At 42.4% G+C, this 121,896-nt stretch overlaps 2 protein-coding genes across 2 annotated transcripts; one reads left to right on the top strand and one right to left on the bottom strand.

Annotated features, from left to right (window-relative positions):
* Nucleotides 1-412: 412 nt before the first annotated feature.
* Nucleotides 413-53,067, bottom strand: grb2b (growth factor receptor-bound protein 2b). Its single transcript, XM_080855840.1, has 6 exons — nucleotides 52,959-53,067; nucleotides 50,741-51,042; nucleotides 11,015-11,112; nucleotides 3,801-3,923; nucleotides 2,888-3,056; nucleotides 413-2,671 (listed from the first exon to the last, which is right to left on the bottom strand). The coding sequence occupies exons 2-6, from the start codon at nucleotides 50,816-50,818 to the stop codon at nucleotides 2,486-2,488; spliced, it is 654 nt and encodes a 217-aa protein (XP_080711966.1). The 5' UTR covers nucleotides 50,819-51,042; nucleotides 52,959-53,067; the 3' UTR covers nucleotides 413-2,485.
* A 2,684-nt stretch (nucleotides 53,068-55,751) lies between these two features.
* On the top strand, nucleotides 55,752-56,747 carry LOC308379831 (melanin-concentrating hormone receptor 1-like; the record flags this gene model as incomplete). Its single annotated transcript, XM_080857093.1, has 1 exon — nucleotides 55,752-56,747. The coding sequence occupies one exon, from the start codon at nucleotides 55,752-55,754 to the stop codon at nucleotides 56,745-56,747; it is 996 nt and encodes a 331-aa protein (XP_080713219.1).
* Between the last annotated feature and the right edge of the window lie 65,149 nt (nucleotides 56,748-121,896).

The raw sequence follows: 121,896 nt of genomic DNA, 5'->3' as shown, positions 1-121,896 counted from the left end.
AATTATAGTTGGGACTGTTCACAACAGCCATATTGGGCCTATAGTCAAAGACATACAGCTACTTAAAAATATCACTTTTATACACTTCAATAGTAGACTAGTGTTTGATGTAATGTCCCTTAAAACCTATCCATCTCTAATATTCAATAACAAACTGGGTTTTGTATCTAATGGCCATTTCTCAGAAATACAGGCTCATTTACAAGTGCAGAATTCGTTTGATTTGTCCCAGCTTTGTTAAATTATCCTTTAAAAAAATCTATCTTTTTTAGAAACACAATCAAAAAATGTGTTTTAAGCGATATTTTTTAGAACAAGTATGCAGCAAACACACAATTTCACTAACACAGGCACACACATTTACTTTTTATAATTTCCATTTTATTAATCGAAAACAAAAACAAGAAGGCAAATAAAAAAAGAGCAAAAAGACGAGACCAACAAAAGACAAAAGTCAAGGGAAACGGTAAAAGAAACACTGAGTATCATCATTATCAGTCATAGGGAAAAGACAAGGCCTGACACTGACGCTTGCACACTGTAGGCTTTGGGGTAGGGGCTGGAGGTACGAGTGGGAGCTCAAGCAGCAGGTCGGACAACTGACACGCCAGAGAAAAAAGGCACTATCCAGAGAGAACAGAATGACACAAAACAAAATATCATCATCATCATCATCGTCATCATGAATACAACAAAAACAAACAGAACAAAGAGAACACGCAACACTGGAAATCAAAATGGCTAACATCGAAAGTGCTCGACCACACACACCATAGAAGACTGAGAGAAAAACACTTGACACTCATAGCGCTGATGCCAACCCATCAGGAAAACAAAAAACAATAAACAAAAAAACATTAATTCTCAATGCTTTCTTTACATTATTATTATCATTGTTGTAATATATATTTTCTGCAGTGCCTGTCGACTGGCTATTACATTACACAACGATCGGATCTCATCTGTAGGGAAAGTATCCCCGCTGTGACGCAGGGAGTTACGTGCGAGCGTGTCCAGTAGGTTTCATACACTCTTATGAATTTCATTCTGTCTGTACTGTTTAATACAAAAACAGGTTACACCTCAACTGGGTTTTTAAAGCCCTCTGACGTTGCTTCCCTCATGATGATGTCTGCCGACAGGCGGCTACATTCTCGGCAACGAGAAGACGATGGCTGCAATAAATATGTTGGCATTAAAAAAAAAAAAGGAATCTGGCCACTGGTCCGGTTTCCCATTAAAATGACCAACTATAGAAAATGCTCCCAACATCATCCCAATTCTTTCCCACCTGTTTCTTGGAAATAAAAAAAAAAAAACACTCCCTTGCTCAGCTTAAAAAAAATTATATCTATATATATATATATAAGCAGGAAGAATGATAAAAAAAATGGAATCATTGATGATTAAAATATGCCATTTTTTTGTCTCTTTGTTTCTTTATCTGACTCTCTCAGATAATGCACAAAAATGATACTGACGATATAGCACGTCCCAGAGCTGCTAGATTCTCATCCACAAACATAATTTATACTTTAGACAGAAAAAAAAGAATCTTTAAAAAAAAAAAAAAAAATTGCAGGGTGAAACAGACAAAACACATACAAATATATATAATATATATTCTTTAAAAAAATGGATTCTCTCAATAAGTGATTTCTTCACATAGCCCACAGCTGATGTCCAATGCTCCGGCAGCCATGATCCTGTGTCTGGTAACCCTTACTGCATTCACAGGACAGGTGGAACTCTCGATTTTTGTTGGCTTTTCTTAATTATAATTTTTTTATTTTTACATTTAATATATATATTTTTGAAGTGATTTAACTTAAACCAGCGTTAGGATTTTATTGGTAATCCATTAAAGTGATTACAACATGCAGTAAGAAGAAGAAGAGAGCCCAGAAGAAAAGGAGAAAGCAAAAGAAATAAGGTAAAATAATACAAATTTAAAAAAAGAAAAGAATCAGAGCTGAGAAGATGGCAAACAGTGGAGGGAATCTAAGCCACAGGTTTGGCATTCCACTGTGCACCTTTGAAACTGAATTTTGTCCAACATTCTGGAACCTTCTCCAGCTGAAGACAGACTTTTAGGTGGCGCAGTGATGACTAAGCTTTCATGGAAGTTGTCAGAAAAAGAAAAAGAAAGAAAGAAAGAAAAACAATTATCAGGAATTATTTTAAGTTGCTGCTTTTGTGTGTGTTTTTTTTGCTTTTCTCTGGAGAGGATACGCCTTGGTCTTCTCCACTCCTCATTTTTGTCATTCTTCATTTTGTCATTCATTCTTTCCATCTAAGATTTATGTTCTTCTGCCCATTTCTTCTCTCAGGATGTGCAGGTGTGTGTATATGCAGTTAGTGTGTATGTGTGTCCATGTGAATGTTTGTGTGTGTGATAGTGTGTGGAGGCGGGGGGCCCAGGGACAAAAAAGGATTCAGGTTTGGTTCTGTGGGTGGGATCGTTTTTTGTTGTTTTGGGGGTTATTTACATGTTCCGGTTCACAGGCGTGACGTAGTTGCGGGGGAACATGCCCGTCTGACCGTGACAGGCACCTTTCCACCAGTTGGGGTCGGAGTTGTCAAGCACCTGGATGAAGTCGCCACGACGGAATCCGAGTTCGCCCTCCTCCTGAGGGTCGAAGTCGAAAAGTGCCTGCACATATGATGGATGCTATGGAGAGAAAGAAGAGGAGATAGACAGAGCAAAAGAGAACGAGACAGATGAGGATGCTATTAATCTCTGGACAATACACAAGCACAAGAAGGGCATGCTCTGCTCTGATGCTGGCCCATAGTGTCATGTATGTGTGCATGTCTGCGATCAATTCAGTGATTGAAATTGTGTGTGTGAGTGTGTGCACATAAAATATGCCCTTCTCTTCCTCACCTGGGGGACCTGCTCGATGTCCCGTAAGAAGATCTGCTGGTTCCGTGACACGGAGGTAGAGCGGTGGTAGTCTACCAGCTCATTCAGAGAGTTAAACTTCACCACCCACAGGAAGTACTTCCCTGCACCGTCACGCAACACTTTGAAGTGTTGCACATCATTTCCAAACCTAGAGCGAGAGAGAGGGGGGAGGGGGGGGGGGAAACCTTATTCAAAAACAGGTCATGTCAGGACAGCACAGTCAGATGAAAGTAAGGTAAGTGCGTGGAGATGGAACTGGCGTGGTTGCCTTTGATGAAGCTCTCCACGCTGCGGTCGGTCAGGTGAGTCCAGGTGACGCTGGGGCTGACCGATAAAAGCCCACACTGCTGCCCGTCTCTCGACCCCCCCTCCGCCCCCCTCCCGACGCCAGCCAGCTTATCCCAAGTGAAGGGCAGCGAGGGGGGCCCGCCCTGATGACTGATCGCTGTGTTTGTGGAGTGGGCGATCAAACGGCCAATTAGGCAGATGCCTATCAGACAGGCTTTTGCATACGGGGTCTGGCACAAAGGGCCGGGTGAGGGGACAGTGTGTGCGTGTGTGTGTGTGTGAGGGACAGTGACTCAGTTCCAGAGGCAGACAGTAGACGTGGTGCGGCGGAGGAGATGGAAATACTTCTGCCTGCGTCAATAATGTGTAAGAGGTCGAAATAGAAAGAGGAAGCCAAGAGTTTGAAGTATTGATGGTAAACGATGGGTGATAGTGTGGAGGTTGACCACTAGGAGGCAGGTGCCAGACATACATATCTGACTTTCAGCTACCGGAGCCAAACAGTCACTGAAATGTTAGAACATGGTCTCTCTCTGGGCCTAGTGTTCTTAAACAGAGTAATTCTCTGTGTTTGTACATGTGTGTTTGTCTGTAGTGGCCTTACTTGACGGAAAGGGAGAAGTCTCCTGGCGCGCTCTCACTCTCTCTGATGAGGAAGGCCCCGTCGTGTCTCTGTTTGTTGAGCATCTCCTCCGCCCGAGCCCGAGGGATCTTGCCAAAGAACCACCTGAGATGAGAAGCACACGAAACAGACACAGGGACTCAGATGCGTAATACAGTCACATCACAGATAAGCTCTTATCAGTCCCCCCAGGATTTCGGAGGCCTTATTTGAGATATTTGCAGCCTAAAATTCCTGATTTCGCGGGAGCTTTTCCAAAAAATGCAGTGTTTTTTGGGTGTTTGTTGCAACGAAATTGCGGGAGGAGGTGAAAGTTGCGATAAAAACTTGAGTTTCCCTCTTTGTAATTATAATTGAGTTATTTGTTGATAAGTAATTAATAATCAAACATTCATTAAAGAACGAAGAAATGGTCCTCTAAATAACCTTACCAACATGCCAAACAAAAGATTACCCAGGACAACAAAAATGTAGCCAAATAGGCTGTTCTGCCCTCTGCTTATTTAGGTCAGCAAATGTATATTGCTTGTATTGTTACTGAAACAATGTATAGTATTGGACTTGATTCTTTATGTAACGAATATAGTAACTTGCTGTGTTTAGTATAACTTAATGTAGTTTCTGTATTACAGTTTCACTCATAACTTTTACCTGACAATCAATAAAGGAGCAAGGCGCACGCTACCTGTCTTGTGTAATCGAGTTTGGCTGTCTGTTTACCTACGTTAAGGCACTGGAGGTGTAAAACACGTGATGGGAACCGTACATAGGCTTTACTTATCCACAACAAAGTGCACCTGTTGGTATTAGAAAAGGACCACCAGTAAGACTGAATAAAATGTTATGAATGTCTCAGCCTTCACATACAACGGAAAAAAACAGCCTGTGTCACTGTGATACGTCTTGTTGTCTGACGTCCTGCCTGCGTTTCTGCCGTTCTCGTTCTATGCTTTTCAATCAAATCTTGCTATCCTTGTTGATTTATTTTATCAGTACGTGTGTTTATGTTGCTCAATTTCATATATTAATTTACATTCGTCCAATATCAAGTAATCCATTATTCAACACTAGCTGCTCCCTTATCTTCAAACAGAAAGTAACGTTAAATCTCCATTGCAACAGCTCTTAGGGGTTTGGGAAATAATCAGATGAATTGCTTCCTTCATTTTTCACAGCAAAATATATCATTTTAATTACATTTCATAGATGTATTACCAGGCTCTATGTAAAAAGGGCCACCCACACCTCACATAAAATTGTAAAAATTGAAGCCAGATCTTTTTCTGAATTCTCGGTGCGGACATGGGCTTCATTCTGTTTCCAAGTCTGGTGTAGCCATTATCTTTGTTTACAACCAATTAGAACTCTGCTAGTGTCTGCACAGTGTCCACAGGGCAGAATTTCCGCCCTTGGTGTAGCCAAGGAGGGAGGGAGGGAGGGAGTTGTGGGAGACGACAATGATTTATGAAATTTGCAAGAAAGTTGCGGTGATGTGTCAAAATTGTAATGTCGCCCTGAATTCGCAGGGAATCGCTGAATTTGCGTTAATAGTTGCGATCGCAACATTGCGAAATCCTGAAGGGTCTGTCTAATGCACACAGACACAGGGATTCAGATGGCATAGTACCATCACAGATCAGCTCTAATGCACACAGTGAAGCCTCCAATAAGAGCAGGGTCCGTATAACAGAGAACTTCAACAGCACCAGTGCTTTAAAAAAACAAACAAAAAAAAACTTTTACAAAGAGGGAAACTGCAAAGGAAGCTTAGATTCTGAGTCTTCACGTGGAATGATTCTGATGATCTAGACATAGGCATGGACTCATTTGGCGGAGATTTTAACAGAGACACCATCAACACTGGAAAACGCCACAAATGCAACGTATGAGTTAGATATCAGAGCTATAAAGGGAAGTAGGAAATACAACTGGCAAGTAATGAATCTACTTTTCATAAGTAAACAAGCCAGCTCAGCACTTCAGTGTGGGGGGGGGGGGGGGGAGAGGTAGACGTTCAGTGGTGGTGGAGGGGGGCTTTCCGAAAAGGTACACTGCACTAACTATGAAACAGGGAAGCAGGGAAAAATGCGAGTGAGAAAAATGATGGGCAAGGTAGTGAGGAATGATGGACAGAGCAAGAAAGCAGCAGGAGAAAATGGGTCTCTTTCAATAATTGAACTCTCTTGGCTGGAGCTGTTCTCTGTTCTGGTAACTCGGTGTGCTGTTTGCATGGCCATTTCATGTGGGCAGAACAGGCTCGCTCAGTCATTGGGACAGTTCCTTCTGAAAAAAGTGCCGTTGGAGCAATTCGCCTGGACACGGAAGGACACACAGACTCCCACAATGACTAGAACTCGAGCATGCACTCGCGCACGCACACACGCACGCGCACACACGCGCACAAACGCACACACACAGCTCCTCTTATAGGGGGCTGTGTGTTACTCTCTACTACACTGTTAATGGTGTAAAAAGAAACAGAGTAATTTCAAGGTTATTTCCGCAGTGAAGTCCACAAATACAAACAGTTCCTGATTTATAGCCAGTGAGCCAGAGCAAAGGCTAAAGGCTAACACCCACTGGCGGTGATGTTTGGCGGTGCGTCGTGGAAGGCGTCTAAGATTCTGAATTAAGAGTGTTACCGTCAAACCAGTGAGAAGAACACATTATTTAGTTAAAGACAACAATACCAGAAACCCATTTTAATTGACATGAATATACCATTAAGTTATCCCATTTAGTGATTTAAAGTTCAAATACATTTGATTTTGTCTATTTTGGACCAAAGCAATACAATTGTCTTTAGGCATTTTCCAGAGCCCAGGGCCTAAAGTCAAGGACTTGGTACTACAGTAATATGGCCAATGGCAATGGCCAATGGGACTGTAGTGCTTTCACATGATTGTTAAAACTGAGATTGCAGTCACTCAACACACCCAGGTCCAATGTCCTTCACTTTAAGACCTTTAGGGCCTGATTTACTAACATTGCAACCGCAGCTTAATCTGCGCCTTTGCCAAAGCGCAAATTACCGCACGGTGTTTTGCATCCTATTTATCAAACAAGAACGTCGTCTTGTCTTTAGCGCCTAACCCCGCCCATTAGTGTCAATAGCGCACCGCTAAAATAGGCTAGATATAGCCTGCGTTTTTTAACGGTGTATTCCAACACTGAAAACTATGCTTGGAAGTGTTAGTCGTGTTAAAAAAAATATTTCTGTGTGTTGTCTTTGTCTGTGTCTTCGCCTTGCTCTAATAACTGCTGCCATATCGAAGTTTTCAGACTCAATCAAAACGCGCTTCCTAGTTAAGACGTGCTTTTATGAGGCGCATTATTATCCCGCAAATTTGAGACGCACTCTCGCCAGGCAGTTTTAGTAAATACCATGGAATACATAATTTAGGAGCACTTAACGCCTCTCCTCTCACCTCTTTGTGGCAAATACCCTCCCAATCTGCGCTTCTACTCAAATGCGCCTCCTTTGTAAATACCGTTTTATGTTTACACCCGCTATTTTACGCCTGAAATGGGCGCAATCCTGTTAGTAAATCAGGCCCTTAGTGTCTAGATGAGCAGCAAACTTAAGTCTTTCATAATTTCCTCACATAAAGTTGTTTCTGTTTTGTCCTTTTTCAGCTGAAGGAAATTGAAACATTCAGCAGTTCATTTGGTCAATACATTGAGAAAGGGATTCTAGGGAACCATAATCATTAGGTGAAAACAGGAAAGTAAATTTGGTGGATTTAAAATGTGGATTTCATTAAAATCTATGAACCTTGAACTCGGTGTTGAGGTGCGACCGATGCCCCCAGTTGCTGTTGCCCTGTTTAAAAGAACAAGATTTATCTGTTGATGTGTATCAGATGCAGCCAGTGGAGGTTGAACTCCACATGGCCTTTGTGTGACCACTCTGCAGTGGGGAAGACTGCTCCTCGGGCCCAGACACACACGAACGCGCGCACACACACACACACGCACACACACGCGCACACACACGCGCACACACACGCGCGCACACACGTCCTTACACTGCCTGATGGTTCAGTTTGTTTGACCCCCGACTGAGGTATCAACACACATGAGCCTGCATTTATAGTATGATGAATGCAGCAGAGTGGATCATTTACCAGCACAGTAATTGTCTGCTTAACTTCAACCTCTTTACAATATAAACACACACACCCGTCACTGAGCATTTCACACACAGCCATGAAAACCGTCTCACAGAAGCAGGGGGAAATCACCACTGCTTTCATTACAAACAGATTTTCATTGACCAATTACCCAACACACAAAGAGTGGAATCCTTTAAATCTGGTTCATGTAACTGAATAATCTACGATTCATTGACTTCCGCAGATATAGGGGAGTGAAGGGGTGCTCTCCAGCTCTGAGGAGGTAAACTATGGATCCATCTCCAGGCAGATGGGCTACTCAGATTAAACTAAATGGATTACAGTGGCTAAAGACGACGTTTAGCTTGTTAGTGACTGGCAAGTTTGCTAACAAACCTCATTATACCTCGCAAACTACAATCCCGATGTCAAGCTACTCTCTGTTCCTCTCTGGGCTCCTCTCCTTAGTCTGTTTCCAGTGATATGGCCACCCAGCGCAGCACAGCGGAGCGGAGGATGCAGACTGGAGGCTCGCCGTGTCTGGAGCCGCCTGGTGTCACTGGGGTGCACGCAGTGGGGAGGGGAGGGGGTGCCAGACACCAGCCACTACTCCCGACCAGTGTCACATGGCTGTCATTAAGTCCTGTGACATGACCATACTGCCCAAAGCTCTCAAAAGCACAGGGAAATAACAGGAAGGCACGTACAATTTGAATCCAGCGCCTGCATGGATGTGTGTGTGTGTGTGGGGGGGGGGGGGGGTAGAGATGAGGTGCCTTGTTGACAGACCACACATGGGTCATACAGGCTGCATCAGAACACTGCCATCAACACACAGGAGAAAGCACGGGTATTGTGTGTGTGTGTGTGTGTGTGTGTGTGTGTGTGTGTGTGTAGATGTGTGTGCTTACAAGTGTACTTCTGTCATCGGTCAAGCCTCAAACTAGCCTTCATAAAGTCTGCTGAGTAAGGTCGAGGGAGAGACACAATCCAACAAGGAAGTAGAACTTCACCTCAGGGCAAACTGCACTTTAACTCCGTCATCACACACACGCACATGCGCACACCTCTATCACACTGCCATTATCAGAGCACCATGTAACAGAACCACAGAACAGATCCTTTAGCTTCTGTAAAACTGGGTAAAATAACCCATTGACAAGCGCCTCTAACAATCTGGGCTGCAGTTCTTTAGCCAGGTGAAGGGCTATCATTCAATAATCATTCTCTTATAAACCACAAGTTTACAACACACACACACACACACAAAAAGAGGGGGGGTTGGTAGGGCTCTGAATCCAGTGCCAGTCTCCTCTCAATGCACATTGAAACAGCCTTGATGGAACTGGAGGGCAGGAGTGGATGGGTGGGTGAAGGCTGCCCCCGTGTCTCAGACACATGTTGGGGAGTGTTGCCCTGACCAACCCCCCAATCCTGACCCCGGCCAGCCCATCTGCCTGGCAAAAACCGTCTGCTGCCAGTGATGCAACACAGTCAATATTCAATTAAGTCTAAAAATGCCTCCCAGTGCTTTTATACAAGAGAGGGAGAGGGAGAGAATGATTCAAATGAATGGGTTGTGTGCTGTGAGGTGTAGACAGAGGGAGAGGGAGCGACAGAGACAGAGAATTACTAAAATGAATGGGTTGTGTGCTGTGTAGGCCGCCCTACATTTGCGCTCATGCTGTGGGTGACCTTAACTGCGTAATGCTGAAGCGTCCTGGGTGCCTTGTTCCCTTTGAGGGGTCAAACATCATACCCAATCTGACCTTAACTGTGTTGTAACGCTGAAGCATCCTGGGTGGTGGCTTTGTCCCGTATGAGGGGTCAAACATCATACCCAATCTGACCTTTCCCAAGGAGCTGAACGTGCCCCTTTCATTTGAATAAAAAAGGGCCGGTGAGTCACACGCTCCCTTGTGGATTCACAAGCCTGTGTGTCTGCCCTTTGGGCTCCGGCTCCAAAGGTAACCTTCCTGGATGGTTCGGAGAACAGTCCGTCCCATTATTCTCTTCTTTTGAATAACATGGCTAAGTAGCCTTTAACCACACACTACTCCACCGTCCAGCGTTTGAAAACAAGCCCATGTGTAAGCACTCTTAAAAAATATGCAAAATTAAGAAAGCCACAGATAAGAGAGCCTGGGCAGCTATGGGGCCACACCTGTGTGTTCAAAGAGCTGTCAAGCAGGGCACAACCCCCCAGTCACTGAGCTAGCTGTAGCCTGAGGAGGATGGAGAGGGGAGTCTGTCTGTCTGTCTGTGTCTGTCTGTCAATGAGGTCAGAAGAGGATCAGGGTTCCTAAACTTGCACCATAACCTACCAAGGGCTCTCACTCTGGGCACTGCCTACTACTCCAAACATTACCTACCAAGGGCTCTCCCTCTGGGCACTGCCTACTACTCCAAACATTACCTACCAAGGGCTCTCCCTCTGGGCACTGCCTACTGCTCCAAACATTACCTACCAAGGGCTCTCACTCTGGGCACTGCCTACTGCTCCAAACATTACCTACCAAGGGCTCTCCCTCTGGGCACTGCCCACTGCTCCAAACATTACCTACCAAGGGCTCTCACTCTGGGCACTGCCCACTGCTCCAAACATTACCTACCAAAGGCTCTCCCACTGGGCACTGCTGACTGCCTACTGCCCACTGCCTACTGCTCCAAACATTCTGTCTTAGTTATAATGCCTCTCCCTCACCTGTCTCACAATTATAAGCTCTTCCTTGTAGATGCTTCATTTCAGTCCCGAAGGCTTTGGCTGTACATAAAAATCAGCCAGCCATGTTGTATCAGAAAACAAATGCAAAAGCCATTATGCTCTTAAATGATGGAGAGGAGCACAGCAAGAGGGTGGGCCTGGGGCGCTGCTATTGGAGGACATATAGCCATCTACATAAAAGCTGAGACGCTGGAATTATAGTGTTTGTGACACTGTGTGTGTTTGAGAGTGTGTGTGTGTGTGTGTGAGTGTGAGTGTGAGTGTGAGTGTGAGTGTGAGTGTGAGTGTGAGTGTGCGTGCGATTGTGTGTGTGTGTGTGTGTGAGTGTAAGAGCTCTACAGTGCTGCTGTACTCACGGATGTGCCTTCATCTCAATGTAGTTCTTTGGGATAAAGCCATCTTTGCCGCTCAGCTCTGCCTTGTACCAATTCTGGTCGCATTCTTCATTTAATACCTGGGAAGAACAGGACAAAATGGAAAATGGTTGTCAATCGGCACAGCTGTGGAGGGTTACCAGGCAAAACAGCCAAACGGTTAAGACATCAGTCACCTCAGACATCAAACATTCAAATATAAACAAAACAAAAAGATAGGGGTGACGAGGCACCATCTTCACTTATGCACTCCTGAATGTTTTATACATCCCCATGACTAGTGAGAGAAATGGCCTCACTATGTTTCTGCTGCTAGTTAGCTGACAGACACGTGTGAGAGGGAACTCACTATGTTTCTTCTGGTAGTTAGCTGACAGACAGAGACACGTGAGAGAGGGAACTCACTATGTTTCTGCTGGTAGTTAGCTGACAGACACGTGTGAGAGGAAACTCACTGTTTCTGCTGGTAGTTAGCTGACAGACACGTGTGAGAGGGAACTCACTATGTTTCTGCTGGTAGTTAGCTGACAGACAGAGACACGTGAGAGAGGGAACTCACTATGTTTCTGCTGGTAGTTAGCTGACAGACACGTGTGAGAGGAAACTCACTGTTTCTGCTGGTAGTTAGCTGACAGACACGTGTGAGAGGGAACTCACTATGTTTCTGCTGGTAGTTAGCTGACAGAGACACGTGTGAGAGGGAACTCAAGCCTAGGAAAAAAAATGTTGTGTTTCCTGTTTCCTGACCGACCCCAAAAAAACCTGCCGACCCTAGCCTTTTTTTGGGGTTGGGCCGCTGGAAAGGGACATAAATGACACCACCTGACACTACCCCGACATTTAAACTGAACGCTACTTCTCTACCATCGTAAAACACGCACCCACGCATCCATACACAACCCGTCATTTTGTAATTTAGCGCGGTGCCGGCAACCGTGTCTCCGTTCCAACACCCAACGATCATAATTCAGAAATCCCTCTGTTACTCACCCAGTTACCATTCACCATCATAGCGATCAGCTAGGTACCAGTTGAATCCGCTCCATAACTCATTTCACGCCGTTTAGCCATACATTGTCACACCACACAAACAATCACTGACATCACACGCACTTCCTGGTCCCGCAAACTTTCCGTTCCCCAAGAAACCGGAGCACTGGACATTTGCATGATTAATTGTATATGTTGATTGCATGATTGGAACAGGGGAAAGGGAATGATTTGTGTGGGGGGCCATGTTATATTGTATCTTGCTTAGCTTTGTAAAAATGGACTGAGAAGTCACCTCTAAGAGTTTGTATGTTCCAATTGAGATAATTGGAGGGCTTTATTTAAGCTGGAGATTTTCTCACTTCTAGGTGGGAGTCTGGAGAGCAGGTAGACTGAAAAAGCAGGTGTAAGAGATTGTGATTTGGAAGGAGAAGTGTGCATTAATAATAGTTTTTTGTTTGTAAGTTTGTTTGTTTGTTTGTTGAAAGTGTGTTTGTTGATGTTTTGTCACAGCACTGTTATGTCATCATTGTTTTTGCACTGTAAATAAATTCTCACTAAAGTTCACTGGATTTCACCTTGTTTTGCCGTGTTTCTCACACCCGAGTCACCCAAGACCTCTGGAAGTCCTAGGGCCACCATCCTGGGTACTGTTCGGCGACTAAATTCCAGGCAAAAAAAAGACAACACCCTTTATCGAGTTCGGCGTAGCAACTTTTGATTAATAACCAATCGCTTAGCACTAACCTGCTCCAGGGCAGGCTAACCAAAGTTTAGCTGGCTAAACTTGCCACACCCACGCCAAAAGGAGGGATCCCATTGACAAGGAGTCATATTATAGTTTGATTAGCGTAGGGAAAGTTCTTTGCGATCGCCAAGAAGATCCATTTTTCCATCATGATGAGTTCTTGTATGAGCGCTACCGATCCACCCGACAAGGAATAATTAATTTAGAAGACCTTCTCGAGTCATTTATTGCATACACCACCGTAGAACATTGAATGTCTTCACTTTCTTCCTAAATAACTTTCATGCTCAGCCTGAGACGTGATTTTTAGTTTGCACATGAATACTAAAGTTTTTTTTTGATCCCAGGAAATTTGAGCACATAACCCATCTTCATTATGGAGGTATTGGCGAAAGTTGTTTAAGATCTTGATTTAATGTCCTTTCTACAATCACGATGTTATTAACCATACGTCATCAACAAATGCAACTTACATCATTGCAAACGTATAGTTTTGCAAACGTGTCTAGTTTTTGTGCAGTAGTTAATAAAGTCTACCTCAGTCTACTTCACAGCATATCATTTTTGTAGAAAAGGTGGATGCATGATAAGAAGAGAGAAATACACACAGTATATTTTCATTGCTTCAATTTATTGAATTTCTTATTAATACAGTTACATTTAGTCATTTCGCAGACGGTTTTATTCAAAGCTATTTACAAGGAGATGTAAAACTACAATTACTAGGGAAGCGAAGGGGTTCGAAACAGCGATCTATAGCATGCAATCCATGAGCTCTAACCGCTGCACCAGTCACATATTAGACTTCTAAAAAGAGATCACATCTTAGACAGTCTAAAGAGAGTTTCTGAGTTTCTTTGAGTTTAGACTTTTGTTCGGGGGGAAAAAATCATGGTTTTGGTGATCGACCTATCCTGCCTTTTGAAGCAGGACGTGCACGCGCAATTTTTAGCCTGGGACAATTTAACCTGAGGATTTTTTATCTTAGCGCACGTCGCCAGACAGGCTTGACCTGTTCTCATTTAGCGAGCTATATTATCTCGTGTCACGAGCTAAATTAATTATCTTAGCTTCAGTTGTACGCCGAACAGGGCCCTGGTGTGGGAGTTAGCGCGAGGCGCATTCTTTTCACAGTTCAGACCAAAGTCTAAAAAAATAAAAATAATAATAATAAAAAAGATAATCCCTACCTACCTTTTTCAGGGATAAAACAGGAAAAACACAAAAAAAAACCCTAGGCCTCACTAGGTTTCTGCTGCTAGTTAGCTGACAGACACTTGTGAGAGGGAACTCACTACGTTTCTGCTGGTAGTTAGCTGACAGACAGAGACACGTGTGAGAGGAATGGCCTCACTATGTTTCTGCTGGTAGTTAGCCGACAGACACGTGTGAGAGGGAGGGAACTCAAAATAATCCCGGTGAAAACTAATCTGAGGGATGAATATAAACAGAGCCATCTGGGAGAGCATGGAGGTGATGACAGCAGGATTGTGAGAGTGTTAGAGGGTTTTTGTGGGATAACACTCATAAATGATACTGATTGCCACTAGTGCTCTATGCATCATGATGCGTGCCTGCATGCATGTAAACATTTGTGTTGTTGCATGTAAACAAGTGAGTGAGTGTGAGAATTGTTAAATTATCTTACTTGAAGAGCACCCCAGGAAAGAGGCACCCCTTTTTAAAAAAAAATATTAAAAAAAACACGCCCCAGACTTTGCAACAGATCTCCAAAAGAGGCTACATATTTCAACCCTTAAAATACAAACAAATTATGCAGTGAGAGAAAAAAACGAAAGAGGCGGTGGGAAGTGTGGAGGAGGAAATGAAAGAGTGCAACGTCCTTCCTGTGCACAACCCAAAGGGTATGCAGCACACACACCCACATTCACACACACACACAGCTTAGCAAATGTGACATGGAGCTAACTAACAGCCTGGAGCTGATCTCAGGGCATGTATGGAACAACTAAGGCACATCAGATCCAGGCACATCTATCTAGAGCATGGGTCGGGAATCTATGGCTCGCGAGCCACCACTGGCTCTTTTGCTGACGGCCGGGGCTCTCGGACGAAATGGGTTGGAGAAAAATACGGAGAAAAAGAACGTGTAATCAAGGGATCAGCCTAGGCCTAGTAGAAGGCTTAAATAACAGTCAATACTAGTTATATTAAAATGACCAGGCTTCGTGGCAAATACGTAGGTCTATCCGAGTTATTTAATTGAACTTTCCACCTCACTAGACTCCGTAACCACAGCCTGCAAAATATTGTTACATTCGCGGCTGGTTGCCATACCAATATCTAACAAAATCACAGATTTCCCTACATTTCCGTCAACGAGAAAACTTCCATTGTTAAAGTTGATAGGCTAGAGAAAAATATCGAAAAGGAAAAAAACGTATTGTGCATCCCTGGTGTTTCTATCGGCGATTTCGAAATAGAGGTTGCCGACCTGACCTCGTCTGGCATCTGGGTGGGCAAGTTTAAATCACTGAACTATCAGCTGGAAGGAATCGCACGTCAGCGAGCACAGCTTGCGAGCAAACACAAGTGGACTGACATGGGAAAGCTTCCATCTCAAGACGAACTGCTTCTAAAAACTTGTAATTAACTGCCCATTACATATCGCACATTGCAATATGTTAGTATTGCTGTGTTACCCATGTACGGTTCCACTTAATGCATGCGAGAAATCTTTCTCATATGAAAAATATAAAGACAAACCTGCGCTTGCGTTTAAACGACGAAAGCCTCAATGCTTGCATGAAGCTTCACCTCACTGAATATGAGCCAGACTACAAGGCCATCAGCAAGTCTATGCAGCACCAGAAGTCGCATTCATCTCTGGTAGGCCTAATGTTCAATTTAGAGTGTTGTGTTGTCAACGTTGTTAACTTCATGTCGTTGTTACGCTGTAACATTGTTAACTTCTGTCTTTTCCCATTGCCATTTACATTTCAAGTTACTAGTACAATAACTTTTAGTAGAAAATGTATTTAAACCCGGTTGAATAAAAGAAACTGTTAGTTAAATATCCAAACTTTTTCTTGTAACTGTCTTTTTGTGGCTCTTCTGAGATACAAAAAATAAATAAATGGTAAAAGTGGCTCTCCAGGCAAAAAAGGTTCCCGACCCCTGATCTAGAGAGTAGTGTCTTCACAACAGAATCAGGAAAATACTTGAGGTCCCTTTCCCAGCCTGCCCAGCCCAGAGAGGGAACACTGTGTGGGGGATCACCGAGCTGAGCACCTGTCGGGTGATCGTTTGGCTACTGTAAAGAAAATGTTGAAAAGGGAATTCTCCTCTGCGTCACCTAAACGTTTGTCAGACAATCTGGCAGGAGGTCTGCCACAGGCAGGCAGGCAGGCAGCGCTCTCTCCTCTGAGGAGCAGCACAGTGGAGGCCATGCAGCAGATCTGAGTAGACTGTCCTACAGCACCCAGCACAGCACAGAAGAGCTGTGTAGACTGTCCTACAGCACCCAGCACAGCACAGAAGAGCAGATCTGAGTAGACTGTCTTACAGCACACAGCACAGCAGAGCAGATCTGAGTAGACCATCCTACAGCACCCAGCAGAGCAGATCAGATTTGAGTAGACCGTCCTACAGCACCCAGCACAGCAGAGCAGATCTGAGTAGTCCTATTGACAGCTTCAGTACTCGACAGAGAAAATGAGCAAATATCCAGGACTCGTATTATAGGGGATCTCACATCGAGAGGAAGTAAATCACCAACCAATCTTGGCCACGATTTTATCTATTAGCTGTGCAAGCTGTGCTCCACTTCCTCACTGGATAACGGTCAAATGTGACGTCATAAAATCCTTCAAATCTGATCGATTATGAGTACTCATGCCCATGCCCATCCCCAACACACAAACACAACTTTTCACAAAGTTATTACAGGAAACATTTGAGGTCATCCATCTTACCACTGCTAAAAGAATAATGCGTTTCTGAATCACGTATTGTGTGCCACATGCTCTGCAACCCTTCACACAACTGCACGTGCTCCCTCCAACTCTTGCCCCGAGGCACCCAACAGCACAACATACTGTCTGCCCACGTTGGAATAAGGGCCCCTGCAACTACCTCGGCTGTGTGAACAGCAACAAGGACAGACAGCCACAGACGCAGAAGGAGCCGCTGTTGCGATCACAAGACACATAGCAGGGAGGGAGGGAAGAATATAGCCGCCGCAGAGCAAAAGCATCTCTCAGGATGCTGATGGAGCTGATACAGTGGCTGTACCTCCACCAGCCGAGAGGGGGAAAGATGGTGGACAACTGGGGACAGCCCAGAGCAGAGGGGGCTCAAGCTAGTCAATGGGTGAGGGGAGCTCTGAACACAGACAGGGCAGAGGGAGGAGATTAGGGGGACACAGGAAGAAAAGAGAAGGGCACTACTAACTACAGCTGAAAAGCTAATGATGTTTTACCATTCATACACGGAGACTCGTCTGATATTAATTGGTAGAGCAAGGTGCCAACACCACCAGGTTCAGTACCCAGGGAGCATACGTCTTGATGAAAATGTCCCGTACTTTTAGTTGCTAAAGTTGTAAAAGTTTTAGTTGTTCGTGTTTCCACCTCTATCTGCAGTGGGAGATACCATCCTGGAACAGCATTCCAAAAAACAGATTTCAGAGGAAGATAACAGCATGGAGTAGAACCAGAATAGCTCCTCCATATCTAGGGTAGGGACACATACTGGGCATCAGACGGTGTTCTTTCAGACTCCCAATAGTAGGGGACTAAATGCATGAGGGGTGCTGCACTCCAGCTGGCTGGATCCACGCCAAGTCCTGCAGGCAACAATCCTGTTGGCAAGACAGGACGTACCATTTCTGTATCTGTACAAACCTCCATATTAAATGATTTAAGGCTACACTTTACATGTTCAATCTCTCTCCCATTCCACATTTCCATCCAAGCAGAAATGAGCTGCCACGGAGGACGCAGATAAAACACTTTTTGTCCAATGTTTTTTGCGTTGCCTACACTCTTTTTTGGAGGCATCAATTTGACGACTTTAATATCCAGGGTGAGGATCATGGCCTACCTACTGTCGGAGACATTATGCCATGTGAGCTAACGACAATTGCAGAAATGTAGACAGCAACCAACACATTGCCAGGCTAGGTCATGCCAAGTCCTGTGACCTCTCTTTTCCGTGGAAACACATTTGTGCCATTGACTCCCTGAAGTTTTCACTGTCAGTTCGACAGTGTGTCCAAAGGTCAAGGAAAAAAAAAAAACAGTTACTTACTTAAATGTAACTGTAACTTACTTAACTCAAAGCCATCTCACTAGTAACAGCCTCAAAGCCAAGCCCGTGGCAACTCAAATTTCCAGACGTTGCTGGACGGAATAAACACCCCTCCAGCTGATGTCTCGGCTCCAGGCATCGAGAGACTGACGCCTATTCACTACCAACGGCAATGGACAGCAGGCTTTCAGTAGGGGGAAGGGGATCACACAAGAAGAAAGGCGGTTCTGTTGCAGAAGCCCACTCTTTGGCTTGGATCCTTTATCACATTAGGTGGTTAGCGGCCAAGCAGCACAGACGTTAGCGCATTCTGCAGGACCAGATAACGGACCAGGCTGATGCTCCAGCGATGCAGTTTACAGACAATAACACACACAACAGCTCCTTTCGTAGAAATCTCCAAGTGTCACACATAAAGTGTTGGAAAGTGTTGCCTGGAGTAGCCCGATCTCAACCTGATGCCTGACACATAGAATACACTCTTTCATCTCATCCCTCGTTCATCACCCCAACCCCCAATCATTCTATGCTAGAACAGAAGAGATACAACACAACAGCTAACTGCCAATAACCTACAATTGGGAAAATCTGGATTTCTTTCCCCACTCCTTTCTGTGAGCACACACAAGTACAGCATTGTGCTTCACTGTGCTAATGGGCCTCTGTGGGTTAGCTGGATTGTATCGGCGCTGAGTCCTCGTCTTTAAATCAGGCCCTCCAGAAGCTGACCATAATCTCCCTCCCAGCTGCCTCATGGCACAGAAGTGCAGATCATGTCGGACAGCTCAGTGGTGCAAATCACACTTTTTCTATCTCCACTTGTACTATGGTGCTGACAGGTCTACTGTGGTGGCACTGCAAATGTCTGGAGTAACTCTTTCTTAATGAGGGAGACGGGGGGGGGGGGGGGGGGGGGGGGCAGAGGCACAGTTTGGAGACAGTGATTTTGATTGGCAGCTTTCTGGCTGCAGAGAGGATGCCTAGAGGAGGAGAGTGAACAGACAAGAAGAGAAAGATGGCTCATCCATGGGAAATAAAGGAGGCTGGTCATGTAGGCTATGCATGGGACAGACACACAAAGGGAGAGAGAGAGAGAGAGAGAGAGAGAGAGAGAGAGAGAGAGAGAGAGACTGATGGAGAGAAGCACTCTGACTCCAACCAGAGAGCCATGCTGTATGGTGGGGGTGGGGTAAAGGGTGGGTCCACGTGTCTGTAGGGCGGCTCAATCCTGCGAGGGATTCAGCAAGAGCCGACCTCACAGCTGCAGCTGGATTATGGGAGAGCATGAATTAATCTGTCAGGGTTGCATACAAAAGCCTTTTTCTCTTCTTTTCGGCCCGTTTTTATATTTACCCCCCTTTCAACAACTCCCTTAAATGTCTGAGTCTGCTATTCCTGATAATAGACATCCAGCCTGCCCTTATGCATCTGTACAGAAACACAGAGAGCAAGAGAGAGAGAGAGAGAGAGAGAGAGAGAGAGAGGGATAGAGAGACAGAGAGAGAAAGCGGTAGAGGGGAGAGAGAGGGGAGACAGAGAGAGAGGGAGAGACAGAGACAGAGAGAGGGAGAGAGAGACACAGATTCAGGGGTTACCAGAAGTCACAATACAACAGACATGCGGATGGAGGCCTAAGCTTTTATGTGGCAACAAAGAAAACGTGCATGCAGCCAACAAGACCTCTGTTCACACACACAGACAACCTCACAACCCTTGTGTGTGTGTGTGTGTGTGGTGAGTGATGGAGCATTTGTGCCAGTCCCTCTATGTCCACTGCGTAGGGAGTTGACAGCTGGGGAGAGACACAAACAGAGAGACAGATGGAAAGAGAGTAAGACATATAAATTAGAAAGAGATGTGTGGGGAAACGTGTGCGAGGGTTCCCTTTAATAGACACGTGCTGGTCCAGAGTGAGGTGGTGGGAGGAGGGGGATGTCAGGCCATCTCAGCAGGGGTGGATAGTGGGGAGTGTGTCTGGCAGTTTGTGTGAGTGTGTGTGTGTGTGAGTGTGTGTGTGTGTGTGAGTGTGTGAGTGTGTTAGTGTGTGAGTGTGAGTTTTGTGTCAGAGTGCATGAGTGTGTGTGAGTAGCAGAGCACTCTGGAGATAAGCCCTGGCGCAGTCAGCCTGCCTCCACTGACACTAATGAAGTACTCCAGCTCAGCGGTAATTAACACACGGTTTAAGAGTCTCTTACACACTAACACACACACACACACACACACACACCCTACACACACACACACACACACACACACCCTAACAGGAGGGGAGGATGGCAGGACCCTTCTTCTGAAATGGCCCCATCTGCCCACGCTGCATCCATTCACTCTCACCGTCGCCCTCCCCTCAATCTCTGCCAACCAGAAGAACAAGCAGCTGAGGCGGAGGAGGACGAGGGGATCCCCTCTGACCCCCACGCCATACCCAGAGCCAGGGGAGAGGGGTTACAGAGGGAGCACCAGGAAAACATGAAGAAAGAGATACAGATAGAGAGACCCAAAAAACAACACACACATGATGCAAGATAACAGCAGATGAGCATGACTCAAGTTCTGCTTTATGTGCTAGGTACGTTCCAGTAACTGCTTCACCAGAATATGAGGGGAAATCACCGTACTGCCATAAAAGGCCTTCATTGAATGCCTGGTGCTGAGGCCTCACTATTTGAACACTTCCCAGAAGTAGGGTTTGGCGATATGACATATATACCGTGCAATGCTAGAAATGTGTTTACCAGTCGAGATTTGACAATATCATTTTAAACTGCGGGAGACTCTTATTTTGAAATCCAATCGTTTTTTTTTTTTTTTTGAATGACCGCCGAACTATACATTATCCCGCTTTTATACGGTTACTTGCCAAAACGATAAACAGCCATTCTTCCAAAATAGGCTACCTCTTTAATGATTTTGTGGCCATTTCATGATTTCCACTTAGACATTTTTTTTATTAGTTCTACAAATAGAACTTTAAAGTTTCAGGTGTTGCGTAGCAACCCATTACTTGCTGTCTTCAAGTTACAATGACTTTCTGTTACATTAAATGATCAGACTACTTGATATGAAAGATGTGAATTCGAAGCACAAAACCCTTTGCCAATGACAGCGGTCATTACTTTTCTTTGTTGTCGTCATCTCAAGATGAAGTTACATGTGGCAATATTGTGATGATTCCATATCTAGTCATATTTAATTGATTAGCTGGGAGACCTATAGAGCAGAAATGACCTAATTTGAGCAAAACCACATTAGCCATCATGCACTAGGGCTGTCAACGAATATTTGAAGTTCGAATTCGAGTTCGAATAGTATCCAAAAACGCGAATTCGAACGTGAAAATTAATATTCGAATGTGAAAAAACACTCCCGCGGTACAAGCGCCTCTATCTGCTTTGTGAATGAGCCACTCCGCAGATGTCGGGGAAGCAGTGCTGCTTGCGATGATCGTTCTTATAGCCTAATGTTTTTTTTTTTCATTGAGAATAACCCAGCAGTTTAGCCACGGTTGCACTACATTACAAAATCATATAGCCTAAGTTCATAATTTTTGTTCCTGGCGATTTCAATTGGTTGTCTGTGCAAGACAACAGACATGGACATTTATTCTTTCTTATTCACAACTGTTCCGAGCTGGACTTACACAGGCTATGCCATTCAAAAAGCATCCGAAGTAGAGTTCAGGGGAGCTAGTAGTCTGGTTGGTGAAAGCTGCTGTAACACAATGTTCTCAGCAAAGTCCCAGACAGCTTTTTTTTCATGAATCCGAACGGTGCGTAGTTGTGCTGGCCCTTTCGCTGGCATGGTGGAAGACGTAGGCGACATGCATTTTTTTCTTTATCGATTTTAATAGGCCTACTCCATAAATGGTAAGCAAAGCAAGGAAGGTTACCAGTAGCATACCTTGTAACATTCAGAAGCGGGCGTCTTCTGCAGGTGTGGTGGTGAAATGCAAGCGATACACAGTTGTGGCTTTTCATGATTAGGCTTACACGTTACTGGGCTGTTTATAGGATATATATATATATATATATATATATATATATATATATATATATATATGGGCCATTCTACCGAATTGGTGCAAAGTCAGGTCGGAAATATTTAGATTTTTTTTATGTTTTATTCCCAAAACTTTGTCCGTATGTATATTGTACCATATCTAAAGTACACTTATCTAGTAAAAGAACAGTCAATTTTTATATTGTATTTTCAGAATGTGTTGGAATGTTTTTCCTCTTCCAAAAATTGTCACTACCGAAACATCACATTTACTATAGTAAAAAAGTATTATTATTGACCTGTTCAGATTGTGTTTCCTTCCCTTCTCTGAAGAGTATTTTTACAAATATTTCTTGAAGGTTTTCACAATGAAATCCATAAAAATGAATTTTTTATCAAATTTTCAAGTTCAATTTATACAATTCATCAAAATCTAAGTGCAATATTTCTTTGTAAAATGCAAAATACTGATCATATTGATTCCAGAGTTGTTAATTGATGAAATTGAACATACATTAATCCAATCAGTATCATAACATTTTAGTTGATTACTCAATATACTTAATTTTTTACAAAACATCCTGTGTTTCGGTAGTGCTGCACTGTTTCGGTAGTGACATCCAGTGTTTCGGTAGTGACTGCACTGTTGGATGGATGTTCATTTCTCTCCCAAAATCTTCCAAAAGGTGCTCTGGGCCGCCCTTTAGTCCACACAACACATTTATTTAAAAATTATGGGATTGAACTACTTACCATTTCATTTTGTCACTACTGAAATCATCAGGTCACTACCATATGTTTCGGTAGTGACTGTTTCGGTAGTGACAATTCTAGCTAACTTTAAGCATAAATAAAGAATTCTAACAAGCACACGGCATGCAAACACATCTTTGAAGAGGTGAACACACATACAAACATAAGATTTTCCATGAAACCCCAAAAGGTTTACTTAATTGAAGAAAACATGCGTTTCGGTAGTGACAATTCTTAAGGTTACACGTCGATTTTCAGACTTTGGAACACATTTATATAAAAACTATGGGATTTAGCTACTTACCATTCAACCATGAGGGTCAGAGATGCAGTGTCACTGCATGGTCAAAAATGCAGAGTCGTGGCTAAAACACAGGCTCAGCCAATGGACTAAAACTCTTGTGTTTCGGTAGTGACATGAAAACTAGGGACATGATTTTTTGAGTATAGAAAATTGATTTAAAAATTAAACCCACAATAAATCTAAATATTCCAAGTTCTGTTTCAACCCAATCATAAAGATCTTTGAAATTAAATCATTGAAAAAAATGGGGACAGCTACTTCTCAATAGAAAGTACCCTATAAATGATGATTTTGTATATATTTAGCTTATCACTATCTCATGAAATGCATTGGGTTTATATAGACCATAACATTTTCTAATTAAATATCTATGCCTAAATACCTAATTGTTTTGTAAATAGTTTTTATTGTTGAGGGACTGCATATTACACGAATTCGGTAGAATGGCCCATATATATCCCACTAATTTGAACCATGGTTTTGTCGCATTATTGACGTATTGACGGCAACTGCGTAAAATAGGCAACCAGATATTCGAAAAGTTCGAATTCGTGATTCGAATATTCAAATGTCATTTTTGAGCAATTTTGACAGCCCTATCATGCACTGTAAACTACAGAACCATTAGTGAGTAAATGGGGTTAGCGGTGTGGATGTCGAGTGCCAAGGAAATGCAGATATAACTCCTTGTTGAAGAGTTAATAAGATCATCCTAAGTTTAACTGACACCACACAACTTCCTTGTTGTGGCAGAACACAAAATGTTGTCATCACACCCTGGGGTGTACGGGAAATGTAGTTAACCAATCTACCAACTGTAGCTTGAATATAAACACATTATGGGCCAGATCACCGGAAATTATATTACATACTAGTCATGCATGCAAGTGGTCACAACAAGAAAGTATTTATTTTCTACCTCCGAATAATTCTTCTTCCCTAGACTCCTCTCTGTGATTGGAGCACAGGCTCTCTGGTGCACTGTACACTATCAATGTCCCTAGACTCCTCTCTCTGATTGGAGCACAGGCTCTCTGGTGCACTGTACACTATCAATGTCCCTGATTGGAGCACAGGCTCTCTGGTGTAGTGTACACTATCAATGTCCCTGATTGGAGCACAGGCTCTCTGGTGTAGTGTACACTATCAATGTCCCTACACTCCTCTCTGTGATGGAGCACAGGCTCTCTGGTCTAGTGTACACTATCAATGTCCCTAGACGCCTCTCTCTGATTGGAGCACAGGCTCTCTGATGTACTGTACACTTTCAAGTTTCAATGTCCCTAGACTCCTCTCAATGTTGGAGCACAGGACTGTACACTATCAAGGTCTCTAGACTCCTCTCAATGTTGGAGAACAGGACTGTACACTATCAAGGTCCCTAGACTCCTCTCAATGTTGGAGCACAGGACTGTACACTATCAAGGTCCCTAGACTTCTCTCTATGATTGGAGCACAGGCTCTCTGCCCTAGACTCCTCTCTGTAATTGGAGCACAGGCTCTCTGCCCTAGCAGGGACAATAGAAGGATTTGTGTACTTGCTGAGGAGGGACTTGCAGATGTATGGAAAGCGCTTCCCTCAACCTACACCAAGAATCTTTGTTTATCATTCTTCTTTGAGACAGACATCTAGCTGTTTCTTGGACAAAGTGATGATGTGGTTCGGCTGTGAGTCTCAGAGCAGCAACTCCGCTGCAAAAAAGTGGGTGATGCTGCAGTTGTGTGTTGTGACTGAGTCAACGAGGGCTGAACTACCTGGAATCTGGGCTTTCGTGGAATGTGGAGTGTTATGAGTCCAATGTTTCCCCTACCATTATATTAGGGGGGCGCACCGCCCCCCCTGGAAGGTCAAGTTCATTTTGCTAAAAAAAAAAATTCTATAAAGCGCCAGATCACAACGGAAGTTATTTAAAGCCCCATTATGCAACAATTATACTTCAGGATTAGGGTTAGAATTAGCAGTTTCACTCTAAAATAACAGCTTAAAAAAAAAAAATTGGGGCGCTACAATGACTTTTAATATGGAGAATCGCCTCCGTGCCATTGCCATACCAGGGTCCATAGGCATAAAACTGCGTTCTGTAGTTTTGCCTGCCGCAGCCCGCCGGCCTGACTTGTTGACTTTCTGCCGATCTAGTAAGTAGCTTATTTGCCGTCTTGCTTTGTCTTGAGTTGCACTTGCTTGATGTTTGACTGTGTAAGAACAGTCGTTGAGTAACTAGTTTGTCATAATGTCAAAGTCAGCACATTTCAAGAGATTTCGTTAGTTTTAGCTGCTAGCATGCCGTTAGGGAATAGCTATTGATCCGTTGTGCTGCTTTAATGTTTCCCTTCCTATAGAACAGGTATATAGCTTTTTCTTTAAACTAAATAAATAACCTTGAGTAATTTATCTTATTTACACGAAGGCATGTCATTTTTGTCTCGAGATGATTGCGCGTTTACAATTGTCCTCAGCTCTCTGTATCGCGCAAGGCGGAGTTCTGCCCCGATGCGCATACGTTACTTTCTGTTTGAAGATAAGGTAGCAGCTAGTGTTGAAGAGTGGATGACTTGAAATTTGACAAGTTACAATTAATATATGAAATTAAAACAACATCAACACCTTAACGGTTAAAATAGATAAACAAGGATAGCAAAACAGATTGATAAGAATGATATGCTGATAGAATGAGAACAGCAGAAACGCAGGCAGGACGTCAGATGACGACAGATCACAGTTTTCTCGTCATATGTGAAGGATGAGACGTTCATAACATTGTATTCAGTCGTCACAATTCACACAACCGATTTTACATGTTATTTTGTTTTATTTTTAAAGTTAAAAATAAAATAGTCTTGAGTAGAACAGGAATCTCGCCTGTTTGAGTCTGTTGTGGCAAGCGCACGGCTCTATTTGGGCGTGAGTGAGTGAGCCTTGCGAGCCTGCAGACAGACAGACAGACAGACAGACAGACAGACAGACAGACAGACAGACAGACAGACAGACAGACGGTGATAACGTCTAGTAAACAGACTTGGAGCGACTGTCCGGCCCAAGCTAGTGAAATCTGCTATAATCAGGTGCTGGATATAAGGTATAGCACATGCAGTTTAAAATAGCAAAAGAACCGAAATGGTTAAATCATCACTAGGGATGGGTATCGTTTTTTTTTTCCAATACCGGTACCTAACCAATACTTTTAAAACGATACCGGTGCCTAAACGGTGCCTGAGCCGATACTTAAAATGTTTTCTTCAAATTGAACAATATATTAACTGTTTAAAGTATACTATGAATATAAATACATACAAAACACTTGGCTTCAAACTACAGCTTAAAACTATGAATATTATATTAACTGTTAACAACAGTTTATAGTATTCTTAAATACATAAATCAGGCATGAAAACGGGTCAGGGGTGAAAAAGGTGAGGAGGATATTACCCCTCTAGGGGGGTCCGGGGGCGTGCTCCCCCGTAGGTACAATTTTAATATTCCATATTTTAAAGCGTCAATCTGATGCAGTTTGAGATGCTTTTTTTCCAACCTGGGGAGAGCTGGAGAAACTTAGCTTCAGCCATGAGTCAAAAATGATTTTGGCCTCCTTACTTAGTATTATGCAAGCCATTTCATGCCAGCCTGTCACTGGGTCTATCATTTACAGGATATGAGGCACAATGTGGTAAGGGCACCACAAATGGCTTAATGCATAGCCCCCACGAGAGATGCCGTAACTTAACTTGTCTACTCTTCCATCCATGATTGACAGCCAATACAATGTTATGTAATTCAGATTTCAATACATTGTATTGGCAAGGCCCTTCGCGTTAATCAGCGGCGAAAAAAAACAATTCAATCATAAATTCTTTAGAAGTACTAAATGATGCAAAATGTAAGGATCTCTTTTCATTTATGGAATTCTTGTCAAGAAAATATGATTCTATTGTTTGTTTCACCGCTGATTTATTATGTTGAATAACTATATATATATATATATATATATATATATATTTAAATATATGTTAAGCTCCTATTAAAGTATCCATCTATCTACTTCCAGTGGGACTTGCTCTTGACTGCTTTGCCTCATAGCTTGGCGACTTGGCCTTTTTGCGCAGAGCTCACCAAAGTGCTTGTCATGTCAGTGCTCAGGGTTGCTCTGTATTGGGTCTTGTTTATGGTAACGAGACTGAAAATCGTCATCTGACGTCATGAATCATGATTTGTTTTATACCTGCAAGGCTTGTAGGTTGACTGGCTGCAATAGTAGGAATTATTTGCTACGTTAACAGTCTGTAGTCAAACACCTTTGCAATGGTCACTTTGCCCCAACAGAGCGATTCAAAGTTAGAACAGGGAGTCTCCGTGGCGTTTGAGTTAATGTAGCTAAATTAGCTTACTCAGTTATTCAGTAGGCCTACATCAGTTATTCACACCGTAGCCGTCTCGTAACCAGGCTAATCACATCATATGCTTGCTAACTTTTTTATACAAATGTATCTGGAGGTTATACCCCTTGAAATTAATCATCTGGTTAAGTTACCGAACACATGTTTTAACGTTTGATATGCTTACATTACGGTCACACAAAAAAAATGCGTCCAGCAGGGATTCCAAAATTGTACGGGATTTTGCCTCGTCGGGTATAAGTGTTTCTCTGGGTCTTTCACAAATTAGTTATTACGTCTTTACACGTTTTGGAAACTGTATCTAAGACTTACGTTCCACCTTCTAGCACTAGCTCTGACTGAAAAAACCTCATCGAATCTACACGATTCACGTTGGTCACCTATTTTGTTTTCAAAACGGCGAATTTCGCTGAAAGGTGAGTGATTCTCATGCCTGATAAATAAATACAAAACACACAGACACTCTTTACAGACTACAGCTTCAAACTTATGAGCATATTTGCTCTGTTTGTGCTTACGCTGTTAAATGCTACCTGCTTCACTGTCATAAGACTGTTGCTATGAAAACACCAATGAGCGTGAGCGCCACTGGACAAAGTTAACATTGGGAGACGGGGCAGTTTTAAATGTGACCCACAAAATATGACAAAATAAAAAATAATTCATACAGATCCTACTCATACAAACATACACCACTCACGTTACTGCTAGTTAGCTATCGCTAGTTTTCTACTGTTTTGGAACCAGCCTCCGTGTTTCATGTTGCAGCCTGAAATAATTCCTGTTCATAAGACATGTCACATTTTACGTAAGTTTTGTTCATTTAGCTGCATGATTTGTTGCTGTTATTCATTTCAATCAGCTCAGGCACCAAAAGGAAGCACCGAAATCTGCGTGACATTTCGGTCCAGGTAGGAACCGATTGTATAGTCCCGGTGCCATATTGGTACCGGTTCTCTGTACCCAACCCTAATCATCACGAGATAATAATGGATGTCCTGGCTCTATTTTATCATGCCGGTTCATTGGGCCTCATTCTCGACAGCAGTTGAGAAGACTTTAAGAAGGACTTTCCACTTCGGTGGATTTAGGAAAACATTTGCCATTCTCAATAGTTTTCTCATCTGGGATTTCTTCTGAACTTCAGAAGACATTCAGAACGTGAAATAGCAGTCGTAACTCTGCCAGAATCTTCTAAAATGCGATTCCTCAAATAAGGAATCACATAAAAAAAAACTGGGTTAATGGCTGAATTTGGGAGAAACCGTTGGTGATTGCGTTCACGTCAACTCTACAGACATCCTCGGGATTAAATTAATTATAATAATAATAATAATAAATACCAGAATATTTGTATCATTAACAATAACGTTTCACATTTATAGTCATGATTCTACGAGGCATCGTGATGTCAATAAATAAATAAAAGGACTACACCAGGATGCTAATCCAGACTATTCTCATTTGTAGATCCACGTTGGTGGAATGAACTGCCTAGCTAGCACTACCAGAGCAAGTGCGTCCCTCTCTACCTTTAAGAAGCTTTTGAAGACCCATCTCTTCAGAGAGCACCTCCCTTCCTAACTGACACTTCGATTAGTGCTTCACTTGCACTTACAGCAGTTGCATTCCTGCACTTCTTTTTTCTTTTCTACCTCGTTTTTCTATTTCTTATGAAAAGTAGTATTTATTGTTACACTAGGTCTCTATTGCTTGTAGCTTGACTGTTCTCTCCCTTGTACGTCGCTTTGGACAAAGTCGTCTGCTAAATGACTGAATGTGAACGTTAATGTACACGAACACTGCAAATGTAAGTGAATAAATAAACACTAACAATCGTGTTAAAATAGCCATAGTGGAATAGAATGGACACACAACGTCCTGCAGTACCTCCATGTCTGCACCGGTTAAGTTAAATCTACTTTTTTTGCTTGCTTTCCACTAAGACATGACTCGCCTTACGAGGTGCTTTCGTGTGGATTCGGGAGATTCCGACAGCGCACATTTCACCGGTTGCGTGCCCTAATAAGGAGCTGGCGTGGCGTATGCAAATCCACTTTCACGAGAACGCGCATCAATTTAAGAAACTAATCCGGGGGAACACAGCTGAGAAGACTTTGGCTGCTTATGAACGCATTTTCAAGCGTGCAGGAATGTGGCGGAGGTGTTTCCCTTACGTTGTTTTTACCAAGTCGTGTAATACTTTCAGAAAATGATCGAGAATGAGGCCCATTGATCCTGTGGGTATACTACCCTACTCAGTAGCTCCGCCAGCTATAACTAGCTAGTGAACTCTAGCCTACAAAGTTAACCTACTCACTTGAGCTGCAAATCCCTACTATGCTTCAGTATAATTAGCACCTATCTCAGCAGATGTCTTCAATATGTTTATTGTGCCATATTTTAAATCTAAATGTGTTAATTTCTCTTCCAAAAACCCACAAGAAGACACTATTTAAAAGCATATTTTTTGAAAAAAATCTTATGGGGGAGCTAACCCCCAAACCCCCCTACTTTGGCTGGGTCACAGGAAAAAGAATAGGTTCCATCCATGGGCTTAGCCACCCAAAAATTGGGAACCTAGTTTCGCCCCTGGTTATGGATAAGTAAAGCCTATTTTGTTAAATTTTTGTAGTCATATTGGCAAGGTTATTTAGAGGGCCATTTGTCAATGGTTTTGTTCTTGTTGAGTGAATGTTTGTTTATTTATCAGTTATTATTATAAATTGCATTTTCCCAAATAATTTAGCCCTACACACATCCCCCCCCCCCCCCCACCCAGCTGGGACTGTAGTGTCTTGAGGAGGAGGCTGTAAGCGAGAGATGCATGAGCATGAGGGTAGTTTCTCAAAAGTGGCTTCTGCAGTCACAGAGTCTTGGGCCGTGCTTCCGTAAGCGCCGCTGGTGAACACGCACCGGTTTAGCACATCTGCTATTCTTCTCTCGCTCTCTCCGTCCCTTTCTCTACTCTAAGCCTCTCTAGCGTGTCAGTCTGGGTGCAGCAGTGCATGCATGCATCATGCATGCCTTCCAGCAGCAGACACACGAGCAGACACTCCTGCCAGCTCTGTGATAACTCCATGATGAAGAAGAGCATGAGGATGATGAGATCCCGTCAGCTCACCCGCAGCTTAGCTGGAGGGAGGTGAATGATCTCATCAGTCCAACCAGTCACTCAATTACAGAGGCCAGAGAACACGTCACACCAGAGATTAGAGAGCGAGTCCTATTCAAAGAGCAAAAGAGAACGGGAGTGGAAGAAAAAAAAAAGACAAAAAAAAGATAAAAATGGAGGATATAATACTGGAAAGAGAGAAAAGTCCTGTCCTGTCACTAGGCACAAGAAAAGAAACATGAGGAAAAGGCTGAAATTCCCCTAAGGAGAGAGCGTGTGTGTGTGTGTGTGTGTGTGTGTGTGTGTCACACACAATGTGCACACACACGCACGCCTACCACAGTAGAGAAGAAACCGTGGTGACCTGCTTGTGTCCATCACACACGCCAACATGGGGGCCGTGGGGCAGATTGTGCCGCCCGCTTCACTGAGCAGAGAGAGAAAGCCAGCAGAGAAGCAAAGCGCTCTCCTCATCCAGAACAGCAGAGACTGAACATGGCCATGCTCCTTTGTGCTCCACCCCGGTCACTGAGTGTGAATGTGCATCAAGTCAGAAGCTCTCACACACAGACTGAATATGGTCAGGCTCCTTTATGCTCCACCCCGGTCACTAAGTGTGAGTGTGAATGTGCATCAAGTCAGAAGCTCTGTCAGGGTGCTCCGGCGGTCACAGTTAGATGCTACTGTTTATGCGTTCAACTGACAGACAGACATAGACACAGACACTGGGACACACAAACAGCAGTACTTATTAGACCATCGTGCCATTGTACTCCATTATTGTGATATAGGCCAATATTTACTGCATGGCTGTTTTTCCCCTTGGATTAGTGCAGGGACAGGAAGCTGCTGTTTGCACTGCGGTTTGGAAGGCAGTCTGGCTGGCAACTGATGTGGTTGATCAGTGACCAGCACTATGCACTTATTTTGGGCAGAAGCAGTACACTGTACCACACAGGGGAGTACGAGAGGGCCACATGGAGGGAGGGCGGCAGGCAGGGGGGTGGAGTTGCTCGTTGTTCTGCTATCCAAGTTTTGATATGGGCCCTGTTCGGCGTAGACCTGAAGCTAAGTTAATACATTTAGCTCGCGACATGAGATAATCTAGCTCGCTAAATGAGAACAGGCTATACCGGTCTAGCGACAGGTGGTAAATTACTTATACGTCAAGTTAATTTGCCCCAGGCTAAACTCGTCAGATAAATTGCGCGTGCACGTCCTGCTTCAAAAGGCAGGAGAGGACGATCACCAAAACCATGATTATTTTAAAGGTACAATAGTCTAAACTCAAAGAAAAAGACTAATTTTTTCTCCAATAAGGCAGGAGATGACCATGAACGCGTTATGAAGAATTCAAGACCATAATCATAACAAAATCCAACCCTGCCGCCGCTGCAAGAGCAATACAAGAAAGTGCCTATGGACTTGTTAGTCGGTGATATTTGTAGACAGAAGGAATGAGTGACTTTGGTGCAGTGGATAGAGCTCACGGTTTGAACTCTATAGATTGCGAGTTCGACTCCCATCTCTTCTGTATCAATTATAGTTTTATAGGCTATAGCTTTGAATAAAATGACTATGACTAAATGTAAATGTATTAATAAGACATTCAATAAATTGAAGCAATGAAAAGAAATTGTCTGTATTTCTCTCTTCTTATCATGCATCCACCTTAATCATTTTCTACAAATATGATATGCTATGTATGGTGTAGTAGACTGAGACTATATTCACTACTGCACAAAAACTAGACACGTTTACAAAACTAAACGTTTGCAATGATGTAAGTGAAAGTAGGTAAAACAACTTAGCCAATATCTCCGTAATGGAGATGGTTTATGTGCTCAAATTTCCTGAGATCAAAGAAAACGTTAGTATTCATGTGCAAACTAAAAATCACGTCACAGGATTGCTGCGCATGCAAGTTATTTCGGGTTTATCAACTGTACCAATGTCTCAACTGTACTAATATCACTGTCATATAATTATGAGTGCTTTGTTCTCCGCATCGCCGACATTACAAACATGAAGGCTACCACTCGCAAGAAAGTGAAGACATTCAATGTTCGACGGTGGTGTTTGCAATGAATGACTCGAGAAGGTCTTTTAAATTAATTATTCCTTGTCGGGTGAATTCGGTAGTGCTCATACAATTACTCATCATGATGGAAAAATTGATCTTGGCGATCGCAAAGAATTCTCCCTCCACTAATAAACTATCTAATATGACTCCTTGTCAATGGGATCCCTCCTTTTGCTGTGGGTATGGCAAGCTTAGCCAGCTAAACATTGGTTAGCCTGCCCTGGAGCAGGTTAGTGCTAAGTGATATGTTACTATGGTAATTTATCAGAAGTTGCTTCGCCGAACCCCGATAAATGGGCGTTCTCTTTTTTTAGCCTGGAATCTAGCTCGCTAAACCGCTAAGCGAGCTACGCCGAACAGTACCCTGATCTGATTTCACCTTTGACGTCTCCAAGAACAGCCTATACTTACAGCAGCACGGAGCAGAGCACAAGCACCTTCAAGAGTCAGATGCCCAATTCAAAGTCATGTCATTAGTTATGTGGCATAAGTCTAAAGACAGCAAATAACACCTTCTCTTCACATGAGCCAGTCAAGATTGAATGAAGTAATACAATTACATCCAAATTAAACTTAATCATACGTCATGTTGAAATGGGGAAAATATCTTTGCGTTTCTCAGGTGTTAGCTCCCCTGAACCACCACCTACCTCTGACCGTTGCATTTACTGCTAGATCAACTACGGCCTTAACAAGCCTCTCAGTCACACACATACACACTAGAGTATGGATACCCGACCCGAGCCCGTCGGAACCCGTCGGGTTGGGCCGGGTTCGGACAAATATTAGAAATGTATAAGTGGGCTCGGGTCGGGCTCGACACATCAGCGCGATAATGCATTGAACATTCCAAATTTAAAATATCTTAAATACATAGTGAAGCCAACTGTCTGCTTCACATGATGCAAAAGTTCGTTTTTGAGAATAAAATAAAATCACCATGGTACCATGACGCGGCGAAGCCCCCTTTCTTACACACACACACACACACACACACACACACATTATTTAAAAACATTTAACCACTTAGTCTTCAGGCCATTTTTTGCCATTATTGAGGTTTTTGTCCTGCACCTACTCTACAGAGCAGGGGCCAAATGAATCATCCGTCAGAAGCTGTTCACGTGAGTGGATTGTTGCAGAGCTGGCAACATTGTGATTCATAAAGTACTAAGCTGAGCAACGAGGCGATTTTTTTTTTTTGGTGGGGGGTCTGGGGCTGCCGAGGCCCCCAAAAGCCAGAGACTTCACGTGCTCTGAGATGCAATCTAGGTCATATTAGGATATGTTTTTCTGCAAAATAACTGCAGTATTTTGAGTTTATAATTTCCTCTTTTCCCTGTACTGTTGCACACAATTATACACAGACACTCAAAAAAGTGTTGGACACTAAGCGCTGAACATTAGTCAACATAAAATAAATATTAATATTTATCTACTGATCTGTGCTATATATGTAATTTCTGTAGGATTATAATCAAAATCGCTGAATTTGCGCATTCCCTGGTGAAACAGAGAGGAGACGCGCAAGGTGAGGCAGCGACGAGCTGCGTCTCATTTCAGATTGCGCAATCCCTCACAAACTGGATTAAGTGCATGCCTTTTGCTTAATCATTGTTTGTTACCACTGTAATATTTGTAGACAGTTTTATTATATCCCCTTTTTATCCGTGGAAGCTATTTAGACTTGCTGATCTGACATAAAACCGCAGTGAAAAAGCAGAATCTCTGCCTCAATGAAGGGGGCGTGTGGGAGCTTGAAAACGGGACTCTCAATCGAAATGTGAAGTGATAAATAATGGTAAGAGACCAATGCTGAAGCTAAAATGTTTGTTTCAAAATACGGGATAGAAGAGAGCTCGATCAACTACTCACATTTAAAGCCAATTGCTATTTGGAATCACGAGGATATATTTGGCTTTGGACGAACAGCGGAGACAAATATTAGCAAGGGGGAGCTTCTCACCCCTCATTCGCTAACATTACATTGTTATCAGAATAGCCCTTGCTCCATTGATTTCACATTATTTAGCTGAGGATTGTTTCATATCTATGTGAAGCCATTTAACATCATACAAGTGGTTGTGATCACTTTGAACCCAAGACTGCTTTTTATTGGTGAGCTGATTTTGAGGAATTAAACTCCAGCTTAAGTTGTTTCCTGGTTGTTACGGTTAAATAGTTGCTATGCTAGCTTACTAGCTAGCTAAGGACACTTTAAATTACCTTCAACGATTTAAATTATGCTTAACAATACCCGGCCGCACCGGTAAACCCCCCCCCCCCCCCCCAAAAAAAAACTCTGCGGATCTGCATGATTCACAGGAGTCTCATTTTCAGGTCGGAAAAACCGGAATTCCGGAAAAAAACGGAAAAATCACACACCTGTCTGATAGTTGGAGATTGCAGGGGAGTAAAATGCTCCACGGCCGAAGTAGATTACATGTTTTTAACTTCGGGGTTAATTCCCTTTCCTTTACGTCTGCTGCTGGTTAGTAAATACAGACAGCAGGAAAGGTTAACAAACGGGATGAAATAGCTACACATTACACACTCTATTAATATGCTTTAATAAAACTCACGTTACTCACATTGGTTAACACATTGGTTAGCACATAAATGTTTGTCGCTACATCCAAACTATGCGTCACCTTTGTCCTTGTACGTGTTCCTCTTAAAGGAGCCGCATCATTTTACTAAACGTTCTTGCAATGTGAATCATTTAATTTAAATATGCTTATTGGCCTTATTGTGTACGGTTGTGCGTTTAACAGCGCTTGTTTGTGTGAGAGAGAGCATTTAACGGTTGATGCCCCAGTTTAATAAAGCCAGGATATTCATAAAAGACGTACGTCAAAGTGGCATTAGTAGGCTACTATGAACAGTTGAGAAATGAATTCCGTCGGGCTCGGTTCAGATTCGAAAAAAAATTGTTAATGGCTGTCGGTCTCGGTCCGGGCTCGGTTACTATTCTGTCGGACCGGGCCGGGCTCGGACAGAAAAATTTGTCCAGATCCATGCTCTAATACACACAATTCTGTCCGAGCCCAGCCCGGTCCAACAGAATAGTAACCGAGCCCGGACAGAGTCCGACAGCCATTCAAATATATTTTTTTTTCGAATCCGAACCGAGATTGACGGAATCAATTTCTCAACTGTACTTCATAGTACTAATGCCACATTTACGTACGTTTTTTATTAATAGCCTGGCTTTAATTAACTGGGGCATCAACAGTTAAATGCTCTCTCACACAAACAAGCGCTGTTAAACGCACAAGCATGCACAATAAGGCCAATATGCATATTTAAATTAAATGATTCACATTGCAAGAACGTTTAGTAAAATGGTGCGGCTCCTTTAAGACAGGGAGGGACAACGGTGACGCATAGTTTGGATGTAGCGACAAACATTTATGTGCTGTAACAGAGTTAACCGGTATGTGAATAACGTGAGTTTTATTAAAGCATAGCGTGTGAAATGTGTAGCTATTTCATTCCGTTTGTTAACTTTTCCTGCTGTCTGTATTTAGTAACAAGCAGCAGACGTAAAGGAAAGGGAATTAACCCCGAAGTTAAAAACATGTAATTTACTTCGGCCGTGGAGCATTTAGGGCCAATAGTTTTCCGCGAAAACGGAAAACGGACGGAATACGCGGAATGGACCATCTGAAACGGAATGGACCACTGAAAACGGAATTGCAACTTTTCAAACGGAAACATAATTTTGTGCATCAAAATCGCCCAAAACCCCCTGTATTTTACCCTGTAAGACTGAATTTCTTTCAAATAAACACAACAACGATCGCAACAATGAACAAACATTAATTAAAGAACAAAAGCGGTCAGAAAATGTCACGTCTGCGCTGAACTCTGCTCCGGCCACGCCCCCCTTTTCAACGGTAGTCACGTTAATTTGCTCATCTTCCCAATCGCATTAAAACTAAAAATGTTAAGTCTTCTGTTGTGTTGATGGCTGGCAAACAACAATCTAAGAAGGGCACGTATTATTCACTGAGTTACCAAGCAGTCTAATTTATGGGGACTAATTAGCACTAGGGATGGGTATCGTTTGGGTTTTTTCCGATACCGGTACACAACCGATACTTTTAAAACGATACCGGTGCCTAAACGGTGCCAGAACCGATACTTTTTTTTTTTTTTTTATTAAAGACATTAGGCTTATTTATTGCCAAGGCAAATAGTTTTCTTTAAATTTAACAATATATTAACTGTTTGAGGTATACTATAAATAAAAATAAATGCAAAACACTTGGCTTCAAACCTTTTAACTTCAAACTATGAACAATATATTAACTTATAACAACTGTTTACAGTATACTTAAATAAATATAAATAAATACATAACAAACTCTGTACACACACTTCACACTTCAGTAATACTTTTGCAGAAATATGAGCATGTTTGCCTTCAGAGTAAAACAAATATTAATTAGTTTGCATTTATTTAAACCCACTGGTTTCGTGAATGTGTACTGCCCCTTTAAAAGTTTAGCTTCAGGGCCTCTTGAGTTGCATATGCTGCACGTCGCGTTGTTTGAATCTTTTTGTGCGAAATACAGCCACACTTTTGATCGTTTACCTTTCGACATTGTCTCCGTTACATTGATGGCTAGCTTTGTTTGTGCTTGCTCTGTGCAAGGCTGCCTGCTCTTCGCTGTCAGACTGTTGCAATGTTATTGTAGCGTCCAAGTTAGTGCTCTCTTAAGAACTCACATTGAGAAGGAATATCTTTGGATGAGACGGTAGCTCTCCGTTTAATAAAGCGTATCCAACTTCTGCTTAGAACAACCACACTTATCTTGAAACCGAAACCACACGCAAGTCAACCCATTACCATGGCAACTCCTCAACACAAATCCCGTTTCCACTAGTCCCATACGGAATGCAGCGTGAGCGACACAGGCGAGAGTCTATATTGGGAGATGGAGCAGTTTTATATGTGCCCCACGAAATCTGTTATCAACACAAAAAAGTATACAGATCGTACTCAGAAAGATCTACGCCACTAACGTTACTTCTCGTTAGCTATCGCTAGTTTTGTTAAATTATAAAAATTTTAATTAAAAAAAAAAATAAAAAAAATAAATAAATTATCTGCTCAGGCACCGAAAGGAAGCACCGAAATCTGCGTTGCATTTCGGTCCGGGTAGGTATCGGTTGTATGGAACCGGTGCCGTATTGGTACCGGTTCTCGGTACCCAACCCTAATTAGCACTGCACTGAATTACATTACCATGAGTTATTGCTACACAATAACAATTACACAACTAATATTACTAGATACATATAATAGTGGACATTACACTAGGCAACATGGATCTCATTCATATCTCATCCAGTCGAAATCTTAACAGGATTGAACCCATCTTTATTACAGCGTATCAACATAAGAACAGAACATAGCTAAATCTCCGCTTAGCATCATGCTAATCACTACTAATAGCACGAGCAGGTAGCCCAAAATGTGGTATTTAATACACAATCTATTACAGAAGCAACTTCATGAAAACACTTACTTTCATTAAGTATGCACATAATGCCTCACATACAGGTCGAACAATGATGATTTAAGCATTGGAAATGTATAAGGCACAGTATGGTCAACTACTTTGCGACAAACTGAACTCGACAGTATCTTAACTGTGGGTGCTGCACGCACGCAAACAGCGTTGCTAGGCAACATCACTGTATCAACAGAGTTTTTCATACAGTTAACGTGCAGAAAGGCATTATACGGCTGTTTTTATTTTTTTGACGCGGAATCACGGAATTACCAAAAACGTGACACGGAATTTGCTTTTTTTTGACGCGGAAAACTATTGGCCCTAAGCATTTTACTCCCCCGCAATCTCCAACTACGTTCAGAGACAGACAGCAGGAAAGGTTAACAAACTAAATGAAATAGCTACACATTCCACACGCTATGCTTTAATAAAACTCACGTTTTATGATACAACAACGGAGGCACAACAGACAAGTCTTACCATTGAGGATCTTTTTGCACGCCGACGTTCGTTATGAAACTATCTACATCCAACCATCGATGTTTAATCCATGTTGTTGTGGAGAACGAGAGTTGCATCAATCATATTTCATTAAAACTTCACACTTACATTGGACATATCCAACAGCCTAATTAGAATCTGCATCTCCCTATTGAACTGTACTCCCTCCTGCCCATCCAACTACATCTTCAAATTTGCAGATGATACAACAGTGCTTGGCCTCATCTCCAACAACGATGAGGCTCCCTACAGGCAAGAAGTGGGAAACCTGGCAGTCTGGTGTTCTGAGCACAACCTCCACAAGTCTCAACATTAAGAAAATGATGATCATTGACTTCCGGAAGTCTGCCCAGCACAATCACCATCTCCCACTCTTCATCAACGGTGAAGAGGTTGAGCGAGTCACCGTTGTTAAGTTTCTGGATCTGACACTGACGGGGAGTTGTCCTGGGTCAAAAACACAGCTTCCGTTTTGGGGAAGGCCCAGCAACGCCTCTTTTACCTCCGGAAGTTGAGGAAAGAACACCTTCCTCAGAGGCTGCTGTATAACTTCTACCGCTGCGCTGTAGAGAGTGTGCTAACATACTGCCTGAATGTATGGTTCTACAGCTGCACAAAGGCGGAGCAGGCAGCCATCCAGAGGCTGATCAGAACAGCGGGAAGGATCATTGAAGCAGAGCTGCCCGACATCTTTTCCATCTCCTCCTCTCGTTGCCTGCAGCGCTCTAAACGCATCCTCACAGACCCTTCCCATCCTGCCCATCATCTGTTCCTGTTACTCCCGTCAGGGAAAAGGTTCAGATCAAAAAAGGCACGCACCTCCAGGATGGCAAAGAGCTTTTATCCCTGTGCAATAAGGCTCCTCAACAGCTCACCCACAGTTGACAGTAGACAGTTGACTTCACTATTTATTATGAATATGGAATGTTCAATGCATTAATGTGCTGATGTGTCCGAGCTCGACCTAAGCCCGATTATAATTTCTAAATATTTGTCCGAACCCGTCCCACAGCGGGCTCGGGTCGGGTATTCATCCTCTAACACACACACACACACACACACACACACACACACACAACCTTGTTCATTAGGTTTCATGCATCCCTCCTCCTACGAATCCAACCCTAATGGATTTCTAGGACAGTTTCTCCAGACTGCCCTCCAAAGCCAGGGTTTAAGTGAGAAGCTTAACACAGAAGAGGGGCGAGATGGAGACCTCAGACGGATCGAACTCTACGAAGAACTAATCAATGGCTCCGAAGAGGGGAGAGATACTAATTAGTGGCAGGGAGTGCAATCAAGCCATTGGAGGGCAAGACAGACTAAAGCCAGCTTTCTGTAGAACAATTGGGAATAATCCTTCCTTCAGAAACCTTTAGCGGAAGCGTCCCCATGATCATGCATCCAATCATTTCGAGATTGGCAAGGCCAAAGTTGACCATGTTTGTGTAAACCAATACAATAAGTATGTAAAGGGTACAATAATCTTTTTAAAATCAAATCGGATGACATTGCTGTAAGTGTGGAATAATTTCAGTTTTGACCAGAAGAGTACAAACTGCTGAGAAATTGTTTATTTTCCATAATAATTGTTCATTCCTTTTAGGGTAGAATGGCATAACGATTCTGAATTGTCTAAACTCCTAAACGTCACAGAGGTCAACATGCTCCAGCCAGCTTGTGTGACTTTGCCCTGTGTTTTGTTGAGGTCTGTTCTGGTATGAGCTGATTTAGGGTTAGTACCTGCGCTGCATTGAAGTGCTCAGACATGTGATGCTATGCTGTAATATCACTGAGGGGAGGAGAGCATGATCTGCTGTGTTATTCTGAACTTCACTGTGGCCTACATTCCTGTCTGCACTTTGCTGTGCTTTGCTATGCTATGCTTCTGCATAATGTTGTACACTGTTCTATGCAATGCTATGCTGAGCTCTGAAGTTCTCTGTTCTTCTAATGCTATGCTATGCTTTCTCTGTCTGCTAGACTGTTTCGCCAGGGAAGGCATTCTGGAACGTGGGGACAGGAAGCTGCTGGGGGTGGAAGAGGCAAAGAACAGGAAGTGAGAACAGTGAGAACATGGTCGGGGGAGGCCAAAAAAAAAGATAAAATGCTCTCTACTCCATTCCCTGCCCAGTTTCAGTTTCCCCCCACGGCCAGGCCAACTTCTGCTCCTCTCTCACAAGCCTGCTCGAGAGGGAACGCTGGGCTGATTACATAACGCTCGAAAATAATGTTCAACCCCCAGGGGATTGGGCCAAGAGCAAGCCCCAGCAGACTGGCCTGGGTTCGTGTGCGTTTTAGACGGTTCATACACGCCTGCCTTCCAGCTGAGAGCAGCGCAGCGACACAGACATGTGGGCTGGAGCAAGAGCACAGCGGGCTGATGCAGCGAGACTACTGCCAGAGTAGTCAAGGTTGAGCTGAACACCTGACACAAGCCGCCAATCAGACATTCCATCAGAAAGAGCCATGAAAGGGAAGAGAACTGTGCGCACAGGCACAGTTCAAAGATCTGTTGACAGGAGTTTGACGCGTCAGAAAATAAAAATCAGTGTACTGTGATTTTAAAAAGCGAGCACCAAAATAATAATAACAATTATAATTCAGAGCCACATTCACAAGATTCTCAGCGTAATTCTAGTCAAAACCTGCCTTTTTAATCCCACTGACTGGGCCCTGTGAGCTGTGCTTGTCTGTCTGTTCATCTAGTGCACAGCGCAGCAACCCAGGCCCCCGTTTGGGGAAAACTCTGGGAAGTCATGAAAGCTGCTGGGATGTCCTCTTCACAAGCGTTGAAGAGTGTGGCGGCTGTCTTGGGCGTTTTGCGTGTGGGAGGCTTGTGCTGAGGTGCCCCCTCTGCCTGCGGCTTGTGAATTATAGAGGAGAGCCGGAAAGCCGACTCAGTGTGAGGCCTGAGGGCTCCTGAGGGCAGAGATGCTGCTGAGGGGAGAGGACTCAGTCAGGCAGGCAGTCAGTCAGTCAGTCAGACAGACAGTCAGTCAGGCAGTCAGTCAGTCAGGCAGGCAGACAGTCAATCAGGCAGTCAGTCAGTCCTCAGTCAGGCTCACACTAGTGTGGGGTTGTGGGTGCTAGTTGGAGAGAGAGAAAAGCTATTCTGCTTTTCTTCTAGGCTTTGACGTGACTCAGAAAAACAGGCACGAGATGATGTCACGAGATGCGTGTGCTCCCCACCGGGATGTTTCACCCTTAATGGCAGAGTTTCCATTCTGCAGTTTCTGGAAGTGATAACTTGGCTTGACAGCAGATCGCTACATTAGACCACTGAGCCATCAAATGTTGTAAACAAAAAGTGCTCTAGAAAAAGAAATTCTAAATTTGGGGTATAGCTTAGCAGATTGTATGATAATATAATTTCAATGTATAACTGTATGGAAAACACAACCATCACAGCGCCACACAGAAAGACTACAGCAGGTTCCAGCACTAGCACCAGAAACATCAATAGGATGTTTGAATTCACATTAACAGGGGTTGTACACAGCCAGCAGCGACCAAATGCTGGCTGTGTACAACCCCTGTTGCTTCCTTTCCCTTCTGCCACACAACCCTCCCCCTTCCCACCTTCCTATCTCCACCCGGCCGACCTCAAGCAGATGGGTCCCCCCTTATGTGCCGTGGTTCTGCTTAAGGTTTCTTCCTGCCTAACAGTGAGTTTTTTTCTTGCCCCTGCTGCCATTGTGCATGTACTAAGGGGGTTTAGGCTCTGGGCTCTGTTAAGCGCCTAGAGGCAATTGTATTGTTATGGCGCTATACTAATACAATTTAATTGAATTGAATTGAATTAACTCTGGAGCACATTATCCCTGGAGTGAACGGCTGCATAGGAAAAGTCGGTTACACCAGTGTGACTTCAGACTAAGCCATTAAGGTCTGATGCGTGAGAGATGTCCGCACTAGGGATGAACGATTAATTGCATTTGCGATTAAATCGCCATATGGTGAAACGCGATTTTCTTTTTTTTACGATGGAACATTTTGCACACAGTGATTAAAGCAGGATAACGGATCAATTGCTAATCGCTAACGAGATGCTAGTGGCTCAAACTAGCGAAATCTCTTGAAATGTGCCTACTTTGACACTATGACACACTAGTTAGTCAACAACTGTCCTTACACAGTCAATCATCAAGCAAGTGCATGCCTTGTGTTTATACTTGACTTTGTTTAAATTACTTAAATGCACAGTGGCAAAGCCACCGATTTGTTTCTGTAATGAGCAGTTAAATAAAAATGTAAAATGTGGGAAAGAATATTTTACACTAAATGTATCTTATATTGGTCATATTTAAATCATTCAGTACATTTTGTTGGGAAAAAAAGAGGATAAAATGAAAAAAAAAAAAATCGCATATCGAATCGCAATCGCAATATTTTGGGGGGAAGAAAAACGCAATTAGATTAGGCTATTTTCCCAAATCGTTCAGCCCTAGCACACACCAGTGCTTTAAAAGAAAACAAATACATTCTAAAACCAGTAAAAGCCACACGAACTCTCATTACCAGTTTCAACAGCCCGAAAACAGAATGCATCTGAACTGAGACACACAAAAGTGTAGCAAGAGAGAGTGCAGTGTTTATGACCGCAGATGAGGCTTTGTTCCGACTGGAGGCCCACCCCATCACAAAGATGATGTTTTAAGAGGCTCTTCATAAAGATCTTTAATGCACCAAGTCCATTTGGCTGACAGGATTATAAAAGCCCTTTCTATTCTTGGATATAAAATCCACTGGCACGAGTACAAGAGTCAACAAAAGGCTTAGGACTACAAGCCAGTGTTATGAAACAAAAGCGGGCGGCCTTCAGTGACACCCCTCATTACCACAACGCTTTACACAGAGCCCTCTCCGATACCCCATAACCACTTACACTGAAAGGCATTTATTTAGTATTTATTTAGTATTATGATGTTGTGCGGGAATGAACGCTAAATATTTATCTCTATATATATATATAATATAGATAATATCTATCCCCTGGCGACCTAGTATCCTTAAAAGTAATGATGGAATTGGAACCATTGGATTAACATGTTTGTGAAGGGCAAGGGGAGGGGGTGACTCATACACTAACGTTACATTGAGATCAGAATAGGGTAAGTAATTGGAGTCAGAGTTTCTGTGGATGTTCTGTTTTCAGCGTGCAAGTCAGTAACGTAGATTGGTTCCATAAAGGGAGTTGCTATAACTTCAAGTAACAGCGTCACTATGTGTTCTTATGTTCTATTGCTACTTAAGCATGTAACTAATGTAACAAACATTGTTTGAATATGTAGCTGTTTTTACTTGACAGGAATACTTTTTTAAATTATAATTGTATTTATTTATGTAAGAGCAACATACATACTGATACAAATGATTTTTCTGGGTGCATTATAGCCTATATAAGTTCAGGCTTATACCTGAAGAGAGGCCTTATTTATATTTTGAAAGAACGACTGTACACTGTGTGCACAATTATTAGGCAAGTTGTATTTTTGAGGATTCATCTTATTATTGAACTACTACAGTGCTCTCGGTCAATCCAAAATGTCAGGAAACCTCAAACCTGAATATTTAAGGAAGTAGGCTAAAAGTGAGGTTTTGGCTTTCTTAGGAGAATATCTATGTGTGCAGAATTATTGGGCAACTATTAGTGTGCAGAATTATTATGCAAATCCCATCTCACTTGTTTATTTCCATCTGTTGAAGTGAAAATAATAAACAACAACTCAAAATTTACAAATAAACATTTCTGACATTTCAAAAAAAAAAAAATCAGTGACCAATATAGCAACCCTTCTTTCCAATAACAGTAATAAGCCTTCCATTCATGTAGTCTGTCAGTTTCTTGATCTGTTGACGATCAACATTTTGTGCAGCAGCAACCACAGCCCCCCAGACACTGTTCAGAGAGGTGTATTATTTTCCTTCACTGTAAATCTCCTGTTTAAGAAGGATCCGCAAGTTCTCAATATGGTTTAGGTCAGGTGAGAAAGGGGGCCATGGAATTTTTCTTTAATCTTTAAGGCCTTTAGTGGCTAGCCATGCAGTGGAGTACTTCGATGCATGGGCTGGAGCATTGTCCTGCATAAAAATCATGGTTTTCTTGAAAGATGCAGACTTTTTCCTGTACCACTGCTTGAAGAAAGTGTCTTCTAAAAACTAGCAGTAGGTTCGTGAGTTGATTTTGAGCCATGTTAAACTCGAAAAGGTCCAACTAGCTCATCTTTAATTATACTAGCCCATACCAGTACTCCACCTCCACCTTGCTGCCGTCTGAGTCGAAGTGGAACTATGTGCCTGTTACTGATCCAACCACGGGCCCATCCATCTGGTCCGTCAAGAGTCACTCTCATCTCATCAGTCCATAAAACCTTTGAAAAATCTTTCTTCAGATAGTTCTTGGCCCAGTCTTGACGTTTCAACTTATGCAACTTATGTGTCTTGTTCAGTGGTGGTCGGGTTTCAGCCTTTCTTACCCTGCCCCTGTCTCTGAGCACTGAACACCTTGTATTTTTGGGCACTCCAGGTAGGTTGCAGTTCTGGAATATGACAGCAATGGAGCAATGGATTTTTACAATTTTTTGACTTTTCAGTCAGTTATCTCTTTTTTGGCCCTTGAGCCACACCCTCCCTCATTACACAGATACACATCACCAGATATGCTTAAATCCAATAAGCATTCAAGTTTATACAGCTTGGAGTTGGAAAATATGTATAAAAATTATGATATGGTCAAAATACTCACTTGCCTAATAATTGTGCACACAGTGTAGATGTGCTTAGTGGGTGAACTGACTAAATAAACCGCTACAAGCCCTTGCCACATTAATGTCCCATTATTACTATCAGGATTGTATAATTATATGGGAAGCCATTTAACATCATCCGCAATTGGTTGTAATCACTTTGAACCTAAGATTGCCTTTAATTGGTGAGATGATTTTGAGAAATTAAACTTTGCTTTAGGCTATGCAGCCAACAATGTGTCCTGGTTGCTATGGTTGCTTAGCTAAAAACTTTAAAACAGTTTATATGTCAGATTCCATTTGCATGAAATCATAGCTAGTTATCTAGTTGACATTACATCCACTTCAATTAAACTGCAGCTTCTCTGCTTGGCTGCCAAATACATACATTTAATTTGGCAGCTAATTAGTTCATTTCTGAGAGTTTAAGCTTGGAGGTTGTGGTCCTCAAATGAAAAAGTGCCAAAAATCAAATAGTGATACCATAAATGATAACTATCAGATTTTGCTGCAGGCTCATGAAAGCTAATGAATATGGGCTTCTTTCTTGACATAATTGAATAAAGGCAAAACAACAATAACTACACAACAGTCCAGTCATGTACCTGCAATGCATATTATGAATATTGAGTAGGTTTCTAGTAGACAGCTTCGGGGAGGGAAAATTCCAATATAGTTCTGATGTGGGTGTAAACTCGGAAATGCTCCGAAAATTGTGCCCCATTTATTAAAGAAAACATAAAGTGTTGAGGCATCAAATTGACTGAAGACTTAAAAAAAGCATTTAAAAGTGCAGACAAACATATCCACACAATCTTGGCCTAAAGACAAATGTGTTAATGAAATGTCAAACAGCATGCCGGCTCCTGAGTGACTAGTCAGAGAGCAGTGGTGCCACAGGACTACCGATCTGACACCCGGAACCGAGGGGCAACATGAGCTCCATCAACTCAGCTGCTTCCTTTGACCTTTTCCTCACCACAGATTTCAAGTTGAATCAGATGAGAAGAAACCACTAACTGTCAGAACTAGAGTGTATTTTGTGTGTCTGTGTGTGTGTACATGAGAGAAGTTTGCTTGGGTAATGATGGAGATCCAGAGAAGTAATGCAAAAAAAAAAAAAAAAAAAAAAACATCTTTTCCCTTGCCTGCAGGGCTCAGTACCGGCATCCTACACTGACGTCACCTGAACACTGATTCACCCTTACACCTCTCCATATTCCCTCATTGAGTGAAATATTTCAGATGATTTCATTAGGGCAGATTCCCTTACACCTCTCCATATTCCCTCTCATTCGGTGGAATATTTCAGATGATTTCATTAGGTCCGATTTGGCCCTCAGGCAGTAGGCAGCAGGCCATTAATAGTTTCAAGGAAAAACCCTCTGTGCCGAGTCTGACTGAGCTGTGGGACACATTTTTCGAACTCCCTCGGCTTCTCTGGGCTTTCCATCCCCCCTCTGATGCGGCACCATGATTGTATTAGAGCCCTGAAGATCTTCTCTGAGGCCCCATTGGCGGTTCCTCATTTGGACACCTATTGGATTGTCAAGGCCAAATCAGATTGGGTGTTCCATTCTGAGTAAAACTGGCCTCCTTATCCTCTGGCTGTGCTCCTCAAATGCTGCAATCAAACACACATAAGCTGCTGGTAAACTTCCCTTGGGAAGAAATCGGTTAGGGGGGCAAATTGCACTAATTCTGTGAAATCGCCTTCTAGGTAGAGTGCAGAGAAAACGCATGTGAAGATAACAGGAGTCCTAGAAGTCCACTCACACCCAACCAGTCCTTACGCAAAAATATGAATCATTAAGAGGTTAACTGAGGGGCAAGTTTAGAAGAAAGATCTGCCACATCTCTCTGCTTTGTGTATGACGTGTGTATTGATTTAAGCCTCTTCTTTCTATTTTCATTTCTCTCGAATGAACTTGTAAAATAAGCTCTCCATGTGACGTGGGTAATGGAAGTCAGGAAGACATCACAGCTGATCCATCAAATCCAAACAGATGCGTGTTAGTGAGGTGCAAGTATGCTGTGGCTAGAGTCTCTAGAGTCTATGGCTCTAGCTGCAACAAACTCCCGACCCAGTGACCACTCCTGACTCAGTGACCCCGAAAGATCTTGTGAGATTGAGCTCCATACACACATTTGTGAGCCTTAAAACATGAAGAACTGACAGCCAGGGAAAAAGACATCTCACTGATCTCAGGGAGACACTAACAAAAGACTAAAAAGACAGCACAGTGACTGTGTCCATGATTGTAACTAATTCACAGTAACTTAGGGAAGGAGCTTGTTTGGAACAGCCAACATTCCTAGTGTAGGGTTTGTCCAAAGTTCCACTAAATCTGGAGGAAATTCCTGATGGTGAGGCCATGAGCATTGGCAAATGGAAAGCTACAGTATTCCAGTCCTGTCCTGCCACGAGCGTGGCCTCAGTGCTTACGCAAGCCTGCAATGGCTTCACCTAAAGTGGGCCGCTGGTCTCCAGTCAGGCGCGATTCTCTGCAAAAGACGGACTCCCCAAGGGCCCTTCCATGAATCTGGACCCTGCTTGAGTGCCACACACAAAGGGCCTGATTGTAGGGGCGGAGTGCCAAGAGAGCTGATGCTGAAGACGTAAAAGGCCAAAGACCTTGGCTACAACCAAATGCTCCCTCTCCCCCTGTCTCTTGGTCACATAAAAGAGCAGAGAGGGCAGAGAGATGGATGTGACTCTACAAACAACCAAGCTGTCGTAGGTTAACCTTAGGTGTTAGGATTGAGAGGGAAGGGTGTCCCTGTAGAAAGAGACATTAGCAAGACATTCTGAGTTCATACAGGATACAAAATATGGATTTCTGTTTCCAATGGACAAGAGTCAAGTTCTTGTTACTGTGCATGATTTTCTCGCTAGGTCAAAACCCTAACCTCTACTGCAACCACTTAAATTGTTTTCTTGTGTTTCAAGAGTTGAGTTGAGAGTTTGTGATCGCGATTTAGCCACTACAGAATTTCGTGACCACAAACACAGGGTGCTTGATTCTTAAGTACAACAGATAAAAGTTAATCTCACTCCATACTTACAGGCCACTCATTAACAGTGGCCTTTCCTGCTGTGCACATCCCTGTGACTGGAGATCACACTTAGTTCACCGTTCTTTTCTGATGCAGGTTCTTTCCCAACTCTTTTCTTTTCAGCATTGCAAATGTGCAGTCTACCAAACAGGGCAAGCACTATCTACCAGCCCCTGGGTTTTGCTTAAGGTTTGCCAACTCATCAAGATGGCACGTCGCTGCTGCTCTTAATATTACAGCTGGGGATCAGATCTCTCTTCTCAACTCCCCTCCTTTTTGCTCAGCGCAGGCAAGGCAATTTAATTAATAAGCAAAACAAACAAGGAGGAACCAAAGGTCTTCAAGCAGTGTGTTTATCTTGAAATAAAAACATCCTCACACATGGCCACACAGCAGACTGAGGTCATGTGTGGAGCGCAAGTAGCATATTTGAAACACGGCCTCGCAATGACTCCTCACACCCGGCTCTCCTCTTGTCATAGTAGTGTCAGTGAGCAGCTTCCCTGCAGTGACAGCATATGCTACAGTTTACACATGCCGCTGCCATCAGCAGGACTCAGCAACAGCATGCGCTGTGCTTCGCTCTCAGTCCGCAGTCACTCGTCCCGCAGCACACGACCAAAACAAACAAAAGCGCCATCCAAACACCCCTGCTTAAATATGCATGGAGCGTTTGTGCAGGAGTCAGGTGGCAGCAGGAAAGCTGACAGGTGAAAGACAGCTGAGTGACTGGGGAAGGACGAGAGAGCAAACAGCTGGACAACTTCAACTTCACCCCTCAGCATATTTGGCCTTTTATTTATCAATCGAACATCCTCATACTACTGGCCATGTGATGCGTTGCAAAAGATGTGCACGCCGTCTGGAGTGGGTGCTGGCTTCTGCCTTTGTACCAATCAGTCTTGACAGCTCAATTTCCGTGAGGCGCGTTTGAAGTGCTGCCTATTGGTTTAAAATTAGCCTGTGATGAGGCCGAGCTGCAGAAGTGACCTTAGTTCTTGGTAAAACAAGAGAGAAAAAGTTGAAATAAGGGACAACGTCACCCCACTTATGTCTCAAGGGAGTCTTATTTTAAAAAAGGAGAACGCAAACGGAGATGTAAAGTAGAAAAGTCGGCAGTCAGACTTGCTGCTCCATCACTCACTTCCTCTCTGTGTGGTTAGCATGCAACAGCAGAGGCTTGCTGAGGCAGAAGTCTAAGGATTAATATGATGAAGGGACGCTTGACAGAACGATGACAGGCATACACCAACAAGGCAGAAATTAGGACTTCAAGACTAGCGCAAAACTTACAAGAACTTAAAAAGAAGGAATGCACCCAGTTTGTACAGAAATATGAAATACAAGTTACAAATATTTTTCAGCGTCTTCAGTAGGAGCTGCTACTTGATCTGGCTTCTGCTGCCATATGGAGGGGTCTTTCCACCACACACTGCCAACTGAGAGCACTAAGGCTATGGCAGATACAGTCAATTGCTTGCCCAGTTCAACCTTTTCCCATTGAATATGGCAATATAGAGAATAATTCGTTCTCTCTCTAAAAAGGGAGTAAAGCTTTGTGCCAGGCAGCTGATAGGTTCGAGTCTTAAGGTCCAATGGTATTTTTACAGCTGCATGTGTCACAAACCATTAAGGAATCATAGTCAGGACTAATGGCAAGACCACCACCACTGTGATGCAGCATCCAACTACTGCTGATGCTGTGGATCAGAGGGAGGGAAGATAAGTCATGCTTACAGCATCTTTCATTTACGTTTACAAATGCATGATAGCATCTTCAAAGTACTAATGGAAACATGCTCGGAGTTGTCAAGTCCACTTGATGGATTGACAATAATATGAAATTGAGAATGATAATGATATTATATATATTGAGATAATGATTATATATATATATAAAAAAAAAACACCCCCCCATTTCAATGCCTGCACTGGTGAAAGTTATAATACATCAGTAGTGTTTCATGATCATAAAATGTATCAACTATCTTCCCACTAACATAGACGGAACCTGAGGTCTGTGCCTCAATGTAGGCCAATATATTTGGAAACCAGATTGTGGTATAGTGTAAGCGCACATTTCATATATGCAATATTAGTGAGGGTCCCTCAATGAGTGTACACTGCACCGCATTTAAATGAAACATAAGCCAGGTGCAGCTTCATTTAGTTTCCATCTCAACATACAACACTTGTTAAAGAAGAGAACGGCAATGTTTACCTTCAGGATTTCACCCCGTTTAAAACTTAGCTCGTCGTCAGCAGTTGCTTTGAAATCGTACTTAGCAATCGCTTCCATTGTTTGGTGGATTCAACGTTGAGAAGAGCCTGGGGTTGCAAATAGTTGACCGTGTTTGCCTCAGTTCCCGGGTGGTTATTCCCTATCGTCAGGGAATGGATACAAAGACTCCGAATAAAAGCTCAGCTATCAGGATCCTGCGATCGGTCGCTCCGAGTCTCTCCTCCCGTCTGTGACCCGTTCCCCTGCGGCTAGATCCTCACATAAAGGTCAGAGCGGGGAACCTACGAATGATAAAATAATCAATCATTAATCCTTACCGCAGTATCTTAAAGAGAGAGACAAACCAAATCAATAACTAGTAGCTAACGTTAGAAGCTTGCTTCTAGTTAAACACAGTTACCGGACCGCGCCCCGCAACACGACTGGCGTTTAACAGCAAAAGCTCTACAAAAAAAGAGGAAGGAAACCGTATTGTTGACGTTTCATGTAGCCAACTACCATCTGCGTTTGTGTCAGTGACTGTCCAATCAGACATCACACTGGGATAGCATATATCCAATAAGAAACCCCAAAATCGACATAAAAACCAATACGATATAAACGCCCCTATGTTCAGCACTATGAAAAGATAAGCGAAGCAGACCAGGATAACGTCATCACAGACAGGATATGCAGTGAATACAAATATTTGATATCTACCTATCTATCTAATTTAAATATATGTTTTTTCATGAGATTTGGTATACTTTGTGTGATATATATATATATATATATCACACAAAGTATACCAAATCCCATGAAAAAACACAGAGGTTTCTCAAATGGATGTGTGGAAACACTCCCAGCAGTTACAGTCCTTGCAGCAGATAGTGTTATCTGCACTTGACGTTATGAATAAAGTACAGTTAAGTTATCGCACTAACAATACGCCCACTGGAATCAACATTATTTACAGTGAAACCTTCACCCTATAATGGAAAGGACATGTATAAACCCCAGTCAAATGACACACTGCCAAGTTAATAGGATATATCAATTTGTTTTAGACCAGATTATCTATGTAGCATGTTACGTAAAAAACGTAAAATGAAATAGCCCGCAACACAACCACTGCAGTTAGCCTCTGTCGGGTGTCCGGCTTGATTTGTCTGCCAATTAATGCCTCAAAAGTCACCAATCTACAAGGTACATAGTTATACTTTACTCCTTTATAGAAGACATTGGCTAAATATATAAAACAAAATAGATAACTGCCATTATTTCTATTGCACATGATTGCTGATTTACACTTACGACAACCTCAGCCCCAAATACCAATCTAGCAAACGCAAACAGTCCGTCTGGATATTTCTCTTCAAGGTAACGTTAGCCAACAAGCTGAGAAATAGGAACATTACCAACACTGTTGCCCAACTACCACTTCTTCTAAAATAAACCACAAACCCCAATGGTTTGCTAAGGTCAACTATTAATTTAAGACACAATAAGAACAGTACCAAAAGTAATAGATAAACAACTAGATTTCGATGTGTTTTTCCTCTGAGAAGTTAGGTTTTAACACGGGACGTCTCAAAGGGTGACATTTCAAACTACCCAGCTAATGCAGGCGGACCCAGATGTGAATGGTCTGATCTAGTTATCAAGCTATTGTGGCATAGAGGATGCTCATCATTTAGAAATACACTACGCTGACTTTAATGGGGGAGCGGCGAGCTATCTGTTTGACCTATTATGTTGTTCCATTATCAGTATCGCTATACACAACACTTTGTAACTGCTACCTAACTGACTTGATATCTGGTCTAAGGCACATCTTGCATCTGAATAAAACATTACTGACCTTGTTTTGCCGACTAAATCTGCGTTACAATCAAGAAGCAAATATGAAAAAACAGGCCTACTCAAGCACATAACACTAGTTGACTCAAAAATCCACATGTTCAAACATTCGCAAACCGGAAAGCACTATAAATCAATCAAACTCTACGTTTAATTCGAATGGATACGATCAAGAATACTACCTTGGTCATTTTGTTATAATGCTGTTAACTCGTTCAGGGGCAACTACTCTAATATCATGCTGGCTGGTGTTATGAGACTGGCTAGCTAGCTAATTCGCAACTTGGCTAATGGAAAAAGAACACACAAAAAAAATCGTTCAACTGTCAGTGGACATTGAATTCATACGGACACTTACCTCTCCTAAGGAACTGCGTATAACTAAAAGCGGTCTTATGACATCAAATGCACTTTTAAAGCGTATGTTCGTGCGCAAAACACTGTATATATTTGTACACGGCTCAACAGTAACTACTGCGAAACTAGCATAGCATAAGGTGGGTAACGCTGAAATACTAACGTTACTCGGGTCGCGTAAATAGCAGGATCCGTCATAATAAAAGTCTACGTTTTTTTGTTTTTTTTAAACCTAAAAGTACTTTGCTAAAGTGCCCAGGTCTACACACGCCTATCAAAATATACTGCAAACATTAAGATTAACCCGAGGTCAAGTTCACAAATAGGTCATATATGGCTATCTCTGAGCATTTTACCTCTAATTCCTTTGCTAACTAAGTATTACCAAACGATACACTGCAGGGCCATTCTACACGTTACCTCTGGAAACTGATCTTTGGGTCTGCTTTGAGTTTTAATTTGACACAGCGGGGAAGTCTCGGAGCTGGGATGCATGGGCAGATGACTCCACAATTTCCGCTTCCTTGCAGATGTTTAGTAAAAATCCGTTGCAGTTGTATCTAAACACATAGAGAACATTGTTTTATGTTTATTGTATGTAATACATTAGGCCTAATAATTTGTTCAACCTACATGTCCATGATGCAAATTTGACTTCAAAACACCGAATAATCAAACCCACAGTTCCGTCTTTTTTCGTGTCTGATCTGGCTATAGCTAAACTTGAATATATATAAGCCTATAAATGTGAAAGCTTACCCATGTTCAAACCATAGTTGGCCTTTGAAATTCAACATGTCTGAAATTGATTCCCTATTGCCACTACCAAAATATCGGAGGCTAGGAAAGGGCGACATCCTCTGGATTAAAATACGCACCACTATGGAGTTAGATTTGTCTCAAAAATAACTGCAAATGCTCAGAGGGTGATTTACAAATATGCCTTGAGTTGCACAGAGGCTTATTATTGGCTGTTATTGGCTTCTGTAGACTAATTTGAGCCGAATATTGTGATAGATCAAAACAAACATTATTTACATAATTAGCTACAGACCTGGTAATAAACAATTCAAAGGAAGAGTGAAAACGTTGTTCTCCAGATGTTCAATGAATATTAATCTTGTGGGACATTGTAGTATTCTTAATGCCAGTGTATAGTTACGTTTTTGGCACGGAAATGACACGAATTGCACAATTATTTTAGTACTATCACAACGTTTGAGGAATGCTATGGCGTCACTAGATGTCCCCAAGTTCCCATTGTATTTCATATGGCAAAGGGAGACAGTCCACGCAGCCTTCTACGAGATATTGGCAACGCATATAGGGAATTGACTCATTATAGTCAGCGTGATGTAGGCTAAGAAATATTATACGTATATTATTATACGTATATTATTATACTCCGCTCCGCGTCGTGGTGTTCTTTGCCCCGCAGCGTCCATTAAATTCGTATAACTGGACAGCTCGTCGGCCGTTATCCCTTACTTAATCATCTTGGATAGTAAATCGTTCCACCAGCACCCGTTTGTCAGTTGGTCATCTCTCGACGGTAGGCTACTACAAGATCCAGTGTTGTATTGTTTTAAAAATAATCACATCAGATTCATTATAGCCTAAATGGAGCCACGAGACAAACACGGGGAAAGTATTGGGAAGTTCAATCGGGAATGCTTAAAATCGCTGTCGGAATGAATCACCTGCAGTTGGGGAGACAGGTTATATGAGTGATGCATTCAATAGGAAACATTGTAGCCTACACGACTTGTATAGATATGAATTTGGTCAAAATGGTTACCGGTTTTAACATTATGTCAAATATTCATCTTACAGTTTTGTTTTAATCAATGTGGCTTGTGTGAAAAGAAAATCATCTCCCCAAAGCCATTTATCATGGATTTAGACTCATACAGCTCATACGGAAAGGACAATGAAACCGAGGACGCACCGTCAGGTAAAAGATAACTTAAACCCAATTCTTAGATTTACAACATTCTGTAGGCTATAAATGTTTACAGGGGTGGTCAGATGTGTAATGTTGTGGTATATGAATATGAGGTAACCTATAGCCATCATTATAAAACTGCTAATACTACTAGGTTACTACTACGACTACTAGCTACTATTTCTACTATTAAAACAATAATTCTTCTGTCTGCCTAAGGGAGGTCTTGTTATAGACGTTGTTATAAAAGTCCTAGTTCATTAGGCAAGGCAAGTTTATTTATATAGCACAATTCAAAGCATTGCATTATAAATGAGAAGATAAAAGAACATAGAAAAATAAGAGATTTTAAAAAGGCAAAGTGCATTATAAAAAACATAGTAAAAAGGTAAAGTGCATTAGGACAGTTGGCAAGCTACATGAGGTGGCAAGCTTGCTAACTTTTTTTAGTCCCAGCTGTCCTGTTGTTAGTATATGCAAGGGCTCTGTTGATTGTTTGCTAGTTAACTCGCTAGTTATAAACAAAAAAGACTTAATGTCTGGTGGTGCAGATTCAACCAGTAAACAGCAAAGGTGATTAATGCATTTGTCAAATTACAATACAATAATAATAAAAAAAAAATTAAAAGGGAAGAAGCCTAACTTGTTTGTGGTCCCTTTTGACACAAATCCCTTCCAAAGTGTAGACTAGTTATCTCCAGACATTTCTCCAGACATGACATGTTAATGAAGTCAAGTCTGGGCCCCTGAGACCTTCATTGTTGTGTGGAGAAACACATCTGAACAGGGACCAAATGTTCTTTTTATTCCTTTCATGCAGAGATAGACAGAAGTTATCACAGTGCACTAATGCCCAGCCTCTACGGGGCCATCTGTCTGGTCGGTATTGTGGGCAACTGCATCTTGATATACACCATAGTGAAAAGAAGCCAGTTCCGTGCACAGCAGACCGTACCGGACATCTTTATCTTCAGCTTGTCAGTGGTGGACCTGCTCTTTCTCCTGGGCATGCCTTTCCTCATTCACCAGCTGCTGGGCATTGGCTCCTGGTGTTTTGGGGCCACCATGTGCACAGTCATCACAGCACTGGACTCCAACAGCCAGATCGTTAGCACCTACATCCTCACAGTCATGACGCTGGACCGCTACCTAGCCACTGTGCACCCCATCCGCTTCAACCATATCCGGACACCTCAGGTGGCGGTGGCTGCGGTGATACTTGTGTGGATTCTCTCCTTGCTGTCCATCACTCCTGTCTGGATGTACGCTGGCCTCATGCCCCTGCGGGATGGATCGGTGGGCTGCGCTCTGCTCCTGCCCGACCCGGCCAGAGACACCTACTGGTACACGCTGTACCAGTTTGTGTTGGCCTTTGCCCTGCCGCTGGTGATCGTCTGCGTGGTGTTCTTCAAGATCCTCCAGAGCATGGCATCCACTGTGGCTCCACTTCCCCAGCACAGCCTGCGCATCCGCACCCGTAAGGTGACCCGCATGGCCGTGGCCATCTGCCTGACCTTTTTTGTGTGCTGGGCCCCCTACTACACCCTGCAGCTGGCCCACCTAGGTGTCCAGAGGCCCAGCGCCGCGTTCCTCTACACCTACAAAGTGGCCATCAGCTTGGGCTACGCCAACAGCTGCATCAACCCGTTCCTCTACATCATCCTGAGCGACACATTTAAACGGCAGCTCCTGGGAGCCCTGCACCCGCCAAAGCGCAGCCTGAGGGTGGAGCCAGGCACAGGGGATGGCAGCCTCAGCATGCGAGAGGGCGCCTCGGACAGGGATAATTTCTCCAGGGATCAGCTGCTCAACCACATGCTGCCAGTGACAATGGATGTGAACTGAACAACCAATATGGCAGTCAGGGTGACTGTAGTAGACATCAGGGCACAAACCACATAATACTTTTAACATAATACTTTCAAAGTGTTTGTCAGTCAGTGGCTACACAGGTTGATACAATGTTCTGGTTACAGTGACTGTGCACTGACCATTACGCTTTTAAGCACTGTTGCCGTGCAGAAAAACAGGAAGACACAGGGAGACTGACCAAGCACAGTGAAAGCTGTTTCCACAGATAAATGTGTCCTTGCCTAGTGAGACCAACGGCAGCTCTAAACAGCATGACCAGCACCATGCATGTTGCATCCTGATCTCTGACTCATATGTGTTTGTTTGGAGAACAATTTACAGGACATTGTCAAGGCAAATTGATTTCAGTACGTACAGTATAATAATCGTACCTTGAGCAATCATTTGGTGATCATGTAATACATGCGCACACATCACATGTGTGAAGCATTACATGTTCTACATAAACATAAACAATATCTTTTTTCTCATATTTCTATGTATTATTTATTCAGAATCAGTGTGATAAAGTCATTTTTTTTCAATATACAGTGGTGGCCAAAATTATTAGAACACCTGACAGATCTGAGAATAATTACCTTTTTTTTGCCTCCAAAACATGATTTAATTTCATAATGTTCATGAAACATGCAGATGGCTGTTCTGAGCACAACAAATATCAGCTGAAGTGAGTCCTACTGTTTTAATCCACTTTTAACTCTAATATGTGGTACGTCCACCTTTTGCAGCAATTACAGCAGCACATCTCTCTAGCATAGAGTCAATATATTTCTTGAGAACTTCAACAATAATGTTATCTCATGCCTTCTGCAACTCAAGCCAAAGGCTTTCCTTGGAATTTACAGTAGATCTGTCGAGTTTATTTTCCAACTTGCCCCGAATTTGCTTGATGGGTTTGAAGTCCGGACTTTGAGAGGGCTGGTCCATAATTTTCAATGTTCCAGCAGATTCCTTGTCGCCGGTAGATCCCACAATAGTTAAAATAATGTTTAGGGTCATTGTCCTCTTGGAAAATAAATCCAGGCCCAATAAGACGTCTCCAAGAAGGAACTCCGTGCCTCACCAGAATGCTGTGGTATACTTCTGTATCCATGATGCCATCAAATTAGCCAAAGTCACCTGTTCCTGAAGCTTAAATTGCACCCCACACTATATTACTACCCCCTCTTTGTTTAACTGTTGGCAAGAGACACAAATTGTTATATCTCTCCCCCTCACTTCGTGGAACATACACACTTTGCTTGTTGCCAAACTATTCAAACCTGGACTCATCAGTACACAACACTTAAACCAATCTTTATTTGTCCATTTCTTGTGTTCTTTTGCAAATTTCAGGCGTTTCACTCAATTGTTCTCTTTCAGTAATGTTCCTTTGCTGCTATTCTGCCAAAAAGTCCTTTTTCTCCCAGTTTCCGACGGACAGTTCTTGAAGACACTGTTGCACCATTAGTCATTGTGATGTTGATCTCGTCACACAGTTCTTGTAAAGTCTTTCTTCGGTCCTGAAGACTGAGAATTTTGAGATGCTTCACTTGTGTGTCTGAGAGTTTCTTTTTGAAACCTCCCCCCTTTCGGTTCTGGTGCCATGGTGGTCTAAAGTGTACTCTACAGTGCTGGGACTGCATCTCAAGTCCATGGCTATGGGGCAGTACCTTCAGCCAGCATAAAAAAAAGCCTTTATTCGAACCCGTTGCTCACTCGTTAGCTCCTTCTTCACCTTAGCCATGTTCAAAGAGCAACATGTGCTTCAAGACTGCTTCTAGAGGCTTTGGATCTATACAATTGGGTGGTGTGGCCTCAGTGACAAAACCCTGATGTTACCAATCACTTAATGAGCAGGATAGGCCTTGTACATTCAAAAGAATCGCCAAGCTGTGTCCTAAGACTCTTGCATCACCATCAATTTAACCACAATAACACCTGACAATGATTACACAAGCAATTTGGCTTCTTCTGTGCAGGAACATGATTGTGTGACATTGACAGTGAAATAGGCCTAGCTTGTTTTTGTATGGAAAATGACCTAAATCTCATTATGATGGCTCTATTATATTGTTTATAGAGCATAATGATGACTTTGTACATATTGAATTCGTTTTTAGGGTATTTTAATGGCCAATTCAACAAAAACAACTGAAAACTCTTAAATATGTCTAGTGTTCTAATAATTTTGGCCACCACTGTATGTATATTCTTGAAATACATTGTTTAAATTATGAAACCAAGGCATTTCCAACTTTGTTTATTTAGCCATTTTAACTCTCTGAAGACAAGCTGAATGTGGATGAAAATAGGATGGTAAGGAAAGGAGGATGTAACCGCTCAGCTTATTGAACTGTTTTAGTTTACAGTTAAGTGTTAAGGATACCTTTGCATGATCATTTTTTGTGGGTATGATCTATGTTCTTTTTTCTACCTGTGGTTCATCTAAACATAGGCGAGTAAGTACCTCAGAGCACATATTTGTGTTCCGTTTAAATTCCTTTTACTGAGCATCAGATAACTGCACTATTAAACATTCAAATGTTCTGTCATGTATTTTTAATTATTTTTATTGTATGGTCAAAGCTTGGCCCAAGGTTTGCATTTGATACGTCTCTATGTTAAGCGAAATCCAGTGAGTCACTGCTATGTATAGAGATAGGTAAAGGATAAAAGTCATTCTAATACTGCATATCTTCTAAGCTCTATTACAGAAAATCTACAGATGTGTGTGTGTGCATTCAACAATGCAAAGTGACATGCACAGTAGTGTTTGTATCCACTTGAGAAGTGTTCAATACTACACATCAGCTTAGCCCCATTTTTAAAGGGTAATATGAAATATGTAACTACACTTGCTGGATTTTTTTAATTCAAATGAATTCGGTAACTCAAACTGCCTGGTAATGTACTGATCTTGTGATGAATATTGTGTCAGCATTGGTGTCAAAGTACATTTTTAAATTATTAAATTCTTCATTCACTTTACTTAGAAATAAATTGTGTTTGCTGTTATGAAACTCTGTTGTCAGAAGAGCATTTTCTTATGGCTCCTTTTTTCAGTCAGTCAGGATGCTCTGAATGTGACCAAAAACATTCTTCACTGGGTAGCACAACCTTTTTCTCTTGATGTCTTTGAAGTCTGCTACATGGGCATTTGATGGTGTGCGAGTTCTTGGTCTGACTGATACATATATGCTGGAACCTACGCAACCACCAGGCCGTGAGTTACAGGCACAACACCCATTTAGTCCCAAACCTCTATTCAAGTGGCACAGGACTGATGTAGTACTTCCAGGAGGCTGGAGAATAATCAGCACAAGTGAATAGGTGTTGGTGAGGATTGGATTCATCAAGCATACAGATTTCACATGCACAGTTGAGTGTGTCGGCAGAAGCTGACAGCTTTGGAAAGCCTATTTGTACAGGCAACGGAGAGCCACACAGCCATTAACTTGCTTAATGGTAAAGCACTTTGTTCTTCTCTGCCTATATTAAGCAAGATAATAATGAATACTGAACGGATATGCAAATGGTGGGATTTGCCCTGAATCGCGTAAAATTTCCATACTTTCTGGGCTTCAGTCAAGTGATGGTCACGTTACAAAGAAGACATGCATTAAATATGAAATTTGACTGAGAGCTGGAGGTAATTTATGCCCAGGGTTAAGCCTTTTCTGTACGTGACATCTGATATGGTCTTATCCATACCAACAGCTATGACTCAGAAACTAATGACCATAAGAAGCTTTTAAAAAACTCCACAAATTGAACCTCATTCCCTACTGTTTCCATTAGTCTGATCTCTGGATCTCTATGTTGAACACACACACACAGAGATACACACACACACACACACACACACACACATGCAATGACTCACACACGTGAAAATAAATCCATACTGGAAGAATACAATAGTAGGGTGAAACTGACATCCTCTAAGAGCTGATCTGTGCTCAGAATAATGTCCTTGCCATTACTTGGAGAGAGCCTTCAGTGTCCTTTCCTCCTTTTTTCAGTGAATTCCTTCTTTGGTCAGCATTGTGGTAGTAAAGGGCACGGACTGCAGTCCAGAGCATCTAACAAAGGCACATTCTGGATCTCGAAACTACTCATACCACTTGATTAATCTGACCTCTCAGAGGACTGGACCTCTTGCTCTCTCTGTTGAACATACATATGCAATAACACACACGCATAAAGAAACATTGACATACTGTTTACAGTGAATTCAAAGAGCAAAGACGCATTCTGAATCTGAAAACTACTAATACCACTTGATTAATTTGACCTCTCAGAGGACTGTATGTGCCTATGTCTAATCAATAAGTGCTCACCTTTATGTTTGTTTGTTTGTTTGTTTTACATGTTAATCTCTCATTAAAATTCACATGAACAGGGGTTATTTATTAGTGTATTTCATTTATTCATCTAGTTCTTTTAATATTACACAGTGCCAGTTTAATACCAGTGTAATTAAGTCAAATGGATTCTCACCAATAATGCACATTTAATAATCATTTTACAATTGCAGTACCATTGCATAATACATTTGCACATTGTATAAATAATGTGAACAAATTACGTGAAGAATTGCTTTGTTTTTTGCAAATTAAAAAACAAACGGTTATTGCTAGTTAGATAGCACTAGAATTTCCAGTGGTGAACAAGTAAAAGTGGGTACACGGGTATCACCTCTAAATCAAGGGGGTGGCCACAAAAGCTGTAGAAAGAAAAGTGCTACTGCTAATGCTCAAACTGATATTATTTTCAGCAAGTGTAAGTCTTATTATTATATGGCAACGACAGTACGAGCATTCTGATTGGCTAATGGGTAGTCATGCCAGCCCCGTATTGACTTCCTCGCCGGTCTGCAGTCTGATAAGTATTGTTATTGCTAGGGATGGGTATCGTTTGGGTTTTTTCCGATACCGATATTTAACCAATACTTTTAAAAGATACCGGTGCCTAAAAACCGATACTTAAAAAAAAGCACAAAACGAGGATTGATCACATTAAAGAAAGGCTTTAAGAGTCTATGGCACCGGTTGCTATAGGCTACAACCGGTACCTACCGTTTTAGTTTGTGGTTGCAGATCTGCCCAGGACTCTTGCCTTCTCTTCCCTCTTTACACGCAATTGTTTTGTTGCATTTGCTGCACGTCGCGGTGTTTGAATCTTTTTGTGCGAAATACAGCCACACTTTACCTTTACCACCGTTTACCTTTCGCTATTTTCTCTGTTAAAAGGTTGATGGCGAGCTCCGCTTGTGCTTGCGCTGTTAAATGCTACCTGCTTCACTGTCATAAGACTGTTGCTATGAAAACACCAATGAGCGTGAGCGCCACTGGACAAAGTTAACATTGGGAGATGGGGCAGTTTTAAATGTGACCCACAAAATATGCCTGGCAACAAAATAAAAAATAATTCATACAGATCCTACTCATACACCACTCACGTTACTGCTAGTTAGCTATCGCTAGTTTTCTACTGTTTTGGAACCAGCCTCCGTGTTTCATGTTGCAGCCTGAAATAATTCCTGTTCATAAGACAACATTTTACGTAAGTTTTGTTCATTTAGCTGCATGATTTGTTGCTGTTATTCATTTCAATCGGCTCAGGCAGCGAAAGGAAGCACCGAAATCTGCGTGACATTTCGGTCCGGTTTGTTCGTTTAGCTGCATGATATGTTGCTGTTATTCATTTCAATCGGCTCAGGCACCGAAAGGAAGCACCGAAATCTGCGTGAAATTTCGGTCCAGGTAGGTACCGGTTGTATAGTCCCGGTGCCATATTGGTACCGGTTCTCGGTACCCAACCCTAGTTATTGCCCTCCAGTGACGTCATCTTAAAAAAATAGCGATATTAATAGACATCGACAGCCATGAGGAAATTCATGTTATATTAAGTGTGGGGAGAGTCTCTACTAGGGTTATGGAATCTACTAGGTGCGTCATAGAGACGCCATTTTGCTTGTCACGTGTTGACGTATTGAGTGCTCATTTGTCAACGGAGCATTTACATTCCGCTACTTCATTGGTCAGAATTGTCTTTGCTGTCCGATTATTTTGCCGGAAGGACCCGGTAAACAATTAATTACCACCATAGACATGTATAGGTAGACGCCGCCTCCACTGCTTCTCGGCGAAACGCGTCGCCGCCATTTTGGGAAAGGAGCTCTCTGCCGTCAGAGGTCTGTCAGACGTGTCAAACACGGTTTATCTGGATACAAATCACGATAACCTTTTACATTTCGCAACCAATTTCATGGAGTATTCAAGGGTTTATGCTCTACGTGAAGTGTGTGAAAAAGATTTGCCTCTACGTTACTTTGAATCTCGCTAGTTTAATCGCCAGTCATACATGTGCATGGGTCTATGATAAACGCTCACTTTTCTTGTAAAGCTTGTGCATTTTAAAAATACTGAGAAGAGCTATAAACTATCGAAATAGTGCTTCTTTAGGTACTACGTATTGACCATCATTAAGAGAAAGAGCATACATCAAATAGTGAGAAACTGGCAGTCAGTGTTTCATAGTTTAATAGTTCCTTTTCAAGTATGTGCATTAAGAAACCTTGAACAGTGCAATTGGCAATACACAGTTATTTCACAAATCAACATTACAAAAAAAAGCTATATATTTCTATAGCAGTAAAAATATACACATCTCAATTTATACATAGCCTACACATCTCAATATATACATAGCCTACACATCTCAATAGTTGAACTGTAATATAAATAACATAGCATATATATAATACAATATAATATAATGACTCAGTATAATGTGCAATGGAATAACATATATATGATATATATAATATGTGATACAATATAATATATTTTAAGTATAAGTATATATTCATATTATAATATATATATATATATATATATATATATATATATATATTTGTACATTTGTACAATTTGACATAATATACAATCATGCTCTTAACATTTTCAGATCTATGCAGTTCAATTGACACAATATATAATTGTGAAATAACTGTGAATTGCCAATTGCACTGTTCAAGGTTTCTTAATGCACATACTTGAAAAGGAACTATTAAACTATGAAAAACACACTGACTGCCAGTTTCTCACTATTTGATGTATGCTCTTTCTCTTAATGATGGTCAATACTAGTAGTAACTAAAGAAGCACTATTTCGATAGTTTATAGATCTTCTCAGTATTTTCAAAATGCACGAGCTTTGCAAGAAAAGTGAGCGTTTATCATAGACCCATGCACATGTAGCCTATGACTGGCGATTTAACTAGCGATATTCAAAGTAACGTAGAGGCAAATCTTTTTCACACACTTCACGTAGAGCATAAACCCTTGAATACTCCATGAAATTGGTTGCGAAATGTAAAAGGTTATCGTGATTTTTATCCAGATAAACCGCAGCTCCTGGCAACTTGCGCTTATTTGACACGTCTGACAGACCTCTGACGGCAGAGAGCTCCTTTCCCAAAATGACGGTGACGCGTTTCGCCGAGGCAACGGGCTGAAGCAGTGGAGGCGGCGTCTATCTATACATGTCTATGATTACCACTACCTACAGTGGCTACTTAGCATGCTTATAGCTAAGTGAACAAGCTATACAGAAAAGTCATGATTCATTCCCGACACGAAACACTAGTTTTTTTCTTGTAATCAACGACACAACGATCTAAACTAGGGCCGGGACTCGATTAAAAAAATGTATCGAATTAATTAGAGGCTTTGTAATTAATTAATCGAAATTAATCGCATTTTAATCGCATATAAATATTTGACCTGAGAACAGTGAGAAGTAATTTTTTTCACATGGATTTTTAGTATACCATTGAATAATGACTGAATACATAAGCTTAAGCAACAAAAATATTGTTTATTTTTGTTGAAGTCCAACAGACCAGTGCAATTTTTGCCATTAAGTGTAGCAATACCACATTTAGAAATGTAGTACATTTCAGAAATTCAGGTAGCCTATAGATAGGTAGACCTTCTGTAAACTATAATACTTTGGGTTTTTTAAGTAAAACACAATACTTTCAAGTACATTCAGAATATTGTTAGACTGTTAGAAAACATCTCTGGTGGAGTGTTGGTTGTGTGTGGATTGTACCCGGAGTCAGGCTTTGCATTGAGGTGATACTCGATGTGTGCTGCAGTGATATGCAAATTCCTTGTTGCATAGCCTGCACTGAACCATGTTCTTATCGACGCTTCCATCCGTTCGTTTTTTGTAACAAAATGTCCCATCCACTGACTGGGCCAACCAACAAGGTCTCATCAGCTTCTTTCTTCATGTTCACTGTGCGCCACTGGTTTGTTGTTCAACTCATGGTTCAACTTGTTTGAACCGAATTTATCCGCGTTAGTTGGTGCGCCAGTATAATCGGTCCGTCTGAAACTCACCCAGTGAGAAACGTTCCGCGGTGCAAAAATAGATACGATTAAAATGCGTCAATTTTTTTAACGCGTTAATTTTTGTGTAATTAATTAATCTAAATTAACGCGTTAAAGTCCCGGCCCTAATCTAAACTAATCATCCGTTGCAATACAAATTTAGCATATTCACCTGATACTTAGCGACTGTAGCTACAAGACTTACCTTTAACCAAACCTGATTTTGAATACAGCGGTAGGGGAAGTTAATAACTCACTTGATAAATACATCGGTTGGCAGATTAAGAAAATGTTACTAGCGTGTTTTTACGTGAGTGAATGTAACGCTTGGCCAACTATTACCTCTGAACAGTGGCGGCTCCTGAAAAAATTCTCAGGGGGGGCAATTTTTTTTGATAATGATTAAGGCGACCTATTCAGTAGGTACATTAAGTTATCCGATTTACTCATACAGCAAAACCTTTTTGTCCACTATTGGCAGCAACCAACAGTAATATCTCCCCTCTTTCTACATAGCTAGAGTAGCAAGATACAAGTGGAACGCTATGGAAGAAAGTTACATTCAGGAGCCTTCATAAGCAAACATGATGTGGCTCCACATTAAATGATTCCACTTTTTCATTATCCACACGTCTCAAATGTTGTATGATGTAACCTAGCTGAACAGGACACATGATATGTCCACTAACAACATAAAGAAGGGGGCAACATACGTCAAAACCAACGATATTTATTGACTGATCTTGAAAGTATTGGCTTACAAAAGCAAAATAAGTCATCACATAAAAAACTATTTAAAGTTAGTTCACACTGTGAAACCTATGAAAAGCGACAGTGGTATATAGATACAGACCGCGTTAGCCACTTCACGACCGCGATTTTCTTTTGTTCCAATTTTCCTCCCTTTGTAGAAAACTGTTGAATGGATACTTTTGGTCTAGGAAGTCCTAATTGTTTTTTTGGTCAATTTATCTTCAATATTTCGCTGACTAAAAAGAAGTTTCTGTCAAAGAGCGGATGGAGTTGTTGTGCTGAACAGGTGCCATCTTGACATGCCTTTGTCAAAGCTGTGTGACGTCTGAACTGTCCTCATCATAGACATGTATACGTAGACGCCGCCTCCACTGCTTCAGCCCGTTGCCTCGGCGAAACGCGTCGCCGCCATATTGTTACAGGAGCGCTCTGACGCCAGAGGTCTGTCAAACGTGTTAAACAACCGCAAGTTGCCAGGAGCTGCGGTTTATCTGGATACAAATCACGATAACCTTTTACATTTCGCAACCAATTTCATGGAGTATTCAAGGGTTTATGCTCTACGTGAAGTGTGTGAAAAAGATTTGCCTCTACATTACTTTGAATCTCGCTAGTTAAATCGCCAGTCATTCATGTGCATGGGTCTATGATAAACGCGCACCTGTCTTGCACAGCTCGTGCACTTTGAAAATACTGAGAAGCTCTATAAACTATCGAAATAGTGCTTCTTTAGTTACTACGTATTGACCATCATTAAGAGAAAGAGCATACATCAAATAGTGAAATACTGGCAGTCAGTGTGTTTTTCATAGTTTAATAGTTCCTTTTCAAGTATGTGCATTAAGAAATGAATGACTGTGCATTAAGAAATTAATGACTCAGTATAATGTGCAATGGAATAACATATATATGATATATATAATATGTGATACAATATAATATAATATATTTTAAGTATAGGTATATTCCACAAAATCAGGCTGCACCACATTGCAAAACTGAGCACGCTGCAATTACAGACTGGCAACAGTCGAAAAAATACGATACTTTTTAAAGGGTTCTAGCCTAGATTAAATTATTATATTATATCATATATTGTGTGAAATTCTATATTGTGTCAATTGCACTGCATAGATCTGAAAATGTTATGAGCATGATTGTATATGTCAAATTGTACAAATGTACAAATATATATATATATATATATATATATATATATTATATAATATGAATATATACCTATACTTAAAATATATTACATTATATTATATTGTATCACATATTATATATATCATATGTTATTCCATTGCACATTATACTGAGTCATTATATTATATTGTATTATATATATGCTATGTTATTTATATTACAGTTCAACTATTGAGATGTGTATGTATATATCGAGATGTGTATATTTTTACTGCTACAGAAATATATAGCTTTTTTTGTAATGTTGATTTGTGAAATAACTGTGTATTGCCAATTGCACTGTTCAAGGTTTCTTAATGCACATACTTGAAAAGGAACTATTAAACTATGAAAAACACACTGACTGCCAGTTTCTCACTATTTAATGTATGCTCTTTCTCTTAATGATGGTCAATACCTAGTAACTAAAGAAGCACTATTTCGATAGTTTATAGATCTTCTCAGTATTTTCAAAGTGCACGGAGCTGTGCAAGACAGGTGCGCGTTTATCATAGACCCATGCACATGAATGACTGGCGATTTAACTAGCGAGATTCAAAGTAATGTAGAGGCAAATCTTTTTCACACACTTCACGTAGAGCATAAACCCTTGAATACTCCATGAAATTGGTTGCAAAATGTAAAAGGTTATCGTGATTTGTATCCAGACAAACCGCAGCTCCTGGCAACTTGCGGTTGTTTGACACGTTTGACAGACCTCTGACGTCAGAGAGCTCCTGTATCAATATGGCGGCGACGCGTTTCGCCGAGAAGCAGTGGAGGCGGCGTCTACGTATACATGTCTATGGTCCTCATCGCCTTTTACCATAGTCTTTTGCGTCGCTTACTTATGACTAGACTTGGAGGGGCTCGCCCTCCCGGAAGCCATAGAGAATGCATTGAGAGCTCTGTTTTGTGAAAAAAACTAATTTAACATGGGAGTCAATGGGAGAGGTCTGGGGCGATTTTAATTTCGTCCAAGATCGCCATGAAGGGGCGGGACCATTTGAATCACGACTCTACTAACGACTCTACTAATTTAACATGGGAGTCAATGGGAGAGGTCTGGGGCGATTTTAATTTCGTCCAAGATCGCCATGAAGGGGCGGGACCATTTGAATCACGACTCTAGGCTGACTGAATGACTGTTACCTGAGTCGACAAAGACATACAGAGGCATATCAGACGGTCTAGTGGTAGAATCCGACAGAAAAAAAATATGAAATTTACATTTACATGTAGTGCAATTGAATTTATACATCAGGAATTATCTTTTTTTTTTTTTTTCTTTCTTCCTTTTACCATAGGCAGTGCGTCGCCCCAATCGTCCTTATGGACGAGCCGCCACTGCCTCTGAATGTCAAAACACGTTGATATTTACAGCACGTATGCCATCAATACTTTCTCCAATATCATTTCATTTAAATTCATTGGCCCTCATTCTCGACAGCAGTTGGGAAGACTTTCAGAAGGATTTCAGAAGGAACTCCACTTCGGTGGATTTAGGAAAACATTTGCCATTCTCCATAGTTTTTTCTTCTGTGCTTTCTTCTGAACTTCAGACGACTTTCAGAACACGAAATAGCATTCGTAACTCTGCCGGAATCTTCTCAAATGCGATTCCACGGGCCATCTTGTGGTTATTTGAGGAATCGCGTGACATTTGAAAAAATTCCGTGTTACTGTAAAACACGGTTGAATTTGTGATAACCCATCGGGGATTGCTTCCACGTCAACGCTACAGACATCCTCGGATTAAACTAATTATAATAGTAATAAATACGAGAATATTTGTATCATTAACAATTACGTTTCACTTTGGACGAAGCGTCTGCTAAATGACTGAATGTGAATGTAAATGTACACGAACACTGCAAATGTAAGTGAATAAATAAATAAACACTGAACCCAATTACTGAGAACTGTGACTGCACTTACTGCGATTTATACGGCTACTCGTGACCAGTCTTCACACTTACGGTGGCAATTTTGGCTGACAGCACTGACTGCATTATATTGTCCTATTCGTGACCTGTATTCACACTTGTGGTAGCCATTTTTCGATTTTTTTTTTTTTTTTAAAGTGACTTCTTAAATGTGCTTTACGGACTTCGGAAGTTCAACGTAAGAAAAAATCTCCATCTTATTAACACCTGTTACGAGTTGCTTTCGTGTGGATTTGGTGAAAATCCGACAGCACAGTTGGTTAATGGCTGCGTGCCCTAATAAGGAGCTGGCGGGGCGTGTATGTATGCAAATCCACTTTCACGAGAACGCGCATCACTCTAAGAAACTAATCGGAAGGAACACAGCTGAGAAGACTTCGGCTGCTTATGAAAACATTTTCAAGCGTGCGGGAATGCAGCGGAACGTTGTTTTTGCAAAGTCGTGTAAGAAACATTTCTGAAGAATTACAGAAAAAGATCGAGAATGAGGGCCATTGTCTTTAATAATTAAACTCTCTGTTATACAGTACTGTACAAACGTTTTAGACAACTAAGAATACTTGTTTACAGGTCATTTTCATCGTTTGGCTTACATATTTCTTTTTTTTAAATGCACATAAACATGGCAGAACTTTTATCAGGATCTTTTATTTCAATGTGATTGCAGGAAGATAGGTCTTCAGGTGGAGGGTCTCTGTATGCTGAGGATCCCTTGCTCCACTGCACTCTTCCTCACCATGGGTTGATTTAAAAAATCTGCATGCAGAAAAGGAAGGGATACATGCAAACATCAATTTATATTAATTAAATCAAAATAAACATATCATAACACACTTTGTTTCAAGTCTCTATGGGCCTCATTTATAAAACGTACTTACGCACAGAACTGATCGTAGACTGCGCGTGCGATCAAATCCACGTCTAAGTACAGATTTATAAAAACCGTCTTAGACGTAGAAAAGGACGTATCTCTACGTCTGGTTTCAGTTCGTGTAAGTACATTTCCTTGCGGCAATACTGATAAACTGCAGGAATTCAGGACTCTCCGAGCGCAGACAGCCGACACGCAGTTTCATTTGGGCTAATGGTGAAAGGCCAAAATAATGTTTCGCTCAATAAAATCAAATAAACCATTAGAATAATTTACACATGAATGAGATTCACATATTATAGGTATTCCGTTTTAATTTCACAAGTCATTTGAGACATTTCGCTCAAACTTATAGCCTATAAGAAGACTAATAGTGGCTTAGTTTTCAGTAGGAGATATAGCTGCATTGGCGTTGTTAGAGCATATTGCCAACTGCGCAATAAGGAGAGAGAGTTTTTTTTGTGTGATCGCACAGACTTTTTGACACGCAGGTACCGCTTGCCGAGAGCGTTGTGCCCAGATGGCCTCTCGTCTAGAGAGGCGCACCAGAGTCAACCAGGCCATACACGTTCAGGTATTGTCCGTTCTTGGATTCCTGGCTACAGGAACGTTCCGATGAGAAATTGGAGACCAGTGGAGCAATCCCCGTCATCATTAAGCATCATTAAGCAGTATAGTCATCATTAAGCAGTATAGGCTATCCCACTACTATCTACTACTATCCCATATGCCCGCAATTTATTAGATTTCCATACAGTGCCCAGCAAAATGTGAAAGAGGATTTCCTGCGTAAAACAGGGTTCCCAATGTATTCTCATCCAGATTTCGCACACTCAGTAAGCCTAGAAAGCCCACTTCAATACAGCACAGGTCGGTAGTGGACACACCAAAGCCTTGGTGCTGCTGCTCGTGCCGCAATTGCTGGTGCTTCGGAGACGTGTCTACTACATGTCAAATACTTTGCTTTTGCCATTACGCCACCAGACAGGCTTTCTAACGATGTTTTGGCCCGCATCTGCTGTTCTATCAGCAGAACGTCAATGTCAGCTTCACTTTAATTCTTCTGTTTACATGTTTCTTTCTTGCTTGCCACTGTCACAGAGAGTTTCTGCATTGAGGATGCGCTCTGTTTGTGCATTGATAATATGCTGATTAGATTAAATAGAGGCGTTTTGAGGGTTGAGATTCAGTTGCGCACAATTTCACGACCATTTGTGATTTATAACCGAAGGATTGGCGTACACGTGTTTTTTGTGTCTGTTTACTGTGGATCTCACTTACGCTCATTTCAGGAAATGTCTTAGACAAAATGTAGGATGCTTTCTACGCAACGTTTTATAAATGAGGCCCCACGACTTATGGTTCCTGAGATACACACTATTTGTTTGTAGACATTGACAATTTATCAAACACAAGGAACGTCCCACAGCCCTCAAAATCTGTGCCATACAGTATTAAGCCAAAATGAACATAACACACTTGGTTTCAAGTCTCTACGTGACTGAGATACACACTATTTGTTTGTAGACATTGACAATATATCAAACAAAAGGAACGTCCTACAGCCCTCAAAATCTGTGCCATACAGTATTAAGCCAAAATGAACATAACACACTTGGTTTCAAGTCTCTACGTGACTGAGATACACACTATTTGTTTGTAAACATTGGGCCTCATTCTCGACAGCAGTTGGGAAGACTTTCCGAAGGATTTCAGAAGGAACTCCACTTCGGAAACATTTATGAAAACATTTGCATTCTCGTTATTTTTTTCTTCTGAACTTCAGACAACTTTCAGAACTCGAAATAGCAGTCGTAACTCTACCGGAATCTTCTCAAATGGGATTCCACGGGCCATCTTGTGGTAATTTGAGGAATCGCGTTGAGGAATGACATTTGAAAAAACTCCGTATTACAGTAAAAGGGTTAACGGGCGAATTTGTGAGAACCCGTTGATTGCGTTCAAGTCAACTCTACAGACATCCTCGGATTAAAATAATTATGATAATAATAAATACGAGGATATTTGTATCATTAACAATTACGTTTCACATTTATAGTCATAATTTTACGAGGTAGGCCTAGTGTTTATTGTTGCACTAGGTCTATATGGCTCGCTTGACTGTTCTCTCCCTTGTACGTCACTTTGGATAAAGGCCGCGTCTGCTAAGAGACTGATTGTGAATGACATGAACACTGCAAATGTAAGTGAATAAATAAATAAACACTAAGCTCAATCTCTAAGAACTAAGGGATGAATTCATTGCAATTTATACTACTACTGGTGGCCAATCTTCACCCCTATGGTAGACATTTCGAACGACAGGACGGACTACAATTTATACTCGTACTTGGGACCGGTCTTCACACCTATGGTACTTATTTTTCGATTTAAAACAAAAAAAAGTGACTACTTAAATGTGTTTAACGGACTTCGGACGTTCAACGTTATACAATATCTCCACCTTATTAATGAACACCTGTTACGAGGTGGATTCGGGAGATTGCGACAGCACACGTTTCTAAAATTGCGTCTCCTAATAAGGAGCTGGCAGGGCGTGTATGCAAATCCACTTTCACGAGAACGCTCATCAATCTAAGAAGCTAATCGGAAGGAACCCAGCTGAGAAGACTTCGGCTGCTTATGAACACATTTTCAAGCGTGCGGGAATGCAGCGGAAGCGTTTCTCTTACGTTGTTTTTGCGAAGTCGTGTAAGAAACATTTCTGAAGAATTACAGAAAAAGGTCGAGAATGAGGCCCATTGACATTATATCAACATAACATATCATAACACACTTGGTTTCAAGTTTCTATGACTTATGGTTCCTGAGATACACACTATTTGTTTGTAAACATTGACAATACATCAAACACAAGGAACGTCCTACAGCCCTCAAAATCTGTGCCAAACTGAACATAACACACTTGGTTTCAATTCTCTAAGACTTATGGTTCCTGATATACACACTATTTGTTTGTAAACATTGACAATATATCAAACACAAGGAACGTCCTTACAGCCCTCAAAATCTGTGCCATACAGTTTTAAGCCAAGCTGAACATAACACACTTGGTTTCAAGTCTCTACGTGACTGAGATACACACAATTTTTTTTGTAAACATTGACATTATATCAACATAACATATCATAACACACTTGGTTTCAAGTCTCTACGTGACTGAGATACACACTATTTGTTTTATAAACATTGACATTATATCAACATAAACATATCATAACACACTTGGTTTCAAGTTTCTATGACATGGTTCCTGAGATACAAACTATTTGTTTGTAAACATTGACAATACATCAAACACAAGGAACGTCCTACAGCCCTCAAAATCTGTGCCATACAGTATTAAGCCAAACTGAACATAACACACTTGGTTTCAATTCTCTAAGACTTATGGTTCCTGAGATACACACTATTTGTTTGTAAACATTGACATATCAAACACAAGAAACGTCCTACATCCCCAAAATCTGTGCCATACAGTTTTAATCCAAACTGAACATAACACACTTGGTTTCAAGTCTCTACGTGACTAAGATACACACTATTTGTTTGTAAACATTGACAATATATCAAACACAAGGAACGTCCTTACAGCCCTCAAAATCTGTGCCATACAGTTTTAAGCCAAGCTGAACATAACACACTTGGTTTCAAGTCTCTACGTGACTGAGATACACACAATTTTTTTTGTAAACATTGACATTATATCAACATAACATATCATAACACACTTGGTTTCAAGTCTCTACGTGACTGAGATACACAATATTTGTTTTGTAAACATTGACATTATATCAACATCAACATATCATAACACACTTGGTTTCAAGTCTCTATGACTTATGGTTCCTGAGATACACACTATTTGTTTGTAGACATTGACAATTTATCAAACACAAGGAACGTCCTACAGCCCTCAAAATCTGTGCCATACAGTATTAAGCCAAACTGAACATAACACACTTGGTTTCAAGTCTCTACGTGACTGAGATACACACTATTTGTTTTGTAAACATTGACATTATATCAACATAAACATATCATAACACACTTGGTTTCAAGTCTCTATGACTTATGGTTCCTGAGATACACACTATTTGTTTGTAGACATTGACAATTTATCAAACAAAAGGAACGTCCTACAGCCCTCAAAATCTGTGCCATACAGTATTAAGCCAAACTGAACATAACACACTCGGTTTTAAGTCTCTACGTGACTGAGATACACACTATTTGTTTGTAAACATTGACAATATATCAAACACAAGGGACGTCCTTACAGTCCTCAAAATCTGTGCCATACAGTTTTAAGACAAGTTGAACATAACATACTTGGTTTCAAGTCTCTACGTCACTGAGATACACACTATTTGTTTGTAAACATTGACATTATATCAACATAACATATCATAACACACTTGGTTTCAAGTCTCTACGTGACTGAGATACACACTATTTGTTTGTAAACATTGACAATATATCAAACACAAGGAACGTCCTTACAGCCCTCAAAATCTGTGCCATACAGTATTAAGCCAAACTGAACATAACACACTTGGTTTTTAAGTCTCTACGTGACTGAGATACACACTATTTGTTTTGTAAACATTGACATTATATCAACATAAACATATCATAACACAGTTGGTTTCAAGTCTCTATGACTTATGGTTCCTGAGATACACACTATTTGTTTGTAAACATTGACAATATATCAAACACAGGGAACGTCCTTAAATCCCTCAAAATCTGTGCCATACAGTATTAAGCAAAACTGAACATAACACACTTGGTTTTAAGTCTCTACGTGACTGAGATACACACTATTTGTTTTGTAAACATTGACATTATATCAACATAAACATATCATAACACAGTTGGTTTCAAGTCTCTATGACTTATGGTTCCTGAGATACACACTATTTGTTTGTAAACATTGACAATACATCAAACACAAGGAACGTCCTACAGCCCTCAAAATCTGTGCTGTACAGTATTAAGCCAAACTGAACATAACACACTTGGTTTAAATTCTCTAAGACATGTTTTTGTAAACATTGACATTATAGCAACATAAACATATCACAACACACTTGTTTTCAAGTCTCTAAGACTTATGGTTCCTGAGATACACACTGTTTGTTTGTAAACATTGACATTATATCAACATAACATATCATAACACACTTGGTTTCAAGTCTCTACGTGACTGATATACACACTATTTGTTTGTAAACATTGACAATATATCAAACACAAGGGACGTCCTTACAGTCCTCAAAATCTGTGCCATACAGTTTTAAGACAAGTTGAACATAACACACTTGGTTTCAAGACTCTACGTCACTGAGATACACACTATTTGTTTGTAAACATTGACATTATATCAACATAACATATCATAACACACTTGGTTTCAAGTCTCTACGTGACTGAGATACACACTATTTGTTTGTAAACATTGACAATATATCAAACACAAGGGACGTCCTTACAGTCCTCAAAATCTGTGCCATACAGTTTTAAGACAATTTGAACATAACACACTTGGTTTCAAGTCTCTACGTGACTGAGATACACACTATTTGTTTGTAAACATTGACAATATATCAAACACAAGGAACGTCCTTACAGCCCTCAAAATCTGTGCCATACAGTATTAAGCCAAACTGAACATAACACACTTGGTTTTTAAGTCTCTACGTGACTGAGATACACACTATTTGTTTTGTAAACATTGACATTATATCAACATAAACATATCATAACACAGTTGGTTTCAAGTCTCTATGACTTATGGTTCCTGAGATACACACTATTTGTTTGTAAACATTGACAATACATCAAACACAAGGAACGTCCTACAGCCCTCAAAATCTGTGCCATACAGTATTAAGCCAAACTGAACATAACACACTTGGTTTCAATTCTCTAAGACTTATGGTTCCTGAGATACACACTATTTGTTTTGTAAACATTGACATTATAGCAACACTATTTGATACACACTATTTGTTTTGTAAACATTGACATTATATCAACATAAACATATCATAACACACTTGGTTTCAAGTCTCTAAGACTTGTGGTTCCTGAGATACACACTGTTTGTTTGTAAACATTGACATTATATCAACATAACATATCATAACACACTTGGTTTCAAGTCTCTACGTGACCGAGATACACACTATTTGTTTGTAAACATTGACAATATATCAAACACAGGGAACGTCCTTACAGCCCTCAAAATCTGTGCCATACAGTATTAAGCAAAACTGAACATAACACACTTGGTTTTAAGTCTCTACGTGACTGAGATACACACTATTTGTTTTGTAAACATTGACATTATATCAACATAAACATATCATAACACAGTTGGTTTCAAGTCTCTATGACTTATGGTTCCTGAGATACACACTATTTGTTTGTAAACATTGACAATACATCAAACACAAGGAACGTCCTACAGCCTTCAAAATCTGTGCTGTACAGTATTAAGCCAAACTGAACATAACACACTTGGTTTAAATTCTCTAAGACATGTTTTTGTAAACATTGACATTATAGCAACATAAACATATCACAACACACTTGTTTTCAAGTCTCTAAGACTTATGGTTCCTGAGATACACACTGTTTGTTTGTAAACATTGACATTATATCAACATAACATATCATAACACACTTGGTTTCAAGTCTCTACGTGACTGAGATACACACTATTTGTTTGTAAACATTGACAATATATCAAACACAAGGGACGTCCTTACAGTCCTCAAAATCTGTGCCATACAGTTTTAAGACAAGTTGAACATAACACACTTGGTTTCAAGACTCTACGTCACTGAGATACACACTATTTGTTTGTAAACATTGACATTATATCAACATAACATATCATAACACACTTGGTTTCAAGTCTCTACGTAACTGAGATACACACTATTTGTTTGTAAACATTGACAATATATCAAACACAAGGAACGTCCTTACAGCCCTCAAAATCTGTGCCATACAGTATTAAGCCAAACTGAACATAACACACTTGGTTTCAATTCTCTAAGACTTATGGTTCCTGAGATACACACTATTTGTTTTGTAAACGTTGACATTATAGCAACATAAACATATCATAACACACTTGGTTTCAAGTCTCTAAGACTTGTGGTTCCTGAGATACACACTGTTTGTTTGTAAACATTGACATTATATCAACATAACATATCATAACACACTTGGTTTCAAGTCTCTACGTGACCGAGATACACACTATTTGTTTGTAAACATTGACAATATATCAAACACAGGGAACGTCCTTACAGCCCTCAAAATCTGTGCCATACAGCAAAACTGAACATAACACACTTGGTTTTAAGTCTCTACGTGACTGAGATACACACTATTTGTTTTGTAAACATTGACATTATATCAACATAAACATATCATAACACAGTTGGTTTCAAGTCTCTATGACTTATGGTTCCTGAGATACACACTATTTGTTTGTAAACATTGACAATACATCAAACACAAGGAACGTCCTACAGCCCTCAAAATCTGTGCTATACAGTATTAAGCCAAACTGAACATAACACACTTGGTTTAAATTCTCTAAGACATGTTTTTGTAAACATTGACATTATAGCAACATAAACATATCATAACACACTTGGTTTCAAGTCTCTATGACTTATGGTTCCTGAGATACACACTGTTTGTTTGTAAACATTGACATTATATCAACATAACATATCATAACACACTTGGTTTCAAGTCTCTACGTGACTGAGATACACACTATTTGTTTGTAAACATTGACAATATATCAAACACAAGGGACGTCCTTACAGTCCTCAAAATCTGTGCCATACAGTTTTAAGACAAGTTGAACATAACACACTTGGTTTAAAGACTCTACGTCACTGAGATACACACTATTTGTTTGTAAACATTGACATTATATCAACATAACACACTTGGTTTCAAGTCTCTACGTGACCGAGATACACACTATTTGTTTGTAAACATTGACAATATATCAAACACAAGGGACGTCCTTACAGCCCTCAAAATCTGTGCCATACAGTTTTAAGCCAAGTTGAACATAACACACTTGGTTTCAAGTCTCTACGTCACTGAGATACACACTACTTTTTTTGTAAACATTGACATTATATCAACATAACATATCATAACACACTTGGTTTCAAGTCTCTACGACTTCTTGTTCCTGAGATACACACTATTTGTTTGTAAACATTGACAATACATCAAACACAAGGAACGTCCTACAGCCCTCAAAATCTGTGCCATAAAGTATTAAGCCAAACTGAACATAACACACTTGGTTTTAATTTCTCTACGTGACTGAGATACACACTATTTTTTTTGTAAACATTGACATTATATCAACATAACACTTCATAACACACTTGGTTTCAATTCTCTAAGACTTATGGTTCCTGAGATACACACTATTTTTTTTGTAAACATTGACATTATAGCAACATAAACATATCATAACACACTTGGTTTCAAGTCTCTAAGACTTATGGTTCCTGAGATACACACTATTTGTTTGTAAACATTGACATTATATCAAACACAAGAAACATCCTACATCCCCAAAATCTGTGCCATACACTTTCAAGCCAAGCTGAACATAATACACTTGGTTTCAAGATTCTACGTGACTGACTATTGTTTTGTAAACATTGACATTATATCAACATAAACATATCATAACACACTTGGTTTCAAGTCTCTATGACTTATGGTTCCTGAGATACACACTATTTGTTTGTAAACATTGACAATATATCAAACACAAGGAACGTCCTTACAGCCCTCAAAATCTGTGCCATACAGTATTAAGCCAAACTGAACATAACACACTTGGTTTTAATTCTCTAAGACATGGTTCCTGAGATACACACTATTTGTTTGTAAACATTGACATTATACAAACACAAACACAAGAAACGTCCTACATCCCCAAAATCTGTGACATACAGTTTTAAGCCAAGCTGAACATAACACACTTGGTTTCAAGTCTCTACATGACTGAGATATACACTATTTTTTTTGTAAACATTGACATTAAATTAACATAACATATCATAACACACTTGGTTTCAAGTCTCTACGACTTATTGTTCCTGAGATACACACTATTTGTTTGTAAACATTGACAATACATCAAACACAAGGAACGTCGTACAGCCCTCAAAATCTGTGCCATACAGTATTAAGCCAATGAACATAAATATATGCATATCTGAACAATATACACAATTACCTTATATAAAATTCACTATAATACAATAAACAGAAATTGCTATGCAGACCAACTAAAATAATAATATTTAAGTACCAGCGCCCAGTGTATCAGCAATACCGTAATTACAATGCTGTACTTAACTACACCACAAGATAGCACTCCAAGACCACAAGTGGCCTGGCAGTCTGAACGCCAAGCTAAATGCAACACAGAAATAACTGGATATCCAGATCAGCGTGGAAGACAGTCCAAAACAGTTTGTTGCAACGTATGCAAGAAATTACTAATAACAACAGCCAGTGCTACCAAACATCAACACGAGAAAGAAAGGCAAGCAGGAACATGAAACTAGAATGCGTTTCGTGAACGAACTGCGAGAGTGTGCTTGCTATGTTGCGGCCATGACCGAGAGAACAAGTGCCTTGGAATTGGGGCAGGTGTCAGCTCTCCAGCTCTCCATGCTGGATGAGCATGCACAAATGAGTATGCATGAACGAGTATGCATGAGTGAGTAAACATGAGTGAGTATGCATGAGTGAGTATGCATGAGTGAGTAAACATGAGTGAGTATGCAAGAGTGAGTATGCATGAGTGAGTAAACATGAGTGAGTATGCATGAGTGAGTATGCATGAGTGAGTAAACATGAGTGAGTATGCATGAGTGAGTATGCACGAGTGAGTAAACATGAGTGAGTATGCATGAGTGAGTATGCATGAGTGAGTAAACATGAGTGAGTATGCATGAGTGAGTAAACATGAGTGAGTATGCATGAGTGAGTATGCACGAGTGAGTAAACATGAGTGAGCATGCATGAGTGAGTATGCATGAGTGAGTAAACACGAGTGAGTATGCATGAATGAGTAAACATGAGTGAGTATGCATGAGTGAGTAAACATGAGTGAATATGCATGAGTGAGTAAACATGAGTGAGTATGCATGAGTGAGTAAACATGAGTGAGTATGCATGAGTGAGTAAATATGAGTGAGTAAACATGAGTGAGTATGCATGAGTTAGTATGCATGAGTTAGTATGCATGAGTGAGTATGCACGATTGAGTATGCAGGAGTGAGTATGCACGATTGAGTATGCATGAGTGAGTATGCACGAGTGAGTAAACATGAGTGAGCATGCATGTGTGAGTATGCACGAGTGAGTAAACATGAGTGAGCATGCATGAGTGAGTATGCATGAGTGAGTAAACATGAGTGAGTATGCATGAATGAGTAAACATGAGTGAGTATGCATGATTGAGTAAACATGAGTGAATATGCATGAGTGAGTAAACATGAGTGAGTATGCATGAGTGAGTAAACATGAGTGAGTATGCATGAGTGAGTGTGCATGAGTGAGTATGCATGAGTGAGTTAATATGAGTGAGTATGCATGATTGAGTATGTATGAGTGAGTATGCACGAGTGAGTAAACATGAATGAGTATGCATGAGTGAGTAAACATGAGTGAGTATGCATGAGTGAGTATGCACGAGTGAGTAAACATAAGTGAGTATGCATGAGTGAGTATGCACGAGTGAGTAAACATAAGTGAGTATGCAGGAGTGAGTAGAGCCCTGGTATGGAAGGTGTCTCTTAATATTCCTAGTTATACAGTTGATTGGAGAGGGACAGAGAGAGAAGCGGAGCCTTCAGACCTTTGCGCAGGTGTCAGTGAAGCACAGGTGCAAGCCAGTTTAATGACCCTATTATGATGTCATAATGGCACAGAGTTCTGCCATGCAAGTCTATGGAGAAAAAAGGTGATGGAAAAAGAGGAATAAAAAAGGAGTGGTAAGGAGTACCGCCACGAAAAGATATAGCAGGTTGCACCGGATCGGGCCGGACGTTTCGGTGTTTGAACGGCGTCCGTACCTCGAAAGGGCGAGGCGTAGTTAGCTGCAAGAAAAACGGGGAGAATAAATAAATAAAGAAAGAAAGAAAACTTGACAACAACAATACTGTGCTTCCCTCCGGGCAAGCACACTAACTAGAATGCGTTTCGTGAACGAACTGCAAGAGTGTGCTTGCTCTGTTGCGGCCATGACCGAGAGAACATGTGCCTTGGAATTGGGGCAGGTGTCAGCTCTCCAGCTCTCCCTGCTGGATGAGCATGCACAAATGAGTATGCATGAGTGAGTATGCATGAGTGAGTAAACATGAGTGAGTATGCATGAGTGAGTATGCATGAGTGAGTAAACATGAGTGAGTATGCATGAGTGAGTATACATGAGTGACTAAACATGAGTGAGTATGCATGAGTGAGTATGCATGAATGAGTAAATATGAGTGAGTATGCATGAGTGAGTATGCACGAGTGAGTAAACATGAGTGAGCATGCATGAGTGAGTATGCATGAGTGAGTAAACATGAGTGAGTATGCATGAATGAGTAAACATGAGTGAGTATGCATGAGTGAGTAAACATGAGTGAATATACATGAGTGAGTAAACATGAGTGAGTATGCATGAGTGAGTAAACATGAGTGAGTATGCATGAGTGAGTAAACATGAGTGAGTATGCATGAGTGAGTGTGCATGAGTGAGTATGCATGAGTGAGTTAATATGAGTGAGTATGCATGAGTGAGTTTGCACGAGTGAGTAAACATAAGTGAGTATGCATGAGTGAGTATGCACGAGTGAGTTAACATAAGTGAGTATGCATGAGTGAGTAGAGCCCTGGTATGGAAGGTGTCTCTTAATATTCCTAGTTATACAGTTGATTGGAGAGGGACAGAGAGAGAAGCGGAGCCTTCAGACCTTTGCGCAGGTGTCAGTGAAGCACAGGTGCAAGCCAGTTTAATTAAAGAAAGAAAAGAATTAATTAAAGAAAGAAAACTTGACAACAACAATACTGTGCTTCCCTCAAGTGCCTTGGAATTGGGGCAGGTGTCAGCTCTCCAGCTCAACCTGCTGGATGAGCATGCACAAATCAGTATGCATGAGTGAGTAAACATGAGTGAGTATGCATGAGTGAGTATGCACGAGTGAGTATGCATGAGTAAGTATGCATGAGTGAGTAAACATGAGTGAATATGCATGAGTGAGTAAACATGAGTGAGTATGCATGAGTGAGTGTGCATGAGTGAGTATGCATGAGTGAGTTAATATGAGTGAGTATGCATGATTGAGTATGTATGAGTGAGTATGCACGAGTGAGTAAACATGAGTGAGCATGCATGAGTGAGTATGCATGAGTGAGTAAACATGAGTGAGTATGCATGAATGAGTAAACATGAGTGAGTATGCATGAGTGAGTAAACATGAGTGAATATGCATGAGTGAGTAAACATGAGTGAGTATGCATGAGTGAGTGTGCATGAGTGAGTATGCATGAGTGAGTTAATATGAGTGAGTATGCATGATTGAGTATGTATGAGTGAGTATGCACGAGTGAGTAAACATGAATGAGTATGCATGAGTGAGTAAACATGAGTGAGTATGCATGAGTGAGTATGCATGAGTGAGTATGCACGAGTGAGTAAACATAAGTGAGTATGCATGAGTGAGTAGAGCCCTGGTATGGAAGGTGTCTCTTAATATTCCTAGTTATACAGTCGATTGGAGAGGGACAGAGAGAGCAGCGGAGCCTTCAGACCTTTGCGCAGGTGTCAGTGAAGCACAGGTGCAAGCCAGTTTAATGACCCTATTATGATGTCATAATGGCACAGAGTTCTGCCATGCAAGTCTATGGAGAAAAAAATGCATGTAGTATGCACGAGTGAGTAAACATGAGTGAGTATGCATGAGTGAGTATGCATGAGTGAGTTAACATGAGTGAGTATGCATGAGTGAGTAAACATGAGTGAGTATGCATGAGTGAGTAAACATGAGTGAGTATGCATGAGTGAGTAAACATGAGTGAGTATACATGAGTGAGTAACACATTCCTCAGCGTGGGCTCGATGGATACTGCTTGGTGGTGCTTGTAGCCCAGGGTGTCGGATGGGCAAGTGCCATCGGAGACCGAGTGTGGATTCTTGGGGATCGGCCCTGTCTGCTGTCAGCCACAGCTCTCAAACGTGTGACCTTGACTCTGGGGGAAGATGTGCGATGAACTCTGGTTTATTGCTCGTCCACTTTCTCATGTCGAATCCTCCGGCGACGAGCAGGACCCTCATCTTGTCGATTAGCTGTCTAGCCTGTGATGGAGAATGGAGAGACTGCAGACAGTTATCTACGTAAAAGGCTTTCATGACAGAGTCAAGTACCTCTTGGCTGCCAGCGCTGTTCTCGTTGGTGTGCCGCTGAAGTGCATATATGGCACAGCCCGGACTGCAGGTGGTGCCAAAGGGCAGGACACGCCATTCGTAGATGTCAGGGCTGCGGTCTCTTTCCATATCCCAAGGTTAGGCCCAGGAAACAAGAAGTCGTTGAGGGCAGTTTGCTGGTATTTGAATGAGCAGTTGAATACCACTCTAGACTTTACGTTGTGGTGAACAATGTGATGAGGGATGTACCAGGATTCCTCAGACTGGTTTGTCTCATTGTCGCTGATCTTCACCACGTACCCCGCTCTCTCTAGCTTGTGGATCTCCTCATTGTAGACTTTGGTTAAGTCAGGGTTAGTGGCCAAACGCCGCTCTGTAGCTCTGAGGAGGGGCATCACTGCCGCAGGAGGAGCGTGTAGCTTGGGTCCTCCTGGCTTGCGGAGGAGAGGTGTAAGCGCAACGGGCCACTCCATCCACTGTGACACGAAGTGTTCGTTCCTCCACTGTGGTACTGGCTACCTAGTCTTGCCTGGAGCGTGTCGCCTCCTTCTCGGATCGGTATGGCAGCGTGTCAATCTGCCACAGCCTTTCCACATGTTGATGTCTCCCTGATGGGATTCTGCAGGAAGTTTGTAGGTCCTTGTATAGCCCAACCTAGAAGGGTGCACACGGCTACAGGACCACCTGGGGGTCCTGTCTGTACTGGACGCACAGGAGTTATTAACTGAGGATAGTCAGAACCAATAAGGAGCATTGTAGAATCCACGCATTGGGACGCCACTTAGGTGTTCATACCTCTTCTTGACGGTACGGATTGCTTATTATGTATATTTATGTTATATTCTGTATTTCTCTACTCTACAGAAACCACACGAACACATGTATTTTATTGTATGTTTATTTCACTGCAAGCACCAACTGCACTTGACCACCCGCTTGGGGCTCATCTCAAATAAATCGGTTCTTACTGCACCTGGGGGTTGTGGCTGCTTTCTGATCGGAGTGCATAGTCAGTTAGGGGCAAGCCAGTTGGTAACGCATGCGGACTTCAAAAGTGGTCCTTCGAGCCGGATAATTGCCCCCCCCCCCTGGACTATGGCAACCTTTCCAGATCACAGTAGAGACCCCGTCCCAACAGAGCAAGGCAGCTCCCGGGGTACCTCGTGAACTACGAGCTCGGCTATCAAGCTAAACAACCCCTGCTATACGAGGCATCCTTCAATCAGGCCCCGGAGAGGCTATTGCAGAAAGCTCGTACCCAGGTTGACCCCACCTCGCCTGACAGACACCTGCATAGGAGCACTGAAGAGGAACGGTGGCAGCGCCTCGAGTCACGCTACATGGACATGAGCAAACAGTAAGAGAGGCTACAGATTGAGATGGACAGTGCTAAACGAATGCCCTTCCCTCAAAGTGCTCCAGTATATCCTCCACCTTACCCTTCTTACTCTTCTCACTACCTCAGTTTGCCAAAGCTAGAGTTAGGCAGTCACTGTGCGACGCCAGACCACAGCCCACAGAGGAACACCCTTACAGATGGTAACGAGCCCCAACATCAATCAGCATCTCTGTTTGGCCCACAAGAACAGCAGCCAAAGCTATGGCTGCAACAGTCAGGAGACCAACATGAACAGGACCAATCCACCCCCAGCTCATCAGACGGAGTCACGGGTCACTTTGGATTCTGCTGCAGCTGCTCGGCTCAGTCCTTTGTCATCTCGCCTTTATGCTCAGGCTCCCATTCCACCTCCATGGCCTGTGCCATACCAACCCAGCCTGCCTCGGTTCCATCTCCAGCCAACTCGTTCTCCTCTTCAGCCTGCCCAGCCTCTTATGCCGCCACCAATACAATACCAGCTCCATCCTTCGCACCCTGCTTACCCTCTTTATCCACCCTGGGCGCATCACCCCCAGTATGCGCCTTATGCACCAGTCATGACAGCGTCAGGTCCTACAGCCCCAGGCATATTGGAAATGGCTATCGCATCTTCATACGGCATTCCAAAGCCCAAGCTGACTGCTTTCAGTACTGGCAAAGAAAGCGACTTCATAATGCTGAAGAAAGGATTGGACAGCATCCTTGGGCCACATAAGCACCTTAGTGAGGACTACAAATACCAATACCTTCTCAAGCTGCCAAATGCCTACCAAGTGGCGAAGGGGTATGTTAACGATCCAACACCATACAGTCACTACTGCAGGCCCTCGAAACGCGATATGGTCAGCCACGCCGTCTTGCTCAAGGAGAGCTGAAGACTATACTCACCTCCCCACCTAGCAAGGCAAGCAAGGCGACTCGCAAGCCTTTGAGGACTTCTCAGCAGCTGTGTCAGCACGATGATGGGCCTGCTAAGCACTATGGATGGCCCCTCACGGGCTGAACTCAGGTGTGGCTCTCACGTGGACACTCTACTCAGTAAGCTGCCCACCAGCTACAGAGAACGCTTTGCTGAGTACTGCTTATCCCAGGGAATCATCCGCAGTGGCAGTGATCGAACATATACGCTCCCTGACCGCTGAATGGTTGGAGAGGAAAGGCCAAGCCATCCAGGTGGCGAAACGGGTTACTGACGGGGCTAGGTTAGATGCTACACCGATAGAGCGGGATGGCAGGGCAGCGAGGCCTCGGGAATCCAACTCTGCTAGCATCTACATGACCAACCAGCCTGAGACTTCATACACCCCCACATCCTGATGCCTACACTAAGCCTGGTCAGTCCCCCAAGAAAGCAAGAGCGCTTTAAGCCATACTGCCCTTACTGCTCCAATCAGGAACACTACCTCAGTGCCTGTGCCGAGTTTGCCAAGCTCAACACCGCTTAGAAGACTAACTGGATAAAGGAAAAGGGAAAATGCTGGAGATGTGGGCGCGGACACAAACCAGAGAGCTCTACTTTGAAGAAGCCATGCTCCACCTGTAACGAGCAACACCTCCGAGCAACACGTCCTTGTCCTCACTGTGAGTACCCCCGATAGTATGGTGTATGTGGGCAAAGGTAACCGCTCCAGCCGTGTCATGTTGAAAGTTGTCCCAGTGAGGCTCCATTACGCAGGCAGGATACTGGACACACACGCAGTGCTGGACGACGGCTCTGAAAGAACAATTCCACTTCCAGCTGCTGCCAAACATCTTGGTCTACAAAGAGTGGAAGAAATGCTGCCCCTTCGGACCATCAGACAGGATGATGTAAAGCTAAAGGGTGCATCTGTCTCATTCGAGGTGTCCTCTCCAGCTAACACTCTGGCTGAGCAGTCATTGCCCAATGTATTGCTGATACACTGGGCGCTGGTACTTAAATATTATTATTTCAGTTGGTCTGCATAGCAGTTTCTGTTTATAGTATTATAGTGAATTTTATATTATAAATGATTCATAACTAATAGGTAATTGTGTATATTGTTCAGATATGCATATATTTATGTTCATTGGTCATCAATACAGTTATTACAATGCTGTACTTAACTACACCAAAAGATGGCACTCCAAGACCACAAGTGGCCTGGCAGTCTGAACTCCAATCTAACCGCAACACAGATATCCAAATCAGCGTGGAAGACAGTCCAACACAGTTTGCAACGTATGCAAGAAATTACTAATTACAACATTACAACTAATTACAAACATCAACACGAGAAAGAAAGGCCAGCAGGAACATGAAATTACAAACGTAAATTGAAGGCAAAGCACACGGCAACACAATATATCAAACACAAGGAACGTCCTACGGCCCTCAAAATCTGAGCCAAAATTAAGCCAAAATGAACATAACACACTTGGTTTCAATTGTCTGAGACTTATGGTTCCTGAGATACACACTATTTGTTTTGTAAACATTGACATTATATCAACATAAACATATCATAACACACTTGGTTTCAAGTCTCTAAGACTTATGGTTCCTGAGATACACACTATTTGTTTGTAAACATTGACATTATATCAAACACAAGAAACGTCCTACATCCCCAAAATCTGTGCCATACTGCCAAGCTGAACATAATACACTTGGTTTCAAGATTCTACGTGACTGAGTTACACACTATTTGTTTTGTAAACATTGACATTCTATCAACATAAACATATCATAACACACTTGGTTTCAAGTCTCTATGATTTATGGTTCCTGAGATACACACTATTTGTTTGTAGACATTGACAATTTATCAAACACAAGGAACGTCCTACAGCCCTCAAAATCTGTGCCATACAGTATTAAGCCAAACTGAACATAACACACTTGGTTTCAAGTCTCTACTTGACTGAGATACACACTGTTTTTTTGTAAACATCGCATTATATAAACATAACATATCACACACTTGGTTTCAAGTCTCTACGTGACTGAGATACACACTGTTTTTTTTGTAAACATTGCATTATATCAACATAACATATCATAGCACACTTGGTTTCAAGTCTCTATGACTTATGGTTCCTGAGATACACACTATTTGTTTTGTAAACATTGACATTATATCAACATAAACATATCATAACACACTTGGTTTCAAGTCTCTATGATTTATGGTTCCTGAGATACACACTATTTGTTTGTAGACATTGACAATTTATCAAACACAAGGAACGTCCTACAGCCCTCAAAATCTGTGCCATGCAGTATTAAGCCAAACTGAACATAACACACTTGGTTTCAAGTCTCTACGTGACTGAGATACACACTGTTTTTTTTAAACATTGCATTGTATCAACATAACATATCATAACACACTTGGTTTCAAGTCTCTAAGACTTATGGTTCCTGAGATACACACTATTTGTTTGTAAACATTGACAATACATGGAATATAAGTAACGTCCTAGAGCCCTCAAAATCTGTGCCATACAGTATTAAGCCAAACTGAACATAACACACTTGGTTTTAATTCTCTAAGACTTATGGTTCCTGAGATACACACTATTTGTTTTGTAAACATTGACATTATATCAACATAAACATATCATAACACACTTGGTTTCAAGTCTCTATGATTTATGGTTCCTGAGATACACACTATTTGTTTGTAGACATTGACAATTTATCAAACACAAGGAACGTCCTACAGCCCTCAAAATCTGTGCCATGCAGTATTAAGCCAAACTGAACATAACACACATGGTTTTAAGTCTCTACGTGACTGAGATACACACTGTTTTTTTTGTAAACATTGCATTATATCAACATAACATATCATAACACACTTGGTTTCAAGTCTCTATGACTTATGGTTCCTGAGATATACACTATTTGTTTGTAAACATTGACATTATATCAAACACAAGAAACGTCCTACATCCCCAAAATCTGTGCCATACACTTTCAAGCCAAGCTGAACATAATACACTTGGTTTCAAGATTCTACCTGACTGAGATACACACTATTTGTTTTGTAAACATTGACATTATATCAACATAAACATATCATAACACACTTGGTTTCAAGTCTCTATGACTTATGGTTCCTGAGATACACACTATTTGTTTGTAGACATTGACAATTTATCAAACACAAGGAACGTCCTACAGCCCTCAAAATCTGTGCCATACAGTATTAAGCCAAACTGAACATAACACACTTGGTTTCAAGTCTCTACGTGACTGATATACACACTATTTGTTTGTAAACATTGACAATATATCAAACACAAAGAACGTCCTTACAGCCCTCAAAATCCTTGCCATACAGTATTAAGCCAAACTGAACATAACACACTTGGTTTTAATTCTCTAAGACATGGTTCCTGAGATATCCATGAGATATATCTCTACGACTTATTGTTCCTGAGATACACACTATTTGTTTGTAAACATTGACAATACATCAAACACAAGGAACGTCGTACAGCCCTCAAAATCTGTGCCATACAGTATTAAGCCAATGAACATAAATATATGCATATCTGAACAATATACACAATTACCTTATATAAAATTCACTATAATACAATAAACAGAAATTGCTATGCAGACCAACTAAAATAATAATATTTAAGTACCAGCGCCCAGTGTATCAGCAATACCGTAAGTACAATGCTGTACTTAACTACACCACAAGATAGCACTCCAAGACCACAAGTGGCCTGGCAGTCTGAACGCCAAGCTAAATGCAACACAGAAATAAATGGATATCCAGATCAGCGTGGAAGACAGTCCAAAACAGTTTGTTGCAACGTATGCAAGAAATTACTAATTACAACAGCCAGTGCTACCAAACATCAACACGAGAAAGAAAGGCAAGCAGGAACATGAAACTAGAATGCCTTTCGTGAACGAACTGCGAGAGTGTGCTTGCTATGTTGCGGCCATGACCGAGAGAACAAGTGCCTTGGAATTGGGGCAGGTGTCAGCTATCCAGCTCTCCCTGCTGGATGAGCATGCACAAATGAGTATGCATGAGTGAGTATGCATGAGTGAGTAAACATGAGTGAGTATGCATGAGTGAGTATGCATGAGTGAGTAAACATGAGTGAGTATGCATGAGTGAGTATGCACGAGTGAGTAAACATGAGTGAGTATGCATGAGTGAGTATGCATGAGTGAGTAAACATGAGTGAGTATGCATGAGTGAGTATGCACGAGTGAGTAAACATGAGTGAGTATGCATGAGTGAGTATGCATGAGTGAGTATGCATGAGTGAGTAAACATGAGTGAGTATGCATGAGTGAGTATGCACGAGTGAGTAAACATGAGTGAGCATGCATGAGTGAGTATGCATGAGTGAGTAAACACGAGTGAGTATGCATGAATGAGTAAACATGAGTGAGTATGCTTGAGTGAGTAAACATGAGTGAATATGCATGAGTGAGTAAACATGAGTGAGTATGCATGAGTGAGTAAACATGAGTGAGTATGCATGAGTTAGTATGCATGAGTTAGTATGCATGAGTGAGTATGCACGATTGAGTATGCATGAGTGAGTATGCACGATTGAGTATGCATGAGTGAGTATGCACGAGTGAGTAAACATGAGTGAGCATGCATGAGTGAGTATGCATGAGTGAGTAAACATGAGTGAGTATGCATGAATGAGTAAACATGAGTGAGTATGCATGAGTGAGTAAACATGAGTGAATATGCATGAGTGAGTAAACATGAGTGAGTATGCATGAGTGAGTAAACATGAGTGAGTATGCATGAGTGAGTAAACATGAGTGAGTATGCATGAGTGAGTGTGCATGAGTGAGTATGCATGAATGAGTTAATATGAGTGAGTATGCATGAGTGAGTATGCATGAGTGAGTTTGCACGAGTGAGTAAACATAAGTGAGTATGCATGAGTGAGTATGCACGAGTGAGTAGACATAAGTGAGTATGCATGAGTGAGTAGAGCCCTGGTATGGAAGGTGTCTCTTAATATTCCTAGTTATACAGTTGATTGGAGAGGGACAGAGAGAGAAGCGGAGCCTTCAGACCTTTGCGCAGGTGTCAGTGAAGCACAGGTGCAAGCCAGTTTAATGACCCTATTATGATGTCATAATGGCACAGAGTTCTGCCATGCAAGTCTATGGAGAAAAAAGGTGATGGAAAAAGAGGAATAAAAAAGGAGTGGTAAGGAGTACCGCCACGAAAAGATATAGCAGGTTGCACCGGATCGGGCCGGACGTTTCGGTGTTCGAACGGCGTCCGTACCTCGAAAGGGCGAGGCGTAGTTAGCTGCAAGAAAAACGGGGAGAATAAATAAATAAAGAAAGAAAGAAAACTTGACAACAACAATACTGTGCTTCCCTCCGGGCAAGCACACTAACTAGAATGCGTTTCGTGAACGAACTGCAAGAGTGTGCTTGCTCTGTTGCGGCCATGACCGAGAGAACATGTGCCTTGGAATTGGGGCAGGTGTCAGCTCTCCAGCTCTCCCTGCTGGATGAGCATGCAAAAATGAGTATGCATGAGTGAGTATGCATGAGTGAGTAAACATGAGTGAGTATGCATGAGTGAGTAAACATGAGTGAGTATGCATGAGTGAGTATGCACGAGTGAGTAAACATGAGTGAGTATGCATGAGTGAGTATACATGAGTGAGTATGCATGAGTGAGTATACATGAGTGAGTAAACATGAGTGAGTATGCATGAGTGAGTATGCATGAATGAGTAAATATGAGTGAGTATGCATGAGTGAGTATGCACGAGTGAGTAAACATGAGTGAGTATGCATGAATGAGTAAATATGAGTGAGTATGCATGAGTGAGTATGCACGAGTGAGTAAACATGAGTGAGCATGCATGAGTGAGTATGCATGAGTGAGTAAACATGAGTGAGTATGCATGAATGAGTAAACATGAGTGAGTATGCATGAGTGAGTAAATATGAGTGAATATGCATGAGTGAGTAAACATGAGTGAGTATGCATGAGTGAGTAAACATGAGTGAGTATGCATGAGTGAGTAAACATGAGTGAGTATGCATGAGTGAGTGTGCATGAGTGAGTATGCATGAGTGAGTTAATATGAGTGAGTATGCATGAGTGAGTATGCATGAGTGAGTTTGCACGAGTGAGTAAACATAAGTGAGTATGCATGAGTGAGTATGCACGAGTGAGTTAACATAAGTGAGTATGCATGAGTGAGTAGAGCCCTGGTATGGAAGGTGTCTCTTAATATTCCTAGTTATACAGTTGATTGGAGAGGGACAGAGAGAGAAGCGGAGCCTTCAGACCTTTGCGCAGGTGTCAGTGAAGCACAGGTGCAAGCCAGTTTAATGACCCTATTATGATGTCATAATGGCACAGAGTTCTGCCATGCAAGTCTATGGAGAAAAAAGGTGATGGAAAAAGAGGAATAAAAAAGGAGTGGTAAGGAGTACCGCCACGAAAAGATATAGCAGGTTGCACCGGATCGGGCCGGACGTTTCGGTGTTCGAACGGCGTCCGTATCTCGAAAGGGCGAGGCGTAGTTAGCTGCAAGAAAAACGGGGAAAATAAATAAATAAAGAAAGAAAACTTGACAACAACAATACTGTGCTTCCCTCCGGGCAAGCACACTAACTAGAATGCGTTTCGTGAACGAACTGCGAGAGTGTGCTTGCTATGTTAAGGCCATGACCGAGAGAACAAGTGCCTTGGAATTGGGGCAGGTGTCAGCTCTCCAGCTCAACCTGCTGGATGAGCATGCACAAATCAGTATGCATGAGTGAGTAAACATGAGTGAGTATGCATGAGTGAGTATGCACGAGTGAGTATGCATGAGTAAGTATGCATGAGTGAGTAAACATGAGTGATTATGCATGAGCGAGTATGCATGAGTGAGTATGCATGAGTGAGTATGCATGAGTGAGTAAACATGAGTGAGTATGCATGAGTGAGTATGCACGAGTGAGTAAACATGAGTGAGTATGCATGAGTGACTATGCATGAGTGAGTATGCACGAGTGAGTAAACATGAGTGAGTATGCATGAGTGAGTATGCATGAGCGAGTAAACATGAGTGAGTATGTATGAGTGAGTATGCATGAGTGAGTAAACATGAGTGAGTATGCATGAATGAGTAAACATGAGTGAGTATGCATGAGTGAGTAAACATGAGTGAATATGCATGAGTGAGTAAACATGAGTGAGTATGCATGAGTGAGTGTGCATGAGTGAGTATGCATGAGTGAGTTAATATGAGTGAGTATGCATGATTGAGTATGTATGAGTGAGTATGCACGAGTGAGTAAACATGAATGAGTATGCATGAGTGAGTAAACATGAGTGAGTATGCATGAGTGAGTATGCATGAGTGAGTATGCACGAGTGAGTAAACATAAGTGAGTATGCATGAGTGAGTAGAGCCCTGGTATGGAAGGTGTCTCTTAATATTCCTAGTTATACAGTCGATTGGAGAGGGACAGAGAGAGAAGCGGAGCCTTCAGACCTTTGCGCAGGTGTCAGTGAAGCACAGGTGCAAGCCAGTTTAATGACCTATTATGATGTCATAATGGCACAGAGTTCTGCCATGCAAGTCTATGGAGAAAAAAGGTGATGGAAAAAGAGGAATAAAAAAGGAGTGGTAAGGAGTACCGCCACGAAAAGATATAGCAGGTTGCACCGGATCGGGCCGGACGTTTCGAACGGCGTCCGTACCTCGAAAGGGCGAGGCGTAGTTAGCTGCAATAAAAACGGGGAGAATAAATAAATAAAGAAAGAAAGAAAACTTGACAACAACAATACTGTGCTTCCCTCCGGGCAAGCACACTAACTAGAATGCGTTTCGTAAACGAACTGCAAGAGTGTGCTTGCTCTGTTGCGGCCATGACCGAGAGAACATGTGCCTTGGAATTGGGGCAGGTGTCAGCTCTCCAGCTCTCCCTGCTGGATGAGCATGCACAAATGAGTATGCATGAGTGAGTATGCATGAGTGAGTAAACATGAGTGAGTATGCATGAGTGAGTATGCATGAGTGAGTAAACATGAGTGAGTATGCATGAGTGAGTATACATGAGTGAGTATGCATGAGTGAGTATACATGAGTGAGTAAACATGAGTGAGTATGCATGAGTGAGTATGCATGAGTGAGTATACATGAGTGAGTAAACATGAGTGAGTATGCATGAGTGAGTATGCATGAGTGAGTAAATATGAGTGAGTATGCATGAGTGAGTATGCACGAGTGAGTAAACATGAGTGAGTATGCATGAGTGAGTATGCATGAGTGAGTTAACATGAGTGAGTATGCATGAGTGAGTAAACATGAGTGAGTATGCATGAGTGAGTAAACATGAGTGAGTATGCATGAGTGAGTAAACATGAGTGAGTATACATGAGTGAGTATGCATGAGTGAGTAACACATTCCTCAGCGTGGGCTCGATGGATACTGCTTGGCGGTGCTTGTAGCCCAGGGTGTCGGATGGGCAAGTGCCATCGGAGACCGAGTGTGGATTCTTGGGGATCGGCCCTGTCTGCTGTCAGCCACAGCTCTCAAACGTGTGACCTTGACTCTGGGGGAAGATGTGCGATGAACTCTGGTTTATTGCTCGTCTACTTTCTCATGTCGAATCCTCCGGCGACGAGCAGGACCCTCATCTTGTCGATTAGCTGTCTAGCCTGTGATGGAGAATGGAGAGACTGCAGACAGTTATCTACGTAAAAGGCTTTCATGACAGAGTCAAGTACCTCTTGGCTGCCAGCGCTGTTCTCGTTGGTGTGCCGCTGAAGTGCATATATGGCACAGCCGGGACTGCAGGCGGTGCCAAAGGGCAGGACACGCCATTCGTAGATGTCAGGGCTGCGGTCTCTTTCCATATCCCAAGGTTAGGCCCAGGAAACAAGAAGTCGTTGAGGGCAGTTTGCTGGTATTTGAATGAGCAGTTGAATACCACTCTAGACTTTACGTTGTGGTGAACAATGTGATGAGGGATGTACCAGGATTCCTCAGACTGGTTTGTCTCATTGTCGCTGATCTTCACCACGTACCCCGCTCTCTCTAGCTTGTGGATCTCCTCATTGTAGACTTTGGTTAGGTCAGGGTTAGTGGCCAAACGCCGCTCTGTAGCTCTGAGGAGGGGCATCACTGCCGCAGGAGGAGCGTGTAGCTTGGGTCCTCCTGGCTTGCGGAGGAGAGGTGTAGCGCAACGGGCCACTCCATCCACTGTGACACGAAGGGTTCGTTCCTCCACTGTGGTACTGGCTACCTAGTCTTGCCTGGAGCGTGTCGCCTCCTTCTCGGATCGGTATGGCAGCGTGTCAATCTGCCACAGCCTTTCCACATGTTGATGTCTCCCTGATGGGATTCTGCAGGAAGTTTGTAGGTCCTTGTATAGCCCAACCTAGAAGGGTGCACACGGCTACAGGACCACCTGGGGGTCCTGTCTGTACTGGACGCACAGGAGTTATTAACTGAGGATAGTCAGAACCAATAAGGAGCATTGTAGAATCCACGCATTGGGACGCCACTTAGGTGTTCATACCTCGTCTTGACGGTACGGATTGCTTATTATGTATTTTTATGTTATATTCTGTATTTCTCTACTCTACAGAAACCACACGAACACATGTATTTTATTGTATGTTTATTTCACTGCAAGCACCAACTGCACTTGACCACCCGCTTGGGGCTCATCTCAAATAAATCGGTTCTTACTGCACCTGGGGGTTGTGGCTGCTTTCTGATCGGAGTGCATAGTCAGTTAGGGGCAAGCCAGTTGGTAACGCATGCGGACTTCAAAAGTGGTCCTTCGAGCCGGATAATTGCCCCCCCCCCCCTGGACTATGGCAACCTTTCCAGATCACAGTAGAGACCCCGTCCCAACAGAGCAAGGCAGCTCCCGGGGTACCTCGTGAACTACGAGCTCGGCTATCAAGCTAAACAACCCCTGCTATACGAGGCATCCTTCAATCAGGCCCCGGAGAGGCTATTGCAGAACGCTCGTACCCAGGTTGACCCCACCTCGCCTGACAGACACCTGCATAGGAGCACTGAAGAGGAACGGTGGCAGTGCCTCGAGTCACGCTACATGGACATGAGCAAACAGTAAGAGAGGCTACAGCTTGAGATGGACAGTGCTAAACGAATGCCCTTCCCTCAAAGTGCTCCAGTATATCCTCCACCTTACCCTTCTTACTCTTCTCACTACCTCAGTTTGCCAAAGCTAGAGTTAGGCAGTCACTGTGCGACGCCAGACCACAGCCCACAGAGGAACACCCTTACAGATGGTAACGAGCCCCAACATCAATCAGCATCTCTGTTTGGCCCACAAGAATAGCAGCCAAAGCTATGGCTGCAACAGTCAGGAGACCAACATGAACAGGACCAATCCACCCCCAGCTCATCAGACGGAGTCACGGGTCACTTTGGATCCTGCTGCAGCTGCTCGGCTCAGTCCTTTGTCATCTCGCCTTTATGCTCAGGCTCCCATTCCACCTCCATGGCCTGTGCCATACCAACCCAGCCTGCCTCGGTTCCATCTCCAGCCAACTCGTTCTCCTCTTCAGCCTGCCCAGCCTCTTATGCCGCCACCAATACAATACCAGCTCCATCCTTCGCACCCTGCTTACTCTCTTTATCCACCCTGGGTGCATCACCCCCAGTATGCGCCTTATGCACCAGTCATGACAGCGTCAGGTCCTACAGCCCCAGGCATATTGGAAATGGCTATCGCATCTTCATACGGCATTCCAAAGCCCAAGCTGACTGCTTTCAGTACTGGCAAAGAAAGCGACTTCATAATGCGGAAGAAAGGATTGGACAGCATCCTTGGGCCACATAAGCACCTTAGTGAGGACTACAAATACCAAGTGCTGTTATACCTTCTCAAGCTGCCAAATGCCTACCAAGTGGCGAAGGGGTATGTTAACGATCCAACACCATACAGTCACTACTGCAGGCCCTCGAAACGCGATATGGTCAGCCACGCCATCTTGCTCAAGGAGAGCTGAAGACTATACTCAACTCCCCACCTAGCAAGGCAAGCAAGGCGACTCGCAAGCCTTTGAGGACTTCTCATCAGCTGTCAGCACGATGGTGGGCCTGCTAAGCACTATGGATGGCCCCTCACGGGCTGAACTCAGATGTGGCTCTCACGTGGACACTCTACTCAGTAAGCTGCCCACCAGCTACAGAGAACGCTTTGCTGAGTACTGCTTATCCCAGGGAATCATCCGCAGTGGCAGTGATCGAACATATACGCTCCCTGACCGCTGAATGGTTGGAGAGGAAAGGCCAAGCCGTCCAGGTGGCGAAACGGGTTACTGACGGGGCTAGGTTAGATGCTACACCGATAGAGCGGGATGGCAGGGCAGCGAGGCCTCGGGAATCCAACTCTGCTAGCATCTACATGACCAACCAGCCTGAGACTTCATACACCCCCACATCCTGATGCCTACACTAAGCCTGGTCAGTCCCCCAAGAAAGCAAGAGCGCTTTAAGCCATACTGCCCTTACTGCTCCAATCAGGAACACTACCTCAGTGCCTGTGCCGAGTTTGCCAAGCTCAACACCGCTTAGAAGACTAACTGGATAAAGGAAAAGGGAAAATGCTGGAGATGTGGGCGCGGACACAAACCAGAGAGCTCTACTTTGAAGAAGCCATGCTCCACCTGTAACGAGCAACACCTCCGAGCAACACGTCCTTGTCCTCACTGTGAGTACCCCCGATAGTATGGTGTATGTGGGCAAAGGTAACCGCTCCAGCCGTGTCATGTTGAAAGTTGTCCCAGTGAGGCTCCATTACGCAGGCAGGATACTGGACACACACGCAGTGCTGGACGACGGCTCTGAAAGAACAATTCCACTTCCAGCTGCTGCCAAACATCTTGGTCTACAAAGAGTGGAAGAAATGCTGCCCCTTCGGACCATCAGACAGGATGATGTAAAGCTAAAGGGTGCATCTGTCTCATTCGAGGTGTCCTCTCCAGCTAACACTCTGGCTGAGCAGTCATTGCCCAATGTATTGCTGATACACTGGGCGCTGGTACTTAAATATTATTATTTCAGTTGGTCTGCATAGCAGTTTCTGTTTATAGTATTATAGTGAATTTTATATTATAAATGATTCATAACTAATAGGTAATTGTGTATATTGTTCAGATATGCATATATTTATGTTCATTGGTCATCAATACAGTTATTACAATGCTGTACTTAACTACACCAAAAGATGGCACTCCAAGACCACAAGTGGCCTGGCAGTCTGAACTCCAATCTAACCGCAACACAGATATCCAAATCAGCGTGGAAGACAGTCCAACACAGTTTGCAACGTATGCAAGAAATTACTAATTACAACATTACAACTAATTACAAACATCAACACGAGAAAGAAAGGCCAGCAGGAACATGAAATTACAAACGTAAATTGAAGGCAAAGCACACGGCAACACAATATATCAAACACAAGGAACGTCCTACGGCCCTCAAAATCTGAGCCAAAATTAAGCCAAAATGAACATAACACACTTGGTTTCAATTGTCTGAGACTTATGGTTCCTGAGATACACACTATTTGTTTTGTAAACATTGACATTATATCAACATAAACATATCATAACACACTTGGTTTCAAGTCTCTAAGACTTATGGTTCCTGAGATACACACTATTTGTTTGTAAACATTGACATTATATCAAACACAAGAAACGTCCTACATCCCCAAAATCTGTGCCATACTGCCAAGCTGAACATAATACACTTGGTTTCAAGATTCTACGTGACTGAGTTACACACTATTTGTTTTGTAAACATTGACATTCTATCAACATAAACATATCATAACACACTTGGTTTCAAGTCTCTATGATTTATGGTTCCTGAGATACACACTATTTGTTTGTAGACATTGACAATTTATCAAACACAAGGAACGTCCTACAGCCCTCAAAATCTGTGCCATACAGTATTAAGCCAAACTGAACATAACACACTTGGTTTCAAGTCTCTACTTGACTGAGATACACACTGTTTTTTTGTAAACATCGCATTATATAAACATAACATATCACACACTTGGTTTCAAGTCTCTACGTGACTGAGATACACACTGTTTTTTTTGTAAACATTGCATTATATCAACATAACATATCATAGCACACTTGGTTTCAAGTCTCTATGACTTATGGTTCCTGAGATACACACTATTTGTTTTGTAAACATTGACATTATATCAACATAAACATATCATAACACACTTGGTTTCAAGTCTCTATGATTTATGGTTCCTGAGATACACACTATTTGTTTGTAGACATTGACAATTTATCAAACACAAGGAACGTCCTACAGCCCTCAAAATCTGTGCCATGCAGTATTAAGCCAAACTGAACATAACACACTTGGTTTCAAGTCTCTACGTGACTGAGATACACACTGTTTTTTTTAAACATTGCATTGTATCAACATAACATATCATAACACACTTGGTTTCAAGTCTCTAAGACTTATGGTTCCTGAGATACACACTATTTGTTTGTAAACATTGACAATACATGGAATATAAGTAACGTCCTAGAGCCCTCAAAATCTGTGCCATACAGTATTAAGCCAAACTGAACATAACACACTTGGTTTTAATTCTCTAAGACTTATGGTTCCTGAGATACACACTATTTGTTTTGTAAACATTGACATTATATCAACATAAACATATCATAACACACTTGGTTTCAAGTCTCTATGATTTATGGTTCCTGAGATACACACTATTTGTTTGTAGACATTGACAATTTATCAAACACAAGGAACGTCCTACAGCCCTCAAAATCTGTGCCATGCAGTATTAAGCCAAACTGAACATAACACACATGGTTTTAAGTCTCTACGTGACTGAGATACACACTGTTTTTTTTGTAAACATTGCATTATATCAACATAACATATCATAACACACTTGGTTTCAAGTCTCTATGACTTATGGTTCCTGAGATATACACTATTTGTTTGTAAACATTGACATTATATCAAACACAAGAAACGTCCTACATCCCCAAAATCTGTGCCATACACTTTCAAGCCAAGCTGAACATAATACACTTGGTTTCAAGATTCTACCTGACTGAGATACACACTATTTGTTTTGTAAACATTGACATTATATCAACATAAACATATCATAACACACTTGGTTTCAAGTCTCTATGACTTATGGTTCCTGAGATACACACTATTTGTTTGTAGACATTGACAATTTATCAAACACAAGGAACGTCCTACAGCCCTCAAAATCTGTGCCATACAGTATTAAGCCAAACTGAACATAACACACTTGGTTTCAAGTCTCTACGTGACTGATATACACACTATTTGTTTGTAAACATTGACAATATATCAAACACAAAGAACGTCCTTACAGCCCTCAAAATCCTTGCCATACAGTATTAAGCCAAACTGAACATAACACACTTGGTTTTAATTCTCTAAGACATGGTTCCTGAGATATCCATGAGATATATCTCTACGACTTATTGTTCCTGAGATACACACTATTTGTTTGTAAACATTGACAATACATCAAACACAAGGAACGTCGTACAGCCCTCAAAATCTGTGCCATACAGTATTAAGCCAATGAACATAAATATATGCATATCTGAACAATATACACAATTACCTTATATAAAATTCACTATAATACAATAAACAGAAATTGCTATGCAGACCAACTAAAATAATAATATTTAAGTACCAGCGCCCAGTGTATCAGCAATACCGTAAGTACAATGCTGTACTTAACTACACCACAAGATAGCACTCCAAGACCACAAGTGGCCTGGCAGTCTGAACGCCAAGCTAAATGCAACACAGAAATAAATGGATATCCAGATCAGCGTGGAAGACAGTCCAAAACAGTTTGTTGCAACGTATGCAAGAAATTACTAATTACAACAGCCAGTGCTACCAAACATCAACACGAGAAAGAAAGGCAAGCAGGAACATGAAACTAGAATGCCTTTCGTGAACGAACTGCGAGAGTGTGCTTGCTATGTTGCGGCCATGACCGAGAGAACAAGTGCCTTGGAATTGGGGCAGGTGTCAGCTATCCAGCTCTCCCTGCTGGATGAGCATGCACAAATGAGTATGCATGAGTGAGTATGCATGAGTGAGTAAACATGAGTGAGTATGCATGAGTGAGTATGCATGAGTGAGTAAACATGAGTGAGTATGCATGAGTGAGTATGCACGAGTGAGTAAACATGAGTGAGTATGCATGAGTGAGTATGCATGAGTGAGTAAACATGAGTGAGTATGCATGAGTGAGTATGCACGAGTGAGTAAACATGAGTGAGTATGCATGAGTGAGTATGCATGAGTGAGTATGCATGAGTGAGTAAACATGAGTGAGTATGCATGAGTGAGTATGCACGAGTGAGTAAACATGAGTGAGCATGCATGAGTGAGTATGCATGAGTGAGTAAACACGAGTGAGTATGCATGAATGAGTAAACATGAGTGAGTATGCTTGAGTGAGTAAACATGAGTGAATATGCATGAGTGAGTAAACATGAGTGAGTATGCATGAGTGAGTAAACATGAGTGAGTATGCATGAGTTAGTATGCATGAGTTAGTATGCATGAGTGAGTATGCACGATTGAGTATGCATGAGTGAGTATGCACGATTGAGTATGCATGAGTGAGTATGCACGAGTGAGTAAACATGAGTGAGCATGCATGAGTGAGTATGCATGAGTGAGTAAACATGAGTGAGTATGCATGAATGAGTAAACATGAGTGAGTATGCATGAGTGAGTAAACATGAGTGAATATGCATGAGTGAGTAAACATGAGTGAGTATGCATGAGTGAGTAAACATGAGTGAGTATGCATGAGTGAGTAAACATGAGTGAGTATGCATGAGTGAGTGTGCATGAGTGAGTATGCATGAATGAGTTAATATGAGTGAGTATGCATGAGTGAGTATGCATGAGTGAGTTTGCACGAGTGAGTAAACATAAGTGAGTATGCATGAGTGAGTATGCACGAGTGAGTAGACATAAGTGAGTATGCATGAGTGAGTAGAGCCCTGGTATGGAAGGTGTCTCTTAATATTCCTAGTTATACAGTTGATTGGAGAGGGACAGAGAGAGAAGCGGAGCCTTCAGACCTTTGCGCAGGTGTCAGTGAAGCACAGGTGCAAGCCAGTTTAATGACCCTATTATGATGTCATAATGGCACAGAGTTCTGCCATGCAAGTCTATGGAGAAAAAAGGTGATGGAAAAAGAGGAATAAAAAAGGAGTGGTAAGGAGTACCGCCACGAAAAGATATAGCAGGTTGCACCGGATCGGGCCGGACGTTTCGGTGTTCGAACGGCGTCCGTACCTCGAAAGGGCGAGGCGTAGTTAGCTGCAAGAAAAACGGGGAGAATAAATAAATAAAGAAAGAAAGAAAACTTGACAACAACAATACTGTGCTTCCCTCCGGGCAAGCACACTAACTAGAATGCGTTTCGTGAACGAACTGCAAGAGTGTGCTTGCTCTGTTGCGGCCATGACCGAGAGAACATGTGCCTTGGAATTGGGGCAGGTGTCAGCTCTCCAGCTCTCCCTGCTGGATGAGCATGCAAAAATGAGTATGCATGAGTGAGTATGCATGAGTGAGTAAACATGAGTGAGTATGCATGAGTGAGTAAACATGAGTGAGTATGCATGAGTGAGTATGCACGAGTGAGTAAACATGAGTGAGTATGCATGAGTGAGTATACATGAGTGAGTATGCATGAGTGAGTATACATGAGTGAGTAAACATGAGTGAGTATGCATGAGTGAGTATGCATGAATGAGTAAATATGAGTGAGTATGCATGAGTGAGTATGCACGAGTGAGTAAACATGAGTGAGTATGCATGAATGAGTAAATATGAGTGAGTATGCATGAGTGAGTATGCACGAGTGAGTAAACATGAGTGAGCATGCATGAGTGAGTATGCATGAGTGAGTAAACATGAGTGAGTATGCATGAATGAGTAAACATGAGTGAGTATGCATGAGTGAGTAAATATGAGTGAATATGCATGAGTGAGTAAACATGAGTGAGTATGCATGAGTGAGTAAACATGAGTGAGTATGCATGAGTGAGTAAACATGAGTGAGTATGCATGAGTGAGTGTGCATGAGTGAGTATGCATGAGTGAGTTAATATGAGTGAGTATGCATGAGTGAGTATGCATGAGTGAGTTTGCACGAGTGAGTAAACATAAGTGAGTATGCATGAGTGAGTATGCACGAGTGAGTTAACATAAGTGAGTATGCATGAGTGAGTAGAGCCCTGGTATGGAAGGTGTCTCTTAATATTCCTAGTTATACAGTTGATTGGAGAGGGACAGAGAGAGAAGCGGAGCCTTCAGACCTTTGCGCAGGTGTCAGTGAAGCACAGGTGCAAGCCAGTTTAATGACCCTATTATGATGTCATAATGGCACAGAGTTCTGCCATGCAAGTCTATGGAGAAAAAAGGTGATGGAAAAAGAGGAATAAAAAAGGAGTGGTAAGGAGTACCGCCACGAAAAGATATAGCAGGTTGCACCGGATCGGGCCGGACGTTTCGGTGTTCGAACGGCGTCCGTATCTCGAAAGGGCGAGGCGTAGTTAGCTGCAAGAAAAACGGGGAAAATAAATAAATAAAGAAAGAAAGAAAACTTGACAACAACAATACTGTGCTTCCCTCCGGGCAAGCACACTAACTAGAATGCGTTTCGTGAACGAACTGCGAGAGTGTGCTTGCTATGTTAAGGCCATGACCGAGAGAACAAGTGCCTTGGAATTGGGGCAGGTGTCAGCTCTCCAGCTCAACCTGCTGGATGAGCATGCACAAATCAGTATGCATGAGTGAGTAAACATGAGTGAGTATGCATGAGTGAGTATGCACGAGTGAGTATGCATGAGTAAGTATGCATGAGTGAGTAAACATGAGTGATTATGCATGAGCGAGTATGCATGAGTGAGTATGCATGAGTGAGTATGCATGAGTGAGTAAACATGAGTGAGTATGCATGAGTGAGTATGCACGAGTGAGTAAACATGAGTGAGTATGCATGAGTGACTATGCATGAGTGAGTATGCACGAGTGAGTAAACATGAGTGAGTATGCATGAGTGAGTATGCATGAGCGAGTAAACATGAGTGAGTATGTATGAGTGAGTATGCATGAGTGAGTAAACATGAGTGAGTATGCATGAATGAGTAAACATGAGTGAGTATGCATGAGTGAGTAAACATGAGTGAATATGCATGAGTGAGTAAACATGAGTGAGTATGCATGAGTGAGTGTGCATGAGTGAGTATGCATGAGTGAGTTAATATGAGTGAGTATGCATGATTGAGTATGTATGAGTGAGTATGCACGAGTGAGTAAACATGAATGAGTATGCATGAGTGAGTAAACATGAGTGAGTATGCATGAGTGAGTATGCATGAGTGAGTATGCACGAGTGAGTAAACATAAGTGAGTATGCATGAGTGAGTAGAGCCCTGGTATGGAAGGTGTCTCTTAATATTCCTAGTTATACAGTCGATTGGAGAGGGACAGAGAGAGAAGCGGAGCCTTCAGACCTTTGCGCAGGTGTCAGTGAAGCACAGGTGCAAGCCAGTTTAATGACCTATTATGATGTCATAATGGCACAGAGTTCTGCCATGCAAGTCTATGGAGAAAAAAGGTGATGGAAAAAGAGGAATAAAAAAGGAGTGGTAAGGAGTACCGCCACGAAAAGATATAGCAGGTTGCACCGGATCGGGCCGGACGTTTCGAACGGCGTCCGTACCTCGAAAGGGCGAGGCGTAGTTAGCTGCAATAAAAACGGGGAGAATAAATAAATAAAGAAAGAAAGAAAACTTGACAACAACAATACTGTGCTTCCCTCCGGGCAAGCACACTAACTAGAATGCGTTTCGTAAACGAACTGCAAGAGTGTGCTTGCTCTGTTGCGGCCATGACCGAGAGAACATGTGCCTTGGAATTGGGGCAGGTGTCAGCTCTCCAGCTCTCCCTGCTGGATGAGCATGCACAAATGAGTATGCATGAGTGAGTATGCATGAGTGAGTAAACATGAGTGAGTATGCATGAGTGAGTATGCATGAGTGAGTAAACATGAGTGAGTATGCATGAGTGAGTATACATGAGTGAGTATGCATGAGTGAGTATACATGAGTGAGTAAACATGAGTGAGTATGCATGAGTGAGTATGCATGAGTGAGTATACATGAGTGAGTAAACATGAGTGAGTATGCATGAGTGAGTATGCATGAGTGAGTAAATATGAGTGAGTATGCATGAGTGAGTATGCACGAGTGAGTAAACATGAGTGAGTATGCATGAGTGAGTATGCATGAGTGAGTTAACATGAGTGAGTATGCATGAGTGAGTAAACATGAGTGAGTATGCATGAGTGAGTAAACATGAGTGAGTATGCATGAGTGAGTAAACATGAGTGAGTATACATGAGTGAGTATGCATGAGTGAGTAACACATTCCTCAGCGTGGGCTCGATGGATACTGCTTGGCGGTGCTTGTAGCCCAGGGTGTCGGATGGGCAAGTGCCATCGGAGACCGAGTGTGGATTCTTGGGGATCGGCCCTGTCTGCTGTCAGCCACAGCTCTCAAACGTGTGACCTTGACTCTGGGGGAAGATGTGCGATGAACTCTGGTTTATTGCTCGTCTACTTTCTCATGTCGAATCCTCCGGCGACGAGCAGGACCCTCATCTTGTCGATTAGCTGTCTAGCCTGTGATGGAGAATGGAGAGACTGCAGACAGTTATCTACGTAAAAGGCTTTCATGACAGAGTCAAGTACCTCTTGGCTGCCAGCGCTGTTCTCGTTGGTGTGCCGCTGAAGTGCATATATGGCACAGCCGGGACTGCAGGCGGTGCCAAAGGGCAGGACACGCCATTCGTAGATGTCAGGGCTGCGGTCTCTTTCCATATCCCAAGGTTAGGCCCAGGAAACAAGAAGTCGTTGAGGGCAGTTTGCTGGTATTTGAATGAGCAGTTGAATACCACTCTAGACTTTACGTTGTGGTGAACAATGTGATGAGGGATGTACCAGGATTCCTCAGACTGGTTTGTCTCATTGTCGCTGATCTTCACCACGTACCCCGCTCTCTCTAGCTTGTGGATCTCCTCATTGTAGACTTTGGTTAGGTCAGGGTTAGTGGCCAAACGCCGCTCTGTAGCTCTGAGGAGGGGCATCACTGCCGCAGGAGGAGCGTGTAGCTTGGGTCCTCCTGGCTTGCGGAGGAGAGGTGTAGCGCAACGGGCCACTCCATCCACTGTGACACGAAGGGTTCGTTCCTCCACTGTGGTACTGGCTACCTAGTCTTGCCTGGAGCGTGTCGCCTCCTTCTCGGATCGGTATGGCAGCGTGTCAATCTGCCACAGCCTTTCCACATGTTGATGTCTCCCTGATGGGATTCTGCAGGAAGTTTGTAGGTCCTTGTATAGCCCAACCTAGAAGGGTGCACACGGCTACAGGACCACCTGGGGGTCCTGTCTGTACTGGACGCACAGGAGTTATTAACTGAGGATAGTCAGAACCAATAAGGAGCATTGTAGAATCCACGCATTGGGACGCCACTTAGGTGTTCATACCTCTTCTTGACGGTACGGATTGCTTATTATGTATATTTATGTTATATTCTGTATTTCTCTACTCTACAGAAACCACACGAACACATGTATTTTATTGTATGTTTATTTCACTGCAAGCACCAACTGCACTTGACCACCCGCTTGGGGCTCATCTCAAATAAATCGGTTCTTACTGCACCTGGGGGTTGTGGCTGCTTTCTGATCGGAGTGCATAGTCAGTTAGGGGCAAGCCAGTTGGTAACGCATGCGGACTTCAAAAGTGGTCCTTCGAGCCGGATAATTGCCCCCCCCCCCTGGACTATGGCAACCTTTCCAGATCACAATAGAGACCCCGTCCCAACAGAGCAAGGCAGCTCCCGGGGTACCTCGTGAACTACGAGCTCGGCTATCAAGCTAAACAACCCCTGCTATACGAGGCATCCTTCAATCAGGCCCCGGAGAGGCTATTGCAGAACGCTCGTACCCAGGTTGACCCCACCTCGCCTGACAGACACCTGCATAGGAGCACTGAAGAGGAACGGTGGCAGCGCCTCGAGTCACGCTACATGGACATGAGCAAACAGTAAGAGAGGCTACAGCTTGAGATGGACAGTGCTAAACGAATGCCCTTCCCTCAAAGTGCTCCAGTATATCCTCCACCTTACCCTTCTTACTCTTCTCACTACCTCAGTTTGCCAAAGCTAGAGTTAGGCAGTCACTGTGCGACGCCAGACCACAGCCCACAGAGGAACACCCTTACAGATGGTAACGAGCCCCAACATCAATCAGCATCTCTGTTTGGCCCACAAGAACAGCAGCCAAAGCTATGGCTGCAACAGTCAGGAGACCAACATGAACAGGACCAATCCACCCCCAGCTCATCAGACGGAGTCACGGGTCACTTTGGATCCTTCTGCAGCTGCTCGGCTCAGTCCTTTGTCATCTCGCCTTTATGCTCAGGCTCCCATTCCACCTCCATGGCCTGTGCCATACCAACCCAGCCTGCCTCGGTTCCATCTCCAGCCAACTCGTTCTCCTCTTCAGCCTGCCCAGCCTCTTATGCCGCCACCAATACAATACCAGCTCCATCCTTCGCACCCTGCTTACCCTCTTTATCCACCCTGGGCGCATCACCCCCAGTATGCGCCTTATGCACCAGTCATGACAGCGTCAGGTCCTACAGCCCCAGGCATATTGGAAATGGCTATCGCATCTTCATACGGCATTCCAAAGCCCAAGCTGACTGCTTTCAGTACTGGCAAAGAAAGCGACTTCATAATGCTGAAGAAAGGATTGGACAGCATCCTTGGGCCACATAAGCACCTTAGTGAGGACTACAAATACCAAGTGCTGTTATACCTTCTCAAGCTGCCAAATGCCTACCAAGTGGCGAAGGGGTATGTTAACGATCCAACACCATACAGTCACTACTGCAGGCCCTCGAAACGCGATATGGTCAGCCACGCCATCTTGCTCAAGGAGAGCTGAAGACTATACTCAACTCCCCACCTAGCAAGGCAAGCAAGGCGACTCGCAAGCCTTTGAGGACTTCTCATCAGCTGTCAGCACGATGGTGGGCCTGCTAAGCACTATGGATGGCCCCTTACGGGCTGAACTCAGGTGTGGCTCTCACGTGGACACTCTACTCAGTAAGCTGCCCACCAGCTACAGAGAACTGCTTATCCCAGGGAATCATCCGCAGTGGCAGTGATCGAACATATACGCTCCCTGACCGCTGAATGGTTGGAGAGGAAAGGCCAAGCCATCCAGGTGGCGAAACGGGTTACTGACGGGGCTAGGTTAGATGCTACACCGATAGAGCGGGATGGCAGGGCAGCGAGGCCTCGGGAATCCAACTCTGCTAGCATCTACATGACCAACCAGCCTGAGACTTCATACACCCCCACATCCTGATGCCTACACTAAGCCTGGTCAGTCCCCCAAGAAAGCAAGAGCGCTTTAAGCCATACTGCCCTTACTGCTCCAATCAGGAACACTACCTCAGTGCCTGTGCCGAGTTTGCCAAGCTCAACACCGCTTAGAAGACTAACTGGATAAAGGAAAAGGGAAAATGCTGGAGATGTGGGCGCGACACAAACCAGAGAGCTGTACTTTGAAGAAGCCATGCTCCACCTGTAACGAGCAACACCTCCGAGCAACACCTCCTTGTCCTCACTGTGAGTACCCCCGATAGTATGGTGTATGTGGGCAAAGGTAACCGCTCCAGCCGTGTCATGTTGAAAGTTGTCCCAGTGAGGCTCCATTACGCAGGCAGGATACTGGACACACACGCAGTGCTGGACGACGGCTCTGAAAGAACAATTCCACTTCCAGCTGCTGCCAAACATCTTGGTCTACAAAGAGTGGAAGAAATGCTGCCCCTTCGGACCATCAGACAGGATGATGTAAAGCTAAAGGGTGCATCTGTCTCATTCGAGGTGTCCTCTCCAGCTAACACTCTGGCTGAGCAGTCATTGCCCAATGTATTGCTGATACACTGGGCGCTGGTACTTAAATATTATTATTTCAGTTGGTCTGCATAGCAGTTTCTGTTTATAGTATTATAGTGAATTTTATATTATAAATGATTCATAACTAATAGGTGTATATTGTTCAGATATGCATATATTTATGTTCATTGGTCATCAATACAGTAATTACAATGCTGTACTTAACTACACCAAAAGATGGCACTCCAAGACCACAAGTGGCCTGGCAGTCTGAACTCCAATCTTACCGCAACACAGATATCCAGATCAGCGTGGAAGACAGTCCAACACAGTTTGCAACGTATGCAAGAAATTACTAATTACAACATTACAACTAATTACAAACATCAACACGAGAAAGAAAGGCCAGCAGGAACATGAAATTACAAACGTAAATTGGCGGCAAAGCACACGGCAACACAATATATCAAACACAAGGAACGTCCTACGGCCCTCAAAATCTGAGCCAAAATTAAGCCAAAATGAACATAACACACTTGGTTTCAATTGTCTGAGACTTATGGTTCCTGAGATACACACTATTTGTTTTGTAAACATTGACATTATATCAACATAAACATATCATAACACACTTGGTTTCAAGTCTCTAAGACTTATGGTTCCTGATATACACGCTATTTGTTTGTAAACATTGACATTATATCAAACACAAGAAACGTCCTACATCCCCAAAATCTGTGCCATACTGCCAAGCTGAACATAATACACTTGGTTTCAAGATTCTACGTGACTGAGTTACACACTATTTGTTTTGTAAACATTGACATTCTATCAACATAAACATATCATAACACACTTGGTTTCAAGTCTCTATGATTTATGGTTCCTGAGATACACACTATTTGTTTGTAGACATTGACAATTTATCAAACACAAGGAACGTCCTACAGCCCTCAAAATCTGTGCCATACAGTATTAAGCCAAACTGAACATAACACACTTGGTTTCAAGTCTCTACTTGACTGAGATACACACTGTTTTTTTGTAAACATCGCATTATATAAACATAACATATCATAACACACTTGGTTTCAAGTCTCTACGTGACTGAGATACACACTGTTTTTTTTGTAAACATTGCATTATATCAACATAACATATCATAGCACACTTGGTTTCAAGTCTCTATGACTTATGGTTCCTGAGATACACACTATTTGTTTTGTAAACATTGACATTATATCAACATAAACATATCATAACACACTTGGTTTCAAGTCTCTATGATTTATGGTTCCTGAGATACACACTATTTGTTTGTAGACATTGACAATTTATCAAACACAAGGAACGTCCTACAGCCCTCAAAATCTGTGCCATGCAGTATTAAGCCAAACTGAACATAACACACTTGGTTTCAAGTCTCTACGTGACTGAGATACACACTGTTTTTTTGTAAACATTGCATTGTATCAACATAACATATCATAACACACTTGGTTTCAAGTCTCTATGACTTATGGTTCCTGAGATACACACTATTTGTTTGTAAACATTGACAATACATAAGGAACGTCCTAGAGCCCTCAAAATCTGTGCCATACAGTATTAAGCCAAACTGAACATAACACACTTGGTTTTAATTCTCTAAGACTTATGGTTCCTGAGATACACACTATTTGTTTTGTAAACATTGACATTATATCAACATAAACATATCATAACACACTTGGTTTCAAGTCTCTATGATTTATGGTTCCTGAGATACACACTATTTGTTTGTAGACATTGACAATTTATCAAACACAAGGAACGTCCTACAGCCCTCAAAATCTGTGCCATGCAGTATTAAGCCAAACTGAACATAACACACATGGTTTTAAGTCTCTACGTGACTGAGATACACACTGTTTTTTTTGTAAACATTGCATTATATCAACATAACATATCATAACACACTTGGTTTCAAGTCTCTATGACTTATGGTTCCTGAGATATACACTATTTGTTTGTAAACATTGACATTATATCAAACACAAGAAACGTCCTACATCCCCAAAATCTGTGCCATACACTTTCAAGCCAAGCTGAACATAATACACTTGGTTTCAAGATTCTACCTGACTGAGATACACACTATTTGTTTTGTAAACATTGACATTATATCAACATAAACATATCATAACACACTTGGTTTCAAGTCTCTATGACTTATGGTTCCTGAGATACACACTATTTGTTTGTAGACATTGACAATTTATCAAACACAAGGAACGTCCTACAGCCCTCAAAATCTGTGCCATACAGTATTAAGCCAAACTGAACATAACACACTTGGTTTCAAGTCTCTACGTGACTGATATACACACTATTTGTTTGTAAACATTGACAATATATCAAACACAAGGAACGTCCTTACAGCCCTCAAAATCCTTGCCATACAGTATTAAGCCAAACTGAACATAACACACTTGGTTTTAATTCTCTAAGACATGGTTCCTGAGATATCCATGAGATATATCTCTACGACTTATTGTTCCTGAGATACACACTATTTGTTTGTAAACATTGACAATACATCAAACACAAGGAACGTCGTACAGCCCTCAAAATCTGTGCCATACAGTATTAAGCCAATGAACATAAATATATGCATATCTGAACAATATACACAATTACCTTATATAAAATTCACTATAATACAATATACAGAAATTGCTATGCAGACCAACTAAAATAATAATATTTAAGTACCAGCGCCAAGTGTATCAGCAATACCGTAAGTACAATGCTGTACTTAACTACACCACAAGATAGCACTCCAAGACCACAAGTGGCCTGGCAGTCTGAACGCCAAGCTAAATGCAACACAGAAATAAATGGATATCCAGATCAGCGTGGAAGACAGTCCAAAACAGTTTGTTGCAACGTATGCAAGAAATTACTAATTACAACAGCCAGTGCTACCAAACATCAACACGAGAAAGAAAGGCAAGCAGGAACATGAAACTAGAATGCCTTTCGTGAACGAACTGCGAGAGTGTGCTTGCTATGTTGCGGCCATGACCGAGAGAACAAGTGCCTTGGAATTGGGGCAGGTGTCAGCTATCCAGCTCTCCCTGCTGGATGAGCATGCACAAATGAGTAAACATGAGTGAGTATGCATGAGTGAGTAAACATGAGTGAGTATGCATGAGTGAGTATGCATGAGTGAGTAAACATGAGTGAGTATGCATGAGTGAGTATGAACGAGTGAGTAAACATGAGTGAGTATGCATGAGTGAGTATGCATGAGTGAGTAAACATGAGTGAGTATGCATGAGTGAGTATGCATGAGTGAGTAAACATGAGTGAGTATGCATGAGTGAGTATGCACGAGTGAGTAAACATGAGTGAGTATGCATGAGTGAGTATGCATGAGTGAGTAAACATGAGTGAGTATGCATGAGTGAGTAAACATGAGTGAGTATGCATGAGTGAGTATGCACGAGTGAGTAAACATGAGTGAGCATGCATGAGTGAGTAAACACGAGTGAGTATGCATGAATGAGTAAACATGAGTGAGTATGCATGAGTGAGTAAACATGAGTGAATATGCATGAGTGAGTAAACATGAGTGAGTATGCATGAGTGAGTAAACATGAGTGAGTATGCATGAGTGAGTAAACATGAGTGAGTAAACATGAGTGAGTATGCATGAGTTAGTATGCATGAGTTAGTATGCAAGAGTGAGTATGCACGATTGAGTATGCATGAGTGAGTAAGCACGATTGAGTATGCATGAGTGAGTATGCACGAGTGAGTAAACATGACTGAGCATGCATGAGTGAGTATGCACGAGTGAGTAAACATGAGTGAGCATGCATGAGTGAGTATGCATGAGTGAGTAAACATGAGTGAGTATGCATGAATGAGTAAACATGAGTGAGTATGCATGAGTGAGTAAACATGAGTGAATATGCATGAGTGAGTAAACATGAGTGAGAATGCATGAGTGAGTAAACATGAGTGAGTATGCCTGAGTGAGTAAACATGAGTGAGTATGCATGAGTGAGTGTGCATGAGTGAGTATGCATGAGTGAGTTAATATGAGTGAGTATGCATGATTGAGTATGTATGAGTGAGTATGCACGAGTGAGTAAACATGAATGAGTATGCATGAGTGAGTAAACATGAGTGAGTATGCATGAGTGAGTATTCATGAGTGAGTATGCACGAGTGAGTAAACATAAGTGAGTATGCATGAGTGAGTATGCACGAGTGAGTAAACATAAGTGAGTATGCATGAGTGAGTAGAGCCCTGGTATGGAAGGTGTCTCTTAATATTCCTAGTTATACAGTTGATTGGAGAGGAACAGAGAGAGAAGCGGAGCCTTCAGACCTTTGCGCAGGTGTCAGTGCACAGGTGCAAGCCAGTTTAATGACCCTATTATGATGTCATAATGGCACAGAGTTCTGCCATGCAAGTCTATGGAGAAAAAAGGTGATGGAAAAAGAGGAATAAAAAAGGAGTGGTAAGGAGTACCGCCACGAAAAGACATAGCAGGTTGCACCGGATCGGGCCGGACGTTTCGGTGTTTGAACGGCGTCCGTACCTCGAAAGGGCGAGGCGTAGTTAGCTGCAAGAAAAACGGGGAGAATAAATAAATAAAGAAAGAAAGAAAACTTGACAACAACAATACTGTGCTTCCCTCCGGGCAAGCACACTAACTAGAATGCGTTTCGTGAACGAACTGCAAGAGTGTGCTTGCTCTGTTGCGGCCATGACCGAGAGAACATGTGCCTTGGAATTGGGGCAGGTGTCAGCTCTCCAGCTCTCCCTGCTGGATGAGCATGCACAAATGAGTATGCATGAGTGAGTATGCATGAGTGAGTAAACATGAGTGAGTATGCATGAGTGAGTATGCATGAGTGAGTAAACATGAGTGAGTATGCATGAGTGAGTATGCACGAGTGAGTAAGCATGAGTGAGTATGCATGAGTGAGTATACATGAGTGAGTAAACATGAGTGAGTATGCATGAGTGAGTATGCATGAATGAGTAAATATGAGTGAGTATGCATGAGTGAGTATGCACGAGTGAGTAAACATGAGTGAGCATGCATGAGTGAGTATGCATGAGTGAGTAAACATGAGTGAGTATGCATGAATGAGTAAACATGAGTGAGTATGCATGAGTGAGTATGCATGAGTGAGTAAACATGAGTGAGTATGCATGAGTGAGTGTGCATGAGTGAGTATGCATGAGTGAGTTAATATGAGTGAGTATGCATGAGTGAGTATGCATGAGTGAGTTTGCACGAGTGAGTAAACATAAGTGAGTATGCATGAACGAGTATGCACGAGTGAGTTAACATAAGTGAGTATGCATGAGTGAGTAGAGCCCTGGTATGGAAGGTGTCTCTTAATATTCCTAGTTATACAGTTGATTGGAGAGGGACAAAGAGAGAAGCTGAGCCTTCAGACCTTTGCGCAGGTGTCAGTGAAGCACAGGTGCAAGCCAGTTTAATGACCCTATTATGATGTCATAATGGCACAGAGTTCTGCCATGCAAGTCTATGGAGAAAAAAGGTGATGGAAAAAAAGGAATAAAAAAGGAGTGGTAAGGAGTACCGCCACGAAAAGATATAGCAGGTTGCACCGGATCGGGCCGGACGTTTCGGTGTTTGAACGGCGTCCGTATCTCGAAAGGGCGAGGCGTAGTTAGCTGCAAGAAAAACGGGGAAAATAAATAAATAAAGAAAGAAAGAAAACTTGACAACAACAATACTGTGCTTCCCTCCGGGCAAGCACACTAACTAGAATGCGTTTCGTGAACGAACTGCGAGAGTGTGCTTGCTATGTTAAGGCCATGACCGAGAGAACAAGTGCCTTGGAATTGGGGCAGGTGTCAGCTCTCCAGCTCAACCTGCTGGATGAGCATGCACAAATCAGTATGCATGAGTGAGTAAACATGAGTGAGTATGCATGAGTGAGTATGCACGAGTGAGTATGCATGAGTGAGTAAACATGAGTGATTATGCATGAGCGAGTATGCATGAGTGAGTATGCATGAGTGAGTATGCATGAGTGAGTAAACATGAGTGAGTATGCATGAGTGAGTATGCACGAGTGAGTAAACATGAGTGAGTATGCATGAGTGACTATGCATGAGTGAGTATGCACGAGTGAGTAAACATGAGTGAGTATGCATGAGTGAGTATGCATGAGCGAGTAAACATGAGTGAGTATGTATGAGTGAGTATGCATGAGTGAGTAAACATGAGTTACTATGCATGAGTGAGTATGCACGAGTGAGTAAACATGAGTGATCATGCATGAGTGAGTATGCATGAGTGAGTAAACATGAGTGAGTATGCATGAATGAGTAAACATGAGTGAGTATGCATGAGCGAGTATGCATGAGTGAGTATGCATGAGTGAGTATGCATGAGTGAGTAAACATGAGTGAGTATGCATGAGTGAGTATGCACGAGTGAGTAAACATGAGTGAGTATGCATGAGTGACTATGCATGAGTGAGTATGCACGAGTGAGTAAACATGAGTGAGTATGCATGAGTGAGTATGCATGAGCGAGTAAACATGAGTGAGTATGTATGAGTGAGTATGCATGAGTGAGTAAACATGAGTGACTATGCATGAGTGAGTATGCACGAGTGAGTAAACATGAGTGATCATGCATGAGTGAGTATGCATGAGTGAGTAAACATGAGTGAGTATGCATGAATGAGTAAACATGAGTGAGTATGCATGAGTGAGTAAACATGAGTGAATATGCATGAGTGAGTAAACATGAGTGAGTATGCATGAGTGAGTGTGCATGAGTGAGTATGCATGAGTGAGTTAATATGAGTGAGTATGCATGATTGAGTATGTATGAGTGAGTATGCACGAGTGAGTAAACATGAATGAGTATGCATGAGTGAGTAAACATGAGTGAGTATGCATGAGTGAGTATGCATGAGTGAGTATGCACGAGTGAGTAAACATCAGTGAGTATGCATGAGTGAGTATACACGAGTGAGTAAACATAAGTGAGTATGCATGAGTGAGTAGAGCCCTGGTATGGAAGGTGTCTCTTAATATTCCTAGTTATACAGTCGATTGGAGAGGGACAGAGAGAGAAGCGGAGCCTTCAGACCTTTGCGCAGGTGTCAGTGAAGCACAGGTGCAAGCCAGTTTAATGACCTATTATGATGTCATAATGGCACAGAGTTCTGCCATGCAAGTCTATGGAGAAAAAAGGTGATGGAAAAAGAGGAATAAAAAAGGAGTGGTAAGGAGTACCGCCACGAAAAGATATAGCAGGTTGCACCGGATCGGGCCGGACGTTTCGAACGGCGTCCGTACCTCGAAAGGGCGAGGCGTAGTTAGCTGCAATAAAAACGGGGAGAATAAATAAATAAAGAAAGAAAGAAAACTTGACAACAACAATACTGTGCTTCCCTCCGGGCAAGCACACTAACTAGAATGCGTTTCGTAAACGAACTGCAAGAGTGTGCTTGCTCTGTTGCGGCCATGACCGAGAGAACATGTGCCTTGGAATTGGGGCAGGTGTCAGCTCTCCAGCTCTCCCTGCTGGATGAGCATGCACAAATGAGTATGCATGAGTGAGTATGCATGAGTGAGTAAACATGAGTGAGTATGCATGAGTGAGTATGCATGAGTGAGTAAACATGAGTGAGTATGCATGAGTGAGTATGCACGAGTGAGTAAACATGAGTGAGTATGCATGAGTGAGTATACATGAGTGAGTAAACATGAGTGAGTATGCATGAGTGAGTATGCATGAGTGAGTAAATATGAGTGAGTATGCATGAGTGAGTATGCACGAGTGAGTATGCACGAGTGAGTAAACATGAGTGAGTATGCATGAGTGAGTATGCATGAGTGAGTTAACATGAGTGAGTATGCATGAGTGAGTAAACATGAGTGAGTATGCATGAGTGAGTAAACATGAGTGAGTATGCATGAGTGAGTAAACATGAGTGAGTATACATGAGTGAGTATGCATGAGTGAGTAACACATTCCTCAGCGTGGGCTCGATGGATACTGCTTGGCGGTGCTTGTAGCCCAGGGTGTCGGATGGGCAAGTGCCATCGGAGACCGAGTGTGGATTCTTGGGGATCGGCCCTGTCTGCTGTCAGCCACAGCTCTCAAACGTGTGACCTTGACTCTGGGGGAAGATGTGCGATGAACTCTGGTTTATTGCTCGTCCACTTTCTCATGTCGAATCCTCCGGCGACGAGCAGGACCCTCATCTTGTCGATTAGCTGTCTAGCCTGTGATGGAGAATGGAGAGACTGCAGACAGTTATCTACGTAAAAGGCTTTCATGACAGAGTCAAGTACCTCTTGGCTGCCAGCGCTGTTCTCGTTGGTGTGCCGCTGAAGTGCATATATGGCACAGCCGGGACTGCAGGCGGTGCCAAAGGGCAGGACACGCCTTTCGTAGATGTCAGGGCTGCGGTCTCTTTCCATATCCCAAGGTTAGGCCCAGGAAACAAGAAGTCGTAGAGGGCAGTTTGCTGGTATTTGAATGAGCAGTTGAATACCACTCTAGACTTTACGTTGTGGTGAACAATGTGATGAGGGATGTACCAGGATTCCTCAGACTGGTTTGTCTCATTGTCGCTGATCTTCACCACGTACCCCGCTCTCTCTAGCTTGTGGATCTCCTCATTGTAGACTTTGGTTAGGTCAGGGTTAGTGGCCAAACGCCGCTCTGTAGCTTTGAGGAGGGGCATCACTGCCGCAGGAGGAGCGTGTAGCTTGGGTCCTCCTGGCTTGCGGAGGAGAGGTGTAGCGCAACGGGCCACTCCATCCACTGTGACACGAAGGGTTCGTTCCTCCACTGTGGTACTGGCTACCTAGTCTTGCCTGGAGCGTGTCGCCTCCTTCTCGGATCGGTATGGCAGCGTGTCAATCTGCCACAGCCTTTCCACATGTTGATGTCTCCCTGATGGGATTCTGCAGGAAGTTTGTAGGTCCTTGTATAGCCCAACCTAGAAGGGTGCACACGGCTACAGGACCACCTGGGGGTCCTGTCTGTACTGGACGCACAGGAGTTATTAACTGAGGATAGTCAGAACCAATAAGGAGCATTGTAGAATCCACGCATTGGGACGCCACTTAGGTGTTCATACCTCTTCTTGACGGTACGGATTGCTTATTATGTATATTTATGTTATATTCTGTATTTCTCTACTCTACAGAAACCACACGAACACATGTATTTTATTGTATGTTTATTTCACTGCAAGCACCAACTGCACTTGACCACCCGCTTGGGGCTCATCTCAAATAAATCGGTTCTTACTGCACCTGGGGGTTGTGGCTGCTTTCTGATCGGAGTGCATAGTCAGTTAGGGGCAAGCCAGTTGGTAACGCATGCGGACTTCAAAAGTGGTCCTTCGAGCCGGATAATTGCCCCCCCCCCCTGGACTATGGCAACCTTTCCAGATCACAATAGAGACCCCGTCCCAACAGAGCAAGGCAGCTCCCGGGGTACCTCGTGAACTACGAGCTCGGCTATCAAGCTAAACAACCCCTGCTATACGAGGCATCCTTCAATCAGGCCCCGGAGAGGCTATTGCAGAACGCTCGTACCCAGGTTGACCCCACCTCGCCTGACAGACACCTGCATAGGAGCACTGAAGAGGAACGGTGGCAGCGCCTCGAGTCACGCTACATGGACATGAGCAAACAGTAAGAGAGGCTACAGCTTGAGATGGACAGTGCTAAACGAATGCCCTTCCCTCAAAGTGCTCCAGTATATCCTCCACCTTACCCTTCTTACTCTTCTCACTACCTCAGTTTGCCAAAGCTAGAGTTAGGCAGTCACTGTGCGACGCCAGACCACAGCCCACAGAGGAACACCCTTACAGATGGTAACGAGCCCCAACATCAATCAGCATCTCTGTTTGGCCCACAAGAACAGCAGCCAAAGCTATGGCTGCAACAGTCAGGAGACCAACATGAACAGGACCAATCCACCCCCAGCTCATCAGACGGAGTCACGGGTCACTTTGGATCCTTCTGCAGCTGCTCGGCTCAGTCCTTTGTCATCTCGCCTTTATGCTCAGGCTCCCATTCCACCTCCATGGCCTGTGCCATACCAACCCAGCCTGCCTCGGTTCCATCTCCAGCCAACTCGTTCTCCTCTTCAGCCTGCCCAGCCTCTTATGCCGCCACCAATACAATACCAGCTCCATCCTTCGCACCCTGCTTACCCTCTTTATCCACCCTGGGCGCATCACCCCCAGTATGCGCCTTATGCACCAGTCATGACAGCGTCAGGTCCTACAGCCCCAGGCATATTGGAAATGGCTATCGCATCTTCATACGGCATTCCAAAGCCCAAGCTGACTGCTTTCAGTACTGGCAAAGAAAGCGACTTCATAATGCTGAAGAAAGGATTGGACAGCATCCTTGGGCCACATAAGCACCTTAGTGAGGACTACAAATACCAAGTGCTGTTATACCTTCTCAAGCTGCCAAATGCCTACCAAGTGGCGAAGGGGTATGTTAACGATCCAACACCATACAGTCACTACTGCAGGCCCTCGAAACGCGATATGGTCAGCCACGCCATCTTGCTCAAGGAGAGCTGAAGACTATACTCAACTCCCCACCTAGCAAGGCAAGCAAGGCGACTCGCAAGCCTTTGAGGACTTCTCATCAGCTGTCAGCACGATGGTGGGCCTGCTAAGCACTATGGATGGCCCCTTACGGGCTGAACTCAGGTGTGGCTCTCACGTGGACACTCTACTCAGTAAGCTGCCCACCAGCTACAGAGAACTGCTTATCCCAGGGAATCATCCGCAGTGGCAGTGATCGAACATATACGCTCCCTGACCGCTGAATGGTTGGAGAGGAAAGGCCAAGCCATCCAGGTGGCGAAACGGGTTACTGACGGGGCTAGGTTAGATGCTACACCGATAGAGCGGGATGGCAGGGCAGCGAGGCCTCGGGAATCCAACTCTGCTAGCATCTACATGACCAACCAGCCTGAGACTTCATACACCCCCACATCCTGATGCCTACACTAAGCCTGGTCAGTCCCCCAAGAAAGCAAGAGCGCTTTAAGCCATACTGCCCTTACTGCTCCAATCAGGAACACTACCTCAGTGCCTGTGCCGAGTTTGCCAAGCTCAACACCGCTTAGAAGACTAACTGGATAAAGGAAAAGGGAAAATGCTGGAGATGTGGGCGCGACACAAACCAGAGAGCTGTACTTTGAAGAAGCCATGCTCCACCTGTAACGAGCAACACCTCCGAGCAACACCTCCTTGTCCTCACTGTGAGTACCCCCGATAGTATGGTGTATGTGGGCAAAGGTAACCGCTCCAGCCGTGTCATGTTGAAAGTTGTCCCAGTGAGGCTCCATTACGCAGGCAGGATACTGGACACACACGCAGTGCTGGACGACGGCTCTGAAAGAACAATTCCACTTCCAGCTGCTGCCAAACATCTTGGTCTACAAAGAGTGGAAGAAATGCTGCCCCTTCGGACCATCAGACAGGATGATGTAAAGCTAAAGGGTGCATCTGTCTCATTCGAGGTGTCCTCTCCAGCTAACACTCTGGCTGAGCAGTCATTGCCCAATGTATTGCTGATACACTGGGCGCTGGTACTTAAATATTATTATTTCAGTTGGTCTGCATAGCAGTTTCTGTTTATAGTATTATAGTGAATTTTATATTATAAATGATTCATAACTAATAGGTGTATATTGTTCAGATATGCATATATTTATGTTCATTGGTCATCAATACAGTAATTACAATGCTGTACTTAACTACACCAAAAGATGGCACTCCAAGACCACAAGTGGCCTGGCAGTCTGAACTCCAATCTTACCGCAACACAGATATCCAGATCAGCGTGGAAGACAGTCCAACACAGTTTGCAACGTATGCAAGAAATTACTAATTACAACATTACAACTAATTACAAACATCAACACGAGAAAGAAAGGCCAGCAGGAACATGAAATTACAAACGTAAATTGGCGGCAAAGCACACGGCAACACAATATATCAAACACAAGGAACGTCCTACGGCCCTCAAAATCTGAGCCAAAATTAAGCCAAAATGAACATAACACACTTGGTTTCAATTGTCTGAGACTTATGGTTCCTGAGATACACACTATTTGTTTTGTAAACATTGACATTATATCAACATAAACATATCATAACACACTTGGTTTCAAGTCTCTAAGACTTATGGTTCCTGATATACACGCTATTTGTTTGTAAACATTGACATTATATCAAACACAAGAAACGTCCTACATCCCCAAAATCTGTGCCATACTGCCAAGCTGAACATAATACACTTGGTTTCAAGATTCTACGTGACTGAGTTACACACTATTTGTTTTGTAAACATTGACATTCTATCAACATAAACATATCATAACACACTTGGTTTCAAGTCTCTATGATTTATGGTTCCTGAGATACACACTATTTGTTTGTAGACATTGACAATTTATCAAACACAAGGAACGTCCTACAGCCCTCAAAATCTGTGCCATACAGTATTAAGCCAAACTGAACATAACACACTTGGTTTCAAGTCTCTACTTGACTGAGATACACACTGTTTTTTTGTAAACATCGCATTATATAAACATAACATATCATAACACACTTGGTTTCAAGTCTCTACGTGACTGAGATACACACTGTTTTTTTTGTAAACATTGCAATTATATCAACATAACATATCATAGCACACTTGGTTTCAAGTCTCTATGACTTATGGTTCCTGAGATACACACTATTTGTTTTGTAAACATTGACATTATATCAACATAAACATATCATAACACACTTGGTTTCAAGTCTCTATGATTTATGGTTCCTGAGATACACACTATTTGTTTGTAGACATTGACAATTTATCAAACACAAGGAACGTCCTACAGCCCTCAAAATCTGTGCCATGCAGTATTAAGCCAAACTGAACATAACACACTTGGTTTCAAGTCTCTACGTGACTGAGATACACACTGTTTTTTTGTAAACATTGCATTGTATCAACA

Source organism: Sprattus sprattus (assembly GCF_963457725.1).
Source record: "Sprattus sprattus genome assembly, chromosome: 18".
Lineage (NCBI taxonomy): Eukaryota > Metazoa > Chordata > Actinopteri > Clupeiformes > Clupeidae > Sprattus > Sprattus sprattus.
This window is presented reverse-complemented; position numbering and strand designations above follow the sequence as displayed.

Coding starts and splice junctions, on each gene's coding strand:
- grb2b (XM_080855840.1), bottom strand. CDS start 50,818: ATGGAAGCGATTGCTAAGTACGATTTCAAAGCAACTGCTGACGACGAG. Junction 3,924..11,014: donor ATTGAGATGAAGGCACATCC/GTGAGTACAGCA, acceptor TTCTCATCTCAG/GTGGTTCTTTGGCAAGATCC. Junction 2,672..2,887: donor ACATCGAGCAGGTCCCCCAG/GTGAGGAAGAGA, acceptor TTCTCTCCATAG/CATCCATCATATGTGCAGGC.